The 144,179-nt window shown below is 39.7% G+C and overlaps 3 protein-coding genes across 15 annotated transcripts in view; 2 read left to right on the plus strand and 1 right to left on the minus strand.

Annotated features, from left to right (window-relative positions):
* The first annotated feature begins 14,197 nt into the window (after window positions 1-14,197).
* On the plus strand, window positions 14,198-70,375 carry LOC143026341 (uncharacterized). Of its 8 annotated transcripts, XM_076186605.1 has the most exons (12): window positions 14,198-14,321; window positions 25,220-25,559; window positions 32,415-32,679; window positions 38,941-39,092; window positions 39,444-39,596; window positions 44,230-44,388; window positions 46,213-46,446; window positions 53,866-53,987; window positions 54,785-58,017; window positions 65,547-65,629; window positions 66,619-66,744; window positions 68,122-70,375. In XM_076186605.1, exons 3-12 carry the CDS (start codon window positions 32,415-32,417, stop codon window positions 68,293-68,295), a joined length of 4,701 nt encoding a protein of 1,566 aa, XP_076042720.1. In that variant the 5' UTR covers window positions 14,198-14,321; window positions 25,220-25,559; the 3' UTR covers window positions 68,296-70,375. The 8 variants fall into 8 exon arrangements, with proteins under 8 accessions (XP_076042720.1, XP_076042731.1, XP_076042701.1 ...); XM_076186616.1 differs by lacking the exon at window positions 25,220-25,559 and having other exon boundaries at window positions 14,205-14,321; XM_076186586.1 differs by lacking the exons at window positions 14,198-14,321; window positions 25,220-25,559 and adding an exon at window positions 14,395-14,578.
* Window positions 70,376-121,507: 51,132 nt separating this feature from the next.
* On the plus strand, window positions 121,508-131,112 carry LOC143026405 (translation machinery-associated protein 7-like). The gene is made up of 4 exons (XM_076186723.1): window positions 121,508-121,642; window positions 121,730-121,791; window positions 129,680-129,767; window positions 130,839-131,112. The coding sequence occupies exons 1-4, from the start codon at window positions 121,627-121,629 to the stop codon at window positions 130,871-130,873; spliced, it is 201 nt and encodes a 66-aa protein (XP_076042838.1). The 5' UTR covers window positions 121,508-121,626; the 3' UTR covers window positions 130,874-131,112.
* A 2,117-nt stretch (window positions 131,113-133,229) lies between these two features.
* The window catches only part of LOC143026384 (protein wntless-like), a 29,988-nt gene continuing 19,038 nt past the window's right edge, over window positions 133,230-144,179 (minus strand). For 2 of the 6 annotated variants that reach the window (XM_076186674.1, XM_076186667.1), the window contains exons 11-12: window positions 140,636-140,671; window positions 133,366-137,603 (exon numbers count right to left, since the gene is read on the minus strand). In XM_076186674.1, the coding sequence (XP_076042789.1) occupies window positions 137,497-137,603; window positions 140,636-140,671 (143 nt within the window). In that variant the 3' untranslated portion in view covers window positions 133,366-137,496. Of the gene's footprint in view, window positions 137,604-140,635; window positions 140,672-142,188; window positions 142,256-144,179 lie in introns of all 6 variants that reach the window. The other 4 variants (XM_076186710.1, XM_076186700.1, XM_076186682.1 and 1 more) reach the window with 3 other exon arrangements.

The following is a 144,179-nucleotide window of genomic DNA, read 5'->3' on the forward strand; positions in this document are numbered from 1 at the left end:
CCGAAATACATTAGATATATATTAAAAGGAGGGTCTGATTAAAAAAAAATCGAGCAAATAGTTCTCTGACAATGGGATGTTAAAGGGAAAAATTTGGGGGGGCTTCAGCACCTTCAGATCCCCCCCCCCCTGGATCCGCCAGTGTGCGAGATGTTATACTGCTACATGACAATTTGACTACAGCGTTTGAAAATCGTCTGTTGTTTAACCCTACTCTCTTCAATGATTCCAGCGTTTGGATTTTGTCTATGGGTTGTCATCGTACACTTTGAATTTAATTTCCATCCTATTCCTGTGTTTGAATTTTATGTTTGTCATCCTACACACGATATTTTGATTCTAGGGTTTGATTCATATAAATGAGATGCTAATGCTACTTGACAATTTCACTAGAGCGTTTGAAAATTGTCTGTCATTTTTCTCCTTTTTATTGTTACAGTAGCGTTTAAAATCTGCCTGTAGTTTGTCGTCATACACTTTAGATTTAATTTTCGTCATACTCCAGCATTTGAATTTGATATATCTAGATTCCTACACATGATATTTTGAAATATTCAAGTTGGGGGCCGTGCTGACCCATTGACTCCAGTAGTGGAGTTTTTCTCACTTTCTCCAGTCCTTCAATCCTTCAAGGATTCTACAGACGTTCACATACAGCCTGTCTCTTTGGCATGAGCAAGGCAGACTTATTATCCATACAAAGAATAACCGACAACGTCCTTCCAATCACAACAACTACCCAGCCCTCCTGGTTACTCCCGTCCGTATCTACGTACTATAGCCTCACCACTATGTCGATTAAATAAATATCATCTAATACCACCTGACATTATTTCTTTCCCACTTACTGTATATTTTTGTTCATCGGCGAAGGGGCAGGAGGGTAGACCCAGATTCTCTCTACACAGGTGGCTTCCGCCCTGGCTGTTCAGTAGGTTATGTAGCAGTATCTTTCACAGACACAGAATCTGAATTATCCCCCCACGCCTTCGCTTTAATCGTTACCTCTGAAATTTGCAGTTCTTGCCGCCTTACACCTTATTCATAACCTCCTTTATTCACCTTGGAACTTATTTCTACCTTCGATTACCTCAACCCACTGATCCACGGAATCCGAATTTCTTCTCACTTCAGACCCGTTTTCTTAATCTGTGTGCCATCTCAAATTGGCATTCTCATAAACGAAAATTCCGACGAGGCATCTCGGGATGCAGAACTGATTCCTTCCGATGCTTCCGCCCCACAGACTTGTACTTCTCACTCCAGTCCACATCACAAAACTTGTTGTAAGATTGCTAGGAGGAACAGCCAACGAACGCTTTGAGAGAGCACTAGCGCACTGATCAGATGATTCGCGTCTAGCCAATGGTCCCCTCGTTTTGATGCTCATCTTACTGTATCACACAATTTATTGCCGTGATAAGAACCACCTACTTCCTCAAAGAACGATTTCATTATATTTTATTTCAAGAGACTCTATATCAAGACCTCTGTCTTTTCTCTTCACTTGTCTTTAAGAGATGAGCTTTCTTCCCAAATCATAACCACCTCTTATGAAGCACACCCTACATGATGATCCTACATTCCCTCAGATTAATAGTATCATGTTCACATGTGTACCCACCAACGTTCCTTCTAAGCTGAGCGCATGTGTGCGCGTGCACATTTCTTACATCTAGCGCACATTAAGAAAAAATCTGCGCACACAAGGTTTTCAAATTATATTAATGTCCATTCAATAAAAAAGTTCCACCCAAACATCAACTTATGAATTCTCTAAAAAAATATGGTAACTTGCCAACCGTCAAACCAATAATAACTTCTTTTTTCCCTCTTCTAACTCTAGCGGTTCCAATGCAAACGAAATTACTTTACGGCCGCCATGGGTAAGCACATATTTTTCAGAGAAGGCAAAGTTTGCACACAAGCAAATTTCTGCGCACATTCACATAAAAAAAAATCAGAGGGAACATTGGTACCCACACTACCCTAGTAAGTGACCATGAACCCAAAATGGTCCTCGGTAGGGGCGCGATGTTGTCCTGATGATTAGACACGCTGATGAATTATCGGCAACGAAATAAAATACAATAACCCTGGTCAATGGAATGCTTTGGAAGTCTTCCCGTTTCTTGGACTCTTTCAAAAAGCTTCAAGACCTATCCCATGTACCGGCATTTCACTTTTGAATTTATACTTGTTGTGCCTTGTTTTAGTTATTTCATACTATTCACCTGAAAGAAACCCCTTTCGCAAAACATGAAGAAAATTGAGACGGTAGCTTTACAGAGATGCACAACAAAAGTGTCCTTGGTTTTCTCCTTGTGGGTGTCGAGGTGACAAGAGGAGCAAAACACTGATAAGGTTGCTGATAAAAGATATAAATACTTGTATTCCATGTTACCAAGCTCCTACTATGTGGCTTTTACATGATCAGCAGCTATTGGCAGTGATCATGACAGGTAATTATTTTTCATTATCGAATTTGTGTCACATATTCACTCTCGCATGATCAGTGCCTGCTGACGACAATACTGCAATGGTAGCAGCCGTGACTTCTCATGACGAATCAATATCAGCATTACACGAATAATTAATGTTTGTTAATACTTTTTTTTTATTGACATCTGGTATATTCTATGTACCATCAATATCAACTTCGCGTGATTAGAGCTTGTCTACAAAAATTATGTCAATATTTGTTACTGGCAACTATTACCTCAGTACTGAATAGATATCTCTCATGGGTTTTATCTACAGTAACTATATTCTATCAAAAATGCGTTGATAATCGTCACTTCTTAAACATGATCATCACCTTTGCTCGACTAGGTTAAGATATGAGCCACTGAATGAAGTAATAATGAAATTTTATGTACCGAGAAGAAACGAAAGCAGAGTAAAAATGGAGATGTTTATTCAAATTAACGTTATCAAATACAGTGTTTAAAAAGAAAGATAAAAAGATACATGGGCAAAGCTGTTTTGTGCTGAGGTGGTCGGGAGAACATTATTGTATTATGTAGTGGTGTCCAGGAGGGTGATTGGAAGACCTCTGGACGTGAATGAGCTGGAATGATTGGTGGAACGTTTGATCATATGGTGGAAGGGAGGATGAGATCTGATGTAAGGTGGAGAAATCAGAGAAGAGGAGAGGCAGAGATCTACTAAAAGTGAGTGAGACAAGTGAGCTGGGGGAAGAAGATTTAAACTAAATATATGGGATGCAGTGAAAGAGGGGGAGTGGGAATAGAAGAATAACGGTTGTGTTTCAAGAAGAAAAGTGTGCAAAAATGGTGTGTGGGATAAGGAGAATGAGTGGAAGCAAAAATCAAGGAAGTGAATAATGGAATGAAGAAGCGAGTGCGTGCGGTAGTGCCGGGAAAGAGGCGTGTTTACGAGGAGTGAGAAAAGGAGTAAGCATAATGGGAGGTTCAGAGCAATGAATGTCAATATGGGGGCCATGGGGACCCCCAAGGGAACCATGTCAAGAATTTAGAGTGGGGCCGTGGCTTTCTGTTACAAATTATAGATTTGTATATAATATGAGAAATCTGAATATGAAAAAAACTCCTTCAAGGAGTTGTTGAATGCAGTGGAGGGCAGGGCGGTTTTGATTGTGACGATAGACTGTAGTTGGTCAAAAGAATGACAATGTTATTACAAAAATGACAAAAGGAGATAGAGGTCACAATGAAATAAACTAAATATGTAAAGGCACCTGGGTTGGATGGATGTTATGTGGAATGTCTGACAAAGAATCGAGTAGTGACAATAGGGTTGTGTTCAGGTTATTCAATGTGTTCGTCAGGGAAGGTACTGTGATGTCCCAGCGGATTGTAGTAATGGATGTATAGTCCCATTATACAAGGTGAAGGGAGACCAGTATGAATATAGTATTTTTAGATAGACCAATCTTTTGAGTGTAGTCATTTAGAAGTACTAGTGTGTGGTGGTTGAGAGGATTGGAAAGGGGGACAGAAAGTGGTTTGGGAAGAGTATTATGGGTGCGGAAGATAAAGAGGGTACGTAGATAATTTTGTTGTTGTAAGACAGGTATATGAAAATTATTTAGCAAAATATAAGAATTTGTTGTGCTTGCATGGACTTGAAAAAGGTGTATGATAGAGCACACAGGTCTTATGGAATGTGTTACATATATATGGAATAGAAGTTTGGTGAAGGCTTTCAAAAGAGGGTAAAAATGGAGAGCGCGAAAGACTTGAGGAGACTGTGTGGCTGTGTCAGGGTTGTTCTTTCATGCAGCACAACAACCAATCAATCTCGAGTATTAACTTAGCAGGTTATTTATTTACACATGACTTTTATCTTCTGAATCCGAAATGAGTATCAACAAAGACCCTTTATGTATATATGCATACATGCATGCATGTATTATGTATATATGTGTATATATATATATATATATATATATATATATACTGTATATATATATATATCATTGGTGAGAAATGAAGTAACACATTTGTAAATCACAACTTAGCAGGTTATTTGCACATGGCTTTTATCTTCTCAATCCGAAATGAGTATCAACAAAGACCCTTTATGTATATATGCATACATGCATGCATGTATTATGTATATATGTATAGGTATATATATGTATCACTGGTGAGAAATGTAGTAACACATTTGTAAAGCACAACTAACACCATAGTCGGACGAAAGAAAGAGTTGAGTAAGCGAAACTATATATTTCGATTGCTAACTGCAATCCTCTTCAGTAGTACAAAGTGGAAAGAGGATGCTTTCTTAATAGGAACCTCTTACAAAGGGAAGGGAACTGGGAAAAGAATAAATGTCACTACCCCAACCCTTATGTGACCTGAGGATGACATGAGGTCGGGTCAGGGGGAGGGGGAGGGGGAGGAAACTTGTTAACAAATGTTTGCCCACGATGAATATTTCCAAGGGTCAATGGATCCCAGATATAATATCAGGATTATTTGTCATCTCACAAATTGTTAACAAGTTTCCTCCCCCTCCCCCTGACCTGACTCCATGTCATCCTCAGATCACATAAGGGTTGGAGTAGTGACATTTATTCTTTTTCCAGTTTCCTTCCCTTTGTAAGAGGTTGCTATTTAAGACAGCATCCTCTTTCCACTTTGTACTACTGAAGAGGTTTGCAGTTAGCAATCGAAATGTATAGTTTCGCTTACTCAACTCTCGTCCGGCTGTGGTATTAGTTATGATATATATGTATATGTATATATATATATATATATATATATATATATATATATATATATATAGATATATACATATATATTCCTCCCCTTCTTTTTTTTGCGAACACACACACACATATATATATATATATATATATATATATATATATATATATATGTGTGTGTGTGTGTGTGTGTGTGTGTGTGTGTGTGTGTGTGTGTGTGTGTGTGTGTGTGTGTGTGTGTGTGTGTGTGTGTGTGTTCGCAAAAAAAGAGGAGGGGAGGAAGATATGCATATATATATATATATACATATGTATATACATATATATACATATACATATATACACATATATATATATATATATATATATATATATGTATATATCAAGACTACTATTACACAGGACGTGCGCACCCAGATTCCTGGCTCCGCTAGCGGAGGGCATTGCTTTGTAACCTAACATTTTATATTGGACAAATATATCAAAAATAGAAACCTAACATTGTATATAGGACAAATATATCAACTATTGACTTATTTAATGCAGTATAAGTTAATATAAACTTTTATAGTGAAATAAGAAACTATTTTTAAGGCACTGTTATGCTTTGAAATGCCAATTTTGGCCGGACTTAACATGTATTATTGTATGAGGTTAGTGGACAGTTATTTACATTAATCATTATTTACATTTGAGTTCACTGTCTTGAAAAGGAAGACCAATTTGGCTGCCTTCTCATTACCGAGGCGGTTCCTTAATTTTGTGTGTACAAGTCCATAGGAGGAGAAAACTCTTTCAACTCCTGATGATGAGGCTACTGCAGTTAGGAGTTGACGCACTGATAACAGAATATCACTGTCTAACATGGCTGTATTTGAATCCCACCACTCAATAGCTGTCAGGGTCTTGGTCACAGACTCAGTAAACTTGAACGCCTGGAAAGGAGGTGATTTTGCCTGAAACTTCATAATGACAGGAACAAGTGTTGTATATTTCTCATTGGCATACTCCATAGTAATATTCACCTCTTCTGCACCAAGCATTTTTCCTTGAAGTGCTGGATGAAGCATGTTGGCAAATATGTGAGCTTTGGTGATAAACTGTTCATACCTTTTTTCACCAGTTTTTCAGCTTGTTTATTGTTTGTGAAATGGCCAAGTAATTTCTTCCAAACATCTACCGCTTGAGCAATAGTGCACTTGCCACTCTGTACCTCATCTAGAGCCTTTGCTATTGGCTGCAATCGTTCCAGTAATTCCTCAGCCGAACGTTTTAGGCCTAAATTTGATACTTTGTTTCTTACTTCAGTTTCAATAGCTTCCCTGTTGACTTCACAGATCTTCATTAGAATTGGCCAGTTATTTATATAGGCCTTGAGACAGTCTGACATTGTGTTCCACCTTGTGTCCTGGGGCATGACTAGACACTGTCCACCTTCCTGCCGATACTTTGAAGCAGCATAATGATTATTTCTAAAATATTTAACTACATGGACCACATATTGTTTTACATTATCAATCTCAAGGTCATGAGCCAGTAGATTTAGTAGGTGTGCTGCACATCCGTATGTGAGGTCGGTATGCTCAGGTTCACGCGATTCCTCTAAGACTTTTCTCATCTTGTTGACATTTGCTGCATTGTCTGTCACAACACTTCCAATGTGACAACCAAAATCTTGTTCAGCCTTCTTGATCGAATTTTGTACAAGTTGTAGAATATATTCAGCAGTGTGAGGTTTCCCTGGTGTGTCTATTGTGTCAACTAAATAAATCTGACCAGTGGATGTTGTTAGAGTGGCACATATTGTGGGCTCATTATGGATGTTAGACCACCCATCAATTGAAAGACATACAGTTTCATTATTCAGGTCATCTACACACTTTTTATATTCATTTTCATACACAAGATCCAAGTACTTATCAGCAACATATCTTTTCTGGATGGAGGAATATATCCTGGCCTCAGGTTCTGAACCATCTTGAGAAACTGAGGATGCTGAACAAGACGAAATGGTGAATTTGTAGCAAATATCATTCTTGCAACTTCTTTGTCGAGATTTTCCTTTGGAGAGGCTGAAGTTTTTATGATAAATCTGTCCAGAGATGTTGATGACTTTCTTTTAGATGAAAATGATTTAGCAGAAGTGGCGCCTGTGGAGGAGTCTGATAGTGACCTTGTTAATGGTGGAGTCAGGTTTGCAGATAATTCAAGTGGAGCCGATGATGAAGGGATTGAAGCTGTTGATACAGATCCTGAAATGGAAACAGAAAATTTTAGCATATTGCATAATTTGTAAATGAATTAATACAGTGTAATTTAGGCTACTTTGGGGTACAGTAGTTATTTTTTTATATAATGATCATATTCACACAAGCCACTAAATTATTTGGAAATAATTAACAGGATATGAAATAGGTGGGCTTGGAATTCAGCCCACACAGGATTCAGTCCACTTTTAAATTCACTAAAAATAATGGGTTAGTTAGGTTAGGTTAGGCTAAATCCCTTTGGGCTGAATCCCATGTGGGCTGAATTCCAATAGAACTTATGAAATATATTACACAATGTTGAATGAAATGAATAACAATCATCTAGGCCCAAAAGTTGAGTGTATACTGTATATTATAGTGATATAGTCATTGCCCAAATTTAGAAGTAATGAAGTTGAAGTATCATCTCTTTAGGCCTTCACATTTTTATTGCACATGCTCTCCATTGTTCACCAAATTTATATAGTTGCATATGAAAAGGGAGAAATGCACACAACATAAGTAAAATTATCTACCTGGGTCATCAATTTCTTCTTTTGTATGCTGTGGCTGACCTTGGCATTTATCTCTGTGAGATTTTAATCTTGACACAATGCCCTGTAGTTCCTGGCTGCAGTCTTTGCATTTAGCTCGGTACCCTTTGCCAGAAGTTATTGGTAGTTTTTCAAAATAATTCCAGACAGGATCATTTTTTCTGCCTGAAGGAACCACTCTGCCAGGTCCAGAAGACATCCTTTATGGTTGATTCCAAAGCAGCAACTGACTCAATGAGAAGCTGCTTACCTAGAACAAGTTTCAACAAGAATCTTGTTGAAACTTGTTGTGGGCTGCACAGTGATATATACTACATGTAGGCTTATACCGTTCCTTATATTGTTATGCTAAAAATGTCCTTTAGCAATCAGATCGCATATCAGATAGCAATCCCACAATATTTAAAGTCTATAAAAAAACTATTTAAATCAAATAAATCTGATTTAAATAAAAAAAATTAAAAAGATAAAAAAAAAAAAAAAATCGCCAACCCTGGTGTCCAATAACCTCATACAATAATACCTGTTAATTCCGGCTAAAATTGACATTTCAAAGCATAACAGTGAATTAAAAATAGTTTCTTATTTCACCATAAAAGTTGATATTAACTTATAATGCATTGAATAAGTCAATAGTTGATATATTTGTCCTATATACAATGTTAGGTTTCTAGTTTTGATATATTTGTCCAATATAAAATGTTAGGTTACAAAGAAAGCAATGGCCTCCGCTAGCGGAGCCAGGAATCTGGGTGCGCACGTCCTGTGTAATAGTAGTCCTTGATATACATACATATATATACATATATATATACATATATATACATATACATACATATACATACATATATATGTGTGTGCGTATGTGTGTGTGTTTGTATTTACCTAGTTGTACCTAGTTGTATTTTACGGGAAGGGGAGCTATGCTCGTGGGGTCCCGTCTTCATATCTCATTTTATCTAAACTATTTTTAAATTCATGTATTGTTTTTGCACACACCACTTTCTCATCTAACTTGTTCCAACTGTCTATTACTCTGTGAGGAAAGCTGTTCTTTTTCAAATCTCTTCTATAGCTGTCTTTTTTTATTTTCTTTCCGTGTCCTCTTGTATTTCTGTCATCCCATTTTATCAGATTCTCTCTATCCGTAATTTCTATGCCTTTCATGATTCTGTAAATAGCTATCAAATCTCCTCTCTCTTCTTTGCTCTAGTGTCTGTAGTTTAAGTTTTTGTAGTCTCTCTTCATATGATAGTTTTGAGAGTGTTGGTGCCAGTTTTGTGATTGCTCTTTGTATTCTTTCAAGTTTTTTTATACATTTTTTTTGTACTTGGTGACCATATCGTTGCTGCATATTCTAATCTTGGTCTTATCAGGGTGATTAGGATTTTTCTCACCATTTCTTCATCCAGGTATGTAAATGCCACTTTGATTGTTCTTATTAAATTATAAGTTTCTCCAAAAATCTTGTTTATATGTTTCTCAGGTGACATATTATTCATAACAATGACTCCCAGGTCCTTCTCATTTTCTACTTTTTTTATTCCTTCTTCTCCCAAATTATATGATCCTGTTATTCTGTTTTTGCTTTTTCCAAATTCCATTATACTACACTTTTTTGTATTGAACTCCATCTCCCACTTCCTACTCCATTCTTGTACTTTATTTAGATCCCTCTGTAGTGATTCACAATCTTCTTCAGTTTTCACTCTTTTCAGTAGTTTTGCATCATCTGCAAAGAAGCTCATATAGCTTTCAATTCCTTCATCCATATCATTAATATATATAGCAAACATTATTGGGGCCAGAACTGTTCCCTGCGGGACACCGCTTATTACTTCATTCCATTTTGAGTGCTGATCTCTTATCACTACTCTCATTTTTCTTTCTTGCAAAAAGTCTTCCATCCAATTTAGCAATTTACCTTGTATTCCTCCTTCATATTCTAATTTCTTAAGCAACTTCTTATGTGGTACTTTGTCAAAAGCTTTTTTTAGGTCTAGAAATGCACAATCAGCCCATCCATCTCTTTCTTGTATTATATCTATTAGCCTTGAATAGAAACATATTAAATTGGTGACGCATGACCGTCCTTGTCTGAATCCAAATTGTCTTGGATTTAGTACGTTGTTTTTTTCCAAGTATTTTACCCATCTACTTTTGATAATTCTTTCACAAATTTTTGCTATTGTACTTGTTAGAGAGACTGGTCTATAGTTTGTAGGTTCTTCTTTATTTCCTCCTTTATATATAGGTACTATATTTGCTTTTTTCCAATCTTCTGGAACTTTTCCTTCTTTTAAGGAACTGCTTATTATGCTATGTATTTTGTCTGCCAGTTCATTCCTGCATTCTTTCAGAATCCAGTTTGCTATTTCATCTGGCCCATGCGATTTTCTGACATCAAAATTACCCAAGTGTGTCAATATTTCATTCTTTGTTACTTCTATTTCTTCCATAGGGGGGACTTTTTCTTTCCACTCAATCTCTTCAGGTTGTATATTTTCCCTTGTAAACACTGATTTAAAATGTTTGTTCATAATTTCTGCCATTTCCATTTCCTCAGTGTATTTAACTCCTCCTTGTCTCAATTTCTCCAAGTCTTGTTTGTTTTTCAGTTTATTGTTTACAAATCTGTAGAATAGTTTTGGTTGATCTTTACACTTTTCTATAACATCTTTTTCATATTTTCTTTTTTTCTCTCTGCACTTTTGTACATATTCATTTCTATAACCAGTATATATTTTCCATTTTTCAGGTCTTCTGTCTTTTTTCCATCTGGTCCAGGCTTTGTCTCTTTTGTCTTTTAACTCCCTACAACTTTTGTTGTACCAGCATTTTACATATTCTTTTTCTTGTTTTTGTCTTGGGACATACTTTTCCACTCCTTTTTTGTAAATTTTTGTCAAAATATTCCATTTCTCTTCCACTGATGTTTCTTCTTTGTATATTTCTTCCCAGTTTTCTTGTTGGAAGAATTCTCTTATTTTATCAAAGTTTGTTTTTTCATACATCATTCTTCCTTTTCTATATTGTTCATTTCTTTTCATATATTTTTCTTCATTAAGTTCCAGTTCAATCAATATGTGGTCACTTTTACCTATTGGTGTTTTATATTCAATCTTGTCCACTATTCTAGGTTCAGATGTAATTATTAAGTCTAGCCTCGATGGTTCTTCTTCATTTCTATACCTAGTGTTCTCTTGTATCCATTGTGTCATTGAATGGTCAGTAATCATCTCAAGTAGAGCATTTCCCCATGAGTCATCACCACTCTTTACTGTCATTTCTTCCCAGCAGATTTCTTTGCAATTAAAGTCGCCCATCATAACTATTCTTCCTCCGTCTTCCATTATTTTAGATAATGCTATCTTTGTGTCCTCTAGCATACTTTTATATTCACTCTCCTCCCATGAGGCTGTTTTCGGAGGCACATAATTGATCACAAATTTTCTGCTCTTCTTATCTCTGTCTTCCACTTCTATCATAATCATCTCTACTGTATTCTTTCCATATATGACACCTTTCACGTTTATATCCTTCTTAGTCAGGAACATAACTCCACCCCCTTGCTTTTTCTCTCTGTTTCTAATCCAATAATTGTATGCATCATGTCCTACACTGTTGGGTGGTAGTGGGCCTTTTAATTTTGTTTCTACAATTCCCATTATGTCCGGTTCTTTTTCTTTCAAATAATCATTCAGCTCATTCAATCCTGTTATTAATCCATCTATATTTGTGTAAGACACTCTTAGTTTTCTGCCACTTCCATTGTGTTCTCTGTTTCCCTTATGTTTTTCTTTTGTATGTCGAACTTCCTTAGTTTCATGTTCACTACTCTCCAATAGAATCTCTCTTTCTCTGACTCCGTTCTGTTCTCGTTTTTTGTCTTAGCTTCCAGTCTTTTCTGCTTTTCTTCCTCTCTTTCCTCTTTATTCATTTCTCTTTTTATCCATATCTTTTTGTGTTGTTCACTTGTTGCTAGTTTCCCTGTTTTGGATAAGATATTCTCTGCCGTTGTTTGTGACTTGAATTTAATCTTAATTGGTCTGGTCTTGTCTGTGCTATACTTTCCGAGTCTAAATTTCTCTTCGATTTGTTTCATAATTCCTGGTTCATCTTCCTGAACTGATTCTAGTAATTGGCTTACTTTTTCATTTTCCTCTTTGATTCTTGTGGTTCTATCTGTGTTGTGTTTCTCTTCCATTCCTAATATAATTACACATTTCTTCTTGTCTGCTAAATCCCTTACTATATTCTCCTTTTGTCTCATCACTTTAATAACTGAGTCTTCAGTATGTTCTTTCAATTGCTGTTTGACTATGTCAGTGAATGAAATCTTATTTCCTTCTTGGGTTTGCTTCCAATTTTTACTTTCTTTAGCTATTGTTTCTCTGTTTTCTTTACTATTCTTCTTCAATTCTTCATTCTCCCCCTTTACCTCTCTTAACTGTCTTTTTAGTTCTTCTATTTCATCAGTTAAGTTTTTATTCGCCTTTTCCAGTTCTTCCAATCTTTCAACCCTTTTTAAAATGGTGTTCATATGACCTAACCTACTCTCCAAGTCCTCGATCACCTTATCAACCTTCTTCTCTAGTCTTGTCAGTCGGGGGGGGGTTTGTGTCCCCCCACTCTCTTTAAATCCCTTGAAAATATTCTCATCACTTTCTGCTATATTGCTCCTATCTATACCTCTAATCTTCACATTCCTATTAGACATGTTATCATCCAACTCGTCTTGGGGTCGTTTGTCTACCTTACGGCGGCCCGTCAGGGCCATTTCCTCCACCTCCTCATTACCTTCCATTTCCCCAGCAATCCCTCCCCCTCTCCTCTTTCCTTACTTTCCCACTACCTCACGAGCAATTCCCCCCCCCCCCTGCAAATACAAAAAGGCACTTCTCTTTGCGTTGGTATCCACAATCTGCACTTTTCTTCAGAGCGTTCTTCAAGCCGTCCGTTCGTTGAAAGTGTGTGTGTGTGTGTGTGTGTGTGTGTGTGTGTGTGTGTGTGTGTGTGTGTGTGTGTGTGTGTGTGTGTGTGTGTGTGTGTGTGTGTGTGTGATGTGTGTGTTTGATTCACCGTGGCCTCGGATTACGTGTTGGACTCGTGATTGACATGTATGAGATAAGAGCTCGGAGCTTATATAAGACCCGATCTATGGGTACACACACACATGCCCAACTCCTATGCCCACCAGAGTTGGAGTGCCGGATCACAGTGCAGCGATGCTGTTTTTTGTTTGTTTGTTTGTTTTTTATCCTGGGCGGGGCTCGAACTCGGATCGCTGAAACAGCGGTCGAGAATGGCACCATGTATGTAGTGTATGGATGTACAGTGAAAGACAATTATATTCCCAGGTTTGTCTGAAGATGGATTAAACACAAACGAAACATTATGAGAATCGGCTAGATTCTCATGGCCATTTCTTGTAATGTTTCGCCATGTTTAATCTATCTTCGGACAAACCTTGGAAGATATTTTTGTCTTTCACTAAACATAAAGAATATGTGGGCGAAACAGCGTATTTTTTAATGGAAAAAAATTGAGAAAATGTGAGAACAATAGAGATGGCCATACAATCAAGCAGATGAATCAGGTACTAGATTGCTATATGCATTCGCATACAACTACACGTATCGGCAGGATACATGGTCGCGTTCACGATGTTACGAGTAGTTCTGTTTTTAGTTATTGTTGTTTGCTCTCTCTCCTATTGTTGTCTTTTCTGCGTTAACAAGTGAATGCGGACTTTTAGTTCTTCAATGGAATAGATGAAACTGAACCTATCGCATTAATTATTCTAGCAACTTATTCGCTGAGAAATTCTGGAAGATATTGGTAGAATAGACAGTTTTCTTCTTATATCCGCATTCCATGGAACTACCAATCGCATATGTAGATCAGTATGTGCACATGATATCTGATAATGATGCAATATGTAAACATAATTAGCAAGTAACTGTTATTATAATTTTCCTGATCACTACAGTTTATCACAATCCACTGAGTTTGAAATGCTGTCGTAAACTTCGCACTACGCAGCTCTTGCGATTTTTTAATGTTCGTTTTCGTCTGATAAATCTTCTTTTATGCAATTAGAATTTGATGCGATATCACATACTCACCAATTGTGGTAATTGAACATCTAATGATAATATTTATCATTGTCTTACTTATTTGCTTATTAGATTACAAGTGATGAATTATTTTATCACGTAGTTTAATCAACTTAAGTCGAGAAAGTAATTTTGAACTCGGTGATGGCCCCCTGGGTTAGTTCGTAGAGGATGTAAACAAACGCATGTTCGCATCAGAAACGTAAGATCTAATTGCCAACGTTTGTTCATGTCCATAATTTCAGTGTATTGTCACTGTTGCATGTGGAAATGTGAATGTTGGTGGCACTTGATTTCATGGTGGTTAGATGGCAAGGCGTGCGAGTCACCCTGAAATAAGTCTGTAACGAGTGCGAACTAGTGAATCCGGCCAAGCTTGGGTTGCCAGCAGACATATATACGCCTGCCAGATGGCGAATGCATGAATACTTATGTATACAGGAAAAAGGACAGGAAGGGGTGTGTAAATGTATGATGGGTATATTAATATAATGTATTACAAGTCATGGAATACTTGATTTAGACGAAGTTCTTGGGTCAAAGTCATTCCATTTTAGTTACAAAAGGTTGCTATACTCTTTAGTATTGGAATTTAGTTAGTGTATCACAGTGTTGTTAATTAGAGTTAGTATCATTATTAGTAGAAAAAGTATTATTTAAACTTGTCACCAAAATATGAGGGCAGGAGAGTTGTTCCAGGTAATTCTCTTGACAAAAAAGTTAGATTGAGGCAGACCTCCAAGAAGGGGATAGTTTAAGTTTTCAAGCTACCAGATATAATTAGATTACTATTGTGGTCAAATTTATACTTATAAGATGTTCAAACAAACTACAACAAATTTGACATTGGAATGTTGACTGTTGTTTATAATACTGAACTTCAAAAGTGCATCTAAACAGTACCTGCTAAACCTTTTAAAATACTAGTGGTACCAGTAGAGTAGTAGTTAATGCCAATACAGGTTATTAATTAAAAAAATAAGATAGTTGTGCAGACCTACGTGATATAGCAGTATGAAATAAAAATTAATTTTGTAGATTATAATACATAAACGTAATATGCAATTTTCTTGGTGGGAAAAAAAAAAATCTACAAGCAAGTCTACTAACGAACGAAGCCGCTAGGATACAGTCCAGATGCCATGCTGTCATCTGTCTAGTCCAGTCACTCTGTCAATTAGACAGTGGTTTCACAATGTGGACTGGGTGTTCTCTAACCCCAGTCCACGATAATAAATGCTGTTACAAAGATAATAGGGCTTCCTTGGACTTTATGAGAGAACATGGGGTTCTGCTGTCGTCTGTTAATTGCCCAAGATATAATGACAATCAGGCCGTCAGCATCCGTGGCAAGAATGACAACCCAAATGATCTTTAGAATTTGAGGTACCAAATTACTAAATATAGGTTAGGTTATGTAGGTAGGTTAGATTAGACAAATTTACCATCCTTTCATTTCTTTGACCTCGGCATCTATCAAAACAAACATGGCATATCATTCAACTTCGTTCATTAGTAAATAGGTTTTAGCAAATTTTGTGTTATTGATTTCTGCCAAGAAAATCACATTATGTTGTAATATAATTGATCAAATTTATAATTAATTTTCTATTGCTATGTCGCATAGGTATGGGCAACTAAAATTTACCCAAAAAATTTGGTAAATTTTCAGAAGTGCACACCAATGCAATATGATAATAGAAAATTAAGTAAATTTGTAAAATTATAATACATCAGCATAATATATGTTATTCTTGGCTAAAATCGATAATAGAAACGGTTGCTAAAAGCTATTAACAAACAAACATAGCTGCTATAACTACTTGAGATGCCACATTTGTTTTGGTAGAGGTGGAGGTCAAAGAAATTAAAGTATGCTAAATTTGTATATTCTAACCCAACCTAACCTATGTAACCTAACCTATCTACCTACCCCAACCTACCGGTAACCTAACATAACATAACCAAACCAAACCAAACCTAACCTGCCTACCTAACCTAACCTGCATTTAGCAATGCAGTATCTAATTCTAGAGGTCATCAAGCTGTCATCGTCATCTCCAACCTCATAATTTATCAAAACAAAGATGGTGTTTAAAGGAGTCTACACAACTTCATTTGTTTGTTTATAGCTTTTAGCAAGTTTCTATTATTGATTTCTACCAAGAATAACATATACAGTCAACCCCCCATATTCGGAGGGGATAGGGACCTCAAACCCCTGTGAATATTGAAAAACTGCAGATAGTTGACGCTATCCCCAAAACACCCCAACCCTTCCCAAACATTGTAATATGCTCCCCATATTAATTCAAGAAGTTGTGTTTTGTCATGTTCATACACATACAGTATGAAATAAAGTACTAACACTTTAGCCTTCTTCAAACTCATCTCTTTCTTGGCATGCTTAGGCATGTCTTAGCAACAATAGATGATGCAGGGCACTTAGGCATTACTGATATTAAGGTGCAAAAAGCAAGAATTACTCAGGGTGTAAAGGAAATACGAAAAGAAAAATTGACAAATGATAAAACACGCAAAATTGCGACAAATACACAAATCACCACTCACACATGTGGGACACAAGCATACTTATTGGACCGTGGGAAAGTGGTACATATACTGTACTGTAGTAGAGCGAGTGAGATCTGAACACTGAATGGCTGGAATCGTCCTATCCCAGCCAACCAATGCTTACGTTTTATGACTACATAGGTTTCTGCGAATGTCTGGAAATGGCACAAGTCTTGAATTTTAAGGCCCTCCAAATTTTCCGCAGATAGTTGAAGGCACAGATGACAAACTGCGAATTGACAAGTGTTGACTGTATTACATTGATGTATTACAATTTACAAAATAATTATTTAATTTCTATTACTATATTGCATAGGTGTGCACTCGTAATTTTTTTTTTTTATTTTTTTTTTTAGGACAAAATAAGGGCAGGGGTGTTGTCTTCTCTATAAGATTGTTGTTGCACATTATTTTCCAAGATTGTGAAATCTATTGTCCTGTATTTTTTCATACAGGAGGTTAGAGGTACAAATTCTGTTTGGAGGAAGTACCATTTTATTTTAAGTTCCTGTGCCACCCAAAAATCATAGTGCCACCTACACTGAAATGACAATCATGTTTTATGATGGATTTTGGCAATTTAGCCTTCTTTGATGGCTGAAGAAATTGTCGTATTTGTACAAGTGGTATTACATGTTTCACTTACATTTAAAATGTATGTCTTGTAGGTAGGGGATGGGTCTTTAGGTAAGTTGAGCAGCTTGAACAAGGAAATGATTGTTTTTGTGGTAGTTATAGGTTATTCTTAGGTTTTACAAAATTTGTAAGATGAATTTGGTACATAGCCCATCTGCTTTAGGAGTGTAGTAGTTTTTACAAAACTACACAGTAAAGTAAAAGGGCTTGATGACCAACAGAATTATAAAAATAAATATCAAGGAATAGAAATGAGAATAAGAAATGAAAAGCAGTATAAATGTCACCCAAGATAATTGGAACTAGATCAGGTATATGTTTAGATTAGTGGTCTTGGCTGTGGTCCTGCCAGAAAACCTCCACCCTTACTGTTATTAAACTCAGCTAGATAAACTACCGCCAAATGTTTGAATTACTTTAGTTTGAATCTACAGAGTATTATTGATAATTTGTTATGCTGTTTTTACCATAGTGTGTAGGTGCTAATGGGGGGCTGCTCTCTTTAAATTGTATCCTAGATCATACCCTAAGACACTTGAAGGAAAAATCAGTGAGGGTGAATTAGAAGAAAAAGAAATGAAAGGAACCACAGAGTGGTAATAAAATGGGAATTTGTGAGGTTTTGTTTCACCCATGTGCATAGAAATTTGTATATTCTCTAAATCTATATTATGACAACTCCAACAATTTTCCTTAGTAATGTGTCTTGCAGAAATTAATATTAAGGGATGGTGAAAAAATAATTCCCACAACCTTCCTACTATCCGGTACCAAAGTGCCATTTGTGTTGAGAGCATTACTCACTAGTTTTTCATGAAACACATGTTTTTCTCCTTATTCTAACCTAACCTGCCTAATGTAACCTACCTAACCTACTTAACCTACCTAACCTAACCTAACCTAAAACACCAGCCATGACACCACTTTGGTGGTGGGGAGTGGGAAGGTTGCAGGAATTATGTATTCGCTATCCCATAATATTAATTTGTGGAAAAAACATTACCAAATAAAAGTTGTCAGAGTTGTTGTAGTATAGATGCAAAAAATATATAAATTGCTGTGCGAGCAGGTGAGATGAAATGGCGGGTAGCAGGAAGGTTCCAGGAATTGTTTTTTCACCAATCCGTAATATTAGCTGCAAGAAACGTTACTAAGAAAAGTTGTTGGAGTTTTCTTTATACAGATGCAAAAACTATACAAATTGCCATTTGAGCTGGTGAGACAAAATTTCACAAAGACCATAAAATGTTATTTTCCTTTATTTAAAAAAAATCACCTTTATTCTCTTACTTTTTTTTTTTTTTTTTTTCTAGAGGAAATAGTTTTCAATAGAATTTTTTTGGAAACAATAGTGCTATTTAGTTTTTAGAATTATGAAATTGATATGTCAATAATTAATATCAGTTTAGTCATTATACCAACCCACTTAGATCTTTGAAAGAAATGAAACATGTTGACAGTTATCTCCTATAAGATATGCTCAAGGTTAGGTAAGATAGGGCATTGGTCTTTTTAACCCTACACAGGATGACAAAAATGGTGTGTTCATAGTCATAACATTTTGTTAGTGGATAAAAATTGATACAGTAAATCTCAATATATTGAACTAATTGATTGCCATAGCCAAAAGTATATACTGTGTGTACATATGTATCTAAATTTTTCATAGACCTGCTATCCATACAGAACCTTGCACTGCATTTACTGACCTTGTTTAGTAGGTCTCATTAGGTTCAATGTAGCTGAAATTTGGTGTATAGTGTGGGTTTACTGTAATGCTATTGTTTTTTGCTTGAGATAATTTGTTATTGAAAAAAAATCTTAAATGATAGAGAAATGGGAGCATGATTACCATTCTAAATCCTGTACAGTCATACTTTAACATACATATGGGACAATAGTAAAACAAGAGGACACAAAGAGAAACTGAAAAAAGGTAGTTACAGAAGAAATTTAAAAAGGAACAGCTTCCCACACAGAGTGATAGATACATGGAATAAATTAGACAATGAAACAGTGTGTGCAAACACTATACAAGATTTTTAAGAAAAATTATTTATGCTGAGAGATACAAAGATGGGTCACCACGAGCATAGCTCCCTTCCCGCATAATACAACTAGGTAGGTAAATAGGGGTTAGGTAACATGAAAACCAATGTATGTTGGAAATCCGCATAATTGTGCTACCCACCCTGAGAAACACCTTTAGTCCAGTAGTTCTTAACCTGGGGTACAAGACATGATTGCCAGTGCAATGGTTCTGTGTATTTGCCATGAGAAAGCATAATGTGCATTTATTGTAGTCTACTAATCGACATTTTTAATTTGGAATAACAAATTACCTTTATTCAGTAATGGAATATATCTAATAATTTATCAACTAGGTTTGTATCACTAATCCTTTTAATACGTTTGCATTGTTTTTATATTGGAAGAGGGTATGAGAAAATTTGTTTTAGATAATCAAGGGTTACTGGCCTTGGAAAAGGTTAAGAGCCACTGCTCTAGTCCCGTGTTTCTTTAAGTATATTTAAAGAAAGGCCCAATGTACATGTTTACACTTTATTTAATATTAAAATGCAGAAAGAGCAACAAAAAATTATTAATAACATGTACTGGTACAGTACATTGTACTCTAAAACTGGGTGGCATTTCACCATACTTGCGCCTGCTTCCTACACCTGCCTTCACACTGTCACAATTAAAAACAACTCCCCAAAAAAAAAAAAAGTGTTTTGTGAATAAATGCACACTCTCCACCCATTTCTTGTACACTTGTATTGTACTTTATATTTTAACTTGTCATTACATATAATAAATAGGGGGAGAAAACACAAGTTCTTGGTGAGATTAGCTTGGGAGTGTAGAGTATTGTGTATAGTGTGATAAGCTGCATGTGATTTGATTTTGGTAGCAACATATGGATATTCAACACTGATTCACCATATTCTTGGATCACATATTGGATTTGTGATCAATAGATATTATCTACAACCCCTACTCCTTGCCCACCAGAGTTGGAGTGCTGGCCCCCAGTGCAGTAATGCTGAATTTTTTGGTCCTGGTAGGGACACAAACTCAGGTCACTTAATTAGTGGTCAAGAACATTACCACTGCACTGTCAAGCACTCCCAGTGGTAACCCATGTATGATCAAACCTGTATATGCTTCCTGGCTGTAATCTGGATTTTCAAAGCACTGCATATTAAACTGTATGTTAAGGGACAGCTGTACTTCCTCAAAAGATAGTCTGTATTGCTATTGGACAGTTGCAAAGTTTTTATCATATTTTGTTTTTACTTTTCTCTGACGTGCACATTACAGTGCTCATCGTGGCTTTATGCCGGGTGAACGCCCTGGCATAATGCCGTGACGAAAAACAATGGTCTACCATACAGGAGAGTCTTTTTCCAGTCACACCATTATGCCAGGTACCAGCCATTACCATGACGTCACTGCCTCCCAACAAACACCACATACCACCTCAGTGCCAACGTGGCTACCATGGTGAGAGGAAGTGTTGAATCTTTGTTTTCTCATTTGCCTCATCTATTGTCTGGGTTTCCCATAGTTTCTAGGCACCTTGGTGACTATGGGTAAAAAGAAGTCGTTAACACCTGTAACTATAGCTCAAATCATAGTGCTTCACAAAGCTGGGCTCCAGGCAAGAGAAATAGTGGTGAATGTTGGTGTGAGTGAGCAATCTGTGCGAAACTGGGTGAAGCGTTTCAAGGCAAACGTTTGTGTTGAGTTACCATCTGCTAAACACCTGGCCCCTTGAAGAAGACATCTAAATGTACTTTGTGCTCAAAAAGCAGCTAGAGAGTACACCTACCATAACTGCTAAAGAATTGAAAGTAAAAAAAAATCTGCTTTCTGAGGTGTCCATAAGAACAGTCGAGAGGTGGGTGGCCGAGCTGGGCTACAGTAGCCACTAGCAGGTTAAGAAACCCATCTTTACCAAGTGACAGAAGAAATGAAGGCTGGATTTTGCACTTAAATAGCATAATTGGACTCCTCAACAGTGGTCAGAGGTACTTTGGAGTGTCAAAGCCACTTTCACCGTCACCTGTAACCGTGGTGGACATGTGTACAGGGCCAGAGGTAGCAACCCACTAGATCCGCAGTACACCTGTGGGACCACCAAACGCCCATACTTGCTCATGGTTTGGGGGTGTTTCACTGCTCACAGTGTTGGTGAACTTTACTCCCCAAAAACCAGTATATGAACCAATATAATTATCTGGAAGTGTCATGTGATAATTTACCTGACATGTTTGACAAGTGTGGGGCTACGGTATTTATACAGGATGATGCACTGTGTCACATCACCAGATCTGTAGTTGGGTGGCTTAAGGATTGTGATGGGAGCTTTTTTAATGACTGGCCAGGCAATTCCTCTGACCCAAACCCCATTGAAAACCTGTGGTTAATAGTGAAATGAAGTTTGATGAGCAAGGATATTAGTTCTGTTCCATGGCTCGAGTTTGCTGTACATGAGTCTTGGATTAATATACCTCCCCAGACCCTCAGGAATTTGTGTGAGTCTTTCTAAACAGCTTAGGGATGTGCTGAAGTGTAAGGGAGGCAGTGCCAAGTATTAGAACCTTGGCACATGTGCAAATATATTTTTTTGTGTTTTGGTAAGTGTGTGTGGGGCAGATGGCATAATGCCATGACAAGCACTGTATAATGTAGACTGATCATTATCATTGTTGCTTTTGGGTCTCCTGCAAGAAACACCAGGGGCAATGGATTGATTGATTGATTGATTTACAGTATTTCAGTGGCCATATCAGTTGAAGACCTTTCGGTAATTTTTACTTTCCCATGTGCAAGATATACAACTACCTTATCAATCAATCAACCTGTTCCCCCAGGTCTGTCTTGTAGCATACCCACAACTCCCAGGTAACTGGAACAGCTGTGTGATTGGCCCAGAAGTCACTCAAGGAGGAGATAGTGTGTTGTTGTCTGGATGAGGCCAGAGTGGGGGCATTGTAAGATGTGGTGTTTAGTGCCTTAAGTATGGTAATTGCATCTGGGGCAATTTGCTCCTGTGGGCAATTCCATTCATGTTTGCATTATTTTAAAGATGGATGGTGACTCAAATACATTTTGATCATGTGGTTCTTGTTATAGGAGGGATTTCTCTGTGGGGCTGGTGTTTGGTAGAATAGGGAGTTTGGTGATCAGTCTTGGAGTTCTTGTTGTATGATCTGAGTGTGCATACTTTTGTATGGATGCATTGTGCAGTTATGGTAGTAGGTTGTTGCAGATGCTTGAGTAGAATGCTGCAAGTGTTTATTTTTGTTGCAGTCAGTTGGTTGACCTTGTGTTATGTAATGAGATGTGTGTGGGGCTGAGGGCTCTTGCATAGAACTGAGTGCCTATTATTTTCGTTATGGGAAGATTTTGGTTTTGGTGTGTGGATATCCTGTTGATGTAGTTAGGGTATATTCTGTCATTATTCTTTATGCTTTGTTTTGTGTAATTTGTAGGGAGTTTCCGTTTTTTTTTTTTCTTGGTTATTAAGAACTATGCTGGGAGGCATTGTTAAGTATGGTTCTTATCAATTTAAACACCATATGAGGATGGAGCCTTTATTTGTACGACGTTTCACTTATTACAGCTTTTTCCTACTTGAAAAAGCTGTAATAAGCGAAACGTTGTACAAATAAAGGCTCCGTCCTCATATGGTGTTTAACTTGTCAGTCTTGTCGGCAACTGCCACTTTCATGAAAAATCTTATCAATTTGTCGACTGATTAGTTTCCTTGTTCTGAGCAAATCCTGTTCTTAGTATTTCTTATTGATTTTTACTATTAGGTCTTTGAAGTGTAAGCAGAAGGAGTACCAAGAGTGAAGCCCTGAATTTTAGAGTTCTTGTCCAGTGGGAGGAGTTGGCCATTCAGCTTTATTGTTGGATATTTCCTTGATTCATGGTTGTCTTGAGTGAGCAGTCACTGATAATTTCTGATGAGAGGCCTTCATTCTCATTTGTCTTAGATGGTATTCTAGTTAGTCAAAATATGTCTGGATGTTGGTTCCCTAGTTTAAACTTTGTGTAAGGTAAGTCATTGAAATGTAGAGATAGGGAAGTGTTTCATGAAGAAGTAGGAATAACATGAATCAGTGCACATGATTTTTTTAACATATGATGAGGTGGGTAGCTTTTGTGTAGAGGTCGTCCTTCTGTGATTCAGGATTTTCACTAATCCAACACTCCTCAGGTCCCATAGGTGATGAATTAGTGAGGTTCTTTCTCTTATATGAAATAATGTGTGATTATGATGAATATTCACCCTTTTCATTACTGATTCACACAGAGACCTTGCCCCTAATGATTGCAAACTGTTCAGTGTTTGTCATGTAAACCTGACATAACATCATTAGAGGGATATGCAGTGTAAATTAAACATAACATCTTTTCCAATGTGACAATAGTTTCACTTTTTTTTATGTTTTAAAGAATTATCACATGAACATTGATTAGCAAGAAAAGCAGTTATTCATTATTGAAGTAACTACTGTATGTTACCATGTCTGACGAGTTAAACACCATATGAGGATAGAGCCTTTATTTGTACAATGTTTTGCTTATTACAGCTTTTTGAAAAAGCTGTAATAAGCAAAACGTCGTACAAATAAAGGATCCGTCCTCATATGGTGTTTAACTCGTCAGTCTTGTCGGCAACTGCTACTTTTATGAAAAATGTTACCATGTATGGATTTTGGAAAAAACAGATGGGTGAAACATGAATTTTTATTGTCAGCCTATAATTTTGTTGTCCAACGTTGATATACGAAATCTTTTAAATGACAGGAATAGTGAAAATTGGAATGATGATAAATATTACATTGAGTTTACTGACAGGAAATCCACAGGCCCACAGTAGCTGTCAGTAATTTCTGAGCTTCCCAAATGTGTCTATGAAGAAATGTTGTTGAGTGATAAAAAATGACTGGATAGCCAGGATAAAAGTAATAGCAAGGCCTGTAAAAGAGGTTAAGCTATGTCATTGTCAAAGGGGCTACAGTGAGTCCTCCTTATCCGGTAAATTCACAGTTACAGTATTTGGTAATTATTACCATCAATTCTATATGGTAAGAAATATTCACAGATACTATATCTGCTAGATATTTTGAAGAGGAAAGAGCAGGGAGAAGGTACATCTGCCATATCCTATTATTACATGTTATAATGGGTTCGGTATACGGTAATTTAAAGTTGTGGTAAGGTTTTTGGGAACGCATATGTACCGTATAATGAGGACTTACTGTATTACAAAAGCTTACTTGTTGGTTCTAACTTATATGAATTGCTGGGATCATCAGTTGTATGGCTGTCTGATCATTCCTATTACTACATAGTATACCTGCTAATTTGGAGTAGGTGTTCATATGTTCTATTCTCTCTTTCTCATCTTTGTTTCTTGTGTATTGGGACTTGTATACCCCAAGTGGTGTGGGTCTACTGTACATAGACAACATTTAGAATCACTGGTCAAAAGTCGAAATTGTTGTACCTCACATAAATGGAAAGGAAACTACCTTTCTTGATCCTGGAAATTATGTTCTTTAAGTAGAAGGCAAAACTTCATCTCTGGATGAACTGGCTCTTTGCATGCAGTCCTGAATGCACCAATTTATTGCATGCAGACCATTCGTTAGTGGCTGATGTCAGGACAGATGTATAATTTATATTTTGCACTGTTCCAGTCTTCATTTGCTATGGCCAGTTTCGCTTGAAAAAGCTGAATACAATATGTTTTAATTTATTCACTTATCCAGGCCCAGAGATTTTCTAGATTTCGTAGGTCATTGTTCCTTGCTTCCTTATAGGCAAAGCTGGCTATACACTGACAGTTGTAAACTATATCTTCCACAGAATGTACCTGGGTTGCGTCATCCACTGGATTCAGTAATGTGCCAACGTGTCTCCATTATCTCGTCTAGGACAGTTCCTGCATAAGAAAGATCAATTTTGCAGCAAGCATGCAGAACTGTCCACTGGTTTTCGCTGTAGATTGGGAGAACTAGCATTTGTCCGTCCAAAAGAAAGTCATAGATTTTCTTTACCAGCTTCTTCCTTATCATGCAGTCAGCATAGAACAACCAGGCCATCTACACACTACCATTTGGGGATTTGTTTGTTGCCCAGGAGGATTCAGCTTTGATGTGCCATACATAAAGTAACAGAAGTTTACTGTGTCGTCTGTCATCCCCAGGTAGGACAATGTGCCACATGCTGCTGTGACTGATTACAAAATGTAACTAACACTGAAACAAGTATACCAAATTCTTTAGGATTATAGTATCTGGGGTTGTGGAAGTTTACCATTTGAAACTAGTGTCCAATCCCATCTTCCAATTTATGTTGTGTTTCAGTATAGGTGGCTGTTGCCGGTTACCTAAAGGCTACAGGTCTTCTGCAAGAGAGGTTGATTGATTGATTCCAGTAGAAGCTTATACTATTCTCTTTCTCTGAAATTTCACAAGGGACCAACAATGGTTACAAGCATGTGGTGGTCCCACAAGATGGACATCAGGGAGAATCATCTCCCAGCCTTACATCTTCAGAATTTGTCAACATTTACACCTCCATCTTTGATTGTATTTCTTAACCCTTTTTATATAAGGAGAGCTGACAACCAGCAACTGATCCCCTCCTACTACTATAAGCCAGTGACAAAGTACAGCACTGACAACAGTCCAGCATTTCTTCCCAGAGATCTTTGGGAAGGTCCAAGGACCATTGGCAGCCTCCATAGGGCTACCAGTTTTCAGTTATTGGAATTTATGACGACAGTTATTATTATAATTTTGCCATTATAATGAGTTATTATGATATATCATACTGACAAAAGACTGTTCAGTCCAGAATGCGGTTAGGTGAGAAAATATATGTAAACAAGATTGGGCATAGATGTTTATGCAAGTGAATTTTATCCCAAGGTATAGCTCAGATACATGCTGGCATCAGTCAGTTTTCAATTTTTTTATTTTTTTATTTATCTATTTTTTGTGTAGTTTGTTTTAAGATAACATAAAATGAAGGTATGGCATGAAATAAGTGCTCCCAGGTGAATATCTCTTGCATCCATGACCACTGTCAGCATGAAATCAGGGAGACATATAGGCCTACAGTGAGTTTTCTATGCATATTATGAAAGATATAGGCCATACCCATAATTATTATACATATATATCCCGTCTTACTGGATTTATATACATTGTGAATGTCCCGTAACTAAAGACAATAGTTGATGAGAGAAATATTGTTAAAACCACCAAAGTTTACTCAAATGTGAAAACAATGTGTTGCGGGTTCTCCCCCAGCACTCTGAAGAGTTACAATGTTACTAAAGGGTATAGAGGGGAGCTCTAAGTCAACCCATGACTGCAAAAATACAGGTTTTCCCCACTATATGATTGGGTTACATTCCTAAAAACCAGATCAAATAATGAACGATTGGATGGCAAACTTAAGTTTTAATAGGATTTAATTCAATGGGGAGAATAGCCATGGTCTAGCCAATATTGAGAGATATATAACACTTTTCCATGCCATCCAAAGAGGTAGTGTTATAGACACATTATTTTTTTGTACAGTGGTTTCCCCAGTAGGCCTATGTCCACTGGAAAGAGCAGAAAAAGAGGCTCTGTAGAATGCTACTAGTTACCCTATCCCACACTGCACATACCTTTCATGACTAGTCTTATTAAAATCCTGAGGAAGCCTTCTCCTCGTTTTCAGAAGTGGTAGAGTTTGATGAATCCTGGGTAGCAGAAGTGGATGAAAGAGCGCCAGACGTAGACTGGAGAGGTGGCAGAGGGGAGTCTGGATCAGCTGATGCAGGGCGTCGGGGTTGGGTGGGAGGGAGCAGCAGGTTTAAGGAAGCTGCTGGAAATGGTGGTTTGCCTTTATTTATTTATTTATTTATTTATTTTTTCTTGGCTTCGAATATATCTCTGTAGACGTTGAAGGCTTGCTCCACATTATAGGCAACTGTTCCACTTCGTGCTGGGTTTGGGTCCTTTATTTTTTCGATGATTGCATCTAGGCCAGAGACCTCACGAAGTGTTTTGATGTCTAGGCCTCTGGGGCGCATCATTATCATCATCTTCATCATTGCCATGCAGAGCTCATTCTTGTCCCAACTCCATCAGATCTTCATTGCTGAGTGGCTTATCATGGGACTGTAGCAATTCATTCACATCATCTTCATCCACATCATCTTCATTCACCTCCTTGAAGCCAGCCACATGTGAGAGCCTGACAATGTCCTTATGAATGGGTGCTATGTCACTAAATCCAATGAAGTCATCAGCTGGGTTGACACACTCAGGCCACAGTTTCTTCCAGCAGCCATTCATTGTTTTTTTTTTTTTTTTTTTCGCCTTCTTCCATGCGGATGGGGGGTGAGGTAGTATGTGTGAGCAAATTTTGACGCAGCCCGAAGGGATTTCTCCCCGTCCTCTCATTTTATGCAATGGGGGGACGGAGAGGGGGGGTCGCCGATTTAATGAAGCGGCCTTGCTGTGGATGTGCTGTGTCTTGCGACACTGCTTCTGATCCAGGCAGTGGACAAGGTGCAGGGATGACCCGTCATTCAGGAGGTGCTAAGATAGGAGGGAGGGTGGAGGGGTGTGGAGTGTTTTCAGGGATGGAATGGGTGGGAATGATTTTATGCCTTTTTCTTTTTGGCTACCCCCCTTGTAAGGGGGAAAAAGCCTTGGTATATGTATGTATGTATGTATGTCTTCCATGCTACATTGATATTGTCAATGGCCTTCTTGATATTATAATTGGCCCAGAACTGCTTGACTGTGGGTTTGTCTGGGCTGTCAGTTATGTTAATCAGCTGATTCATTGTGTAGCACTGGTAATACACCTTGAAAGTGGCGTTCACACCATGATCCATGGGCAGGATGAGTGCTCTTGTGTTTTTGGGCAGAAACATCACTTCTATGTTGTTTGCCCAGTCTTCCATGGTTGTTGGGTGGCTTGGGGCATTGTCAACCAGCAGGAGGAAATGGTTGGTAACGTTTTCTTTGGCAGTATAGTTATGCAGTGCAGGAGACAAATAATTTGCAACATAATGTTGGTTCATAGAAGATGTCATCCAGGCCTTCTTGTTGGATCTATAAATCACTGGGAGATATTCTTTCACATAGCCCTTAAGTACCCTTGGGTTTTCACAGTGGACCAGTAAAGGCTTCAGCTTCAGGTCCCCAGTTGCATTACCACCCAGCATCAGGGTTAATCTATCTTTGGATGCTTTAAATCCTGGCATTGTTTTCTCCTCCTTAGCAATAAAGGTTCTGGGTAACATTTTCTTTCAATACAGGCCTATCTTGTCATAGTTTATCTCCTGTTTAGCGCTGTAGCCACACCCTTCACTGTATTTTCAGTGTTGGTGTGAATGCTGCAGCAGCAGGATCATCAGAACTTGCTGCCTCACCAGTCATCTTGACGTTGTGTAGGGCTGCTTGGGCTTAAAATGGTCAAACCAACCCTTACTGGCACTGAAAGTTGATTCATCCTTAACTTCATATCCCTTCTTATGTAGATCAATATAAATCAAGAGGGCTTTCATTGTCATAGTTGCTCCATTTCCTCCATTATTGGTTCCCTCTGCCTCGTCAGCATTATTGCCATTGATGTAGAAGCTGTATCACCAGCTTTATTTACACTGTCTCCGTGTTTGATTATTGTGGAGACAGTTGATTGGGGGCAACTGCATGATTCTGGCAATGGAGTTAGTTCCTTCACCTCCCTCATGGTGCCAAGCAATTTCAAGTTTTTTCTCCGATAAACTCTGCCTCGGTCTTTTGGGCTTTATCTCACCAGTAGTAGTTGTTGCAGGCCACTTAGAAGCTATCACATTATGTTTTACTCTCGTAAAAGCAACAGTGAATGTGAAATAGTAGCACAAAACAAAGACACTGGTACATGGGCGGAAGGAGTAAACACAACTGAATAAAGAACGGGAACAAGTTTTGAAGGGTGGCCAATGGAGCATGGGTGGTGCTGCAATTGTGGTGCATTTGTTTATGATTTGGTGATCGTATAATCTAGTGCCTACATAAAAAAAACAAATGAATGGTATCAACTCAAAAGGATCGTATAAACAAAATATCAGATATCGAACCATCGAATAATGAGGAAAACCAGTATGTAGTGTACAGCAAGACATTTATAAGTCATCAAAATTCTATATAACTGGATTCGCAAAGTCTCCAGCCACTGTGTACAATTGTCATATCCTGTAAGAATGTATGGAAACCACACAGCTCACCCAAGCATGTTTGTTAGGAAGTGGCTGCTATGGCAACTATTGCGGCATTAAATTAATGCCTTTGACACTCAGGCTAGTTGAATGTTGCAGCGTTAAATTAATGACGTTGATACCATACAGGTTAAAACATTGAACTCTATTACATTCAGTTGCCTCAGCTGGAAGCTTATTCCATTCATTGACAGCGCAGTTAGGAAAATTGTTTCTAACTACAAGTCCATATTTCTTGAAAATATTTTTAATTTTTAGGTTATAGTTTCCTTTAAAACTTTAAAAGCTTGAAGAAGGTCTTTCCTCTTCTTTTTATAAGCCTTGTTCTTAGATTAGGTAAGAGTTTTGTGGCTCTTCAATGTACTCTTTCCAATCCATCAATGTCTTGAATGAGATTGGGGACCATACAGAAACAAAATAGTCCAGGTGTGGGTGGAACAGTGATTTATATAATTGGCTGATGATAGCTAACTTCTCATGTCAACTGCATAGATAAACATTTAAGAGTTCTGGATCAGGTGTTGGGAGATCAGTTGTGAAGAGATTGAATAATGCAGGTGAGGTAGTATGTGTGAGCAAAATTTGACGCAGCCCGAAGGGATTTCTCCCCGTCTTCTCCTTTTATACATGGGGGGACAGAGAGAGGGGGGGGTCGCCGATTTAATGAAGCGGCCTTGCTGTGGATGTGCTGTGTCTTGCGACACTGCTTCTGACCCAGGGCAGTGGACAAGGTTCAGGGATGACCCATCATCTGGGAGGTGCTAAGATGAGAGGGAGGGTGGAGGGGTGTGGAGTGTATTCAGGGATGGAATGGGTGGAAATTATTTTATGCCTTTTTGGCTACCTCCCTTGTAAGGGGAAAAAAGCCTTGGTATATGTATGTATGAGAGTATTACTGTGTAGGGAAATCCATTATCCAATATTTTAATCATATGAATTAGATTGTTTTGAGTTTCTTTGCTCTCTGCCAGTTTGTTAGTAATTTCATGTCATTATCATGAATGTCTGTCTTTTTTTTTGTAGCAAGTCCCAAGGAAGAATGTCAGATGCCTCTTTATGGTGCTTTCTGTGAAATTCCTCCAGTTGTGTGATGTTTGTGAAATTGTGGTGGTGAAATGGGCCTACTTGAGTTGATGTTGGTTTGGAGAGGTGGGTGTGTATGTCTTTCAGCAATTAATTTTTCTATCAATTTGGATATGGTGGAGAGTAATGAAATTGGTCTGTGCTGGGTTTTCTGGTGGATCATTCCTTATATGGAGTATTGTAGACACCATCCTTGCTGACCTTCTCATCTTTTTTGTCTGTCACTTCTGTAAATATATATATATATTTATTTATTTTATTATTATTATTATTATTTATTTATTTTTTACAAAAGTGACAGAGAAAAAGGTCGATAAATACAGCAAAGATGGTGTCTACAGGATTCCATATAAGGAATGATCCACCAAAAACCCAGCATCTTATAGACCAATTTCATTACTGTCCACCATATCCAAGCTGATAGAAAAATTAATTGCTAAAAGAAACATACATCCCCTCCTGAAACTAACGTGGATTCAAGTAGAGCCATTTCACCACCACAATTTCACAAACATCACATAATTGCTGGAGGGATTTCACTAAAAACACCACCACAAAGAATCTGACAAAGTTACTAGACACATGCTACCAATAAAAGATCATGGGGAAAGGCATTCATAACAAAAAAATGTATGAAAAATACGGTAGGGGTTACAAGATTGGATAGAGTGAGAAATGAGGAGGAGAGCTGGTAGGAGAAGGAGATGGCCGGTAGGGCTGATGGAAAAGTACTGGGATGGTTTAGACCAGTGTTTCCCAACCTTTTTTTCAGGCAACCCCAATATGATTCTGCAACCCCACTAATCTATTTACCTAGTTGTACCTTATGGGAAAAGGAACCATGCTCATGGTGTCCCATCTTTGTATCTCACAGTGTCTAGAATGCTCTTAAATTTGTGTTTGTGTTAATATATATGACTAGTTGACTGTAAAAAGTAGGGGACAAGTATAATAAATATATGTCCAAGAGGTAATTTAAAGACAAAGTTAACATCATTGAATTGTATTATAGCAATATGAATTTGTCTTGGTGACCCCAGGGTTGGGAAACAGTGGTTTAGACACATGGAAAGAATGAGTGAAGAAAGATTAGTAAAAGAGGTATGGAAGGCAGAGGTGGAGGGAGTGAAATTGAGAGGATGGCTGAGGATGAAATGGATAGATGTGATGAAAAGAGCATTGAGCAAAAGGGGAATGTCTGTTGAGCAGAGATGGGAGAAGGCAGGAGATAGGGGTGAATGGGGAATGGCTGTCTATAGATGATACTGTGATGCAAGGAAGGGAAGGGTTATGTGTGAATGATATAGTGATGCAGTCCAAAGCGATTTCTTCCCATCTTCTGTTTTTCTGCATGAGGGGGTGATTACCGATTAAGTGAAACAGCCTTGTTGTGGATGTGCTGTGTCCTGCTACATTGGTTCTGATTTTTTTTTTAATCCCACATATCTTTTGCCCTCCCTGTCCTCTGTACTTAACAGACATTACTCTTGATCCAGTACAGTGTTTTTGACCCAGTTTTGCTCTATTCTGTTGTCACATTTGACTTGTAGATTTACAGAACATTGTTGTGTAATGTAGCTCTCAAAAACAAGTTTGCCCCCAGTGGTCACTGCTCGTAATTATTTGTGTAGCATTCTGTTCACTCATTGGGAAGTGAAACTTACCTCTAATGTTATTTATTTATTTATTTTTATCTCATCCCCACAGATGTCAGACTCAGAAGATGACTCACCTCTCAAGATTGCTGACAACAGGGAATCTGAAAGGGATGATGAAGAGTTCAACTCTGACAGTGAAGTACTTGCCAGTACCTCCAATGGACAGGCTACCACTAAACCTAGGCTACCGAGAAGCAGTGTAGTATGTGATTCCTCAGATGAGATGTCAGGAGACAGCGATAGCTCAGATGGGGAGGATGATGATGAAGGAGGTGGCCTCAGTGATCATCATGGTAGTTCCTTGTTTCAATCAAGTATGCTCTGGCTTTTTCATAGATGCATGAGATTAATACAGTTTATGTGCAGAATGCACGCTCCTCCTCCTTATGGAAGAACCTTTCTGCATTCTTGGTAATGGTTGGTATTTCCTGTGAAATACAGTAATACAGTGAGTCTTTCTTATAATGTAATTCTTTATCCGGTAAATTTACAGTTACGGTATTTGGTAATTACTACCCTCGATTCTATTTATGGTAAGAAAAATTCACAGATACGGTATCCGCTCGTGTTTTGGAGTTAAATTAGATGTTTTGAAGAGGGAAGAGCATGGAGAAGGTATGTCTGCCATAAGTCAAAACTTGGGTTCAGTATACAGTAATTTCAATTTGCGGTAAGGTTTTCAGGAACGCATATGTACCGTATAATGAGGACTCACTGTATATGAAATGGTCTTTATATACCAAAAAGGCCTTTTCTTCCTTATAAAGGAGATAGCCAACCATGACACACATACATCCCTTGCTCATCCTACACCCATCTAACACCCATTTTTTTTCCCATTTATCTTTTATGAAATGGTATGTTGTTTTTATTATAAATTGTGTATTACAGTTGTGATCTTGTGGTACACTGTATCACCTATATTTACTGAAAACAATGCATACATACATACATACATACATACATATACCAAAGGCTTTTTCCCCCTTACACGGGGGGGATAGCCCACAACAATGCACATACAATTTATGTTTTATGTGATGGTTAACTTCATCCAAGTTTTTTATTGACCTGTGATGATCATGATATCTTGCATGTAGCTAATTGTAGTACACTCACCCCTCAATTTAACAGACCCCATGTAACAGATTTCAGAGGTAATGGACAAAATCCAGTGACTAATAATGAATTCCCAAGTCTCCCCACTATATGATCATGTCATATCAAGAACCTGTCTTAATGATCCTTGGTAAGTCTGATAAGAAATTACAATGAATATGTTGAATTTATTGGACAGATGTTCCATTCTTTTTGTTCATTAAATCGAGGGATACAGTAAGTGTATACAGGGAAAGAGCTCCATTTGTGGGGTTCTGTCTCTTCTCTTACTTTTCAGATTTATGTATTTGTGTGTGTGTGTGTGGTTTCCTTGTCCCTTTTATTTCCAATTAACTGTATTTTTCATTGCCCTTCTTTCTCCTAAGGTTTTCATTAGAAACCATTTCCTTAATTTCTAATCTATCACTTTCCAGTAGTGCCTTCAGTTTTGTGCTTTATTTTTATTTATTTATTTATATATATATATATATATATATTTTTTTTTTCTTTCTTTTTTATCAGCCAATGCCCTTGTACTCTTGATTGTTTTTTCACCCTGTATTTTGAGTTGAACTTAATTTTCATTGGTATTACCCTAACCCCCAAACCATGCCTAGCCTAACTACCTCTGAAATTTCCTCTATACCTGAATTATTAGAAATGGGAGTGAATAAAGGAACATTAAATAGATTAAGGAGGAATGTTATCTACTTTATGAATAACTTTTAATAGATTAAATGGATGAGGAGAGGTGTTCACATGATGAAACAATGAAGGTAAACTGGCTTCAGTTGCTGAGCCGTACTTTGGAGGAACTGTTTCTCATTGTACTGTCTGTGCTGCCCATCTTCAGACCCTGCCAACTTTCCCACTTCCATTTGGAGGTGCAGCCCTAAAGGGGTGTTACTTGGTGATTGAACCAGGTTGAAGATCTCTTTATTAACTTTGTATTTCCTCTACCTTTAACCTCTTCAATGCAAGTCAAATATTCTCATGCAAGGTGCCTGATGTATAATGATTCGATGATGCATCACAATATGTGTGTTAAAAGATATAAAGTTATAGCTTTCTCTTGTTCTCTTTCACACTGAATAAAGATAACCACAGAAAATATGATCAACCCTGTTCACAGAATGTGGGGATCACTCGGCTACAACTACAAAGTAAATATAATTAGGATGTTGATACTGGCATCCTCCTTTACCCACTTGTGCCTCAAGATGCTGATGTTGGCATCCTTGTATGAAAAGGGTTAACCCTTTCAATATGAGTTAAATACTCGTGTGCACATGTTGCTGTTTGATGTACAATGATGCATCACAATACACATGTTATAAAATATAAAGCTACAGCTGTTATACTCATTCTAGTTCATCCAGAAAATCTATAGCCACAGAAAATATGATTAAGCAAGTTCACAGAATATGTGGGTCACTCAGTTACAACTGCAAAATAAATACAATCAGGTTGCCAATACTGACATTGTTGTATATTCACTTGCATCTCAAAACCATGCACATATTTACAAACTGTCCAGCACTGGCAGCACACCAACCTGACTACAACATATCTGGGGTGGAGGAACTGTGACAGGAGCCTGAGAGCATGATTGTTTTCCTCCATAGCTCCATAACCCATTGATTCTAAAGACAAATCAACAATAATAATGCCCTTGTTTAAAGCATATGAAAATTGCCACCAAGTATTTCCACTTGGATCGTAAGAGGCGAGAAGAAAGGGACGGGGAGTGGGACTAGGCATCCTTCTCCTTGTAGCCCCACAGGGGACATTCCTAAATGAAAAAGTAAAGGCATAAGAGGGTCTGGGAGTTTTCCGACCAGCACCCTAAGGTTTGGGTCTTTTAAGGTGTGTGGATGTGGTACAGATGAGAGTAAAAGGGAAGAGATAGGTAGTATGTTTGTGAGAAGAAAGATGGATGTGTTGGCTTTGAGTGAAACTTAAGTTGAAAGGGAAGAGTGAATGTAAGTGTAAGTGTAAGTGGGAGGTTGTCAGGAGTGAAGAGAGGGCGAGGGAGGAAAGGGGTGGCTATTCTAGTAAGTGAAGAGATAGGTAAACGTGTAGTGGAGTGGAAGGAGGTTTCCTCAAGGATAATGTGGATGAAGGTGAAACTGGGAAAGGAGATGTGGGTCTTTGTAAGTGCATATGGGCCTGGCAGTGAGAAGAGTGTAGAAGAAAGGAAGGCCTTTTGGATAGATTTAAATGAGTGCATAGAGGATTTAGGGAGAAATGTCAATGTAATAGTACTGGGAGACCTTAATGCTAGGGTAGGAAATGGTGCAATTAATGGAGTGGTTGGGAAATGTGGAGTTCCAGGAAAGAATTGTAGTGGAGAATTGATGGTGGAAATGTGTCTAGAGAGTTGATGATAGCAAATACAGTGTTTCAGAAGAATTCGAGCATAAGTACACATGGGAGAGGGTGGTGGATGGAAGGGTGGTAGATAGAGCATTGATGGATTATGTAGTGGTAAATAGGATTATGATAGGAAGAGTTAAGGATGTACATGTGCTAAGGGGAGAGGGTGGGGGAATATCAGATCATTTTTTGGTGGAAGGTAAGTTGAGAGTGGAGGATAGATGGAGAAAGAGGAAAGGGACAAAAGGTAGGGAGGTTCTTAGAGTGAACTCTTTAAATGAAAAGTAGAAGAGTACAAGAAGAAGCTGAAGGAGGAGTGGGAGGGAGTGAAGGATAGAGTAGAGCTAAGTGTGGAGGAGGAATGGGGATGGTTCAAGGAGGGAGTTACAAAGTGTGCAAGGATGGTGTGTGGAACAAGAAGGACAGGAGGAAATTGAAGGAAGGGTAGTGAATGGTGGGATGAGGAAACAAAGACGGTTGTAGAAGAGAAGAAGCGAGCTTTCACAGATTGGTTACAAAATAGGACGAGGGAGTCATATGAGAGGTACAAAGAAAAGAAAAGAGAAGTAAAGCAAAAGCTAAAGGAGGCAAAGAGGAGAGCAGATGTGAAGTGGGTAAGAGTATGACAGAAAATTTTGAAAGTAATAAAAAGATGTTTTGGAAAGAAATTAAGAGAGGAAAAGGAGGCGAATCAAGTAGAGAAGAAAAGGTAAAAGGTGCAGATGGAGAGATGATAATGGAAGAGAAGGCAGTAAGGGGAAGATGGGCAGAATATTTTAGGGAGTTGCTAAATGTGAAGGAGGATAAGGAGGGAAAGATAGTTGCAGTGGGAAATGTTAAGAAAATGAGAGTGATGAGTGAGGAAAATGGAGGAGAAATAAGGAAGGAAGTGAAGGCAGTTGTTAAGATGATGAAAGCAGGTAAGGCACCTGGTCTGGATGGATGCCATGCAGAATGTCTAAAAAAAAAGGAGGTACAGTGATGGTGGACTGGTTGGTGAGGTTATTTAATGTTTGCTGGAGAGAGGGTAGAGTGCCGGAGGACTGGAGGAGTGCCTGTATAGTTCCAATTTACAAGGGAAAAGGGGACAAGTGTGAATGTAGTAGTTTCAAAGGGATTAGCTTGTTAAGTGTAGTTGGGAAGGCTTATCGGAGGATCTTGATTGAGAGGATTAGGAGAGGAACAGAGGGAGTAATTGGTGAGGAACAGTGTGGATTTAGGACAGGTAGAGGTTGTGTAGATCAGATCTTTGTGGTAAGACAAATATGTGAGAAAGCTATAGGAAAGGGGAAGGATGTTTTTTGGGCTTTTATGGATCTGGAAAAGGCTTATGATAGGGTAGACAGAAAGGCACTTTGGGAGGTTATGCAGATATATGGGATAGGAGGAAAGCTTCTAGGAGCTGTCAAGAGTTTTTATGAGAGTAGTAGAGCTTGTGTCAGGATTAGAAATGGAGAGAGTGAGTGGTTCGAGGTAAAAGTGGGACTTCGTCAAGGATGTGTTATGTCACCCTGACTGTTCAACCTATACATGGATGGGGTAGTGCGAGAGGTAAATGCAAGGGTAGTGGGTCAGGGATTGGAGATGGTTAAAGAAAATGGAGAAAAGTGGGAGGTGAGCCAGCTGTTGTTTGCAGACGACACTGCGCTTGTGACAGGATCGGAGGAGGAACTGAGGAAGTTGGTGACAGAGTTTGGGAGAGTATGTGATAGAAGAAAGCTAAAGATATATGTGGGTAAAAGTAAGGTGATGAGATGTACAAGGGGTGAAAGTGGCAGTAGACTGGAAGTGAGCATTAAGGGAGAGCAACTGGAGGAAGTGGATAGTTTTAGATACTTGGGTGCAAATGTGGCAGGAAAAGGTGGAGTGAAGGTGGAGGTAGAATGTAGATTGAGAGAAGCGAGTAAATGCCTTGGTGGATTGAAGAGTGTAATGAGGAATAGACATTTGGGAATGGATGCTAAGAGGAGACTGTATGAAGGAGTGATTGTGCCAACAGCACTGTATGGGGCAGAAACATGGAACATAAGAGAGGAAGAGAGAAGAAGTTTGAATGTGTTTGAGATGAGGTGTCTGAGAAGTATGATGGGGGTTACTAGGCTAGAGTGAGAAATGAGGAGGTGAGGAGAAGAACGGGGGTGGAAAGGGAGTTGGAAGATAGGGTTGATGAAAGAATATTAGGATGGTTTGGACACATGGAAAGAATGAGTGAAGAAAGACTAGTAAAAGAGGTATGGAAGGCAGATGTGGAGGGAGTGAACATGATGGGACGTCCTAGGATGAGGTGGATGGATGGGGAGAAGGGGGCTTTGGGGAAGAGGGGAATGTCTGTCGATGAAGGACGGGAGAGGACAGAAGACGGGTGAATGGAGAATGGTTGTATATGGATGATGTTGTGATGCATGAGGTGGAATGGGCGAGGGGAAGGGGGGGAGTTAGTATGTGTGAGCAAAATTTGACGCAGCCCGAAGGGATTTCTCCCCAACTTCTCCTTTTATGCATGGGGGGACGGAGATGGGGGGTCGCCAATTTAATGAAGCGGCCTTGCTGTGGATGTGCTGTGTCTTGCGACACTGCTTCTGACCCAGGGCAGTGGACAAGGTGCAGGGATGACCTGTCATCCAGGAGGTGCTAAGATAAGAGGGAGGGTGGAGGGGTGTGGAGTGTATTCAGGAATGGAATGGGTGGGAATGATTTTATGCCTTTTCCTTTTTGGCTACCTCCCTTGTAAGGGGGAAAAAGCCTTGGTATATGTATGTATGTATATCTGTTTTTTCCTCGTGTGAAATGCTGTCCATCTCTGGTGCACCCATCACATGGAACAAGTTGTCACCGTAGTCTTTACATTTTTCTCCAACTAACTGTGTTGTCCACACACATTTTTTCACTTGTTCAGCATTCTGCTTAGAGCTTGTATGATCTTATCTACCTCATCTACTAACCATTAGCCTTGTTTACACTCTTGCTACCATCGATTCACAGGTTCTGCAAAGATATCTGCACTTATTCTTTCTCATAACATGCCAAGCTACTTCATAACTGTTATTATATTTTCTTCATGGTTGTTAATTGATTTTCATAGGATATGTTTCTCATTACAGAAGGAGAGTCAGATGGGGACTCAGACAGTAGTGAGGGGCCACCTGGAGCAGAGACATGTGCCATATGCTTAGGTCGTATGCGTGGGGAAGTTGGATCACCAGATTCCTGTGAGCATGTCTTTTGCATCGATTGCATCCTAGAATGGGCCAAAGTAAGTCTAGGAATGAAGAAGGAAGAAGTATATGCTCTTGAGTTTTGTATTATAGATGTATAATTTTTAGAACACTGAAGAGAAAAGAACATATTTGTTGTGGAGACCAGGTACCAGTCCCTTGGGGATGGATGTGTGATAGGATGACATGAGGCTTCACATCTCTAGTTGAGTCTTTGACCATGTTAGATTTTAGGGTCTTTCTATTGTCTGTCCATCAATGTCAGTGATTCCACTTGAAGGCCCTCCTTATCAGCTTCCCCCACTTAAGTTAGGGAGATGGTATTAGAGAGATATAATTCATCCAGATTTTGAATATGTTTGAGTCTAATTAGAAATTCCTTTCTGCAGAATAATGCATCATGTCCACAAGACCGGAAGGAGTTCTCTAAAGTATTAGTGAGGTCTGCTCTTCAGGGCCCTGTTGAAAGAGAGGTCCCAATTGACAAGAAAGATGCTTCACCAATTGTAGGGGTCTTTGATGAAAATCCAACATTTTGTGAGGTAAGTGGCTTGAAGACTATTTTGTGTTGAAAAAGTGAGTCAGTTTTTGGTGAGAAGTAGTGAAGAGATGGTTTAAAGAGAAGTATTTTATTCTTATCTACTCTAAATTCTCAGGTGGTTGGATGGGGATGTTGGCTATTCAGTAAACTGTTTTGGCTCTTGGGTCATGCTGTGAAGGTGCTGTGTTTTGCTCCATTGCCTCTTAACAGGGATGAGCCTTATCCAAAAGGAGCTAGGATGGGAGAGACAGCAAATAAGTTTTTGGATGGATGTGGAATTAGTGAAGGATGGGTGTATGTTTTGATTCAGCCACCACCTTTGTAATGGAAGAAAAAAAAAAGCGAGGTTATGAGGGTTTGTTGCAAAGTAGAACTAGGAAAGTATACAAGATGTACAGAAAGAATAGAGAAGCAAAATGCAAGGTGAAGGAGGGAAAAAAAGGAGCAGATGTGAAATGGGGTAGGTGATTAATGGAGAATTTTGAAAAGAACAAGAATAGGTGTGGAACTTTCCATGTCACTAGCTGAAAGTAGTAGCATCTGGGACTGTTTCTGTCATAAAGTGAAAGTAATAGGTGGAGGGGAACAGTCACCATTTGTTAGCTTTCCATGTGTGAAAAGATGTAAGAAATATAGCTGAAGTTGATCTTGGGCTCAGTCCAGAGACTGAGTGTCATCCCCTCAGGGCTGCACCTCCTGATAGAGGTGAGGGGATTGACAGGTTTTGAAAATAGACAGCTTGCTGTCCAACTTGCAGGACCACCACAAGTAGGTACCTGTCATTTGTCTCAGACATAATTGTGTAACTATATATGACAATTAGGTAAAAATAACAATAACAACACACACACACACATGCAGATGATGCAAAAATAGGTGAACTTTAATAACAAGAAGTGTAGCATAATGGAGTTTGGAGTTTGGTAAAAGCAAAAACCAAATTTCAAAAAATTACAAAATTAGTGAAAATGAAATAAAAATAAAAGTGCACTCGGAAAGGGACCTTGGAGTGATAATCAGCAATGACATGACACCGGACAGATATATAAACAAAATAGTAGGTGAAACATACAACCTACTAAGGTCAATGAAAGTGGTATTTGAATACGTGGATGAAGAAATGATAAGAAAAATATTAGTCACATTGATTAGACCAAAACTGGAATATGCAGCAACACTATGGACACCCAGTACTAAAAAGAATATAAGGAAACTAGAGAGAATACATAGAGCAACAACAAAGTTGGCACCAGCTCTTTCCAAATTAACAGACGAACAAAGATTATTGAAACTAGAGCTATCAACACTAGAGCAAAGAAGAGACAGAGGTGATCTACTGACTATATATAAAATCATGAAAGGAATGGAATTCCTTGACAGAAAAGATTTACTAAAAAATGACAATGGAAAAACAAGAGGTCATGAAAAGAAACTCAAAAAGGACAACTATAGAAAAGATAGGAAAAAGAATAGCTTCCCACACAGAGTGCTGGATATATGGAATAACTTAGATGAAAAAACAGTGTGTGCAAATACTATTCACGATTTTAAGAATAAACTTGATATTGAAAGATACAAAGATGGGTCACCACGAGCATAGCTCAGACAAGGAAGATCATGTGCAACAAACTTGATTTGCTTCTACTCAAGATTAATAGACATAATGCAAGAGAGAGATGGGTGGGCAGACTGTGCCTTTCTGGACCTACAAAAGGCATTTGATAAGATACCACATAAAAAACTAATAAAGAAAATTGAGTCAATAGGTGACATCAGAGGAAAATTATTGGTATGGATGAAAGACTTCCTGATTGGGAGGAAAATGAGAGTAGTAATTAGAGATTAATTCTCAAACTGGGAAGAAGTGATAAGTGGTGTCCCGCAGGGAGTATTGGCCCCTATCATGTTTGCCATGTACATTAATGACATGGATAAAGGTGTAGAGTGTTATATGAATTTCTTTGCAGATGATGCAAAGATACTAAAGAAGGTAAAAACATAGGAAGACTGCAACTCATTGCAACAAGATTTGGACAAGATCTGGAATTGGACTCAAAAGTGGGAAGTAAAATTCAATATAAAGAAATTTAGTATAATGGAATTTGGAAAGGGTAAAAACAGAATATCGAAAGATTACAAAATTGGTGAAGAAGAGGTGAAAAGGGTAAACTCTGAGAAAGATCTTGGAGTGATGATTGGCAAGGACATGACACCAGATAAGCATCTTAATAAAATATTCGGGGAAACCTACAATTTATTGAGGTCAATTAAAGTGGCGTTTGCTTATTTGGACGAGGAAATGATAAAAAATTCTAACTCCACTAATAAGACCAAAACTTGAGTACGCAGCAATACTATGGACACCCAGTACCAAAAATAATATAAAAAAATTAGAAAGAATACAAAGAGCAACAACAAAACCAGCACCAACTCTTTCTGAACTGACATATGAGCATAGACTGTCCAAACTAGAATTACCAACTTTGGAACAAAGAAGGGAAAGAGGAGACATACTGACTATCTATAGAATAATGAAAGGAATGGAAGTCTTTGATAAGAATGACTTGTTAATATGGGATAATGGTAAAACAAGAGGACACAAAAAGAAACTAAAAAAGGATAGTTACAGAAAAGATCTGAAAAGGAACAGCTTCCCACACAGAGTGATAGATAGTTGGAACAAATTAGACAACGAAACAGTGTGTGCAAACACTATTCAAGATTTTAAGAAACAAATTGATGCCGAGACATACAAAGACGGGTCACCATGAGCATAGCTCTCTTCCTGTATAATACAACTAGGTGTAATACAACTAGGTAAATACACAAAATTATAAAATTGTGAAGAAGAAGTCAAAAAAGTGAACTCTGAAAGAGACCTTGGAGTAATAATCAGCAAAGGCATGACACTGAACAAACATATCAGTAAAATAGTCAGAGAAACCTTCAACCTATTAAGGTCAATGAAAGTGGCATTTGACTACTTGGATGAGGAAATGATTGAAAAAATATTAGTTACACTAATAAGACCAAAACTGGAGTACGCAGCAACATTATGGACACCCAGTACTAAAAAGAACATAAAGAAATTAGAAATAATACAAAGAGCAACAACAAAGTTGGCACCAGCTCTTTCCAAATTAACATATAAACAGAGATTTTCCAAATTAGAATTACCAACACTGGAGCAGAGAAGAGAAAGAGATCTACTGACTGTCTATAGAATCATGAAAGGAATGGAAATCCTTGATAGGAATGATTTATTAAAATGGGACAATGGGAAAACAAGAGGACACGAAAAGAAACTCAAAAAGGATAACTATAGAAGAGATCTGAAAAAAATAGCTTCCCACACAGAGTGCTGGATACCTGGAATAATTTAGATAAAGCAACAGTGTTTGCAAACACTAGTCAAGATTTTAAGAAAAAACTTGATGCTGAAAGCCACAAAGACAGGTCACCACGAGCATAGCTCCCTTCCCATATAATACAACTAGGTAAATACAAAAAAAATTAAGAAAAAAAATGGAAAACATGGAGGGGTACAAAGTAACCTACTAAACTGGATGGACGTATGGTAGAAAAATGAGAGTAGTGCTCAGAGAAAAGTGTTTAGGTTGGGATGAATTGATTATTGGAGTTCCATGTGGATCATTATTGCCTCCATTAATGTTCGCTGTTAATGTGAATGACATGGATGAATATATTGAATATTACATGAGCTTCTTTGCAGATGATGCTAAATTGTTGAGGAAAGTGAAAACTGAAATGGATTGTGAAACACTACAGAGAGACCGAATCAAGGTTTGGAAATGGAGTCAGAAGTGGAAAGTAGACTTGAACATAAGAAATGTAGCATAATGGATTTTGGAAAAAGTAAAAAAAAAAATATCAGGACAATATACAATTGGAACAAAGGAAGTGAAGAAAGTGGGATCTGAAAAAGACCTGGGAGTAATTATCTCAAATGACTTTTCCCCTGGTAAGCAAATAAACAAAATTGTCGGAGAGTCCTATAACTTGCTAAGATCAATAAAGGTGGCTTTTACCTATTTAGATGAAGAAATGGTTAAAAAATATTAGTCACACTACTAAGGCCTAGACTGGAGTATGCTGTGACACTATGGTATGAAGTACCTAAAATAAAATAAAAAAAAATTGAAAGAATCCAGAGAGCAGCCACGGAAGTGGTCCCAGCACTTGCAAACCTGTCATATGAGGAGAGACTGGATAAATTGAAATTAATGACTTTGGAACAAAGAAAAGAGGTGACCTACTGACCATTTACAGAATCATGAAAGGCATGGAAGTCCTTGATAGAGAGGACTTATTGAATTGGAATAAGAGAAATACAAGGGGACATATTAAGAAACTTGAAAAGGATAGTTATAGAAGAGACATGAAAAAAAAAAAATCCACACAGAGTGGTGGATATCTGGAACAAACTGGATAAAACAATAGTGTGTGCAAAAACTATGCATGAATTTAAGAGCATAATAGACACTGCGAGATACAAAGACTAGACACCACAAGCATAGTTCCCCTTCCCATAAGATACAACTAGGTAAATAAACACACATACATGCACACAAATACAGCATTCAGTTGAATATGTTATTCTTTATCTTTTCAAGGTTTGCAACTGCAGTGACCGGGAAGATCGCATGCTACTATGTGATGGCTGCGACCTGGGCTTCCACCTGGAGTGCCTCACTCCTCCATTGGACTTTGTGCCTATTGAAGAATGGTTTTGCCCTACCTGTGCACTTTCAATTACAGATACAGTAAGAGAGGTATGATAATGTCTTTAATCCTTTAACAGTTGGAGTGTGAGTGCTCAACTAAAAATAACTACTTGATAATAGCCATAATAGATACTGAAGTATGTTACAGCATATTGTTTACTAACAGCACATTGTTCAGTTAAGATATGTAGAACAATTAGGTGGTGGGGTAAAGAAGTTATATAGTCCCACACTCCAATTATTTCTTCCATTTCTTCAAAATAGTGTTTTTGGTAAATCTAGGCTGGGAACTATTATTCAATATATATTACTTGTCTCATCATCTTCATAGTGTTCCATCTGCTTTTCATCTTAGTGATGCCATCTCTGTGTCTCATCACTCCTTGTGCATTTCTTCACCTTACATGTGCTTACATTTACTTTCAGCATTTTCACTTCAAACCCTCCCAATCAGATTAAATGGCCAACTTCTATCACTGAACATACATATATATACTAAAGGCTTTTTTTATTACTTTCATACCACTGAACAAATACCCTAAATTCCTAGACCTCATTTGTGGTATGCATATGTTGGAATAAATTAGTTGAGGCAACAGTGTGTGCAAACACTATTCAAGAATTTAAGAACAAACTTGATGCTGAAAGATACAAAGATTGGTCACCACGAGCATAACTCCCTTCCCGTGTAATACAACTAGGTAAATACATAAAGGACCTGATATAGAAAAGAAAAATACCAAGAACACTTTCAAGTACAAGTTTTAACCAAAAGAAAAATACATTAATGTCAATGTACATACAACTTTTAAGAACCACAGTTATGCCTCCACAGCATGGTTTCCAATAGTCTAGAAAAGAAACAAGCCATCTTACTGACAACACAATATAAACGAACCACTTTAATAGAACATGTACACATGGAAACCAAATTCCTACCCATAGAGCAGTACATGAAAATGATAGGTGTACAGTTATTTATGAGGACTTTAAAAGTATCATACAACTACAGTACTACCTCTCATTAACAGACTAAAAGGGGGGTAACGGTGTCCGTTGATGTGAATAATCCGTTGATTTGGAGTGGTTTTTGGGTGGCATAGTGATTGCACAGCACTAAACAACAGCACCGAAAACACAGCAAAAACACCGCAAACACAGATAATTACATACATACATACATATACCAAGGCTTTTTTCCCCTTACAAGGGAGGTAGCCAAAAAGGGAAAGGCATAAAATCATTTCCACCCATTCCATCCCTGAATACACTCCACACCCCTCCACCCTCCCTCTCATCTGATGATGGGTCATCCCTGGATGATGGGTCATCCCTGCACCTTGTCCACTGCCCTGGGTCAGAAGCAGTTCCGCAACACAGCTAATTAATGGCCGTTAATGACAGGTAGTACTGTATAGTAGTATCATACAACTCATCTTAATCATTTTACCACCTATGCCTCACAACACGTCAATACAAAAACACAAAAATTGCATTACATCATGAAACAAATACTCCAAGACTGCCCCAAACACCACGTTCCACCTAACTCCCCCAGGCATCACTCAACAGTGAAATCCCTCCCACAATAACATAGAACCACTTGGACACAACTTCATCCAGGTCACCATCCAGCTGTAAAGCCATTATCATCACAAAATAGACCTGGCCTCATAAGCAAATTGTCCCAAGTGCAATCACCACACAGAAGACATGAAGCACTTGAAGCACTTCAACCTACCCTGCCTTACTCTAGTTTTACCAAGATAGACTTGTACACCAATCTTGTGGCTGATTCTGGTTACCTTGGAGCATAGGTCTCCTGTAGGAGAAACCTGGTGCAATGGATTAATTGATGTTGGTCACACCTAGGTCTCAGCTGCTCAACCAAGCACTTCACAAGCCACAGAGGGTCCCAGTAGTAGCAGCAGCAGCCAAAGAAGAACATCATCAAGACGTGGTGAGCGTCTCATTCCACGCACTCGTGCCACTGAGAGGATACGGGAACGCATCACACAAACTCGCAAAGTGCAGAGAAGGAAACTGCGGAGGAAAGAGAAAAGGCAACGACAGAGAGCCAAGAAACGGATGAAAAAGAGAATAAAGGTAAGCATAAGCCTCTTCCTTTGTTATTTGGCCCATGTGGAATACTGAATGCCCTAAACTCATTGAGATATGATAGAGTTTATATATACAGTACGTACATATACAGTAGACACAAAAAGTGTTTTAGAAATGGCCAGTCTTCACTGGAGGAAACCTTTATCATTCTGGGCCTCACTTTTGGTACATAACATCAAAGACCCAGTACATAACTTTGGTACAAAACTTTTGGTACCATAACATCAAAGACCCAAGTGTGAAAACAAACAAGAAATTAACCTCTTCACTCCGGGGCACATCGCACGTCTGGCAGCATTAGCTGCCCAACGTGCGATGTTGCGTCATAATAATCGCATTATAAAAAATAAAGTCAGTGCTCAATCGTTCGTTCTCTTTCACCCTGTATTTTGATAACCATAGAAAATTGATGAAGCCAGTTTAGAGAGAATGGAAATTACGTAGGTACGACTACAATAAATATAATCAAGATGGTGACGTCGGCATCATCGAGTACCCACTAGCTCCTCATGCCGCCTACGTAGGCGTCACCGTATGGAAGTGGTTAAACATACTACTGATAACAGTATATGGTCAAGTATTTGGGTTGCACATATAGATAACTAATCAAGCCTTTCAAGAAAGACTACCAAACTCAATATAACAATGACCCCCAGCTATAAGTCACACATAGAAGACTCTCCCACACTAAATAGGAATCACACTAGCATGTCTGCACTGACTGGACACCATCCATCATTAAGACCATACCAACACAGAAGAGGCCTGGATACAGACTCAAACTGCCCCAGATGTTATTACCACACAAAAGACACAGAACACCTTATACTACCATGCCCCTCACTGATAATACACTGACAATAACATATCTTTTCTATTTGATTTGTGGTCCCAACTGGAGGCTGTTGCCAGATTCTTGGAAGCTGCATGTCTTCTGCAAGAGAGACCTGGAGCAATAGATTGGATTGGACTGCAAAAATATACACTAATCACTATAAACCACATATATGAACCATACTTGACTACACCTCCACAGCATGGTTTCCAACAAATAAGAAAACAGACATCTTACAAACAACACAAAATGTACCATTAAGATTAATAACTGGCTGTACTAAGACAACAGAGTTTGGAAAGGTTTGCAAAAGAAGTTGAAGATAAATGTGGGTAAAAGTAAGGTGATAAGACATACAAGAGAAAAATGTGTCAGCAAATTGGAAGTGAGTATCAATGGAGAGAGATCAGAGGAAGTGGATAGCTTTAGAATGTGGTGGGAAAGGGAGGAGTGTAGGTAGAATGTAGATCGAGAGAAGTGAGTAAATGCCTTGGGAGATTGAAAAGTATAATGAGAAATAGACATATGAGAATGGATGCTAAGAGGAGATTGTATGAAGGAGTGATTGTGCTGACAGCACTACAAGACAGAAACGTGGAACATAAGAGAGGAAGAGTTTGAATATGTTTGAGATGAAATGCCAAAGAAGTATGGTAGGGGTTACTAGGTTGAATAGAGTGAGAAACGAGGTGAGGAGGAGAGGGGGGGTGGAAAGGGAGTTGGAAGATAGGGTTGATGAAAGAGTATTGGGATGGTTTGGACACATGGAAAGAATGAGTGAAGAAAGACTAGTAAAAGAGGTGTGGGAGGCAGAGGTAGAAGGAGTGAACATGAGGGGGCAACCCAGGATTAGATGGATGAGGATGGGGTAAAAAGGGCATTGAGAAAGAGTGGAATGTCTGTTAAGGAAGGAAGGGAGAAGACAGAAGGGGTGAGGGGAGAATGGTTGTGTATGGATGATGTTGTGATGCATGGAAGGGAGTGGGTGGGGGATGGTGGGGAGGAAGTATGTTTGAATGATATTTTGACACAGCTTGAAGGAATTTCTCCTCATCTTCTCTATTTCTGCGTGAGGGGATGGGCGTGATCCATGGATGACGCATCGTCCAGCAGGAACCAAGATAAGAGGGAGGGAGGAAGGGAGTGGTAGTGAATGGGAGTGGAGTTTGTGGGGATGAAATGGGTGAGAGTAGAGTTTACGCCTTTGTTTTTTGGCTACCTCCATTGTAAGGGGGAAAGACTGTTGGTATAGGTATGTATGTAGTAAAACAACATAACACTCAGAAATAAAAAAAGCACCACATTAGAATGGGCACACAGTACTCTGTAACAGCTTACAAACCTTCCCACCTCTGGCACCATATCACACAAGCACTGAATGTATAAAAGAACAATCTATCTACATACATATACCAAAGGCTTTTTCCCCCTTACAAAGGAGGTAGCCAACAAGCAAAAGGCATAAAAACCATTCCCACCCATTCCATCCCTAATACATTCCACTCCCCTCCACCCTCTACCCTCCCTCTTATCTTGGCACCTCCTGGATGACGGGTCATCCCTGCATCTTGTCCACTGCCCTGGGTCAGAGGCAGTGTCGCAAGACACAGCACATCCACAGCAAGGCCGCTTCATTAAATTGGCGACCCCCCCCCTCTCCGTCCCCTCTATCTATTTATATATATACATGGGAGGTACCCAAGTCAAAGGGCAAACACCCACTCCCACCCATTACACTCCCATCCATTCCACTCCCATCCACCACCCTTTCTTCCCTCTCATCTTGGGTCCTCATGGATGATGGGTCATCCCTGTATTCCACCCAGTGCTCTGGGTTAGAAGCACTGCAGCAAGATACTGTATATCCATAGCAAGGCCACGTCGCTTAATTGGCGACCTCTGCTCTCCATCCCCTCATGCAGAAAAAGAGAAGACTAGGAGAAAACCTTTGGGCTGTGTCAAAATATTAATATATAACCAATCCTTAACTCCCCATCCCCTCCCTTCCTTGCATGAGAGTATCATATATACACAGCCATTCTCCACTCACCTCTGTCTCCTGCCTTCTCCCTTCCTTGCTCAACAGACATTCCCCTGTTGCTCAATGCCCTTTTCAATGCCCCGTAAAAGAACAATGCTAGAAATGTACTTCTCAAACATCTACAGTAATCTGCCCCAAGCACCACACATCCACACAAAAACACTCAGATAAAAAGTACCCCACAACATACCTTAAAATTACTTAACCAGAGAAACTACTTCCCAAGACAAGTAAGAACCACATTGGCATAATTGTGCTCAGGTCATCATTGTGCATTAAAGCTACTAACACAGAGTTGTCTTGGCAGCATATTTCAATTGCCCCAGATGCAACCACCACAGAAGACCAGGAACACCTTGTTCTACACTGCACCTACTCTCACCCAATTCGGACAACACAATCTCTTATGTGGGTGACTTGTGGGCTGAAGTGGTGACCATGGGGATTAGAGGTCACCTGCAAGAGAAACCTGGGGCAACAGCTTGGTTGAGTAAAGGACTAAATTGATAGCTGTGTCTGGTTTCCTCTGGGCTAAGAGTCTTCTGCAAGAGTGAACCAGGGCAACAGAGAATCAAATCAAAGAAACAACCATCAGTCAAATTGAACAGTAAAGTTCTACCACTGGAGAAAAGCAACACAATCCTAGGCCTTACTTTCGACATGCATATGTCCTTGAGTCCACACATTAAGGATCTGATTGAAATAGAAAATAATAAATAAGTAAATAAATAAACAAATACACAAATACATACATACATATACCAAGGCTTTTTCCCCCTTTCAAGGGAGGTAGCCAAAAAGGGAAAGGCATAAAAACACTCCCACCCATTTCATCCCTAAATACACTCCACACCCCTCCCACCCTCCCTCTCATCTGAGCACCTCCTGGATGACGGGCCATCCCCGCACCTTGCCCACCGCCCTGGGTCAGAAGCAGTGTCGCAAGACACAGCACATCCACAGCAAGGCCGCTTCATTTAATCGGTGACCCCCCCTCTCCGTCCCCCCTTGCATATAAGGAGAGGACGGGGAGAAATCCCTTCGGGCTGCTTCAAAATTTACTCACACATACTACCCCACCCCCCACCCCCCCCGCCCATTCCTCCTCATGCAATCACAACATCATCCATATATAACCATTCTCCACTCACCTCTGTCTTCCGTCCTCTCCCTTCCTTCCTCAACAGACATTCCCCTCTTCCCCAAAGCCCCCTTCACCCCATCCATCCACCTCATCCTAGGACGTCCCCTCATGTTCACTCCCTCCACATCTGCCTTCCATACCTCATTTACTAGTCTTTCTTCACTCATTCTTTCCATGTGTCCAAACCATCCTAATATTCTTTCATCAACCCTATCTCCCAGCTCCTTTTCACCCCTGTTCTCCTCCTCACCTCCTCATTTCTCACTCTATCCAGCCTAGTAACCCCCACCATACTTCTCAGACACCTCATCTCAAACACATTCAAACTCCTTCTCTCTTCTTCTCTTATGTTCCACATTTCTGCCCCATACAGTGCTGTTGGCACAATCACTCCTTCATACAGTCTCCTCTTCGCATCCATTCCTAAATGTCTATTCCTCATTACACTCTTTAATCCACCAAGGCATTTACTCGCTTCTCTCAATCTACATTCTACCTCCACCTTCACTCCACCTTTTCCTGCTACACTTGCACCCAAGTATCTAAAACTATCCACTTCCTCCAGTCGCTTTCCCTTAATGTTCACTTCCAGTCTACTGCCACTTTCACCCCTTGTACATCTCATCACCTTACTTTTACCCACATTTATCTTTAGCTTTCTTCTATCACATACTCTCCCAAACTCTGCCACCAGCTTCCTCAATCCCTCCTCCGACCCTGCCACAAGCGCCACAAGCAGATAAAATATACATACCAAGATCAATAGCAAGCACAGTTTTTGGCTAATAGCAAGAAGCATTAATCACAGTATACAGAGAACTCACAAGAACCACACTCTACTATGCCTCCATAGCATGGTTTCCAACAATCAAGAGAACACAAGTATCCTACAAACAACTCAAAGCATTAAGAATAACTACCAGATGCACTAAAACTATTCCAGCAGAATGTCTATACTCAGAGATTAAAATCATTCCTATAGAACACCATATGATAATGATAGGTACTCAGCCAGATAAATGTGACCAAAAAACAACTCCAGCATTATACTACTCAAAGATTTACAACAACCTATCACCAGTACTAACACATCCATATAAAAACATGTACACACTTAGTTCACAGGAGATGCACTCAAAAACTGACTCCCAAACTCTGTAATCTGATTCCCCACCAGGCATCAGTCTAACTGAGAAATCCCTATCACAGCGTTTCTCAACCTTTTACCCTTATGTAACCTTTAAAATAAATTGCATGTCTCAAGGAATGCCTGTGCAAAAAAAAAAAAATCATATACCATATCTTTCTAATAATAGGTTAGATAGGATGATGTGTATATTACATTATTACAATAACCTTTGCTGAGCGGGTTAGGGCGTCGTTATTTGCGACAAATGTCGAAGGGATGGCGGTTCAAATCCTGCCTCCGGCGAAGTTGAACCAAGGGCATGGTTCATTAAATTCCACGCTACAAAGTCCTCTGTAAGGGCCACTGTCCTAGCCTTCCAATAGGAGGGAGTTTGTGACGTTAAACCATATCATCACAATAACCTTTTGTGGAACCCTGGTTGAGAAACGCTGCCCTAGCATGATAAGCAAGAACCACATTGTCATGACTGCACTGAGGTCATCACCCAGCATTGAAATTACACTAACACAGAATAGGCCTGGCCACAGACTCTTATTGGCCCAGATGCAATCACTGTACAGAAAACACTGAATACCTCATCTCACACTGCCCCAGTCTCACATTATCCAGACAGTAACACAGTATCTCTTCGTGACCAGTGGGTCAATCTAGTGGCCATTGTCAGTTTCCTGGGAGCCATGGGTCTCCTACAGGAGAGAACTGGGACAACAGAATGATTGAGAAAAAGGATTGTGGTACTCCCCAAGGCAGACGTAGCTCCTCTTGGGGATCGGTGCCACCTGCGTAGAGCCGGTGGGCAGGGCTGGTTGCCGCTGTTTGGCCCCCAACTCTTGGGGTTGGGGGGTGGTCCCACAATGTAGACGCTGCGGCTCCAGGACACTTGCTGCAGCCACCACAAACACATCACACCCGCTGCACTACATAGCAGAACACCCACACACACCAAGAAACATTAAAACAACACCCAAAGACCTATATCACACACAGATACTCTCTTCTCTTCCTCCACAACCACCAAATACCAGCCTCTGGAAACATATTCATAATCATATCACTCACCGCTCCATTAACACACTGAAAGACAACACACTGCTGCATGCCAGACCCCCTGATATCCACCCTTCTGAATCCTCTCTCCCATGAAAGGACAGAGTCCACCTGGCCAGACTGCGGTGCGGCCACCACCCAGCATTTCTTAGCTACCAGAAGAGGCTGGATGACCACATTGTGAACAGCTGCCCAGGATGTAACACTTCACCCCATACCATACAACACATAATGGAAGACTGCATTATACACACTCATGCACGCAAACAACACAATATACACTCTATAAAGGATTTGTGGGAAAACCCAGTTTCGGCTGTGGCATTCCTTGGGGAGACAGGACTGCTCGGACAGACAGTCTAGCGAACGACAACAACAACAGAATGATTGATTAATTGATCCCATATTGATGGATATTACTCTGAGGAATAGACATTTGGGAATGGATGCTAAGAGGAGACTGTGTGAAGGAGTGATTGTGCCAACAGCACTGTATGGAGCAGAAACATGGAACAAGAGAGGAAGAGAGAAGGAGTTTGAATGTGTTTGAGATGAGATGTCTGAGAAATATGATGGGGGTTACTAGGCTAGATAGAGTGAGAAATGAGGAGGTGAGGAGGAGAACAGGGGTGGAAAGGGAGTTGGGAGATAGAGTTGATGAAAGAGTATTAGGATGGTTTGGACATATGGAAAGAATGAGTGAAGAAAGACTGGTAAAAGAGGTATGGAAGGCAGATGTGGAAGGAGTGAACACGAGGGGACGTCCTAGGATGGGGGGGGGGGGGGTGAGGTAGTATGTGTGAGCAAAATTTGACGCAGCCCGAAGGGATTTCTCCCTGTCTTCTCCTTTTATGCATGGGGGGACGGAGAGGGGGGTCGCCAATTTAATGAAGCGGCCTTGCTGTGGATGTGCTGTGACTTGCAACACTGCCTCTGACTCAGGGCAGTGGACAAGGTGCAGGGATGACCCGTCATCCAAGAGGTGCTAAGATGGGAGGGAGGGTGGAGGGGAGTGGAGTGTATTTAGGGATGGAATGGGTGGGAATGATTTTATGCCTTTTTCTTTTTGGCTACCTCCCTGGTAAGGGGGAAAGAGCCTTGGTATATGTATGTATGTATGTATGTACTCTCACACAGTCATGTTTTATATTTTTGGTGATTCTTTTGCTAGGCTTTATCTTTTACAGTCTATTTATGAAGATGGTAACATAGATAATATGCGAAAGGACAAGAGAAATGAGGCACAAAGAATAGGAACAGCACTGTCATTGTATGCAGGTGTGGATAGTGACTTCGAACCAGATTATGCGTAAGTTATGCAGTTGTGTTTTTGCTGTGTTGAAAGTTACCTCAAGTTTCACAAAGCATAAAACCTACAGTCTCATTGTGGCTGGCAGTGGTCCTTGAAACCTCTCGCAGATCTCTCAGGGAAGAAATTTTGGACTTGTCCATGTTGTATCATTGTGGAACTGTTTCTATGTCACCAGGTCAAAGTGGTAGGGAGTGGAGAGCAATTGCTGGTTATCAGTTCTCCATGTGTGAAAAAGTGTAAGAAATACATTTGAAGTTGATAAAGAGAGATTTTGGGCACAGGGTGCCAGCCCCTCCTGATGAGGTGATTGGGTTGACAGGTTTTGCAAATGGGTAGCATTGCTGTCCATCTTAATGGACCACCACATTCTTGGTCCCATGAAAAGTTGATGCAGCTCAGGGATGTTCATCTTGTCTTCTTCATAAATTATTTTGATTGAATCAGGGATGGGGGGAACAAACACTCAATGATAAAGTGGTGGAAATGAACCAGCTTTTGCTCTCAGATTCTGCTGTGAAAGAGCTATGATTCACTGCATGGCCTTTTACAAGTAGTGTGACGAGGGACAGGATTGACCCTTCATCCCTGAGTTCTTGAAATGGATGGGTTTTAAAATGAATCATGATTATGTTGGATGTGTTTGTGTGCTTTGACTTGACCACCCACCACAAAGGTCCATAGATATATGAACTATTTTCCTGTAAAATGTTCTCATATTATATTATTGTATAGTAATTTATTGCAACTTTGCTAGTGTATATTAAAAGGTTTTCTTGTACTACTGGTCTTTACAGAGATGACAGTTATGCAGATGGTATTTTGTATGCTTCAAATCCAACTCTTTATAGGCCAGAAGACCGAAAAGCTCACGCAGCGCGTACAATACGAGAGAGTGCCATCACACCCCAGGCAAGTTACCGTGGTCGAAATCCTGCACTAAAACAACTTTTACTGCCCAATGCCGCATCAGAATCTACTGATGTCCTCAGTGGAATTTTAGAAAACCAGTTTGTCCTCCTGTCCAACTCAAAGAATGTGTCACTAACAGATGAACGAAAGCTTGTTAAGCGGCCTGGTATCTCAAGTGATGCATCTAGTGTCTTCCAGGAGGAGAAACTCAGTTTTAAAGAAAAACCTCTTCCTTCCCGTCAGGAAAAGGAAGAACCAAATTGTTCAGGGGGCTCAGGAACCCAGCAGGAAGAACACCAGACTAATTCAAGATCCAGGTCTCCACAGAGGTCATCTCAGTGCTCTCCTCCATCAAGAAGTTATCGGCATCACAGCAGATCTCCAAATCATAGACATCGAAGTGATGAGGAATCTAGTCAATGTAGATCATCAAATAGTGAGTATCGATCTCCACTTGATACTCACCGGTCACCCCTGGACAGTGACCGCAGAGCGGCACACTCCTCATACCAGAGAAGACCTTCATTCTCCCGTAGGGATGGAAGACACTATCGCCGATCACGGTCTCCAGATTGGAGAGGTAGAAAGTATGACCACCACAGGCAGTACAATCATTCCCCATACAGGAATAGGTCACCAAAGAGGAGAAGTAGATCTCCTCATCGTCGGTCCAGGTCTCCCAAAGGCAGTAGCCCGCATTCAAGCAAATCATACCGATCACAAGACAGAAGAATGTGGTCGGGGGATGGCTATGATGACAGAAGTGGGTCAAAGGGCTCGCCGTCTGACAGACATTACAGAAGAGACAGATCACCTGGCAGAAGAGATCGGTACCATCAAGATCGACACTATAGAAGAGATAGGTCTCCGTATAGACATGACCGACATTTTTCAAGGAAGTCTTACAACTACAGAAGATCTCGATCTAGGTCGAGAGAAAGAAGCGGAAAATCTGACAAGTCGTTTTGGCGACGTACAGATTCGTTCCCTGGCAGCAGAAGTACTGGAGAATCGATACCACAGAACGTAGGTTTACATAGCGTGCACACCATGAATACCGCACCACCACCAAAAATCGAAAGTAAAAGTGATCAGCATCTCACAAAAATAGAAACCTCACACAGCAGTGACAAGTCGAGATCTGGTTCTCCAATGTCAATTGATGAGAGTGATGATGAGGATCGAAAATCAGTTGAACAGTTGATTGAAGAAAAGCAAAAGCTAGAGAAACAGTTAGAAAAAGTAGAATTATTTGAACAGAAAAAGAGAGATAGCTCTGTAGAAAAGGGAAAGACATCTCAAAGTACACATGCCATCTCTGATGACTCCTCAGATGACAGTGACTCATCCAGTTCCTCTGATTCTAGAGAAGAGTACTATTCAAAGAGGTCAAGTTATTCCTCAAGTTCAGATGTGAAGGAAAAGAGTAACAAGAGGAGAGAAGGGTCATGTGAACAGCATAAGGACTCAGACAAGGAAAAGGCAAAGATAAAAAAGGCAAAGAAAATTTCATCTCTTTTTGGTGATGATCAGCCAAAATCAGAGTCAGGAGCCAAGAAAGGAAAGCTCAAGGATGAAAAGCAGCACAGAATAGAAAGACGAAAAATTTCCTTGTTTGGTGAGTATGATGATGAAGAGGCAGAGTTAGAAATTGAGAGCTATTCAAATGCCAAGTCAAAGTCTGCAATAGTGGAGGCTGAGCTGAGTGATAGTATGGAGTTACCTGACTCACCCTATCAGCAAACGGATAAATCAAAAAGAAAAGATGATTCAGTCAAATCAAAATCATCCAAATCTAAGGAGAAAAACAAGGATAAGAAGGCTCTTGACTACAGTCCTTTATCTTCGGATTACAGTAGTGATGACAGTATTCCTTCAAGTTCCAGGAAGCTATATGACAGTGACTTTTTGAGTGACTCCAAATCTGACAAAAGCAAGAGTTATAGTAAGAGTAAGGACACCAAAAGCAAGAGTAAATCTAAGAAGTGGAGTGATGTGGACAACCCCCCTGAAGAGTCCGTCAAAACCAAGGCCATATCATATGATAAGCTTTCAAGTGAGGACTCGGACCTTTCGTCTGAGTTTGATAGCAGAGCTACAAAGGAAGGAGATAGACTAATGAAGGGTAATATGACTCCTCCAAACACAGATGGTGGTAGCTCATCAAGATGGGATGAAAAATCAAGACAAAAAGGAAGTGAAATTAAATTGAACGATAAACTTCTTGATATAGATTTTAAGTCAATTTTAAGTGATGTACAAAAATTTAAGAATTCAAAATGTGGCACTGAAAACCAGATTAGTATGGACTTGGAAAAACTTCCATATGAAACTTTTCTAGACATTGAGGAAAAACTTGATTCAAAGCAAAAAGACAAGAAATCTAATGACCCGAAGGAAATCAAAAGCAATGTAGGCGAAAGTCGTGCAACAGAGACAAACAGAAGGAGTAAAACTGAGGGTCTCTATAAACCAGATTCCAAAGTTTCAAAGACTTTTGATGTGAAGGCAAATCGGTTTTATGATATTCCAAGTTTCAAGGACGACAGTTCACCAACCAGGGTTGAAAAGTCCAAGAAAAAATATGATGGAGCCTTAAAACCTAGTACTGATCTCTTTGGTGAGATTATGGCGAATGTTAATAAAAACAAAGACAGAAGTAAACCTAATCCATCTTGCTCTTCAAATGAAAATATGAAGTTCGCTAAATCTCCTGGTGTTGATGCCTTGTTTGGCGACATCAATGATATAAGTGAAGATTCAGCCAGCTTACAGCTTCCTTCCTCTGTTGGCTCACCAGTCAACAATGGGGAACCTGATTTTATGAAGCTGAAGAAAATGAATGAAGAAATGTTTGACTCCATGAACTTTAGTATGTTGGAGGATAGAGTAGATACCCGATGGAAAGAAACTCCAAAAACAAAGAACATTCCTCAGGAAAACAAGAAACAGGATATAACCTATGGAACAGATGAAGAGAAAACTCAGGAGGCTGTGGCAGAAGACAACCTTAGAAAGAAGGAAGAGATGGAGAATGCAGAAGAGATGAAACGCCTTTTAAACAGAGATCATAGAATTTCTGATGGGAGAAGATTGTCTTCAGAATACAGCAGTGATGGTAAGTAATGATTAATATTATGCCCGTACATTTTTAGAATCGGTTAAGATACAAATGAACAGACAGGCAAGTAGTTTTCAAACAAATTACACACACTTTAAAAAAAAGAGAGAGGTGGATTAATTAATGAAGTGGATAGTATGTAATGGTTTTGTGTTCTGTCTATACCAGAGCACCTTAGTAACCGTTCATGGTCATCAGTCTAGCCCATAGATCTTGTAGTAAAGAGACCTGAATTTTTTCATCATTGCTTGTGAACAGGTAGTGGAGGATTACATTCTATTTTTTGTCTGTGATGTGATCACCCAAGGCATGTAGTATCAGTGATGAGTTTGATTTAGTGTTGGTTTGTGGTGGATGGATTGGGAAATGTCTGTCAAGCAGTGAAGGGAAGGGATAGAAGTGATTGGAGTGAAATTGTAATAGTAATAATGATTGTTACCCCAAACATGGGAGAAAAAGGAAAGAGAACATTTTTGGACTGAACTGAGTGAATGCACCATTTCTTAAAAAGAGAGAGTGAGTCATGGTGTACAGTTTGCTAAACTGGGTAGTGAATTAGTTGTAGCCAGTTACAGTGTACACTAAATAGCTCCTACTTGGTAGGTAACCATAGAGAAATCCTTAGATCTGCATATTTTCTTTTCTTCTCCCACATATGCATGACCAATCTTCACCCTAATGATGTAGGATATGTCTAGGGAGATGTATTGAAAGCTATAAGGTAGAGTGTATATGTGGTAAGAACAGCTGACTAAATATTAAGTCATACACCCCAAGACATAAATCTAAAAGAATAAACATTATCACAATACTCATGAATCACCACTCCCTGCAATAGATTGGGTCACCACTGAGCACAGAAACAATACCAACAAAAGATTAATCTGGTTCCATATAATCCAGGGGTAGTATGTGTGAGTAAATTTTGACACAGCCCGAAGGGATTTCTCCCCATCCTCTCCTTATATGCAAAGGGGGACGGAGAGGGGGGGTCGCCGATTAAATGAAGCGGCCTTGCTGTGGATGTACTGTGTCTTGCGACACTGCTTCTGACCCAGGGCGGTGGGCAGGGTGCAGGGATGACCCGTCATCCAGGAGGTGCTCAGATGAGAGGGAGGGTGGGAGGGGTGTGGAGTGTATTTAGGGATGAAATGGGTGGGAGTGTTTTTATGCCTTTCCCTTTTTGGCTACCTCCCTTGAAAGGGGGAAAAAGCCTTGGTATATGTATGTATGTATGTATATAATCCAGAGGCTCACATAACACTGAGGACATGGAATGTATCCTCTACTGACCCACATGTACTGAATACAGACCTCACTAAATTTAAGTTCTAAGAGATAACCCAGAGATTATTGCCAGCTATCTCCAGGTGCAGGGTTCTGCTTAGGGAAATCTGAGAAAACATACATACATACATATACCAAGGCTTTTTCCCCCTTACAAGGGAGGTAGCCAAAAAGGAAAAGGCATAAAATCATTCCCACCCTTTCCCTGAATACACTCCACACCCCTCCACCCTCCCTCTTATCTTAGCACCTCCTGGATGACGGGTCATCCCTGCACCTTGTCCATTGCCCTGGGTCAGAAGCAGTGTCGCCAGACACAGCACATCCACAGCAAGGTCGCTTCATTAAATCGGCGACCCCCCCTCTCCGTCCCCCCAATGCATAAAAGGAGAAGACGGGGAGAAATCCCTTCAGGCTGCGTCAAATTTTGCTCACACATACTACCTCACCGCCCATCCCCCTGCCCATTCCACCTCATGCATCACAACATCATCCATATACAACCATTCTCCATTCACCCCTGTCTTCTGTCCTCTCCTGTCCTTCCTCAACAGATATTCCCCTCTTCCCCAAAGCCCCCTTCACCCCATCCATCCACCTCATCCTAGGACGTCCCCTCATGTTCACTCCCTCCACATCTGCCTTCCATACCTCTTTTACTAATCTTTCTTCACTCATTCTTTCCATGTGTCCAAACCATCCTAATACTCTTTCATCAACCCTATCTCCCAACTCCCTTTCCACCCCCGTTCTTCTCCTCACCTCCTCATTTCTCACTCTATCTAGCCTAGTAACCCCCATCATACTTCTCAGACACCTCATTTCAAACACATTCAAACTCCTCTCTTCCTCTCTTATGTTCCACGTTTCTGCCCCATACAGTGCTGTTGGCACAATCACTCCTTCATACAGTCTCCTCTTAGCATCCATTCCCAAATGTCTATTCCTCATTACACTCTTCAATCCACCAAGGCATTTACTCGCTTCTCTCAATCTACATTCTACCTCCACCTTCACTCCACCTTTTCCTGCCACATTTGCACCCAAGTATCTAAAACTATCCACTTCCTCCAGTCTTTCTCCCTTAATGCTCACTTCCAGTCTACTGCCACTTTCACCCCTTGTACATCTCATCACCTTACTTACCCACATTTATCTTTAGCTTTCTTCTATCACATACTCTCACAAACTCTGTCACCAACTTCCTCAATCCCTCCTCCTATCCTGCCATAAGCGCAGTGTCATCCGCAAACAACAGCTGGCTCACCTCCCACTTTTCTCCATTTTCTTTAACCATCTTCAATCCCTTGCCCACTACCCTTGCATTTACCTCTCACACTACCCCATCCATGTATAAGTTGAACAGCCAGGGCGATATAATGCATCCTTAACGAAGTCCCACCTTTACCTCGAACCACTCACTCTCTCCATTTCTAATTCTGACACAAGCTCTACTACTCTCATAAAAACTCTTGACAGCTCCCAGAAGCTTTCCTCCTATCCCATATATCTGCATAACCTCCCAAAGTGCCTTTCTGTCTACCCTATCGTAAGCCTTTTCCAGATCCATAAAAGCCCAAAAAACATCCTTCCCCTTTCCTATAGCTTTCTCACATATTTGTCTTACCACAAAGATCTGATCTACACAACCTCTACCTGTCCTAAATCCACACTGTTCCTCACCAATTACTCCCTCTGTTCCTCTCCTAATCCTCTCAATCAAGATCCTCCCATAAGCCTTCCCAACTACACTTAACAAGCTAATCCCTCTGAAACTACTACATTCACACTTGTCCCCTTTTCCCTTGTAAAGTGGAACTATACAGGCACTCCTCCAGTCCTCCAGCACTCTACCCTCTCTCCAGCAAACATTAGATAACCTCACCAGCCAGTCCACCATCACTGTACCTCCTTTTTTTAGACATTCTGCATGGCATCCATCCAGACCAGGTGCCTTACCTGCTTTCATCATCTTAACAACTGCCTTCACTTCATCCTTCCTTATTTCTTCTCCATTTTCCTCACTACTCACTCTCATTTTCTCAACATTTCCCACTGCAACTATCTTTCCCTCCCTATCCTCCTTCACATTTAGCAACTCCCTAAAATACTGTGCCCATCTTCCCCTTACTGCCTTCTCTTCCATTATCATCTCTCCATCTGCACCTTTTACCTTTTCTTCTCTACTTGATTCGCCTCCTTTTCCTCTTAATTTCTTTCCAAAACATCTTTTTATCACTTTCAAAATTTTCTGTCATACTCTTACCCCACTTCACATCTGCTCTCCTCTTTGCCTCCTTTACCTTTTGCTTTACTTCTCTTTTCTTTTCTTTGTACCTCTCATATGACTCCCTCGTCCTATTTTGTAACCAATCTGTGAAAGCTCGCTTCTTCTCTTCTACAACCGTTTTTGTTTCCTCATCCCACCATTCACTACCCTTCCTTCAATTTCCTCCTGTCCTTCTTGTTCCACACACCATCCTTGCACACTTTGTGACTCCCTCCTTGAACCATCCCCATTCCTCCTCCACACCTAGCTTTACTCTATCCTTCACTCCCACTCCTCCTTCAGCTTCTTCTTGTACTCCTTCTCCTTTTCCTTTTCATTTAAAGAGTTCACTCTAAGCACCTCCCTACCTTTTGTCCCTTTCCTCTTTCTCCATCTATCCTCCACTCTCAACTTACCTTCCACCAAAAAATGATCTGATATTCCCCCACTCTCTCCCCTTAGCACATGTACATCCTTAACTCTTCCTATCATAGTCCTATTTACCACTACATAATCCATCAATGCTCTATCTACCACCCTTCCCTCCACCACCCTCTCCCATGTGTACTTATGCTTGACTTTCTTCTGAAACACTGTATTTGCTATCATCAACTCTCTTTCTAGACATATTTCCACCATCAACTCTCCACTACGATTCTTTCCTGGAACTCCACATTTCCCAACCACTCCATCAATTGGACCATTTCCTACCCTAGCATTAAGGTCTCCCAGTACTATTACATTGATATTTCTCCCTAAATCCTCTATGCACTCATTTAAATCTATCCAAAAAGCCTCCCTTTCTTCTACACTCTTCTCACTGCCAGGCCCATATGCACTTACAAAGACCCACATCTCCTTTCCCAGTTTCACCTTCATCCACATTATCCTTGAGGAAACCTCCTTCCACTCCACTACACGTTTACCTATCTCCTCACTACTAGAATAGCCACCCCTTTCCTCCCTCGCCCTCTCTTCACTCCTAATAACCTCCCACTTACACTCCCAAACTTACACTCACCCTTCCCTTTCAGCTTAGTTTCACTCAAAGCCAACACATCCATCTTTCTTCTCACAAACATACTACCTATCTCTTCCCTTTTACTCTCATCTGTACCACATCCACGCACATTAAAAGACCCAAACCTTAGGGTGCTGTTTCGAAAACTCCCAGACCCTCTTATGCCTTTACTTTTTCGTTTTGGAATGTCCCCTGTGGGGCTACAAGGAGAAGGATGCCTAGTTCCACTCCCCGTCCCTTTCTTCTTGCCTCTTACGATCCAAGTGGAAATACTTGGTGGCAGTATTCTTTTCCCCCAACACAGGGAATTCCCCCACAGCAGAAAATGAATACTCAGAGAAATGGTACAGGACAGCAGCAAGGGGTTGGGGGACAGCATAACGGAGGGACAGTCGTAGTATAAAAGTGTCATCATTTATCTTAAGAGTTTTCCTCTATCATAGACAAAATGATGTGTGTCTCTGGTCCATAGGGGTGCCCCATACAGACCCTAAAGTATCTACTGCATGCTACTTTGCCACAATAACAAGCAGTCAATACCCCAGACAGAAAACAAGTAAAGGTAAATCAGGGCAATGACCAGTGCAGTATCTTTATAAGACCTGTGAAGATTTAATCATAAATCAGAAAATAGGTAACCCATAAATAATACTATTCCAGCATACCTCTGTACCTTTTGTTTGTATTCTGTTTTGTGGATTTATCCATGGATGAAAACTGAGTTATGTCAGAAATTTCTAAATCTTCTATTTCTCCGGTACATTCTGGCCATTTTGCTTTGTTTTGTTTATATGTTTTTGTGGGCAGTTTTTTATTTTATTTTATTTTTTTCTGTGTGATCTTTATTGGAAATTGGTCATAGGGGAGGTCATAAATGGTTTCTTACACTTGTATTTTGCAGGAAGGGGAGCTATGCTCGTGGTGTCCCGCCTTTGTATCACGCAGTGTCTAGTTTGCTTTTAAACTCATGAATGGTTTTTGCGCATACTATTTCATTATCCAGTTTGTTCCAAGTGTCCAATACTCTATGTGGAAAACTGTTTTTCTTCAGTTCTCTTCTATAGCTATGTTTTTTTATTTTCTTTCCATGTCCTCTTGTGTTTCTCTTGTCCCAGATTAGTAAGTCCTCTCTATCAAGTATCTCTGTGCCTTTCATGATTCTGTAGATGGTCAGGAGGTCACCTCTCTCTCTTCTTTGCTCCAGCATCGGTAACTCCAGTTTAGCCAATCTCTCCTCATATGATAGGTTTGCAAGTGCAGGTGCGATTTTTGTTGCTGCTCTCTGGATTCTTTCTATTTTCTTTATATTCTTTTTGATACTGGGGGACCACAATGTCGCCGCATACTCGTCTAGGTCTTATCAATGTAACCAATATTTTTTTTATCATGTCTTCGTCCAAGTATGCAAATGCCACTTTTATTGATCATAGCAAGTTGTAAGTCTCCCCGATATACAGTGCAGGTGTGTATGTTTAAACGTGTGGTGAAGTTGCTTATTGATTGTATTGGGGAGGTGGATATATTTTTAACGAGTTCACTGGACTTCAGTATTTTTAATTTTAGGAGTTGGTGTAGGACATTTTTTCTTCTTTAGTCTGGTTGTTCCTTGTATGGGAAAATTACATGTGAGTTTGTAAATTGTCAATATATTAATGATACCCCTATGGATGAGAGTAATGCAACATTCTTTTATTAGTGGAGACTAATTTCCACAAAAAAAGAAAGAAATATGCTGATCACTTTTAACTTTACTATTCCTCTTCTCTACTATTAGATCTCTTACCATATCCATAACTCCACCTTTTTGGCATAATATTGTCCCCAAGGATAGACTTGCTGGTTATTGCTTATGAAATACTAATGATCCACTTGTTTGTGCTGCCATATGGGTTGATGTATGATCAGGTCACTGTCAGTATATAATTTTAAGTCATTGGTGAAAGTTGAGGTATATATCCTTGGGGTGTTTATGTAGTGTGTGATAATTTGATACACTGTTGTATGTTTTCCTTATTTGCATCTGAATAGTAATTATTTCTACTGTAGTGTCTTAGTGATGGTTTAGTTTCTTTTGCAAGAGAATAATATCCTGTTGTGTAATGGTGTTATAAGTCCATCTTTATGTTGTGATTTGTCGTCTGATTGTCATGTTTTATGGAGGCTTGCCATGTGGTCTGTAGTAAGAGTTCAGTTTCCTGTGTTATTGTTACATGTAAGAATTGCTGCAGCACTGCATATTTATCATTCTGTTAATGGTTATTTATAATAAGTTTAGGATGTGTTTATTTTGTGTTGGGATGTTTTTGGCTAATGATTAAGGTATGTTTAGGCAGTAGGTCTAGTTTGTTGTGTATTGTTTAGTGCTGATGTGTTGCATTCTAAGTAGACCCATTAACAGCAGTTGTATTGAAGGATGTTTGTGTATTTGTATGGTCTGGGTGTGTGTCAGTATCATCAAAGGGTAGGAGCCAGTGTGCTGCTTCCTTTAACAGATGAAATAAGTTTATAGTCTATGAAACTGAAGTGTGAAAGAATGAGTGAACATTGGGCCTATTCCAGAGCTGTGGTTATGTTGGTATAGCAGCTGTTTATTGGTTACTGCATGACTCTCTTCAGGGGATTTAGTGACACCCTTTGGACCAGAGTCATGCATATTCATTCATAATTGGAGACCATCTTTAATTAAAGAAGACTGGTGAATTTCTTGACTTGTACTATCTCTCCTGTCTACTACCTTCCTTAAAGCTTTCCTTTACTACCTGTATGACTCCACCTCTCTAGTGTGACATTATCCCCAAGTTGAGAAGTACTTATCAGCAACAAAATAAAATGCCTAGAAACCATCAACCACTATGATATTTTATAATGGAAAGGAACTTTATATATCAAGATAACTAACAAATATGTATGTATTTTTAATCTTGTAATACATTTTGTTTTCACATACAGAGAAAAAGGGTACACTTTCCAGCAAGAAGATTGACTATAAAGTACCACATACTAAAGATCCAGAAACTCTAAAGAAGATTAAAGTAAGTACCGTTTTGTACTTGTTATTAGTCCATGTCTTCCATGTTCTTATTCAGTCTTGCCACATTGCCTTCTTCCACTGTAACCTTGCCTGAACAAGGTCTTGGAGTATGATGTTTTTGGTCAAGATATAACATTATAGTAAAATGACTGGATCAAAACATACAGAATTCAGAACATTGGGCAATAGTTGCTATATGACTCCATTGAATTTTGGGGATACTGTAATCAGGTTAAGATCAAGATCAAAATCACTGAGAATGTTAAAAGGTTTTTTGGCTGTAACTTCCAAATAAAATCTTTCCAGCTTAATTCAGACAATGACCAAAGTAACCAAATTTTATTATAATCTATTTCAGCACAGTAATGAAAAATAATTGTCATTGAGAGGTAAAATTCAAGGTCATAGATTTCTTAAGGCCCTTAAATTATAAACGGTTGAGGATAGATTTTCTACTCTTAATTAAGAGCATGTTGGAAGTTCTGTGTAAGATTTTGCTTTGACCTTGAATGTCCTTGAAAGGTCATACTCAAGGTCACATAGTTTTGGAGGGCTATAACATGAAAATGATTGCAGATATATATTTGATACTAACAACATATAGAGATGCATATTTGACCTCTTACATGCTAGAGCTTTTATCTCTTTATATTGTCTCTTTCTCTCTATATATATATGTATATATATATGTATATGTATGTATATCTTTCTTCCTTTCTATCTCTTATTGTATTAACAAAAAATTCCAGGAAAGGAAACGATCTTTGTATAGGGAGTCTGAAAACTAACATAGTACTTTAATGGGTAGTAAGGAATTTATTCATATATATACATATATATATATATATATATATATATATATATATATATGTATATACACACACACACATTTTTGAGGGACAACTGGAGATGTCTTTCAGTACTATGAATCGAGTGCTAACTCAGGTAATTCGTGTATATTAATATATCATTCTTTTGTCACCCATGCAGCAACAAAAGGCAGTACTTGAGGGAAAGGTTGTTGAAGAGGTAAAGAAATGGCTGGACCCCTACTACCGTGACAAAACAATCAACCGTGTTGAATACAAGGAAATTGTTGCCAAGTGTGTTAACAAGGTAAGACCAGATAGTACTGCAATGAGTTGATCAATTTCTTCAGTTGGGATCGATGATGGGTGCCTGTTGGTAGTGTTCCGGCAACATAGATGTTGGAAAGAGTCACCTCCTTGCCACTTGTATTCAAAACCTACCAGTACTTTCATTACCATCATGAGGAGCAGCTATGAAAGGCTGGCATTAGATTTCTGGACCAGGCTTAAGACTTATAGCAACTCTGGACTACTACCACTAATACAGTCTCTCTCTCTTGCTCTCCCTCTCCCTTTCTCTCTCCCCCTTTCTCCCTCTCCTTTTTTCTCTCTCTCTCTCTCTCTCTCTCTCTCTCTCACAATCTCCCTCCCTCTGCCTCTCTCTCTCTCTTTGTGTATATATATATATATATCTTCTTCATCCTCATAGAATTATGTGGTGAAAACAGTCAGGATCTGTCTCCTACAGACACAGTTCGTTGGTCCTGCTCTTACCAGGGACTGTAATTTACTACCCTTTTATATTTTATAGTAATTTTAATGAAGCCTGATACTTAAGTTCATTTATCCTACTTTCTACTACAGTCTGCTCAAAATCAAGGTTCTGTATGTTCTGTATGTGTGCTGATTTAGGGGGTGGGGACCTGATACCTCTCAGACATAGAAGGACTAATGTTGAATGAGAATGACAGTCTACATCTCATCCTTGCCACAATACTGTTTTTTTCTTCTTCTTCTTCTTCTTCTTCTTCTTCTTCTTCTTCTTCTTCTTCTTCTTCTTCTTCTTCTTCTTCTTCTTCTTCTTCTTCTTCTTCTTCTTCTTCTTCTTCTTCTTCTTCTTCTTCTTCTTCTTCTTCTTCTTCTTCTTCTTCTTCTTCTTCTTCTTCTTCTTCTTCTTCTTCTTCTTCTTCTTCTTCTTCTTCTTCTTCTTCTTCTTCTTCTTCTTCTTCTTCTTCTTCTTCTTTTTACTACTTCTACTACTATTACTACTGCTACTGTTATTATTACTACAACTATTGCGATCACTACTATTTTTTTCACATAAGGAGAGCAGACAACCGGTGATTTTTTCAGTAACATAAAGCAGAACCACATTAATACAACATGTTTCCTGGCATACAGATCTATGGGAGGTTTGAGGACATTTTATAGACTACTGTGAGTCAGAGAGTTTCCATTCAGTGAAACTTAGGGCAGTAATAATTATCATGATTATTGCTTTAGTTTGGCAATTTCCTGATATCAAGTTTCAGTATGAATTTTTTTAACGTATCAAATGAAAAAGCAGAACATGCTTCTGTCCAATACTCTGCATAGAATTCATACTAATAAGTTAGAGTCAACATCATCAAAATAACAAGTTAGGAGAATATTCAAGTAATGTTTTGGTTACCCTATTTTACAGGTTGTAAGTGCCGAGTGTGGGGACGTTATTGAACCTATCAAGATGAGAGCGTTGGTTCAGGGATACATTAAAGTGCATCGCTACTACCGCTCCAAGAAGGAAAATAGCATAATAGCAGGAGGCGGATCAGGAGTTTTGAGCAAGCTGGACCAGCAGTTGGATTCAAACTCTTGATAACTACTTAAAGGCACATTTTAATTTGTGTTAGGTTTAACAGAAGCAGTTAAGTTGGAAAAAATGTGTCTAGATATGAGAAAGATTAATTAATTGTTGATTAGAAAGAGTTAGGTATTGACTGTTGGAAGGATTGTATTGTATCATATAACAACAATAGATTTATGTAGGGCTGTTTTTGTTCACTACAGCAAATTTAAGTCAGAATGCCTCAACTGAAAGATGATATTGTTAGTCCAGTACATTGTAGAGCCAATGGACCTTTTCTGTGGTATTTCTTTACAGAAATACTTGCTTCTATGACTGGGCAAGTGTATGATCTTCAGAGTGTGATATGTAGGGTATGCTTACCACATGCCTTTGAACTTATATTTTTCTGTTAAATATGGTTGATTCTTTGCAATCAAAGAAAATGTAAACAAGTGAAGAACTAAGTGCTTGTGGGAATAGCATAACCTAAATGGTAGCATCTTTGAAGGTGGTAAGTTTGGTAATCAGGAGATATGAATGTTGAGTAAAGAATTAACAAAATACAGGAAGTATATCAGAGTTTGTGTAATTTTACTGGATTGGTTGCTCTTCATTTTCCTTTCCCAGATAGAATTACCTTCTGCATTTGCATTATTGTATTTTATTTGTGGGAAGAGACATGTGGCTGTATTTTTCAAGTTCCTCAAAACTAATCCCCCTCCCCATTTTGCCCGAGCTGTGTAGTGGTTTTGTAATAGGGTTTTGCTCAATCCTATAAACTATGTTGATTTTTTTTTCTTTTTCCTTCTTTTTTTTCATGTCAAGTTAATGCACTGTTTTCAAACAAGTTAGGTTGACATGTTTACAAATTGGTTTTGCAGGTTGACTGGAAAAACCTAATAGCAACAGTAAAGGGAGCCTCGTCAATATATTTTATTTCTCTGTTTCTCTCTCTCTCTCTCTCCCTCTCTCTCTCTCTCTCTCTCTCTCTCTCTCTCTCTCTCTCTCTCTCTCTCTCTCTCTCTCTCTCTCTCTCTCTCTCTCTCTCTCTCTCTCTCTCTCTCTCTCTCCTTTTCTCTCCCCTCTCTTTCTCTCTCTCCTTTTCTCTCTTTCTCTTTCTCTCTCTTTCTCTCTCTCTCTTTCTCTCTCTCTCTCTCTCTCTCTTTCTCTCTCTCTCTCTCTCCCTCTCTCTCCCTCCCTCCCTCCCTCTCCCTCCCTCTCCCTCTCCCTCCCTCCATCTCCCTCCTTCCTTCTCTATCTATCTCTCTCTCTCTCTCTCTCTCTCTCTCTTGTTTACTCTTTCTGTTTTTTTCTCTTCCTCTGTGTCTGTCTCCCCATTCTCTTACTCTTTTTTTCTCTCATTCTCTTTCTCTCTCTGATTATAATTAAAGTTATATAGATTGGTTTTTTGTTCCACAGAATCCATTAAACTGATTTGTATGTATTCTTGTAAATAGTCCAAATTTGGTGTAACAAAAGCCATAATGATGGGTTCAATCCTTGAAAATTTTAATCCTGTATTTAGCTGGGTATTGGAGGACAAATAAAGATTAAACTTGAGGATCTCATTTTACACTTGCAATTGTATGTGCAGTATTAGACTTATGCTTTCTAACTCAACAAACCTTTACCTAATTTAGGTATGAAACGTGAATTCTCTCTCACACACAGATATACAGATACACACACACATATACATACATACACAGTTTGCTGGTGTAGTGGTACTATCTTGGACTTCTAACACAACAGTCCAAAAATTTATCCCACGAAGGGTTTGAAAAGCATTACAACAGTGAAAACAGTCTTTCTCTCCCTTGGGCAAATAGTTGTAGTGTGTAAGGTCACAGCATTACCCATAGAATGAGCCATATGAGTTTTGGTGCTCTTATCTGGAAGGGTGTTAGCTGTTGATCACAAGTTCAGCATGTGATCATGATGAAATACACATACACACAAAACTACTAAAGAAAGTAAGTATGGAAAAAGATTCTGAGTCACGACAGAGAGACCTGGACAAGGTTGGAAATGGAGTCAGAAGTGGGAAGTGAACTTCAGCATTAAGAAATGTAGTATAATGGAAATTGGAAAAAGTGAAAAAAAAAGAATATTAGGACAATATAAAATCAGTGCAAAGGAAGTAAATAGAGTTGGTTCCAAAAAGGACCTAGGAGTAATCATCAAAAACGACATGTCCCCAGACAAGCAAATAACTAAAATAGTCAGAGAAACCTACAATTTACTAAGATCAATAAAGGTGGCTTTTAATTACTTGGATGAGGTAATGGTAAAGAAAATACTAGTCACACTGATAAGACCAAGATTGGAGTATGCTGTGACACTGTGGACACCCAGTACAAAAAAAATATATATAAGGAAAATAGAAAGAATCCAAAGACCAACAACAAAGATGGCCCCAACACTTTCAATATTGACAAACTGGAACTACCAACCCTGGAGCAAAGAAGAGAAAGAGGCAATCTATTGGCCATTAATAGAATCATGAAAGACATGGAAGTTCTTGACAGAGAAGACTTACTGAAGTGGGATAGAAGAAAAACAAGGAGACATGGAAAGAAACTCAAAAAGGATAGTTATAGAAGAGATCTGAAAAAAAAAAAAAAATAGTTTTCCACACAGAGTGATGGGTGTCTGGAACAAATTGGATGAAACAATAGTGTCTGCAGACACTATACAAGAATTTAAAAACAAACTAGATGTTGCAAAATACAAAGATGGGTCACCACAAGCATAGCTTTCCTTCCCGTATAATACAACTAGGTAAAAACATTACACACAAACACACACACATATGTACATGAGAAGAGATTCAGCCCTGTATATTATAATTAGATAAACTAGGTAAACACACATACACATACACACATGCACTTACACATGCACATTTCCTACGGGTGGATACCAGAAGACAATAAAATGTGCAAGAAAAACATAATTATAATTTTCCACAAGCAAAGAAAAAAAAATCAAATAGTGATCATTTAACCAGTAGAATTTTAGGCAACCAATTTAAGAGAAGACCTGGGTAGTCAGTGATGCAGAATAAAACTGAGGTGATTTGATTACCTTGCTCTCAAAACTGTTTTCCCACTTATCCTGGAAAGTAAAGCATTCGGATCATATTCAGTCACATTCAAATAGAACCCAACATTGTTCAACTTGAAATAGAAAAAAAAAATACAGAAGCATGAAAGAAATTCTAACAAGTGATTTCATGATTAGCTTATCTTGTTAAAAGCATGAACTGTATAGGACATTTAAATGTGTTGTTATTATTATTATTATTTTTTTTTTTTTCTTTCTCTTAAAGCTTCATTACTCAGTGGTGGTCCCATGAGATGAAACTCAGAAGCGTCTCCCTACCATCCAGCATCACCTGTCAAAACCCTCATTTTTCGTGAGGAGGTGCAGACCTGCAGGACTAATATTTATTCTTTGGAATGGGCCCCAAGATTCCTCGCTATCAATTTTGACTTTCTCTCCTCTACCTTATCACAAGAGACCTGACAACTTGCAAGTGTTCCCTTCCTATAAACCATTGACGTAGAAATAGACCCACACTAATATGTAAATACGTACATACATAAGGGCTTTTTTCCCCCTTATAAGGGTGTGTGGCAATGTCAAAACATGTGTCCACCTCATGCCCACTCCCATACCCAAACACATTCATCCATTCACCCATCTTATCACCTCAGAAATGAAGGGTCATCCCTGTCCCGTACCACATTGCTCAGGTCAAATGAAGTGCAGCAAGATGACCTCCACCCCAGAGAGTAGTTTAATGTTTTCACAAAGATCTATGGGAGGACGTAAGGACCATTGCCACTGCAAGTTTCAAGTTGGTGAAACTCAAGGTAATGATTATTATTGTAAAGATTCACTAATTTTTGTGGCTATGGATCAAGACAGAATATCTTTATAAACAATACTTTTAGTGAAGGTTTATTGTTATTTATTATTATTATTATTAATTATTATGGGATGACCCTTCATCCACAAAGAACTAAGATAAAAAGAACAACAAATGGGTGTTGGATGAGTGAAAGGGCATTTTTAGTGTTATGTATATATTTAGATTATTTTATTGTTATTAATTATTGGGAGTATGTGTGAGAAGTAAATTGACACAGCCCAAAGGGATTTCTCCCTGTCGTCTCCTTTTCTGCATGAGGGGACAGAGAGTGGGGTCGCCAAATTAATGAAGTGGCCTTGCTGTGGATGTGCTGTGTCTTCCAACACTGCTTCTGACCTAGGGCAGTGGGTGAGATGCAGGGATGACCCATCATCCAAGAGGTGCCAAGATAAAAGGGAGGGAAGAGGGTGGATGGGAGTGGAGTTTGTTGGGGATGGAATGGGTAGGAGTAGTTTTTATGCTTTTGTTTTTTAGCTACCTCTCTTGTAAGGGGGAAAAAGCCTTTGGTATATGAATGTATGTATGTAATTATTAGTTTAATTATTAGTCCTTACTCTGGGGGGAGGGGAGGCCTGGCATCTCCTAGTGGGATATTCCTTCACCCTATGACTCCTTGACTTGACTTCTCATAGGAATGTACCCATAGGGTTACAGAGACCCATTTTAGCCGTGGCAGTGTTTTCCCCCTAACACGGGAGAGGCAAAAATGGAAATATATATTCAAAGAAGTGGTACAATACAGTATTAAAACAAGGGTGGGACACCATAATGGAGGGATAGTTACAGTACAATAAAGTGGATTCATTTCTCTATACTTAGAGATTTCTTCTAATATAGACAAAAATTATGTGAGGCTCTGGTTTGTAGGGGTGCCCCATGTAGTCCCTAAGGTATCAATTGCATGCTGCTGCACAATTTATACATATATATACCAAGGGCTTCTTTCCCTTGACAAGGGAGGTAGCCAAAGCCAGAGGTATAAATCCATTCCCATTCACTTCATCCCCATATACTCCACTCCCATTCACCATCCTTCCCTCACTCTTTTCTTGGCTCCTCCTGGATGACAGGTCATCCCTGCATCTTGCCAACTGCCCTGGGTCAGAAGCAATGCAGCAAGACATAGCACATCCATAGCAAGGCTGCTTCATTTAATCAGTGACCTGCACACAATCTATACTGCACAATAACATGCAGCCAATACCCTAGACAGGGCAAAGTAGAATGGATGGGAGTGGGTACATGCCTTTGGTATGGGTACTTCCCTTATAAGGGGGGAAAACTTTTGGTATATAGATAACTCCTGAACTGCATGTCACATAAAAATAGGGAAAGTATTGATAGAAAGTACATATCTTAAGCTAACATTTGATGTGGGCTTTATGCCCTTGGGAGTCTTTGGTGGTGGATTTTAGAAATACTTGTGAAAGAATATTTGTGGTATGCAAATTCAGAGAGTTAATGATAGCTAACATAGTGCTGAGGAAGAAAGTTGTGCATAAGTACACATGGGAGAGGGTGATGTATAGAAGGTTGGTTAACCCCTTCCATACGGTGCCGCACACGTAGGCGTCATGTGGAGCGAGTGTATTTGCGAGGCTGCCATATCGGCGTCTTGATTATATTTATTGTAGTTGCCCCTCCATAAATACATTCTTTCTAATTCTTTTGTAATCGCATTTTCTATGGTTATCAAAATTCACGGGTGAAGAGAGAACGATCGATATAAGCGGTGACTATATTTTATGATGCGAGTATTATTACGACACGTCGTACGGCTGGCATTGGCTGCTGCCACCGAGATCTAAGTCCATGACGCCTACGTGTGCGGCACCGTATGGAAGGGGTTAATGGGACTTTAACCTCTTGAGATGATGTTTATATATGCGTCATAAGGTGCGAGTGGGGTATACAAGAATGGTGACGTCGACTTTCTGATTATATTTATTTTGTAGCTGAGTGACCCCTATTCTGTGAACAGGCTTGATCACATTTTCGGTGATGTTATATTTATTCAGGGTGAAAGAGAGTGAGTATAACAGCAGTAATTTTATATTTTGTAATGCACATATTGTGATGCATCATCGTACATCAGGCAACCTGATGTGTGCAAGAATATTTGACTCATATTGAAGAGGTTGATAGACTATATAGTGGTATCCAGGAGAAGAGTAGGAAGAGTTTTGTATGTACATGTACTTATGGGAGAAAGTGCAGGAATACCAAATAATTTTTTGGTGGAAAGTAAGTTGAGAGTGGAGGATAGATGTAGAAAGAGAAGGAAAAGGAGGAGTACAAGAAGAAGTTGAGAGAGGAATGGGAGGAGGTGAAGGATGGAGTGAAGGAGGAACAGGGTTGTTTCAAGGAGGGTGTAACAAGGTGTGCAAAGATGGTGTGTGGAGCAAGGAGGATGGGAGGGAATAGAAGGAAGGGTAGTGAGTGGTGGGATGATGAAGCAAAGAAAGTTATAGAAGAAATGAGCATTCACGAAATGGTTGCAAAATACGACAAGAAACATGTGAGAGGAACAAAGAAAAAAGAAGAGAAGCAAAATACAAGATAAAGGAGGCAAAAAAGAGAGCAGATGTAAAATGGGAGAGGATTATGACGGAATTTTTTTAAAGTAATATAAAGATGTTTTGGAAGGAAATTAAGAGAAGAGGAGGAGATGAATCAAGTAGAGAACAAAAGGTAAAAGGTGCAGATGGAGAGATGATAACAGAAGAGACAGCTGTAAGAGAAAGATGGGCAGAGTATTTTAGGGAATTGCTACATGTGAAGGAGGGTAGGGAGGGAATGGTTCCAATGAAGAGTGCTAAGAAAATAACAGTGATAGATCAGGAAAATGGAGAAGAAATAATAAAAGATGAGGTGAAAACAGTTATTAAAATGATGAGAGCAGACAAGGTACCAGAGGTAGGTGGATGTTATTTGGAATGTCTGAAAAGGGAAGTACAATGATGGATTGGCTGGTGTGGTTGTTTAATGTTTGTCTAAAAGAAGGTAGAGCACCAGAGGACTGGAGGAGTGCTTGTATAGTTCTGCTTTACAAGGGAAAAAGAGGACATGTGAGTGTAGTAGTTTCAGATTGATCAGTATGTTGAATGTAGTTGGGAAGGCTTATGGGAGGGTTTTGATTGAGAAGATTAGGAGAGGAACAGGGGGAGTAATTAGTGAGGAACAGAGTAGGTTTAGGAAAGGTAGGGGTTGTGTGGATCATATTTTTGTGATGTGTGAAAAAGCTTTAGGAAAGGGCAAGGATGTTTTTTTGGGCCTTTATTGATATGGAAAAGGGCTTATTACAGGGTAGACAGGAAGGCACTGTGGGAGGTTTTGCAGATATATGGGATTGGGGAAAACTGTTAAGGGCAGTCAAGAGTTTTTATGATAGTAGAAGAGCCTGCGTTAGAATTAGAAATAGAGAGAGTGAGTGGTTTGAGGTAAAGGTGGGACTTTGCCATGGATGTGTCATGTTACCATGGCTGTTCAATATGTACATGGATGGGGTAGTGCAGGAGGTAAATGCAAAGGTAATGGGTCAGGAATTGGATATGGTTAAAGAAAATGGAGCAAAGTGGGAGGTAAGCCAGTTGTTGTTTGCTGACAACATTGCACTTCTGGCGGGATCATGGGGATTAAGATAGTGACAGAGTTTGGAAAGGTGTGTATGGGTAAAAGATGATGAGATGTACAAAGGGAGAATATGGCAGCAATTTGGAAATGAGTATTAAAGGAGAAAGCCTGGAGGAAGTGGATAGCTTTAGATACTTGGGGTTGCATGTGGTAGGAAAGGGAAGAGTGGAGGTGGAGGTAGAATGTAGATTGAGAGAAGCAAGTGCCTAGGAGGATTAAAAAGTGTAACGAGAAATAAACAGTTGTGAATGGATGCTAAGAGGAGATTGTATGACATTGTGATTGTGCCAGAGGGTAGAGACATGGAACATAATAGAGGAAGAGTTTAAATGTGTTTGAAATAAAATGTGTAAGAAGTATGGTAGGGGTTACAAGGTTGGATAGAGTAAGAAATGAGGAGGTGAGGAGGAGAATGGGGGTGGAAAAGGAGATGGGAAATAAGGTTGATGAAAGAGTATTGGGATAGTTTGGACACATGGAAAGAATTAGTGAAGAAAGTAAAAGAAGTGTGGAAAGTAGAGGTGGATAGAGTGAACATGAGGGAACAACCAAGAATGAGGTGGATGGATGGGGTGAAAGGGGCATTGAGCAAGTGGGGAGGTCTGTTGAAGAAGGAAGGGAGAAGACAGAAGATAGGGATGAGTGGAGAATGGCTGTGTACGGATGATATTGTGATGCATGAAAGGGAGTGGTTATGTGTAAATGATATTTTGACACAGACTGAAGGGATTTCTCCCCGTCTTCAATATTTCTGCAGAGAGGGGGTTATGCTGATTAAATGAAGCAGCCTTGCTATGGATGTGCTGTCCCTTGCTGGATTGCTTCTGGCCCAGGGCAATGGTTGAGATGCAGGAATGATCTGTCATCCAGTAGGAGCCAAGATGGGAGGGAGTGAGGGGTGGTGAATGGGAGTGAAATGAGAAGGAGTGAAATTATGCCTTTTGACTTTAGCTACCTCCCTTATAAAGGGGAAAATACTCTAGTATATGTATGTAAATTCAGAAATAGCTCAGTTGATAAAAGCATTATCAGATTTGCTATGGATATATGGGATAAATGGCTGTTAAGGGCTGTCAACATGGTTGTTCAGTATATATATATATATATATATATATATATATATATATATATATATATATATATATATATATATATATATATTGCTCAGGTGGTAAGGGAAGGGATTTCAAAGGCTAGGTTAGGGTTTGGAATTAATGAGAGGATGACACTGCACTTGCAGCTGAGTCAGAAGATAGACTGAAGTAGTTAATGGTGGAGTTTGGTATGTAAGAGAAAGAACCGGAAAGTAAATGTGGTCAAAAGTAAGGTGATTAGATGTGCAAGGTGGTGAAAATGGTATTGGGTTGGAGGTGAGGTTTAAGAGCAAGAGGCTGAAGGAAGTGGAGAGCTTAGCTCATAGCAGGCAGTGGAGGAGTTATGGGTGTAGGTGAATTATAGGGTAAGGAAATGAAATGTTATGGGAGATGGCATCTGTATGTGAATGCAAGTTGTTGTTGTACGGCAGAACAATTGTGCCCACAATACTGTATGGAGTACAAACTTGGAGTATGAAGAAGACAGAAAAGAAGAGTATATACATATCTTAGGTGAAATGTTTAAGAGTTATGGTAGGGATAACAAAGGTGGATAGAGTGAGAAATGTAGATGTGAGGTGTAGAGTAAGGGATGGAAAGAACTGGCAGATAGGGTTGGTCAAATATTATTTAGATGGGTTGGTCATAAAGAATGGATGAAAAAAGAAACAAAATATGTGGAAAGCATAAGAGGATGGAAGGAACTTGAGGGTAAAACACCAAAAATCAGGAAGAAAGAAAGAGGGCAAAATATGCATGTGTATATAGAGAGGTGATGAAGTGATGTAGCCCAAAGGAATTTCTTTATGCCTGCCCTGGGAATTTCTCAAGTGAATGATGGTGGTGGTGTAGGTGGGGTTACCATGTAATAAAGTGGTGGTAGTAAAGCAGCTCCTGCTGTGGAGGTGCTGTTGATGCTTTGTCTCAGACCCAAGCACTGTGTCAGGGGACTGGAATGACCCTTCATCCAGGATGAGCTAAGGTGGAAGAGACAATGAAGGGATTTTCGGACAGGTGTAGGATGCCTGTAGGTTGGGTGTATGCTTTGACTCTGCCACACCTGCCCTTATAAGGAGGAAAAAGCTTTTTGGTAGATGTACATATGTCTATGTATTTTTTTTTTTTTTTTCCATTAAGTTTACTTATTTCAGACATTTTTTCATATTCTTTCATTTAAGTGGAAGCTTGTTTGGTTATTAAACCCTTATATATGGTGTTCCATATTATGAAAAATGGCAGAGCTATGTAGTTAATGAGGTGACCTTAACCTCAGTGTGATCTTATCGAGAGTGCTCAAGATGTGGCCCAACTATCAGTTGAACACAATCATCTGATATTACTACAGTAGAATATAAAGAGGACATCACAGTATAGCTTTAGTCAAAACAAAGTTTGCCTTTGTACAGAATAATGATAACCTGGAGGGTGGGAGTAAGGCTGATAAGTTTTAGGTATTGGTTGGATTATCTTTTTTCTAGACCTGTATATTCCGGTCTCTTTATTGTGTTTCTGAACTCTCAATATGTTAATTGTCTTTTGTGCCCTTACAGTATCTGGTCAGGGCCAGAAGTGTTGCATAAACTGCAGGACTTAGACTATTTTGTGAGTTTTAGTCATCCAAAATGTTATCAAATCTCTATTTGTGTTTTGTTCTGCAGTGTGGATGTTTGCCAAGATTTTAGCCTGTATTCAAAGGCTCATACCTTTCTCTTATTCCTAGGTAAGTTCTTCATGCACTGCATTTATATACAAGTGCAGTTGGAAATTCTGATTTAGGGGTGGTTGGGTAACATATTTTTTTACAGAATTTGAGACTTGTAATAACATAGGTTTCAGCCACCCTAGTGGTAGTTTGATCATGATATTGGTGGAATGTTTTTGTATCTACTTTAGTGGACACTCGTACTAAATCCACTCACTATGTCACTATCATAATATGCGACAACCTACATGTAGTAGGTTATATAGTTTTGTTAGCAAAGGTGTTGGTTAACCAGCATGTAATTGAGTTGGGGAGCTAAGATTCATTTAACAATTGCGAGTTGGTTTCAAATAGCATCTTGCAGAAGTTAGTGGGTCAGGTTGTTGTCTGCATTAGTACATATTTTCAGTGCTACCCAAAAACTGCAGTAGCTAGTCATCCCTGTGTCAGTTTTTGACTATGGGTCTACATATATATAGTTAGGGTTTTTCAGATCCTAATTTTAACCATGACTGGCTCATTGTAATATTGTCAGCATAAAGTTTATGATGTATATAGTTCTGGAAATTGGGTGAAGGTTACAATGGCTAAGAAATCTATCATTACCACAGATGTCTTAGAATTTTGAGGTTGCAGAGTAAAATGTATTAATCTCATTAACGAAAGGGATCCATTTTATTCATATAGTTTGGACTGTAAAGCATGCAACCAACCAATGCAGTTGAATGACAGTAGATCTATGGACCAGTTCTACTCTTCTTGTGTAAGAGAACTGAAAATGTTGTCTCGTCTGAGGATTCCCATATTATGTGAAACACTGCTAGGAGTTACTAGGTCTGCCCACAGAGAACACCATCTCAGTGTGAAACCTTGAGTAATAGTTAGAATATCCATATTATCCTTTGAGTTTTACTTATTTTGCTGTGGCTAACATCAGATAATTTTATTCAGGTGAGGGATAGGTTCTGAAGTTAGTGTGTTCAGCTAATGTGGCACTGGTTATCTTTAGTCCTCCCACCCATATGCCAGTAATATTATGGAATAAGGTGTATTATCATGTTGTAAAGTTGAGGCTACTGCAGTGGGAATTTACACTGAAAATAAGTTTATACTATCAGATCTTTGTTTCTACCATTTTAAGATCTTGGTGTGGAATTCTGCACAGACCATTGAAACAAATCTATAGAATTGTGATTAATCCCTTCATTACTTAAATATATGTATATACATATACTAAAAGGTCCTTACCGCCTATCAAGAGTGCTGATTAAGTTAATGCAACACTCGCCTTACATCCATCCCACACCCATCCAAACGGGGGGAGGGGTTTATATATATATATATATGTATATATATATATGTATATATATATATATATATGTATATATATATATGTATATATATATATATATATATATATATATATATGTATATATATATATATATATATATACATACACATACACATACATATATCTTTACCCCTCCCATCTTAGCTCCACATAAGTGAAAGGTTCTCCTTGTCCCTTGCAACAATTTTTCAGGTCTGAGGCAATACAGTAAGAGAGCACCTCCACAACAGAACCTAATAACCCAAAGTGCTTACTGAAATGCATTGTATATATAGTAGAACCTCAGTTTTCAAACATCTCACAAGTAGAACAAATCTGTTATCGACCAAAAAATTAGAGGATTTTTGTACCAGTAACCAAAATATTTCTCAACCAACCCAAACATAGAAAAGTGAAATATGGGTTGAATTTAAAAGTTTTGTGGGAAAATATCACCCTGAAACGGCTGTATCCAGCAGATCAGTAAACATGTTTAATTTCTCTAACAAACTGGTTCTGGAACAGTTTTCTAGAATGGATTGTGGTCAAGAACTGAAGTTCTGTATTTTGTTTGAGTACTGTCAAATAATTTTATTCATCTGAGAGGTGACCTTCATTCTAAACAAGGTTTCATTTGATCAAGATCATGGTTAGGCAAGAAAGTAATGTTCTAGTCTGTTCAGTGAAATTTTTGGAATGGATGAATTGCCAGACTTACTAATTAGAATTCTTTCCTGGAAAATATAGATACACCACTACAGGTAAATATAATGCTGAAAAACAAAACAGAAAAGAAAATTGGTACAGTGCTTAGTTTAAATCTGGTGTGCAACTACTCATACTGTATAGCACCAACAGGGTAGTACACTACCTTTACCATTCATTGTCATCACATCAACATGGTTTCCTATCATAATCATTGCCACTATTGCTATACATGTACAATAAACATTGTTCGTGTCAATAAGTCATTTTATAGTTTTAAATGTTTTAATTAGTAATGTACTACAATATTAATGGTTCACAGGATTTGCAGTTAACGGTAAATGTTGTTTTCAAGAGAGTTTAGATAATTAGCAAATTTCAGGAATTAGCAAGGAAGTAGGAACTTAGCCCTCAGCAATTTGGAGTGTTCACTGTAAAAATGTGGGGGTAAATTAGCTTCAGTTATTGCGACCTGCTGTGGGAGTGCTATGTCTCACTGCATTGTTTTTGACCCCAAGCAGTGGCCAGAGGACAGGGATGAACCTTCATCCATGAGATGCTAAGAGGCTGTGGGTCTTTTGCAAGAGACTTGGGGCAACAGATTAAGATGCTAGGACTGGAGGGGTGATGATTAGGTTTGGGTGGGTACTTGACTTGGCCATCCCTATATATATATATATATATATATATATATATACATATATACCAATGGCTTTTTCCCTCTTACAAGAGAGGTAGCCAAAATCAGAGGTATAAATCCATTCCCCCCATTTCATCCCCACATATTCCACTTCCATTCCTCTCCCTTCCCTCTCTTATCTTGGCTCCTCCTGAATGATGGGTCATCTCTGCACCTCGCCCACTGCCCTGGGTCAGAAGCAGTGCAGTAAGACACAGCATATCCAGAGCAAGGAGGCTTCATTTAATCAGCAATTCCCCCTCTCTGTCCCCTCATGTAGAAAAAGAGAAGACAGGGTGAAATCCCTTTGGACTGCATCAAAATATAATTCACACATACCTTCACACCCCACCATCCCCCATTCATCTCTTTCCATACATCACAGCATCATCCATACACAACCATTCTCCACTCACCCCTATCATCTGTCTTCTCCCTTCTTTCTTCAACAGACATTCCCCTTTTTCCCAATGCCTCTTATACCCCATCCATGGTCTCCCGCTCATATTCACTTCTTCCAACTCTGCCTTCCACACCTCTTTTACTAATCTTTCTTCACTCATTTTTTTTCATGTGTCCAAACCATCCCAGTACTCTTTCATCCACCCTATATCCCAACTCCCTTTTCACCCCCACTCCCCTTTATAAGGAAGAAAAAGTCCTTTGCTATGTATGTCTAGACACTGGTCATTTCAAAATCTGCAGAGTGCAGTATGCTTTTAAAGGAGTAAGTTCTTTGAGTATATATATCTATTTTTGCCTCTGTCCCCTGTGGTAGGGGGGAAGAAAGAATACTCCCACAGAATCTTTCCACTTGGGTTGTAAAGGCTAAAGGGAGAAGGATGCCTTGTCCTATCCCCATCCCATTTTTGTCATCTTATATGACTCATGTGGAAATACTTGGTGACATTATTCTTTTCCCCCACCATAGGGTTCAGCAAAATGAGAAAATTAATATTCAGAGAATTGGTACAGTACAGTAACAAGAGTGGCGGGACAGTCACAGTATAATGAAGCATCATCATTTCTCTATGAATAGAGATTCCCTCTACCACAGAAAAATGATGTGTGGCTCTGGTCCATAGGGGCACCCCATATAGACCCTAAAGTATCAGCTGCATACTACTTAGCAGCTTTTAAACCCACAATAACATGCAGCCAATACCCCAGACAGCAGTTGTAGAAGAGAAGCGAGCATTCAAAGATTGGTTACAAAATAGAATGAGATAATCATATGAGATGTACAAAGAGAAGTAAAGCATAAGATAAAGGAGGCAAAGAGGAGAGATGTGAAATGGGGTAAGAGTATGACAGAAAATTTTGAAAGTAATAAAAAGATGTTTTGGAAAGAAATTAAGAGAGGAAAAGGAGATGAATCAAGTAGAGAAGAAAAGGTAAAGGATGCAGATGGAGAGATGATAATGGAAGAGACGGCAATAAAAGGGAGATGGGCTGAATATTTTAGGGAGTTGCTAAATGTGAAGGATGATAGGGAAGGAAAGGTAGTTGCAGTGGGAATCACTAAGAAAATGAGAGTGATGAATGAGGAAAATTGAGGAGAAGTAAGGAAAGATGAAGTGAAGGCAGTTGTTAAGAAGATGAGAGCAGGTAAGGCACATGGGTTGGATGGATGTAATGCAGAATGTCTAAAAAAAGGGTACAGTGATGGTGGACTGGCTGGTGAAGCTATTTAGTATTTGTTTAAGAGAGGGTAGAGTGCCAGAGGACTGGAGGAGTGCCTGTATAGTTCTGCTTTGCAAAGGAAAAGGGGACAAGTGTGAGTGTAGTAGTTTCAGAGGGATCAGCTTGTAAGTGTAGTTGGGAAGGCTTATGGGGGGGTGTTGATTGAGAGAATTAGAAGAGGAACAGAGGGAGTAATTGGTGAGGAACAGTATGGATTTAGGACAGGTAGGGGTTGCGTGGATCAGATTTTTGTGGTAAAGACAGATATGTGAGAAAGCTCTAGGAAAAGGTAAGGAATGTTTTTGGGCCTTTATGGATCTGGAAAAGGCTTATGACAGGGTAGACTGGGAGGTATTGCAGATGTATGGGATAGGAGGAAAGCTTTTAAGAGCAGTCGAGTTTTTACAAGAGTAGTAGATCTAGTGTTAGGTATTAATGGACTACTATGTAGTGGTATCCAAGAAAAGAGTAGGAAGGGTTGTGGATGTCCATGTTCTCAGGGGTGAGAGTGGGGAATATCAAATAATTTTTTGGTGGAAGGTAAGTTGAGAATGGAGGATAGTTGGAGAAAAAGGAAAAGGGCAGAAGGTAGAGATGTGCTTAGAGTAAATTGTTTAAATTAGAAGGAAAAGAAGCAGGAGTATAAAGAGAAATGAAGGAGGTGGTTAAGGATAAAGTAGAAATAGGAGTGGAGGAGGAATTGGGGTGTTTCAAGGAGGGAGTCACAAGAATGTGCAAAGATGGTATGTGGAACAAGGAGGATGGGAGGGAATAGAAGGAAGGGTAGTGAGTGGTGGGATGATGAAGTGAAGGTAGTAGAAGAGAAGCAAGCATTCTGGGACTGGTTGTAAAGTAGGATGAGAGAAACATGGGAGGTACAAAGAAAAAAAGAGAGCAGATATAAAATGGGTGAGGATTATGACAGAAAATATTGAAAGTAATAAAAAGATGTTATGGAAGGAAGTTAAGAGAGAAAGAGGAGGCAAGTCAAGTAGGAAAGGAAAAGTAAAAGGTCCAGATGGACAAGTGTTAACAGAAGAGGAAGCAGTAAGGGGAACGTGGGCAGAGTATTATAGAAAGCTGTTGAATGTGGCAGAGAATAGGGAGGATTTGGTGGTAGCAGTTGGAGGCATTAAGAAAATGACAGTGATGGGAGAGGAAAATGGAGGAGAAATAAGAAAAGATGAGGTGCAAGTAGTTTTGAAAATTATGAGAGCTGGTAAGGTACCTGGGTTAGATGGGTGTCATGCAGTGTCTGAAGAAGGGAGGTACAGTAATACTGGACTGGCTAGTGAGGTTTAATGTGTATTTAAGGGAGGGTAGAGTGCTGAAGGTGTGCCTGTATAGTTCTGCTTTACAAAGGAAAAGAGGACAAATGTAAGTATAGTAGTTTCAGAGGGATCAGTTTGTTGAGTGTAGTTGGGAAGGCATAAGGGAGGGTTTTAATTGAGAGGATTAGAAGAGGAGCAGAGGGAGTAATTGGTGAGGAACAGTGTGGGTTTAAGAAAGATAGGGATTGCATGGATCAGATTTTTGTGGTAAGACAGACACATAAGAAAACTTAAGCAAAAAGTAAAGGTGTTTTGTGGGGGGCCTTAATGGATTTGGAAAAGGCTTATGACAGGGTAGACATGAAGGCACTATGGGAGGTTTTGCAGATATGTGGGATTAGGGAAAGCTGTTAAGAGCAATCATGAGTTTTTATGACAGTGGTAAAGCCAGTGTTAGATTTGGAAATGGAGAGAGGGATAGATGGGACAGGGATGTGTCGTATCACCATGGCTGTTTAATGCGTACATGGATGGGGTGGTGTGGGAGGTAAATGATAGGACTGGAAATTGTTAAAGAAACTATAGAAAAGTGGGAGTTGAGCCAGTTGTTGTTTGCTGACGACACTGCGCTTGTGGCAGGGTAAGAGGAAGGATTAAAGGAGTTAGTAATGGAGTTTGGGAGGGTATGCAATAGGAGAATGTTGAAGGGTAAAGGTAAATGCAGGTAAATGGTGATTAGATGTACAAGGAGAGAGGATGGTAGCGAGTTGAAAGTTACAGGAGAGAGGCTGGAGGAAGTGGTTAAGTTTAGGTATTTGGAGTGGCATGTGGCAGGAAAGGGAGGAGTGGCAGTGAAGGACTGTAGAATGAGAGAACCAAGTAAATGCCAAGGGGAGTTAAAAAGTGTCATAAGAAATAGGTGTTTGGGAATGGATGTATAGAGAAGACTATATGAAGGGGTGATTGTTCTGACAGCACTGTATAGGGTAGATAGGAAAAATTTAAATGTATTTGAGATGAAATGTCTGAGAAGTATGGTAGGGGTTACAAGGTTGGATAGAGTGAGAAATGAGGTGAGGAGGAGAGCTGGGGTGGAAAAGGAGATGCCAGATAGGGTTGATGAAATAGTATTGGGATTGTTTGAACAAATGGATAGAATGACAGAAGAAAGATTAGTAAAAGAGGTGTGGAAGGCAGAGGTGGAAGGAATGAACTTGAGGGGATGACTGAGGATGAGAGGGAAGGGATATTAAGCAAGAGGGGAAGGGATGTTGAGCAAAGAAGGAAGAGGGCAGAAGATAGGGATGAATGGTGAATGGCTGTGTATAGATGATACTATGATACAAGAAAGGGAGAGGTTAGGTGGGTTAAGGAGTGGTTATGTATTAATGATATTTTGACACAGCCTAAAGGGATTTCTCCCCGTCTTCTCTTTTTCTGCATGAGGTGATGGAGGAGGGGGTTGTTGTGGATGTGCTGTGTCTTGCTGCATTGCTTCTGATCCAGAGCAGTAGGTGAGATGCAGGGATGACCCATCATCCATGAGGAGCTGAGAGGGAGGAAGGTGTGGTGGGTGGGAGTGCTTGCCTTTTGACTTGGCTACCTCCTTTGTATGGGGGAAAAAAGAAAAGCCCTTTGTATATGTATATATAGTAACTAGGAACACATAAGTGATAAAAGATACAAGATTGCCGTGCTGGTACCTGAAATGGTGAAATATTTACCAACTAATATGGACAGTGACACTCCTGTGCCTTGTAACTGCATAGGCCCAGATTTGATCCCTGGTGATTGCCAGTAATTATCACTTACCCCAGCAGTCCATTAGTGGAACAGTGGTGAAGGGTTGTGCCCATATAGCTAGTTTTTACCATGTTCTGTTGGCAACATTACTTTACAATACTCTAACTCACCATTCCACTCCCACAAAGTGGGAAGTGAGAAACCCGTGGTATGGCAAAGCCCTGTAAGTTGAGATTTTTTTTTTTTTTTTTTTTTTTGGGGGGGGGGGGCAGTATTGGGTTGCCCCTCTGCCTGGCCAGGGTTGTCAGGCTGTATTTACTTAATTTTTTTCTCCTAATTTTAACATACAGGAAAGGAGCAATGCTCTTGGGGTCCTGCCTCCTATTTTCTAATTTTCTAACATACGTAGACTCAGATTCATGAATGGTTCCAACTTAATCTATATCTTTGATTTCCAATTATCATATTTGAATTTGAACTCGTGTATTGTTTGAGCTAGGGCTATATCACCATCTTAAGTTATTCTACATATTTATACATCTGTATGGAAAATGCATTTCATCACATCCTTTTGACATGTGGTCTTTCTTAATTTACTTACATGACCTGTTAAAGCCCTCCCATCTTTAATCAAGAGATATATTCTGTCAATGCAATCTATCCCCTTTAGTGACCTGAACACTGTAATCATTTGACCTCTTTCTCTTCAATCTTTCAAAGTTAGTAGACCTAGTACTTTTAGTCTTTCCTCATATGATTTATCTGCCAGGCTGGGGACCAGTTTGGTTGCTGCCCTTTGTATTCTCTCAATCTTGCTTATATCCTTCACTCTGTGGGGACCATACCACTGACGCATATTCCAGTCTTGGACGTATCAGGGTTTTGATGAGTTTTTTCATCATCTCTTCATCCATATAATGGAATGCCACTTTAATCATCTGTAGTAGTCCATATGTTTCTCCAACAATCCTACTGATATGTCTGTCAGATGACAGGTTGTCTTTTATCAACACTCCTAAGTCTTTTTCCTCTTTTGCTTTTGTAACGAGTTAACTTCCAAGAATAGTTTAAGGATGGCCTTTTGCCTCTATAGCCCATTTCCAGTACTTTGCATTTTTTGTATTGAACTTAATTTCCTATTATTGGCTCCATGCAAAAATAATATCTAGATTTTTTTTGTAATAATCTATGGTCCTCATTTTTTTACTCTTCTCATGATTTTTGTATCATCTGCAGACATGTTGGTATAGCTTGTTGTTCCTTCCATGATGTCATTAACATAGACAAGAAATATTATTGGTGCAAACACTGAACCTTATGGATCTCAGCTTGTTGCTGCTCTCCAGCTCGACATCTTGTCCTTTACTACTGTCCTCATGTATCTTTCCTTCAAAAAGTTTTTAATCCATTCTAGTAGTTTGTCTCTCAATCCTACAACATGCTCCAATTTCCACACAAGTCAACTGTGAGGTACTTTATCAAATGCCCTCTCTAGGTCCAGGTACACATAGTCCACCCACCCATCTCTTTTTTACACCACATCTATCACTCGTGAGTAAAAATTTAAAAAGTTCAACACACATAACCTTCCAGATCTGAAGCCAAACCAATTGTCAGAATGTTCATCTTCTCAAGATATTTGGTCCTTCAATCTTTCACAATCCTCTCACATAGTTTCACTAATGTGCTGGTTAGTGATAGGGGCCTATGATTTAGTAATGTTTCCTTGTTTCCACCTTTGTGAATTGGGACCATGTTTGCCCTTTTCCAATCAAGTGGCACAATGCCTTCTTTCAATGAGCATGTAATAAGACTGTGGATCTTGTCTGCTAGTTGTTCCCTACATTCTTTAAGTATCCAGTTTGAGATCCCATCAGGTCCTGAAGTTTTTGTCACATCCAATGATCCCAGGAGATTGAGCACTTCCCTCACTTCTACATTTATATATGCTAAACCTGGTTTTTTGCTCCCCTCACTTTTCTCCAAAAAGCATGTTTATAACACTGTTCATATATACATACATACATATACCAAGGCTTTTTCCCCCTTCCAAGGGAGGTAGCCAAAAAGGGAAAGGCATAAAAACACTCCCACCCATTTCATCCCTAAATACACTCCACACCCCTCCCACCCTCCCTCTCATCTGAGCACCTTCTGGATGACGGGTCATCCCTGCACCCTGCCCACCGCCCTGGGTCAGAAGCAGTGTCGCAAGACACAGCACATCCACAGCAAGGCCGCTTCATTTAATCGGCGACCCCCCCTCTCCGTCCCCCCTTGCATATAAGGAGAGGACGGGGAGAAATCCCTTCGGGCTGCGTCAAAATTTACTCACGCATACTACTCCACCCCCCACCCACCCCGCCCATTCCTCCTCATGCAATCACAACATCATCCATATATAACCATTCTCCACTCACCTCTGTCTTCCGTCCTCTCCCTTCCTTCCTCAACAGACATTCCCCTCTTCCCCAAAGCCCCCTTCACCCCATCCATCCACCTCATCCTAGGACGTCCCCTCATGTTCACTCCCTCCACATCTGCCTTCAATACCTCTTTTACTAGTCTTTCTTCACTCATTCTTTCCATGTGTCCAAACCATCCTAATATTCTTTCATCAACCCTATCTCCCAAATCCTTTTTCACCCCTGATCTCCTCCTCACCTCCTCATTTCTCACTCTATCCAGCCTAGTAACCCCCACCATACTTCTCAGACACCTCATCTCAAACACATTCAAACTCCTTCTCTCTTCTTCTCTTATGTTCCACGTTTCTGCCCCATACAGTGCTGTTGGCACAATCACTCCTTCATACAGTCTCCTCTTCGCATCCATTCCCAAATGTCTATTCCTCATTACACTCTTTAATCCACCAAGGCATTTACTCGCTTCTCTCAATCTACATTCTACCTCCACCTTCACTCCACCTTTTCCTGCTACACTTGCACCCAAGTATCTAAAACTATCCACTTCCTCCAGTCGCTCTCCCTTAATGTTCACTTCCAGTCTACTGCCATTTTCACCCCTTGTACATCTCATCACCTTACTTTTACCCACATTTATCTTTAGCTTTCTTCTATCACATACTCTCCCAAACTCTGCCACCAGCTTCCTCAATCCCTCCTCTGACCCTGCCACAAGCGCAGTGTCGTCCGCAAACAACAGCTTGCTCACCTCCCACTTTTCTCCATTTTCTTTAACCATCTCCAATCCCTGACCCACTACCCTAGCATTCACCTCTCGCACCACCCCATCCATGTATAAGTTGAACAGCCAGGGTGACATAACGCATCCTTGACGAAGTCCCACCTTTACTTCAAACCACTCACTCTCTCCATTTCTAATCCTGACACAAGCTCTACTACTCTCATAAAAACTCTTGACAGCTCCCAAAAGTTTTCCTCCTATCCCATAAATCTGCATAACCTCCCACAGTGCCTTTCTGTCTACCCTATCATAAGCCTTTTCCAGATCCATAAAAGCCCAAAAAACATCCTTCCCCTTTCCTATAGCTTTCTCACATATCTGTCTTACCACAAAGATCTGATCTACACAACCTCTACCTGTCCTAAAACCACTGTTCATATATAATTTAAGGTTATACAAGTTGAGAATCTTTTATCTGATAACTTCTAGAGAAGTGCCACAAATGAGAACTAAAGAGTTTCACAATTTGAATGCAGTCTGTGCTACTGTTTATGGCCAAGAACAAACTGTTTAAATCTTATGAAGTAATAAACAAAACAATCCTAAGTACTGAAAATAAAGTAATGAAATAAAAACTGATCTAAGTCCTCACAAAAAAGTAATATGATAAAATGTGATAGTACAATTGGAGAAATCAATCTGCATACTAGTAATTCATCTATTTACCATCAAAGTACCCCATAATATTTTCACCCTCCTTAAGTCATCATGTATCTGGTTATGAATGGAACATTTTCATAACTTGTATAAAAAAAATGTTGAGGTAACACTGTAATAATGCTGACAAAGGAAACATACACATGAGTGAAACTAAAGTTGCTATTTGTACAATACTGTTATGTTTGTTATATTTATATATATATATATAGATATATAGATTTATTTAACTCAGTCTTTAAAAATGAAAATAATATAAACAAGAACTGAGTAATTCATAAAATGTTTAAAAGAATTACTGTGGATTTGTATGTATATATATTGTGAAATTATGAAACATTTTATGTTCACTAAGCAGCATTAACAGTATTGTTTCATATGTTTTTCACCATTGCAAACAGAAAAAAAAAAAAATTGTATTGAAAAGTTAAAGACACTGATCACATGTTAATGGTATGAATTCATCAGTGTCAGTGAACATAGGCTATGCAATGGTCATATTCCCAAGCTGTCTCCCATTTGATAGATGAAAATTAAGTCATTCAAAAACCTGAAAAAATATATATACATTAAAGCCATAATTATTCTGATTTCAAGTATTTTGGATAAAGGATTCTTAACTTGTACCAGGAGAGGAGCAATGGGTATTTACTAATGGTGGCTGTGTGGGATGTGTTGGAGATTATCATCTCACAGCTCAAACAAAGCTCGTGGGAGTGATACTTCACTCCCAAATTAAAAAATAATAAATAAAAAAATAAATAATTCCCCCCCCTCCCCACTTGTCTTCAGATCCCATCAACATTCTTAACTTAGTCTAGAGGTGCATAGAGGCTGGCACTTAATCTCAGAACTGGGCTCAATATCAATTAACTTTGACTATCTTTTCTCAATTTTTGTCTCAAGGAAAACTGACAACCAGCAATTGCTACCCTCCTCATCTTACCAGAGAATGATATAGAAACAGTTCCACACTAATGCAACACAGATACCAGTCCAATGTTTCTTCCCAGAGATATGGGAGGACCTGAGGATCATTGCTTACTGCTTAAGGTAAAGGTTATTACAGTATTGTTATAACAGAATATCAATGCCATGCATTTGAAAAAATAAATTATGAATGAATAAGTACAATGTACTTTTGAAGTCATACACATCTAGAATTATTGCTTATTCTGTATTTCATGAGATTTACAATTATTTATCTATGCTATATATATATATATATATATATATATATATGTATGGTTTATGAGTTATATAGGAAATGGTTCTGCTGGTAACTGTATCCGTAAACATACAGAGTTTAGATGTTAGCCATATTGTTACATAAAGAGTGTCATCAGAGGGGCAGTGATACCTATTTTTTCAGGTCTTATGCAACTTAATATAGTTTTGAAACTTGTTTGCCACTCGGTCTTGGGTACTGTAATCAAGAATGGATATGATGCTTTCATATTCTGTATGACAGTGGCATCTTTGTAAAGTTGTAGCATCAAAGGTAAGATATATATATATATATATATATGTATATATATATATAGATTTGCAAGTGTTAATGTGATTTTGAAGGATACATAATTCTTCAGTAGAATAGTTCAGTGTTTTCCAAATCATACATATTGTAGGTATGCAGTACATATACAGACATCAGTGACTCCCATCAACTATACACTGGGGCAAATATTACATCTAGCTCAATTTCAAAATAATTTAACAAAAGACTTATAATGTATGTCCACATATATGTCTGGCATAGTCAAAGCTTGTACTTAACTTGATCATAATTGTCTTCCTTCATACATTTTGTTCCAACTAAGGACAGGACTTTTATGCAGTTTAAGGGGTGGACCCAGAGCTAAAGGGAATCTCAATCACAACCCTTTTGGTCTTGTGTCAGTCCCCACAACTTTATGAATTTCTTTCCTTTGTCAAAACAAAGTATGTGAAGTAAGTCAGTTATGGTCCTAAGATGATTAGATTTTTTTTCTGTATCCTGTTGATCCTTTGTCACATGATCATGTTTGAGCTAATGCCTGACAGTTGTAATCATTTGATGGGCAGCCCTTGGACTGAAAGAGATCAATTCTATATGAAGCAAGGAAAAAAAGAAATAGTCACATGAGTAACATCCAAAAGATGTAATTTTTATATTAATAGATGTGAGTCTGCTATTGATGCAAATCCCATATATATAGTAATGTCTTGAAGTCCAGGGCACACTGTGTAGGTTTTGGTAGGACAGATGGTAGAGGTTTTTCAGCTGAGGGGCTGAGTCCACCCAGAACAGGTTCTCACTTGACCTTGATCAAGCTGTGTTTCCACTCTTTAGTTGAATAAAATCATCAAATGTTTGTCATAACAAAAGCCCTTGGATGGGACTTTTTATGCATGCATTACAATTGGGAAGGAGAGCATGGGCAGATTGATTGTGTAGTGAGTTTGAAAGAAGGAACTTGTTTTGGAAGTGGTATATATAATCAAGAAAAAAACAGAAATCTATGAAAATGGGGGGATTGTATTTCATTGCTAGTAATTGGTGTTTTCTTCCTTGGGACAATATCATGCCAAAGAGATAGAGAGACTTACAGAGAAGAGGGATAGAACCTAAGTGATTAGCTTTCTTCTTTGAGTGGAGATTAGTGTTCATTCATAAAAGAATGCTGTGTAACTCTGGTCCATAGGGGCACCACTAGCTCTCCTAGTGTATTGACTGCATTATATGCAGTCAGTGCATCACAAGGGATGAAAACGAGAGAATAACCCACATATCCTCGCCTTTGCTTAAGTTCATTCCTTATATGTACTTAAGGACTGCTGTTACTTAGTATTTGTAATTCATAGGTTTTGTTTAAGATTTTGCAAAGTGTTGTTGGGAAATCAGTTGTAACCATACAAATTAGATTAATACTCGGATTTACAGCCTGAATATGGTTATAAGTTGTGATGACATGGTCACAGCATATTGATATGGGTTATAGTTGTTCAATTTATACACCATAGACCCACCTTCCTGACTATCTGCCCTACCTTCTCAGCCTTTCACTGGCTCTCTTTCCTAGTCATCTTTTAATGTACTTCCCACATTTAACTCTCTGAGAGCCGTAGGTCTCCTGCAAAAGAGACTGAAGGCAACAGACTGACTGATTGACTATTTCCAAGCTATTTGGGAGTCTAGGATTTCCGTCAGACATTTCTTCTTTGAGGAAGACCTGCAGCCTCTCCACCACCTTTTGGTGACCCCTGGGATCAAGTCCCACAAGGGAGTCTGTGTTAAATGTGAGTTAGTGACTGAGACTGACAGTATATTCAGTCACTGTTTAAACTTTCTTCCATCTATGTCTTCAATCTTCCCATTGATATCCAGTCCTCTGGTGATGGTGGATGACAGTGGGGATAGATGTTGTCACCTCAGAAGCACCCTGCATGACTGAGTGATATTCTTAAGACTCCTCTCTGCTCACCCCACATGGGAGGAGGTTTGAAATGATGCTTGAAAAATAGGCCTCTTCACCCTCACCTGGCTGGAGAACCACTCCCAATAAATTGACCCTCTCTGTGACAAGAACCACCATAAAGAAGACAGCACAAGGAAGTAGGAGCAGCCCTTCCAAATCTAAAGCCCCTCTGCTGTATACCCATCCCACTCCATGTAATGGTGACATATGTTATTCCTTATGTGTTGCACATACATATTTGCAATATTGTTTATTTATTATTATATATTTGATATATTATTGTGAGAACCAAGTGTTCAATTGCCGTGTATGTTTTTCCTGCCAAGTCTGAGCTTGTTAGCGTGGCTTGGTGTCAGAGTCAGTCTTGGTTCTGCTTACAAAGCAACCACACACTTGTTTTTGTAATGCTTTATCACATTGTGATTAATACAGTATTTTGCATTGTTGATTTGGCTTCATTGGCCACCCCTGGTTCTCACAATAATATATTAAATATATAATAATAAATAAACATATTGCAAATATGTATGTACAACACACAAGGAATATTCTTTGTCGCCATTACATCCATGACACCAGCCAATGAATGGAGCAATGAGGACTCCTGTCAGGAGAAATTAATTATCATTGCTGATCAAGCAGAATGACAGAGCCAGAGCAATTGATCACCACTAATTCCAGCTAACAAAATTGCTTTCCTGGACTCTTCATTCTTTACCAGATCACATTTTGATTAATATTGAGACAAAGTAGACTCTTGATTTTGTTTGCCCAAGATTTCTGGTCTTAAGTAATACCCAAGGATCATCTCTTGCAGTAAAGTGCCCCTTTGAATTTAACAGACTTTATTATTATATGCAGACCCCCCCCCCCATCAAATATGGCCCCAGGGAAATGGATACGGTGGAATTGGAATAAAGAATATAAGAAAGAATCCTGCCCATTTTGACTTGCTGGTGACTCCAAACAAAAACTCATACAACATTCAACAAGAGCATGGAAGTAGTCATTATTCCATGACTGCAAGTATATTCAGACAAAACTTTGAAAAAAATCTCAAATCAAAGAATGTTTGTATACCAAACTAAGCAACAATAAATGATGTAAAGATCCCAGCCCTATTATTGATAGACTTTTGACTGGCTCCAATGTTCAGGTCACCAACACATAGGATACCTAAAATATAAAGTAAGAAGATACTACCCACACCCTTGCTGTTGTTTGAACTTCCAGTGCTTTGGACACACCAAACATTGATATTGCCATCCAGCAAACATTATGTACACTGTTCAGCCCCCACACACAGTACCCTTTGCCTGAACTTAGTTAAATGCACAATATATTGCTATAAACAAGAAATCCTCTGCCTTCAAGACTTGGAGATATATCAACTTTCAAGAAGTCTAGACCCAAGTAAGATTTATAATGGCCAAACTTAGAACTGCATATTCAGAAGCACTGCAGTCTGCCATCCTGACAAGACCTCCCTCCCAACATTCCCACCCCATCAGTCTCACTAAAAGAAACAATAAATATAACACAGGAACTCCACATGACCTTCCACTCCCTCCTGCCCATCATGCACTCTCCCTCATTGGAGAGATGAAAGAATAGCCCCTACCCCCATCAGCTTCAGCCTCTCTCTTATTATCCCAAGAAAAAGCCCAACTCCTCTGCGGAGGCTAGAACAAGTGGTTAAGTTTGTGAAAAACATCACACAAGCATCTTCCCCACTTCAAAAATTACACCAAAGCAACCTATTTTCAAACACCTGAAATACATTACTCACAACCTTCCTGCCCATCCCAGTACCAACCCCATGCCCCAATCCATCATTGCATTGTCATAGGTCTCTCTTGTAGGAGACCCACACACCAGATCATCTGAAGCTCATTTCAGTCTCTAGATCCATCTGGGTTCAATGCCTACTAATCAAATTCAAATTCATCTTCGAATCTAAATACTCCTTTCACTTTCCAAACCATAACTTATCAAAAATACTGCTCCCATCATGCATAGACCTATCCCCCTGCCTCAATGTATACCTCAAACCCCACTTAAAAAGAACATCCACCCACCCTTATCAAAAATGCCTTTTCCTGAAACATGACCTAACAGTGCCCATACATACTGAAGGACTTCTTTCAACAGCAACTCACCCCTCCTCCATTAACCAAATTTTACATCTTACTCCTTCCAAGATTATAATTGATTGTGTACAAAAGTACAATACTACACTTCCTTTACCAACTGCAAAGTAACAACCCCAGGATCAGACAACAAATACTTTAACATGATACAACACCTACATTCAATTGCAACATTATTTAAACTGTGTTCAAATTCTTCAACCCAATATGGGTGGAAGGTACCTTACCAGCCATGTGGAAAGAAGCTATTGTTTATCCTGCCCTCAAATGAGGGAAAGCCAGAACTTCCCCTAAACATGTACTGTCCAGTTGCCCACATAAATTGCCTCTGCAAATTCTTAAACAAATTATCTCATTCTGACACTTCTGGCAACTGAAATGTTGTTCCCACATATCATCCCTCCAAACATGCTTCCAAGAATGTTGCAACACCACACACATCTTTGTGCAAAAAAAAGAGACAAAAATTTATACTATATTTGCTAATAAGCAACATGTCAGTGCTGTATTTTTTTACTTTGGGAAAATGCATATGATACAGCCAGGAAATGGTGAATATAACATAGACTTTTCCTACTAGGCCTCTGTGGATCTTTGCCCATCTTCTAACACATTCCTATCTCACTAAACCTGTCAATTATACATGGAAACATCCCTCTTTTCTCCACATATCCAACAAGGAGTCCCCCAGGAACCAACCTCGGCATCCTTCTCTTCACCATAGCAATCAGTGATATAACCAAATTTTCCCTACAGCAGAACCTACCTTGCCCACATTAATTACTCTCTCTAAAGGGATATATCCTGTTTAAGCCAATAGGCCAAAGACTATGGATTTTGTTTTTCTGCCTGAAAGTCAGTCACCATGTATTTCTGTAGATGATGCTGGTGCCAGGACACTCCATCAATATAACAAGGTGACACACTCCTCCCAGCTGTCAAATAGCCTCAATTTCTGGGTATTGTCCTTAATTGTCACCTTGCTTGGATGCTCCCATCTTAGATATCAAAAAGACTCCTGCCTCCAGACTTACAGTTTAAAATTATTATCCCATGCGAGTTAGGGAGTCAACAGGTGATCTCTTCGGAATGTCTACCAAACCATCATACAAAGCAAAATTGATTATGAATGCCAAGCCTGCTCCTCTGCCTCACCCACTGCCCTCCAAATATTGACCCCATTTGCTCTTTTGGCCTATGCATTAGTACAGATACCTTCCACAATACCCCAGCAGAAAACTTATTTGCAGAAAGTAGATACCCCCCTAGACATCTCTTGTTTTTCAACACCACTTAGATATCTGATGTATTTAGGGTTTCCCCACTACCCCAGTTTTTCACACTCATCTACTCTTCAATCCATCATGGGCTCTACAGATGTGCTCATCCACATGACATGAGATTGGCAAGTTTTGCTATCCACACTAGAAATAACTGACAGTGTCTCTCCAATCACAACACCAACCCAGGCCCTGTGACTACTCTCTCCAATACACCCCAGTTTTGTTTTAGCCACACTATAAAAAAAATTTGACAAGAATCTCTCTCCTTGCTATCTTCCCTTTTGTCTGCCATCAACAATACACAGATGGCTTTTGCTCTGACCATGGAGAGGGTTGTGCCATAGTATTTCCCAGACACAGAATCTATACCTCTTCCCTTGCCTTAGTCTTTACCACCAAAGATCTTGCAAGTCTCACCATCTCACACCCTAATCACATCTCATCCCCATCACCCTACACAGTATGATTATCACTGAACTCTCAAAGTGCCCAGGAAGCACTCTTCACCTTCCACTACTACAAAATCCAGTTGTTTTAAATCTGTATCTGTTTTGTTGGATGCTATCTCAGGTATTGGGATCCCCAGCAACAAATGGGCCAGCAATGCAGCCCAAAATGTGGCATCAGTCCCCTTTGATGTCTCCACCCCCACTACCTGCAACAGACTACTATCAAGCCCTCCTGTCCTTATTACAAAACATGTGGCAGAAACATTAGGAGGACACCAGACAAACCACTTGAAGACAATCAAACCTCTTATGCATCAATGCCCTTTTCCCCACCAATGTAGCCAATGATCTAACACCCTAGATTAGGGCATTCTCATCTCACCCATGGCCATCTCATGACTAGAGATGACCCTCCCACCTGCCCATGTGACACTCTTCTTACTACACCACACATTGTACTAGAATGCCCTACCAGCCCTTGGGATAACCTCCCACTTTCCCATCTTCCCCCTCAAAAAATCATACTGCATCAGGTGTTAATTGACACAACACCAACAACTTTGTCATCTCAACACTATTGTAGAGACAGGAATCCTTTCCAAATTATAATAATTCTACAGCATGTAAATCATCTCATGTGACGTATCAGCATTTCCATAGCTTAAGAATACTATTTTCCCATATATTGTATACCCACTTCCTTCAAACTAAACCAAGATCATGGACTTTTAGGCAATAGTGCAATATTGTCAATAAGGATAGAAGTACTGATTAACTGTCATGGATAATATCTAATTACCAGCCTACATACCTCACCAATTTCTGATCCACTGTCCCAACCTTACACCAACACCCTGTCCCTCTTCATTACAAGCCTATCATCATCCACCACTTCATTTGATGTATACAATTAACTTTCCAGTAATTCATCATCCCAAATGTTCATATTAACCCTGTCAATACTGTAGTGGACTCATATATATTATTGTAAATGCTGAATGATATTACTCAGTCTAAGAGTGAACTTGAGCTTGTAAGGTGACACTCAGTCAAACCTTCCCCACCTACCAGCTAAATAAGATAACCTTTAATTGATCATAACATATTTTCTGTAGTCTGTCATATTAATTCAACAGTCCTCTCTCCCATCTCAATTTTCCTAGCCTCCTTCCTTCACTTGTTCATATTTCTTTCTACTCCATTGTCCATTGTTACATTCATATATGCTCCATTCTTAAGCCTGTCATTTCTCTTCTTCCCTTAGCTTGTGCTTGCATCTTGCACTTTTTTCCCCTCTTTCCAGATTCTAACATTTCTTTTCTCCTTACCCTAATCCTCATGTCTTACTCAGTGAGTGAATATAGAAATACTTTTCAGTACAGTGTATGTATGTATGTATGTATATATGTATATATATACTGTATATATATATATATATATATATATAATTTTTTTTTTTTTTTTTTTTTTTTTTTTTTTTTTTTTTTTTTTTTTTTTTTTTTTTTTTTTTTTTTTTTTTTTTTTTTTTTTTCCTTTTCAATTTATTGCAAGTAGCAATAGGGGTCACCATTTGTTGTGCTTTTGGCTTTATTTCATTTTTGTCAACTTTATTTTATGAATTGTTAGACCTCAAACCAGTTTGCCACAGCAGCACCTGGTAGATGGTTGTCCATTTTCACAACCTAGTGCCTCCTTGCATAAGCTGTAGCCAAACTTGGACTCAATTTTCAGAAAATATGTTTGTGCCTGAATTTGTAAGTGAATGTTTGGGCATGATTTTAGTAGGAGGTTTAGTCAAGTAAGAGCATAGAAGAAAGTGAGGGTACATGTGTATATGAATGAACAAATTGTGATAGGTCTTCAGCAGCTTGAGGAGCTTGTGTACAAATGTTGAAAATATTGTTTTGACACCATTGGGGTTCTTTAGTGCTTGAAGCTTCTCCAGAGGTTGTATAAGATGTATTTTATTATATAGATATTGTATGAAAGCTGTATGTTGTTTAGGAATCTGATCCTTATGTTGTCATGTGGAATAAAGAATTTACCAACTTTCTTTACCTTTTTTCTGTGATACCTGGTCCTTGTAGTGAGGAGTATGCAATATGTTTAGCCATCAGTACTTTCATACAGTAATGTAGAATGAATAAACTACACAATGAAGATGTAATCCATACTTGCCTTTCCCTTGGTAGTCCATAGGTTTTTCCTTTCTGCTTAACAACTGTCAACCATGCTTTGTAACTTTGATACATCAATATTAGTCCAGATCTACCAGACACAGAGTTCAACCTTTGAGAAGGAGGAAGTGTTAAGATCTTCAGGATCTGTTTAAAGAGAAGCCACAAGTTCTCTATGCAGTTAACATTCCAAGTGTTATCAGGCCAATCTTCAATGAAGTTTACACAATCTTTTATCAATTTGAAAAGGGGCACTATAATGTATAAGAAAGAAAATTAGGTTTTCCTCCATCCATAGAGATGGAGCTAATGACTGCATTATCACCTCCTCATGATGTACTTCTACTTCTCTCCAAGAATAAACTCTCAGCAAGGAAATCAATGCTAAGATTGAGGTAACCAAGTCATTCATCTCTATCTACATCTACCTTCAAATTTTCCTTCACTAACCCTTGCACTCCCTCTCATCTTTACTTTCTGTCCTTTGGTGAGGGCTACTGATGACAGGGACATGGGGACAGTAACTCCTGGAAGGTTTTAGTCACAAACCACACTGTTAAAGTGGAATAGAAGGCTGCTCTGTGCTGGGATTGAAGTATTATTATCTGTATGACAGCAGCTCTACTTTTTGGAATTGCTCTGTTTACCCCACATTGAAAAAAAGGCTAGAAAAGGTACCTTAGGTATGCCCCGCCTCATAACTCTCAAACTAGGCCATTGCCCCAGTGAGGTCAATCTTTGTTGCAGTCAAAATGACTCACCAAACTGGTGAAAGGGTAAGCAGCATCCCTCCCAGAACTATGAAATTTACCCTACCACCATTTTGCAACATCCCCCACTTTCCACTTTTAATCTATTTGATCCACTGATGCATCAGTGGCTGCCTTCCCCTCCTAACTGATAGAATAATCATCCCTGCAGTAGAATGCCCACTGAGAGCTATTGACTGCTTCACCAATATCTTTGAAAAATGCTGTTGTTTTCACAAACTTAAGAGAATTAGGGTCTCCTGTTTCCTGGGAGGGGAACCCAACTGCTCACCTAAGGGGTGAGGCCTTTGCCCAGACTTTTCTCCTAGAAAGAAAACTGCTACCTCTTTGTAGTACCCCCTGGAGTCAACTTACCAGGAAATCAAAGCCAAGTGTAAAGTAAGGACTCCAACTAACAGCATGTTAAGTCACTCAAAACTTTCATGGAACAGTAACTTCATTCTTCCTACTAACAACCAAAAGTCCTTTTGTCAATGGTGCATGATGATGAGGGCAGATGGTGATCTCTGGAAGCCCCTAATCACAATCCATGCAGCAGATAGTGCAGGTTTAGTGGTCATCCTGCACTGGGACCAGAGGGGTAGTACAGCTCAACAGTAGCTTGTATGACTGAGCAAGCCTGTTCAGGATCCACTATCATCAGCTTGCACAGAGGGGGAGGCTAGAGAGAGTGCCTTAAATATAGTTTCCTTTGTCTTAATGTAGCTAGGGAGACACCCCAGCAAGGTCAACCTGAGGTAAGAATAAAAATGAAGAGGACAAAGGGGGAATAAAATCCCCTATCCTGAACACACATGCACATAGGATAAAGATCAAGCTGGAGCTGCACATGAATTTGAGTCTAGGGATGTTAGATAATTAGAGAATAGGAGACGGGACCCAATGAGTGTTGCACCTTCCATATATCCCACAATTAGGTAGATACACACACACACACAAAAAAGGAAATGTAATAGAAAAGGAGAAAGGAAAAAAAATAAAAATAACATATACCAACATAGATTGCATGATTTCAGGACTAAATTAATTAAATGACTATCTGGTATTAGAAAAACCAGATGTAATGGGAATTGTGGAGATGAAATTAAAAAGTCCTCTACCACCAAACACTGTAGGACAAGGTCTATACAACCATTGAATGAAAAATAGAAAGGAAAAACAGGGTGGAGGAGTCATGTTTTTGACTAAGAAAACTAATAGAAGCAGAAAATAGATAATAGAAGCAGAAAATAATGTGGAATTGATTATGATAAAAGTTGAAAACAGTGACATGAAAAGTAGAAAATTTGTAGTAATGTATGTACCCCCTAAAACACAGTCTTGGACAGAGTGATTATTCCAAAATGTTGGAAGACACAAAGAATGCATTAACTGATTTACTGAAAGAAGGAGGAAATATAGTAATTATGGGTGACTTTAACTCAAAAGAAATATGTTGGGAAGAAATGACAGTGAAAGGTGGAGAAGACCTTTGGGGAAATATACTACTGGATATGACCATTGAATACACAATGACTCAGTGGGTAAAAGAAAATGCCAGATATAGACACAATGAGGAACTGTCAAGACTAGATTTAATACACCAAAGCCTGAAATTGTGGACAGAATAGAATACAAAACACCAATTGGGAAGAGTGACTGCTTACTAATAGATTTCAAACTAAAAGAACAAATTGATTTGAGAAGAAATGAGAAACAGAAAAGGTAGACTAATGTACAACAAAACAGATTTCGAGAAACTCAGAATTTTTTTTCAAAATGCAAATTGGGAAAACTTCTTAAATGAAGAAACATAGAAGAGAAATGGAACATATTAAAAGAAATTTACAATGAGGGAATAAACAAATATATACCAAAACAGAAGCAAGAAAGGGTTACATTATGTGCTGGTACAACAACAAAAAGTAGTGAGGCTAAAGATAGAAGAGACAAAGCTTGGAAAAAATGAAAAAAATGAGTAAGTGGCAAACATATTAAAACCTAAGGAATGAATATGTAAAAATATGCAGGAATGAAAAGATAAGCTGAAAAGGACAATCAAAAATGCAAGAACCGACCTAAACTATTTTACAGGTATGTGAATGGTAAACTAAAAGACAAACAAGAAAAGTAAAACTGTGCCAAGGGAATAATGGATATACAGAAGATGTAGAAATGGCTGAAATTATGAACAAAAATTTTAAATATGTATTCACAATTGAAAGCTCACAAAATTGGGAGGAAATACGGAGAGAAAGATACCCCCAATGAAAGACATAACTGTGACATAGAAGGAAATTAGAGACCAAATAAAAAAACCTTGATGTCAGAAAATCACATGGTCCGGATGGAATTGCAAACTGGATATTAAAAGAATGCATAGATGAGCTGACGGACAAAATATACAAGATAATTGATTACTCAAAGAAGGAAAGGTACCACAGGATTGTAAAAATGCAAATATTGTACTAATATATAAAGGAGGGGACAAGGAAAACCCAACTATCTCCCTTACAAGCACATTAGCAAAAATATGTGAAAAAGTTATCAAAAGTAGATGGGTTAGATATCTGGAAGAAAAAATTCAATGAATCCAACACAATTTGCATTTAGACAAGGAAGATCATGTGCCACCAACTTGATTTGCTTCTACTTGAGACTAATAGAAATAATACAAGAAAGGGATGGATGGGCGGATTGTGCTTTTCCACATACATATACTAAAGGCTTTTTCCCCCTTACATGGGAAGTAGCCAAAAAACAAAGGCATAGAAACCACTCCCACCCATTCCATCCCCTACATACTCCACTCCCCTCTACCCTCCCTCTTATCTTGACACCACCTGGATGACGGGTCATCCCTGTATCTTGTCCACTGCCCTGAGTCAGAAGCAGTGTCGCAAGACTCAGCACATCCACATCAAGGCCGCTTCATTAAATCTGCGACCCCCGCTCTCCGTCCCCTCATGCAGAAAAGGAGAAGACGGGGCGAAATCCCTTTGGGCTGCGTCAATTCATTTCTCACACATACTCCCTCACCCTCCATCCCCAACCCATTCCACCTCATGCAACACAGCATCATCCAGACACAATTATTCTCCATTCACCCCTATCTTCTGTCCCCTTTGGTCCTTCCTCAACAGACATTCCTCTCTTTCCCACTGCCCCTTTTACCCCCATCCATCTAGGTCGCCCCCTCATGTTCACTCCTTCCACCTCTGCCTTCCACACCTCTCTTACTAGTCTTTCTTCACTCATTCTTTCCATGTGTCCAAACCATCCCAATACTCTTTCATCAACCCTATCTCTCAACTCCCTTTCCACCCCTGTTCTCCTCCTCACCTCATTTCTTACTTTAGCCTAGTCACCCCTATCATACTTCTCAGACATTTCACCTCAAACACATTCAAATTCCTCTCTTCCTCTCTTATGTTCCACATTTCTGCCCTATACAGTGCTGTTGTCGCAATCACTCCTTCATACAATCTCATCATAGCATCCATTCCCAAATGTCTATTTCTCATTACACTTTTTAATACACCAAGGCAGTTACTTGTTTCTCTCAATCTACATCCTACCTCCACCCCCACTCCTCCCTTTCCTGCCACATTCGCACACAAGTATCTAAAACTATCCACTTCCTCCAGTCTCTCTCCCTTAATACTCACTTCCAGTCTGCTGTCACTTTCTCCCCTTCTACATCTCATCACCATTTACCCACATTTATCTTCAACTTCCATCTTTCACACACCTTCCAAAACTCTGTCACTAACTTCCTCAATCCCTCCTCTGATCCTGCTGCAAGCGCAATGTCGTCAGCAAACAACAACTGGCTTATCTCCCACTTTTCTCCATTTTCTTTAACCATCTTGTATTCACCGCTCGCACCACCCCATCCATGTATAAATTGAACAGCTAGGGCGACATAACACATCCCTGACGAAGTCCCACTTTTGCCGCAAACCACTCACTCTCTCCATTTCTAATCTTAACACAAGCTCTACTACTCTCGTAAAAACTCTTGACAGCTAGAAGCTTTCCTCCTATCCCATATATCTGCAATACCTCCCACAGTGCCTTCCTGTTTACCCTATCATAAGCCTTTTCCAGATCTATAAAAGCCCAAGATACAGTACATCCTTACCTTTTCCTATAGCTTTCTCACATATCTGTCTTATCACAAAAATCTGATCAATGCAACCTTTACCTGCCCTAAACCCACACTGTTCCTCACCAATTACTCCCTCTGTTCCTCTCCTAATCCTCTCAATCAACACCCTCCCATAAGCCTTCCCAACTACACTTAACAAGCTGATCCCTCTGAAACTACTACACTCACACTTGTCCTCCAGTCCTCCGGCACTCTACTCTCTCTTAAACAAACATTAAATAACCTGACCAGCCAGTCCACCATCACTGTACCTTTTTTTTTTTTTCAGACATTCTGCATGACATCCATCCAACCCAGGTGCCTTATGTGCTCTCATCATCTTAACAGCTGCCTTCACTTCATCTGTCCTTATTTCTCCTCCATTTTCCTCATCACGGTCATTTTCTTAGCGCTTCCCACTGCAACTACCTTTCCCTCCCTATCCTCCTTCACATTTAGCAACTCCCTTTAATAATCTGCCCATCTTCCCCTCACTGCCTTCTCTTCCATTATCATCTCTCCATCTGCACCTTTTACCTCTTCTTCTCTACTTGATTGCCTCCTCTTCCTCTCTTACTTTCTTTCCAAAACATTTTTTTTTTCAAAATTTTCTGTCATACTCTTACCCCATTTCACATCTCTCCTCTTTGCTTCCTTTATATTATGCTTTACTTCTCTTTTCTTTGTACCTCTCGTATGATTCCCTCGTCCTAATTTGTAACCAATCTATGAAAACCTGCTTCTCTTCTACATCCTTCTTAGCTTCCTCCTCCCATCACTCACTTCCCTTCTATTTCCTCCCACCCTCCTTGTCCAACACACCATCTTTGCACACCTTATGACTCCCTCCTTGAACCATCCCCACTCCTCCTTCACTTCTAGTTCTACTCTATCGTTCACTCCCTCCCACTCTTCTCTCAGCTTCTTATACTCCTCCTTTTCTTTCTCATCTAAGCTCTTCACTCTATGTACCTCACTACCTTCTGTCCTTTTCCTCTTTCTCCACCTATTCTCCACTCTCAACTTACCTTCCACCAAATTTGATATTCCCCCACTCTCTCCCCTTAGAACATGTACATCCTCGACTCTTCCTACTATACTCCTGGTTACCACTATATAGTCTATTAACGCTCTATCTACCACCCTTCCATCCACCACCCTTTCCCATGTGTACTTATGTTTGACTTTCTTCCTTAACACTGTATTTGCTATCATCAACTCTCGAGACACATCACCATCAACTCTCCACTACGATTTTTTCCTGGAACTCCGTACTTCCCAGTCACTCCGTTTATTGGTTCATTTCCTACCCTAACATTCAGGTCTCCCAATACATCTACATTGAAATTTTTCCCTAATCCCTCCATACACTCATTTAAATCCATCCGTTGATAAAGAAACTTGGCATAATGGGAAGTGTGGAGACAAAATTAAAAGGTCCACTACCATCAAATACTGTGGCACAAGGTCTATACGGGTGCACGACTTTTCGTCGCCGGACATTTCGTCGCCGCGACTTTTCGTCGCCGGACGTTTCGTCGCCGCGACATTTCGTCCCCGCGACTTTTCGTCGCCGGTCTTTTCGTCGCCCCAAGCATAAATTGTATGCAAAGATTGACAATTGGAAATATATGATTTAGTGTCATACTTGTACTTATATTCCTACTCCCAATGCAATAATATGAGTGTGGCAAATAGCTATACATCTCAGTGCCGTATAAACCATTCACTCTTGCCTTAACCAGTCCGACTTGCAAATACCTGAGCCCTAACTTACGTAGATGAAATTCAATTTTATTTAAATTACAATAAATAATTTAATACATCATTATCTAAATATATATTTGACACGTCAGTATATATGATAATTTATTATTGGCATATCATACAGTAATAATTTGACACGAAATCATAATTATGAAGCTATTCATTAAAGTGTAAGGGTAAAATAATTTATTATAAACTAGTAAGTTATTAGTAAATAGTTCATATGTATTGAAATGTAAAGTTCTTTAGTAAGGCACGATGTTGTGTGAGATACCTCTCAGATAATCCAGTATGTCACGGTTTTCATAGTCCTCTACAATGTTCATAATCCTCTCGTCCAGCCGCTCGTAGATTGGACGGCGGCCTCGGGCGGCGTTGCCCGCTACGAGTTGCTCGATCTCAACATCCTTAGTTTTCTGAATTCGTCGTATTCCTTTAATAAACTTCCAGATGGTCGGATGGGTTGCACCGAGGAATGTTGGAAGTCCACGATGCCATGCCTCGACAGCGTTAGTAGTTCTGTCTTCCTCATCTAGCACACGCTGATGCATATTCCAGAGTTGAATGGGAAACAGTGGAGTGCGCCAATAATCACATCAAGATCAATCAGAAGTATATTGAATTTGGCATTAAATCATATATTTCCAATTTTATATTTCAATCATTTTATATTTCAAATATTGTCAATCTTTGCATACAATTTATTCTTGGGGCGACGAAAAGTCCGGCGACGAAAAGACCGGCGACGAAAAGTCGCGGGGACGAAATGTCGCGGCGACGAAACGTCCGGCGACGAAAAGTCGCGGCGACGAAATGTCCGGCGACGAAAAGTCCGGCGACGAAAAGACGGCGACGAAGAGTCATGGACCCGGTCTATACAACCATTGGGCGAAAAATAAAACTGAAAAACAGGGTGGAGGAGTCATGTTTTTGACTAAGGCTTAAATGTGACAAAGATAACAGAAGAAAAAAATAATGTGGAATTGATTATGATTAAAGTTGAAGACAGAAATATGAAAAGTAGAACATTTATAGTAGTATATGAGCCCCCCAAAACACAGGCTTGGACTGATAGTGATCATTCCAAAATACTGGAAGACACAAAGAATGCATCGAGTTATTGAAAAAAGGAGGAAACAGAGTAATTATGAGTGACTTTAATTCAAAGGAAATATGTTGGGGAGAAATTACAGTAAAAGGTAAAGAGGAACTTTGGGGAAATATTCTACTGGATATGATCATTGAATACACATTGACTCAATGGGTGAAGGAAAATACCACATAGAAACATCAGAGCCTGAAATCGTGGACAAAATGGAATACAAGACACCAATTGGGAAGAGTGATCACATACTAATAGAGTTCGAAATAAAAGAACAAAATGATCTGAGAAGAAATTGAAAAAAAAAAAATAGAAAAGGAAGACAAATGTACAACAAAACGGACTTTGAAAAAATTAGAAAAATATTTAAAAATGCAAACTGGGAAAAAAAATAAACGAAGAAACAAAGATGAAAGGGAATTGGAACATGTTAAAAAAAATACAAGGAGGGAACAGATAAATACGGAAAAAAGAAGAAAAAAAATGTGTATACATACAGTGTTGGTATAACAAAAAGTGTAGTGAAGCTAAAGATAGAAGAGACAAAGCCTGGAAAAGATGGAAAAAATACAAAAAACGACCAAATGACAAATATACATCAAACTAAGAAACGAATATGTAAAAATACGCAGGGAAGAAAAAAGAAACTATGAAAAAGACATAATCGAAAAATGCAAGGACCAATCTAAACTATTCTACAGATATATATATGACAAACTAAAAGACAAACACGAAATAGTGAAACTGCGCGAAGGAAATAAAGAATTTAGATGATGTAGAAATGGCTGAAATTATGATCAAACATTTTCAATCTTATATTTCAATAAGGGAACAAACAAAATAATTTGACGTCAGAAAGTCACACGGGCCGGATGGAATTGCAAATTGGATATTGAAAGAATGTATAGATGAACTAACTGACAAAATCCACAAGATAACTGATTTCTTATTCAAAGAAGGAAAAGCACCACAAGATTGGACAATGCAAATATTGTACTAATATAAAAAGGAGGGAACAAAGAAAATCCAACCAACTATAGACCGGTCTCCCTTACAAGTGCAATAGCAAAAAAGTTATCAAAAAGTAAATGGATTAAACACTTGGAGGAGAACAAAATACTAAATCCAAAACAATTTGGATTTAGACTTGGAAGATCATGTGCCACAAACTTAATATGTTTTTACTCGAGGCCAATAGAAATAATTCAAGAAAGGCACTTGACAAAGTACCACACAAAAAGCTACTAAGAAAAATTTAAACAATATGGGGAATACAAGGAAAGTTATTGTAATGGATGAAAGGTTTCTTGAACGAGAGAAAAATGAAGGTGGTAATCAGAGACAGGAACTCAAATTGGGAAGAAATGATAAGTGAAGTCCCACAGGGCTCCGATAATGTTGCCATGTATATAAATGACATGGATGAAGGTATGGAATATTATATGAATTTCCAGATGATGCGAAACTACTAAAGAAAGTAAGTACAGAGGAAGATTGCAAATCATTACAAGAAGACCTGGGGAAAATGTGGAAATGGAGTTAGAAGTGTGAGGTGAATTTCAACATCAAGAAATGTAGTATAATGGAATTTGGAAAAATCAAAAATAGAATATCGGGACAATATAAAATTGGTACAAAGGAAGTTGAAAAGTCAACTCGGAAAAGGACCTAGGAATAGCTATCACTAATGACATGGCACCAGACAAACATATCAACAAATTAGTTGGAGAAACTTCCAATTTATTAAGATCAATGAAAGTGGACTTTGAGCCTTTGACTACATGGATAAAGAAATGGTAAAGAAAATATTAGTTACATTGATAAGACCAAAATTGGACCTAGTACTAAAAAGAACATAAAGAAATTAGAAAGAATTCAAAGAGCAACGACAAAGATGGCACCAACACTTTCCAACGACATACGAACAAAGATTGTCCATCTTGGAACTATCAACCCTGGAACAAAGAAGAGAAAGAAGAGATCTACTGACTATTTACAGAATTATGAAAGGGATGGAAGTCCTAGATAGAGATGATTTATTAAAGTGGGATAAGAGAAAACCAAGAAGACATGAAAAGATACTCAAAAAGGATAGTTGCATAAGATATCTGAAAAAGAATAGCTTCCCACACAGAGTGGTGAATATCTGGAATAAATTGGACCTGGCAACAGTGTGTGCAAATATTATTCAGGAAATTAAGAACAAACTTGATGCTGAAAGATACAAAGACGGGTACGAGCATTGCTCCTTTCCCGTATAATACAACTAGGTAAATACACACACAAAAAAGGCCCTTTGCTGCACTCCCGTTTTGCAACACCAAACGAAGAGGTTTCCACCTAAACCCAGGAACAGCTTACAGTGACACCACAGTGGCAATTGCCTACTCCCCTCACAAACTATAACACTTGCCACCATTGACAAAACTGAAAGGCACCAGAACCAGAGCAATTGACCACCATTTCAATCTCATTAAACAAAATTGCATTCCCAGGTTTGCCCCACCCTACCAGCTACAAACTCAACCCATATCAAGACGAAGTGGACCCTGACTTGGACTAACCCAAGATGCTTGCTCCTAAATACCACCTGCGAACCATCACTCTCAGCAAAATGTCCCTATCAAAGTAAACAGGGACTTCATCAGTAAATGTGGACACCCCCCCCCCCAATGCGGCCCGAAGAAATAGGATCAACAGTTGAACTGGTATCGGTAACCCAATATGATAGAGTCCTATCCTTATCAACACAAAGAGACAGCTATTGGGAGATGAACAGAGGGAGTACTTAGTGAGGAACAGTGTTGGTTTAGGAAAGGTAGGGGTTGCATGGATCACATTTCCGTGGTGAGGCAGATATGTGAGAAACCTTTAGTATTTTTTTTTTTTGGGGGGGGAGGGGCGCTTTATGGATTTGGTAAAGGCTTATGACGTGGTAGACAAAAAGACACTGTGGGAGGTTTCGCAGATATATGAGATTGGGGGAAAGATGATAAGGGCAGTCAAGAGTTTTTACGACAGTAGTAGAGCCTGTGTTAGAATTAGAAATAGAGAGAGCGAGTGGTTTAAGGTAAAGGTGGGACTGCGTCAAGGATGTGTCATGTCGCCATGCTCATTCAATGTGTAGGCTATATAGATGGGATGATGCGGAAGGTAAATGCAAAGGTAATGGGCCGGGGATTAGAGATAGTTTAAAAAAAAATGAAGAAAAGTGAGAAGTGAGCCAGTTGCTGTTTGCTGACGACACTTCGCTTGTAGTAGGATCAGAGGGGGATGAAGAGTATTGGTGACTGAGTTTGGGAAGGTGTGCGAGAGGGGAAAGTTGAAGATAAACATGGGTAAAAGTAAGGTGATGAGATATACAAAGGGAGAAGAGGCAACAAGTTGGACGTAAGTCTTAAAGGAGAGAGGGTGGAGGAAGTGGATAACTTTGGGTATTTGGGGTCGCATTATGGTAATATGGTCGAGCGGTTGTATAGGCTGACTAAAACTCCGTTGGAATTGTTGGCTCTCCTTTTATTATGTGCTACTATTTGTTTCGGAGTTTGACTACGGGAGGCACTGAAATGTGGCAAGATAGGGCAAGCTGTACTCACACTGCGTAGTGACCTTACTCTTGGTGATGCTTATGTCGTGACTGTCTTCGTCGGCTCCTAGACCTGGAATGCCCTCCCGCTTGAGCGGGGTCGCGTCGGGTCCTACTCGGCTTCCTTGCTATGCGCTGACCAATCACACCTTAGGCCTATAGCACGTGACCTAGTATGGGGCGGAGTTAACCCGGGACAAAGGGTGCGTCTATGGGAAGCGTGGTGGCTGGGCATGGCCAAGCCACTCTAGGGCTTTGTTTACGATACGCGCTAAAACCCAACTTGCCACATCCCTCCCCCTGCCAACAAAAGTCAGTGACTACCGAAAACACAACACTTCAGCGTGAGGGAAAAACCGATGTGTACGACGTCAAGAGGTAGCCCACGATGGGCCCCCTAGTGACGTCAATCACTACGATGAAAAAACCCTCCGCGGCAAAACACCAACGAAACAAAAAAATGGGAAAGAAAGAGACAAGGGCTCATGCCCCTCTGCAGGCGATGGTGTTGTCATGAGAAGGGGCTGGTGTCTTGTCATCGGAGAGGTGTTCTACGGCCCTCGTCTGGCAGAAACGGGAAATCTGTAAAAGGCAACAACAGCAGAATCTTGTCCCAGAGGGGGAGGGGGTTGCTGTCATGCAACCGAGGCAGGTTGCGAAGGAATTATATTGATATTGTCACAAATGGGGAAATATGAGAACTGAAAAGGGAAAGAAAGAAAAAAAATATGGACATGACAAGTTCCAACTTACGTGTATGTCGTACACGGAGAGATCATATGGCTGTGTCTAATCCATGGTCGTCCCGTCAACCTGGTGCGTGTGCGTGCAAGAGCTGGTTCACCCTGTCGACGCAACGCACTTGTATGTTGTACACGGAGAGATCACATGGCTGTGTCTAATCCATTGTCTTTCCATCAACCTGGTTGCGTGCAAGTGCTGGTTCACCCTGTCGACGGGCTGCGGAGCTCCAACTGCTCCATGCCACAAGGCATTTAGCTGCCTGCTACAGTCTTATGCTTTCCAGAGCTGTAAAAATTAGCAGCGGCAGAAACTTTGCACAGAAGAGGGGGGATGGGTTACGAGTGGATCACACCCCTAAGGAATATGTATATACCACAAACATTATTATCATGAAATATTTCAGACACTAGGGGAAATCATGCCATGCAAGAAAACTAATATGTACCTGATCGCTGCCAAATGACGGCAGGTGCGAAGAGAAAGTCTCTACTCTGATGGTAGGTTTGAAATCCTTCTCACGAGTGTTGTCACTCTGAGGGGTCAGACTCGCTACTCAGGGTTAGTGCAACCATCAACATCCTGTAGTAGGTCTGTAACCTCTTGAAATCCTTCTCACGAGTGTTGTCATTCGGAGGGGTCAGACTCGCTACTCAGGTCTCACGAGTGTTGTCACTCGGAGGGGTCAGACTCGCTACTCAGGGTTAGTACAACCATCAACATCCTGTAGTAGGTCTGTAACCTCTTGAAATCCTTCTCACGAGTGTTGTCATTCGGAGGGGTCAGACTCGCTACTCAGGTCTCACGAGTGTTGTCACTCGGAGGGGTCAGACTCGCTACTCAGGGTTAGTACAACCATCAACATCCTGTAGTAGGTCTGTAACCTCTTGAAATCCTTCTCACGAGTGTTGTCATTCGGAGGGGTCAGACTCGCTACTCAGGTCTCACGAGTGTTGTCACTCGGAGGGATCAGACTCGCTACTCAGGTCTCACGAGTGTTGTCACTCTGAGGGGTCAGACTCGCTACTCAGGGTTAGTACAACCATCAACATCCTGTAGTAGGTCTGTAACCTCTTGAAATCCTTCTCACGAGTGTTGTCACTCGGAGGGGTCAGACTCGCTACTCAGGGTTAGTGCAACCATCAACATCCTGTAGTAGGTCTGTAACCTCTTGCTCATGTGTGGGGAATGCGCGTCGTACGTTCTTAGTCTCACACACACAGAGATTGAATCACACTCACAATGAATATATACAGAACACAATAGTTCCTAAAAAGAATTCCAACATTAGGAGAATAATGCTATGAACAGCATAAGAAAGAAAATGTTACCTGGTCGCTACCAATGAAGGTAGGTTCGGGAGAAAAAGTCTCTACCACAGATGTTACTTGGTCGCTACCAATGAAGGTAGGTTCGGGAGAAAAGGTCTCTACCGTTTACGTTACTTAGTCGCTACCAATGAAGGTAGGTTCGGGAGAAAAGGTCTCTACCGTTTACGTTACTTAGTCGCTACCAATGAAGGTAGGTTCGGGAGAAAAGGTCTCTACCGTTTACGTTACTTAGTCGCTACCAATGAAGGTAGGTTCGGGAGAAAAGGTCTCTACCGTTTACGTTTGATACAATAGATTACATCACTCACCTTTTTTATGACCTTATAGGGGCCTTTGCACAATGGAACCGCGAAGTGCGAGGTGAGGAAAAGTCAGGGACTCTGAGCAGCTATCGCGGCATCACCGGCAGTTTTACTGCGTAGTAACTGCAATTTTGTGACATGTTGTAAAATGGAGCAGTCCTAGCTCTATCTAGCACTCCTGTGTGTTCACTGAGTAGTCCTAGCAGTGTGAAGCGTTATTTGGAAATATGTTCACTGAGTTAAGGAATGGGTGCGTGTAACAGAGCGTCAACTCATCCACCGCTTGCCACCACTATGGTAATATGGTCGAGCGGTTGTATAGGCTGACTAAAACTCCGTTGGAATTGTTGGCTCCCCTTTTATTATGTGCTACTATTTGTTTCGGAGTTTGACTACGGGAGGCACTGAAATGTGGCAAGATAGGGCAAGCTGTACTCACACTGCGTAGTGACCTTACTCTTGGTGATGCTTATGTCGTGACTGTCTTCGTCGGCTCCTAGACCTGGAATGCCCTCCCGCTTGAGTGGCGTCGTGTCGGGTCCTACTCGGCTTCCTTGCTATGCGCTGACCAATCACACCTTAGGCCTATAGCACGTGACCTAGTATGGGGCGGAGTTAACCCGGGACAAAGGGTGCGTCTATGGGAAGCGTGGTGGCTGGGCATGGCCAAGCCACTCTAGGGCTTTGTTTACGATACGCGCTAAAACCCAACTTGCCACAGCATGTGGCAGGAAAGAGGATAGAAGTGGAGGTAGATTGTAGATTGGGAGAAGCAAGTAAATGCCTCGGGGAGGGAGGTTAAACAATGTTATGAGAAACAGGCATCTGGGAATGGATGCAAAGAGGAGGTTATATTAAGGGGTGATTGTACCGACGGCACTATGGAGCAGAGACATGGGATTTAAGAGAGGAAGAAAGGAAAATTGAAATGTGTTTGAGATTAAATGTCTGAGAAGTATGATAGGGGTTACAAGATTGGATAGAGTGAGAAACGATGAGGTGAGGAGGAGAGATGGGGTGGAAAAGGAGATGGCAGATAGGGTTGATAAAAGACTGTTGTGATGGTTTGGACACATGGAAAGAATTAGTAGTGAAAGTCTAGTAAAAGAGGTGTGGAAGGCAGAGGTGGGGTGAGTGAACTTGAGGGGACGACCGAGGTTGAGATGGATGGATGGGGTGAAGGGGGCATTGAGCAATGAAGGGAGAAGGCAGGAGATAGGGATGAGTGGAGAAGGGCTGTGTATAGATGATACTGTGATCCAAGGGGGGGGGGTTAGGGAGTGGTTATGTGTGAATGATATTTTGATGCAGCCCGAAGGGATTTCTCTCTTTCTCTTTTTCTGTATGAGGGAACGGAGTGGAGAGAATCGCCGATTGAGTGGAGCAGCCTTGCTGTGGATGTGCTGTGCCTTGCTGCATTGCTCCTGACCCAGGGCAGTGGGTGGGATACAAGGATGGCCCATCATCCACGAGGAGCTAAGATAAGAGTGGTGGATGGGAGTGGAATGGGTGGGAGTGGGATTGTGCCTTTTGACTTTGGCTACCTCCCTGGTAAGGTGGTAAATGCCTTTGGTATATAGATAGATAGATATCTGGGTACTGCGCATTTCTGGACTGAGGTTCCACCGCAGACGCAGGTGGCGCGCGGAAGAACAGAGTCTCACTTCAGTGTTCACATTTGAGACTGGCTCAGTAGTTTGCAGTGCGGATGAGGTCTTCCTAATTCTCTTTGTGCCCCTAGTGTAAGGAAAACTGCAATTTTCTTTCAGACATTCGTGGTGTCTAACAGAATAACGGTACAGAATGCGGTGAAACCAGGTACACTTTTTGACGAAGCATTAGTCCATGGGCCAGGAGGGTCCACCGTGCACCCCCCCCCCCCCATAACAGTATAGGACCATTTGTTTTTAGTCCCTGGGACCTTATGGAACAACAATATATGATGCCCACAGCAATATTTTGGGATCAACTACCCATTAGTGGCCATTTTCAAAATAGCCGCCGGCGTAACTCAAAAAAATCACGTTTTCGCTTATAACTTTCCTTCTATGACAGATAGAGACACGGTTTTGGTGTCTTTACCTATGTTTTCAAGTACCAGCAATCCAATAATGCATCTTAGAACACTCTAATACGCTTACCTTATTGTTAAATTTAAAAAAAAAAATCGATTTTGGGCCTAATCGAGCCACATTTTAGTGATCCTGTAGTACAATAGGCAAAGTGCAAGATTTTATTCAGCATAGTTATTGTTTAGAAATTACAATTTATCTTCTTATTGTTTTACAGTAAACTGTCTATCCTGAACGAACATGGCATCCAAGAAGCGCAAGAAGGGTGAGAGTGTGGCAGGTGCTTCTTACAAAACTGAACATTGCATTATACATTACAGAGACAGTTCATCAGGACCATTGACAACACTGACAGAAGAGAGACTATCAAAGCTGAAGGAAATCCAAAAGCGGAGACTTTCTGAGCCAGTAGATTCTCCTCATCGGATGTCGTATGTCTTTTTACAAATTCCAGATACAGTCGAGGAAAACCATGGATATCATCGACAATGTTACAAACGGTTCACATCTAATCTAGAAAGACTTTCATCCTCATCGACCTCATCATCATTAACAGAAACTGATGTTTGTCGTCCATGTCCACCAAGATGCCCTTCTGATGGAAGTGAGAAATTAATTTTTAACCCAGACTGCATTTTCTGCCACAAGACCGGCAAAAAAAAGGTTAAACATGGAGGCAGCTGGACAATTGAACCAACATCACGATTTGAATATGATGGAGGTGCAACCGTTCTCAAAGTTGCAGAGGAACGAAAAGATTTTGAGATGCTGCGAAGGATCAAGGGTTATGACCTTTATGCCTGTGAGGCTCAATACCACAGGAGTTGCAGAGCTAAGTACACAAGAGACCTGTCGTCGTGGCGCAGCAGTGACCCTGAAGCTCTGTCTCAGCAGGCCATGATGGAGGAAGCACACCGCAATGCATTTGCCAGTACTTGTGCCTTTGTTGAAGAAAATGTTATCCACAATAACACTGTTGTCAAGCTAGATTTCTTGAAGGACATTTATGTCCAAGAATTAGCTCAAACCCAGTTTGGAAACACTCAGTACAGATCTGAGAAACTAAAAGCAAAACTTGTTGTGCATTATGGGGACAAACTACCATTTGAGCCAATCCAATCCCAATCTGGCCGGTTTGGTTCTTACCTTGTTTTCAACACTGACATTAAAGTATGAGAGGCTGTGAAGCAGGCGTATATCCTTGGTACATCTGACAAAACAAAAGATGTGGCCTTGAATTTGAGGTATGATATTCAAAAAGCCTTTCAATGTGCCGAACCGCTGAAATGGCCACCAACAGCTCGATATCTGGAGGGAGTAAATCCTAACTTCCCTGAGGAATTAATGAAGTTCCTGTACTTCCTCATAGCTGGCAAACAAACGCAGGAAGATGGCACCAAAGCCAATCGACTGACACAATCGATTGGACAAGACCTTTGTCGTGCAGCCTTGGTACAGCTGACGGATACCTGGCAAAGACTGACAAGTCCAAGGGATTTCAGTTCCTAGTGAAAGATATCGATGACATAGCACTTCCAACAGGGGGCAGAACACTGTTCATACAAGATGGTAATGCACTGTTTCACACTCTGCATGACATTCCTGCGAACTTCCAACAGATAGCTCACCTCATCTTTGATAGGATCCCTAAGCAATCAGATTTCATCTTTAGTACAGACATGTATAAAGTTGGATCTATCAAGGAAATGGAACGTAAACAGCATGGGTCAAGTGAGAAGCTGATCATTAAAGGGCCAATGACCAAAAAACCACAAAACTGGAAAACATTCCTGATGAATGATGACAACAAGTCACAACTGGCTGATATTATCCATCATGTATGGAGTTCAGATGTTTCTGCACCAAAACTCGTAAACAGAAAAGTGATGACAGTAGCTCAGGGTCACTGCTTCCTGTTGGAGACTGAAGACGGTCAAGCCGTGTGTCAGGGGGGTACAAATAAATGGTTTGTATACTCGGTATTATTGAGAATTTGGTCGTGAGAGAAAAGAAACACCAAGGTAACACTAACACGTGTTTTTATTGGATATAATACAGAGCACTATCCTATCTACTTCTCAAACACATATATAAATAAATATCACCAGCGTGATGTCTACAAGACTACAAGACTACAAGTCTACAGATATACTACACCACTCCTCGCACTGCGGGCGCGAGGATCTCCTCGAGCGTAGTCTCCTTCTTCCGGACGGGGCGCACGTCTCCTCCTTGTGTCCTGGTGCGACGAGTCCCCTTGTTGTCCTGGAGGACGGGCGCACGTCTCCTTGTGTCCTGGTGCTGCGACGAGTCCCCTTATTGTCCTGGTGGACGGGCGCACGTCTCCTCCTTGTGTCCTGGTGCTGCGACGAGTCCCCTTATTGTCCTGGTGGACGAGCGCACGTCTCCTCCTTGTGTCCTGGTGCCCTCCCTCCGTGGAACTGGGAGGGGAGGGGGGGGTCCGCCCTCAACGGCAGACGGCCGTAAGGTGTGTGTCCTCCTTCTGTCCTTCCCTCTTATACATCCGGGAGGGTGAGGGAGAGTGGGTGGTGGCGATCTGCGCATGCGCGTAACGACGGTAGTGACCCCGTAGTGACCAGTTGGCAGGCCTGAAAGCCAAGCATGACCTCACGCCACCTTCCTCGGCAGGTCAGGTGCACTGGCTCACCACCACCAAGCTTCGTCTCGGCCAAATCACGTGGTCAGCGGGGGATGAGACGTCCGCGCCGACAGCCCTCCAAGTCTCGTCACGTGACCCACGTGACACCGTGAAGGAAACAGAAATTCTGGACTTGTTCTCTGATCAAGAAGAAACTGACACAAGAATAGTCCTGTACTGTGCCTATGCCCAGGAGCATGGTTATGATAACATTCGGGTACGAAGTCCCGACAGTGATGTCTTTTTCGTGCTACTTCATCATGTTGAAAAGTTTGACGTCAACATCTTGTTTGACACAGGCACTGGGAATAAAAAGAGACTTGTAAACATAACCCAGATGGATAAGGTCAACAGTTTTGCACTGCACTGTTGGGTCTCCATGCATTCATCCATTGTGACACAACAAGTGCATTCATGGGAATTGGAAAAGTGCGACCAATCAAACTTCTCTTGAAGTCACCTCGATTCGTTGATGCACTTTCTCAGTTAGGAGACATGTGGGATCCTCCTGAGAGTTTGGTGGATGACTTGGAGGAATTTACCTGTGCCATGTATGGCAGAACCCACCACAAGAGTGTTGATGCACTCCGATATGCTGTTCTGAGTGAGAAGTGTGGAGGACCAGATGGCACTGTCAATATCGATAGAAATATTGATCTCGGCCAGTTCCCACCATGTAGGAAGTCTCTGTATCAGCATATACAACGCGTGAACTACCAGACTGGCATCTGGAAGTGTGCTGATGTTGCCCTGCCTGTAATACCTGAACCCACAGGACATGGATGGAAATCATCCGATGGCAAAATGACACCACTATGGTTTGATGGACCAGTTGTGACAGAAGATGTTGCTTCTGAAGATGATGCCATTGCTAATGACGAAGAAATGACTTCTGATGATGAGATGGAACTAAGTGACATAGATGGATATGTCATGTCAAGTGACAGTGATGATGACAGTTATTAAAGTTTGTTGGATTGTCCAGGCTTCAAGAGAATTATGTTTCGTGCACTGTAATTTTTATGATGCTGCCAATGCTTTATAAATGTTCTAATTGTCTCAACTTAAATGAGAATGTACTGGTTTCTAGCTGTTTGAAAATTATTGGAAAAATGATAATGTTTTCTCTTGTCTTTTTGTATGTGATTTCCATATGATTCTGTAAGGTTAGAAAGAAATCCAAATTTGTACTTGAAATGAATTATTTTCAAAATTTGGGAATAAGGTAAACGTGATAGAGTGTTTTAAGATGCATTATTGGATTGCTGGTACTCGAAAACATAGGTAAAGACACCGAAACCATGTCTCTATCTGTCATAGAAGGAAAGTTATAAGCGAAAACGTGATTTTTTGAGTTACGCCGGCGGCCATTTTGAAAATACTTACTTCCAGTTGATGTTCTGGAAGAGGCTGTTAAGCCTGTACATCCAGCTCGGAATGATTAACTAGATTTGTGATTACACTGGTGGTGGTGGTGGCTATATTATAAATAATTTTACTATAATCTATTTTAGCTCTATAATTATAAAATAAATCTTGATCCCTCCATGCCTTATCTATATTGTTTTCAAATTTCCAAATAGACTGTGAGTCAACAACAAATTGTGGCAGCATGTTCCAATTGTTAACCACTCTATTACAAAATGAATTCTTTCTTTTTTCCAGTCTCGTTCTTTTCTTATAAATCCTCTTGGAGTGACCTCTTGTTCTATCGCTATCTCTTAACATGAACAGTCCTTGACATACTTCCGTATCATACCCGCCGGACAGGATTTTGAACGTTTCCAACATGTCTCCCCTCGCCCGTCTGTAAGCCAGTGTGGGTATCTTCAATTTCCTGAGGCGCTCTTCATAACTTAGATTCTTCAGTGTTGGAACTAATTTGGTGGCTCTCCTCTGTACATTTTCTATAGCCTCTATGTCCTTCACCAGGTATGGGGCCCATGCTTAATTTGCATACTCTAGGTGTGGTCTGACCAGTGCCACATATAATTGCTTGAATATCACCTCATCCAAAGATACAAATGTTCTCCTGATAAGTCCTGTTATCTTGTTAGCCATATTTATTTTCATATTTATGTACTCAGAAAAGTTTAACCTATTATCAATTATGACTCCAAGATCTTTTTCATGTCCAACTTCTAATAACTGTTCTTTCATATAGTAATTTCCATGGGGCACTTCAGATATGCCAATTCTCATAGATTTACATTTCTTTGGATGAAAACTCAATAACCACTGGTCAGACCACTGCCTCATACAGATGATGTCCTCTTGCAAAAACTTAGTATCATCGTTTTTCTTGATTTGTCTATACATCTTTGTGTCATCGGCATACAAATACAATTGACTATCATTTTTTATTATGTCCGGTAGATCGTTTATATATAAGACAAATAGCAATGGTCCCAATACTGACCCTTGGGGGACTCCACTCATTACGTTGTGCCACTCTGACTTTTGTCCGTTAACTACCACACACTGCTTTCTAGAGCTCAGGAAGGCCTCAATCCAATCTGAAAATACTGTGCCTATATTATAGCTTTTCACTTTCTCAATAAGTCTTCTGTGAGGTACTTTGTCAAAAGCTTTCATGAAATCGCAATATATAATATCTACTGCATCTCCCTCGTCCAGAGCTTGGGTCCACTCATCTAATACTTTAATCAGTTGAAGAACTGTAGAGCGTCCAGAGAGGAATCCGAATTGTTTGTTACTAAAATAAGAATTTTGTTTCATGTGACAAATAATTTCTTCTCTAATTATTGACTCCATAAGTTTACAAATAATACTGGTTAGGCTAACAGGCCTGTAATTTCCCGGATCACTTCGTTTACCACTCTTAAAAATAGCTGTTATACATGCTAACCTCCAATCAGTAGGTAACTGTCCACTCTCAAAAGAACATTCAAACAATATCTTCAGTGGTTCTACAAGCACATCTCCCGCCTCCTTATAATCCTTGAATGTATCTCATCAGGTCCAGCTGATTTGTTTTTCTTCAGTTTCTTAATGGCCACTAATGGGTAGTTGATCCCAAAATATTGCTGTGGGCATCATATATCGTTGTTTCATAAGGTCCCAGGGACTAAAAAAAAATGGTCCTATACTGTTATGGGGGGGGGGGGGTGCACGGTGGACCCTCCTGGCCCATGGACTACATCCTTTTGCTCCCCTTGGCCCGTGAGCTAGGAGTTTTTGACATGGTTTAAGATGTTTGAACCTATATACAGCCCTTACCAGTGGTCCCAACCCGGAAGCTCCCCTTCTTGTTTTTTATTTAGAACAAAATGCGTAAAAATGTTAAATATTAGTGACAAAATATCGTTAATGATCCCATTGTCACAGAATTGTTGCACGTATTGCGCTAAATGCGCCAACAGGGGTATTAGGTGAATGAATGAATATATACATTTTCAACAGAAAATTAGAAGTTGAAGGGAAGTTGTACACATACTGTATTCCATTTTTTCTTTTCAACGTCTGTATTAAGTCCACATTGTTCGTTTTCGTGGAACCAAGAATTCGTCTACATAATATTAATATATTTAATTACTTGTAAACCTGCATGTATATAATTGCTCATAGACATAGAATAATTTTTTATATATGAACGACTAGCTAAAATATACAACAACAATAGTAAATATAAAATCAGTCTTTCAAATTGAATATCATTCTTCCAGATTCACACCGCCATCGAAGCTGACGCCTGGCATAGGAGGGGAGAAAAATAGCAAAATATGACTGGCAGGGAAGGTAAATATGTGTTTGAATGTATACAGATTATGAGTAGAATATATGAACTACAATTTGAATATACATTATTGTACTTCATTTTTGCAGGTGGCAAGAAAAAGCCTTTGAAGGCACCAAAGAAAAAGAATGCGAATGCGGATGTGGATGAGGTATGTATATAACTTATTCGTGTATTTATGAGGCTCAGGTTCACAATATATGATAGTAACATTACACTCATAACCGGTTGTTTTTATGTATTTTCACATGAACGTGTGTTAGCAAAAAAATATTTAGTGGCTTTGTGGTGATGATGCAATTTTAATCGTTAAGGATTAGTCAATATTTTGGTTCGGTAGTTCAATTTTAGTTGATGAGAATCTCTTTACTTAGGTCGCTGATAAGCTTTGCCCAGTATGTTGGTTACAACCTAGATGACATCCATTAAAATTCTTCAAACAATTAGTTGTAGATAGTGTGATTGGCCATCCAATGTTTTTAAATTTGTTATATTTTTCGAGTTGTAAGACCTGCCAGCAGACCTTTCGTTCCGTAATTAGGTCAGATTGAGATTGTAATTTTAATAATAGATAAATACGAATTTGTTTCTCGAAATTGATTTTAAAATTGTGTTTTGTTACATTTAGTTGTCATGGCTGGAAGTTTGTTCATTGATGATTTGACAGTTTTAGTTATGGTTTTATTTTTGTAGTATACAATCATTTTGCAAACAAATTATGATAATCATATTAATGCAAATGAAGTCAACAAATGTGTAGAATATAAACAGTCACATGTAAAAAATATCTTGATATACTCAGGATAACAAAAAAAAAAAAAACTGGTTTATTTCTATTGAGGTCCCTCAAGATTCTAGATAACAGCACAAAAATGCTTATAAGAAATAGTACTGTAATACATGTAGCAGTTTGACTCAAGTATTGACTAAATTTAAAAAAAAAAAAAAATTGACTAGACAATAATATTAAGTATAGGTATAATTGCTATGATGACCAGACAAATACATAAAAAAAAAAATTTTCTTTATAGAAGTGCACACCTATGCGATGCAGCATTAGAAGATATTAATTTTCTAAATTGTAATTTATCGTTATACATGTTTTTCTTGGCAAAAATCAATAACAGAACTGTCAAAATCTATACACGAATGAACAGTCATGTCGACCCCTATAGACCCCATTTTTGTTTTGATAAATTTGGAGGTTGTAGACGACAACCCTGGTCCAGATGACCTCTAGAATTACATGTACTACATATCTGAATGCAGGTTAGGTTAGGCTAAAGTAAAGGAATTTATCATTCTTTAACTTCTTCGACCTCTGCATCTACCAAAACAAAGATGGCATCTTAAGCAGTCGAAATGGATACCTTTATGTATCGCTTTTAGCAACTTTTTCTGTTATTGATATCTGGCAAGAAAAACATTGTAGATGTATTATAATTTACAATTTTTTTTTTTTTTTTTTTTTTTTTGTTTTTTTTTTTTTTTTAGGTGCTAAGATAAGAGGGAGGGTGGAAGGGTGTGGAGTGTATTTAGGGATGGAATGGGTGGGAATGATTTTATGCCTTTTCCTTTTTGGCGACCTCCCTTGTAAGGGGGAAAAAGCCTTGGTATATGTATTTATGTTTAAATTTGTATGGTTTGAATTGAAACATTTAGGTTGTACCGTAAAAGTGAGGCTGTGCGAGTGAAAGTTGAAGGGTACTAGATTGGTTCAGGTATTTCGGTGCCTGACCATGTACAATTTTGTGCATATGACAAGTAGTTAAAAAAATTCACTGTTCCGCTATAAACCAGTTAAGATTACTAACATGGGATTCTGTGGTTTAACTTGAGTACTATCCTGATAAGTTTTTGACTTACTTGTAGTTTTATTTTAAGAGTTTAGATAGACTTTGGTACCATGAACAAGTGTAATGAAAGAGACACAGTGGTAGGTCAGATTCCAGGGTTTTGGTGGTTTTAATGTCTAGAAAACTAAATTCTGTACAGCAGCCTTACTCTAGCATAAATTTTTGTGATTACTTTATTTGGCATTGTTGCATAACACATATTTTGGTCAAATTCCATTCCTAGATATTTAAGACTGGATTAACATTGATTCTATTATAAATAATATTCAAAGTTGAGCTCTGTTTTAACTTGTTTACACCAAATAAAATACTGTTTTACCCAAGTGCAAAAATATATTTAACATGCCACAGACCAGCAGATTGAAGTTCTGAACTCCGTATGTTTTCGATGATGTTGACATTAGTGCGTGAATACAGCAATGTTGAATCATCTGCTTACAATAATGGTCTGCAATTGACCACAGACATGTCATTCACATGTATGAGAACTAGCAGTGGACCCAAAATGGAATCTTGAGGTAAACAATTTGTTACATTCATTAAGTATGACAGAGTAGACATCAACAACCTGTTTTATAAAACTACCAGTATGAGGAAAACCATTTAATGTTTTGTCTAGGCCTATGACCTCAAGTTTACCCAAAAGGCTACGAAGCCCTCTGTGAGGGGCACCGTCCAAGCCGCCCGATAGGGGGGAGTGTGAGACGTTAAACCATATCATCATCAATATTACTGTTTACACTATGAAATGCATACCACTTTAGTTGCCTCTATCCAGTTCCGGTAGAATATAATCTGACAAATGAATAATATGTGTCTCTGTTGAATATTATTTTCAAAAGCTGGACTGAAACTTGTAGAGTAGGTTATTTTGCTGTAGATACTTGTACAATTGATCACCAAGGATAGACACTGGCTCTTGCTTGCTTGCCTCTTTTTTTAAGAGAGAGAAATATCCTGTACTTGTTTAAAAGCATCAGGCACCGCTTCTTGATCAAGTGAGACATTTACAATGTGGGTGATAACATGCACTATAGCATTAGTACCATCCGTTATACATATTGCTGGCATTAAGCTTAAACCAGTTTCTACTAGTTGATAATGTTTAGAATATTTACAGATTTGATTAACACTGACATTTTTTAGCTTGCACGAGTCTTGGGTGACTCCTTTAGATCTATGGCATTCCAGGAGGGAAATAGCTGTTGATCATGAGTCCAACACATGATCCAAAGACCATGTTGAATCACACACACTCACTCCTACAGCAGGGTATATTGTGTTGACACAGGCTCTAGGAGAGGCTGTTATAGAGGGAGTGTAGGTTCTGCTTGTACATACATATACCAAGGCTTTTTCCCCCTTCCAAGGGAGGTAGCCAAAAAGGGAAAGGCATAAAACACTCCCACCCATTTCATCCCTAAATACACTCCACACCCCTCCCACCCTTCCTCTCATCTGAGCACCTCCTGGATGACGGGTCATCCCTGCACCCTGCCCACCGCCCTGGGTCAGAAACAGTGTCGCAAGACACAGTACATCCACAGCAAGGCCGCTTCATTTAATCGGCGACCCCCCCTCTCCGTCCCCCTTTGCATATAAGGAGAGGACGGGGAGAAATCCCTTCGGGCTGCGTCAAAATTTACTCGCACATACTACCCCACCCCCCCGCCCATTCCTCCTCATGCAGTCACAACATCATCCATATACAACCATTCTCCACTCACCTCTGTCTTCCGTCCTCTCCCTTCCTTCCTCAACAGACATTCCCCTCTTCCCCAAAACCCCCTTCACCCCATCCATCCACCTCATCCTAGGACGTCCCCTCATGTTCACTCCCTCCACATCTGCCTTCCATACCTCTTTTACTAGTCTTTCTTCACTCATTCTTTCCATGTGTCCAAACCATCCTAATATTCTTTCATCAACCCTATCTCCCAAATCCTTTTTCACCCCTGTTCTCCTCCTCACCTCCTCATTTCTCACTCTATCTAGCCTAGTAACCCCCACCATACTTCTCAGACACCTCATCTCAAACACATTCAAACTCCTTCTCTCTTCTTCTCTTATGTTCCACGTTTCTGCCCCATACAGTGCTGTTGGCACAATCACTCCTTCATACAGTCTCCTCTTCGCATCCATTCCCAAATGTCTATTTCTCATTACACTCTTTAAACCACCAAGGCATTTACTCGCTTCTCTCAATCTACATTCTACCTCCACCTTCACTCCACCTTTTCCTGCTACACTTGCACCCAAGTATCTAAAACTATCCACTTCCTCCAGTCGCTCTCCCTTAATGTTCACTTCCAGTCTACTGCCACTTTCACCCCTTGTACATCTCATCACCTTACTTTTACCCACATTTATCTTTAGTTTTCTTCTATCACATACTCTCCCAAACTCTGCCACCAGCTTCCTCAATCCCTCCTCTGACCCTGCCACAAGCGCAGTGTCGTCCGCAAACAACAGCTGGCTCACCTCCCACTTTTCTCCATTTTCTTTAACCATCTCCAATCCCTGACTCACTACCCTAGCATTCACCTCTCGCACCACCCCATCCATGTATAAGTTGAACAGCCAGGGCGACATAACGCATCCTTGACGAAGTCCCACCTTTACTTCAAACCACTCACTCTCTCCATTTCCAATCCTAACACATGCTCTACTACTCACATAAAAACTCTTGACAGCTCCCAAAAGCTTTCCTCCTATCCCATAAATCTGCATAACCTCCCACAGTGCCTTTCTGTCTACCCTATCATAAGCCTTTTCCAGATCCATAAAAGCCCAAAAAACATCCTTCCCCTTTCCTATAGCTTTCTCACATATCTGTCTTACCACAAAGATCTGATCTACACAACCTCTACCCGTCCTAAATCCACACTGTTCCTCACCAATTACTCCTTCTGTTCCTCTCCTAATCCTCTCAATTAAGATTCTCCCATAAGCCTTCCCTACTACACTCAACAGGCTAATCCCTCTGAAATTACTACATTCACACTTGTCCCCTTTTCCCTTGTAAAGAGGAACTATACAGGCACTACTCCAGTCCTCCGGTACTCTACCCTCTCTCCAGCAAACATTAAATAATCTCACCAACCAGTCCACCATCACTGAACCTCCCTTTTTCAGACATTCTGCATGACATCCATCCAGACCAGGTGCCTTACCTGCTTTCATCATCTTTACAACTGCCTTCACCTCATCCTTCCTTATTTCTCCTCCATTCTCCTCACTCATCACTCTCATTTTCTTCGTATTTCCCACTGCAGTATCTTTCCCTCCCTATCCTCCTTCACATTCAGCAACTCCCTAAAATATTCTGCCCATCTTCCCCTCACTGCCATCTCTTCCATTATCAACTCTCCATCTGTACCTTTTACCTTTTCTTCCCTACTTGATTCGCCTCCTCTTCCTCTCTTAATTTCTTTCCAAAACATCTTTTTATTACTTTCAAAATTTTCTGTCATACTCCTACCCCATTTCACATCTGCTCTCCTCTTTGCCTCCTTTACCTTTTGCTTTACTTCTCTTTTCTTTGTACGTCTCGTATGACTCCCCTGTCCTCTTTTGTAACCAATCTGTGAATGCTCGCTTCTTCTCTTCTACAACCTTCTTTGTTTCCTCATCCCACCATTCACTACCCTTTCTTCTATTTCCCCCTGTCCTTCTTGTTCCACACACCATCCTTGCACACTTTAAGACTCCCTCCTTGAACCATCCCCATTCCTCCTCCACACCCATCTCTGCTCTATCCTTTACTCCCTCCCACTCCTCCTTCAGCTTCTTTTCGTACTCCTTCTCCTTTTCCTTTTCATTCAAGGAGTTCACTCTAAGAACCTCCCTACCTTTTGTCCCTTTCCTCCTTCTCCATCTATCCTCCACTCTCAACTTACCTTCCACCAAAAAATGATCTGATATTCCCCCACCCTCTCCCTTTAGCACATGTACATCCTTAACTCTTCCTATCATAATCCTATTTACCACTACATAATCCATTAGCGCTCTATCTACCACCCTTCCCTCCACCACCCTCTCCCATGTGTACTTATGCTTGACTTTCTTCCGAAACACTGTATTTGCTATCATCAACTCTCTTTCTAGACACATTTCCACCATCAACTCTCCACTACGATTCTTTCCTGGAACTCCACAATTCCCAACCACTCCATCGATTGGACCATTTCCCACTCTAGCATTAAGGTCTCCCAGTACTATTACATTGACATTTCTTCCTAAACCCTCTATGCACTCATTTAAATCTATCCAAAAGGCCTCCCTTTCTTCCATGCTCTTCTCACTGCCCGGCCCATATGCACTTACAAAGACCCACATCTCCTTTCCCAGTTTCACCTTCATCCACATTATCCTTGAGGAAACCTCCTTCCACTCCACTACCCCTTTACCTATCTCCTCACTTACTAGAATAGCCACCCCTTCCCTCCCTCGCCCTCTCTTCACTCCTGATAACCTCCCACTTACACTCCCAAACATACACTCACCCTTCCCTTTCAACTTAGTTTCACTCAAAGCCAACACATCCAACTTTCTTCTCACAAACATACTACCTATCTCTTCCCTTTTACTCTCATCTGTACCACATCCACGCACATTAAAAGACCCAAACCTTAGGGTGCTGGCCCGAGGCCCGCCAGCACCCCTTATGCCTTTTCTTTTCATTTTAGGAAATTGTCCCTTGGGGCTACAGGGAGAAGGATGCCTAGTCCCTCTCCCCGTCCCTTTCTTCTCGCCTCTTACGATCCAAGTGGGAAAACTTGGTGGCAGTATTCTTTTCCCCCACCACAGGGAATTCCCCCAATCAGGACAGCAACAAGGGGTTGGGGGACAGCATAACAGAGGGACAGTCGTAGTATAAAAGTGTCATCATTTCTCTATGAACAGAATTTCTTCTATCATAGACAAAATGATGTGTGTCTCTGGTCCATAGGGGCGCCCCATATAGACCCTAAAGTATCGACTGCATGCTACTTTGCCACAATAACAAGCAGCCAATACCCCAAGGGTACGGTAGTTTTGAGGATTCTTAGTGTCCCAAAACACATTTTCATTGATTTGTGGCTTTGTAGTAATGTCCGTTGTGTGTGAAAATTCTAAGAAAAAAAAAATCCATATACCAAAGGTTTCTTCCCCCTCACTAGGCCTGCACCCTTCCATCTATTTCCCAATTGATCCTTTCACTTTTTAGCTGTGTTATCCTTAGCTCTGTGGTTATCCTTGTCTTCCACCCATTACTCAGGTCTCAAACAATGTAGCAAGAGACAGCACATGCACAGCAGATCACCACCACTTCATTTACACTGTGACCCTCCCTCCTTGTCCCCTTGTGTGAAAATAACTGCTGAAGTGTTTGTGTATGCAAACCATTTGATGATGTAAAAGATTTGACTGAGAGCCCAAAGTGGATTGAATAGAGGATGAGTAAGTCAGCCAGTTAGTTGATCCATTGTCCCTTGTGTCGCTTGCAGAAGAGCCACAGCCTTCAGGTAACTGACAGTGGACTCTGTCTGGGTCCACAATTTACTCGAGGAGGTATCTAATCTAGGGATTAGATGTGCAGCATTGTAGTACAAGTTGTTCTGCGTCATCTGTTTGGTGGTTGATTCTGGGACAGTTTGTATCTATGGCCAGACCTCTTGTGTGTCATTACTGTTTCAATGGTGTCCTGAATGCAAGTGTGGTTCTAATCAGGCAGGGAATGGTTTAAGTATGGCTTATGAGTTGGGGGGGGGGGAGTATTGATTTTGCTAGTCTGTCTTGAAGGTCTTCTTTATTGATCTGAGTGGGTCTGTTTTTGAGTGGATGTTATGTATGGTACAAGTGGTAGGTTATGTTTGAGTAGTATGTTGCTGGTGTTAATTTTTGTTGCATTTCACTGCAGGTACTTGAGATGTAGTTTGATGGTGTGTAGTGCTAAGGGTCCTGGGATGAAATTGTGTTTTTCATTTGAATATCTTGGACTATTTCTGTTGTCCAATGTATGTCATACTTGCCAAGAGTAGAGTGGCCTTGTAGTAATACTGTAGTTACATGCAATTTACTGTATAAACACCCTATATCTTGCTTTGAAGTGTTATCGAGAATTATCCTGGGCTGACAGTTAAGGAGATATTAAGCAAGTGCAATTATTATTTCCATTTATTTACTTGTGTGTTTTTACAGGATGACAAGGCATTTCAGCAGAAGCAGAAGGAGGAACAGAGGAAGCTGAAAGAATTAAAGGACAAAGCTGCAAAAGGTGGACCTTTAGGTAGGATTTGCAAAACTTCTTGTTCTGTTTCTTTGGCACAAGTTGACTGGTAAAAAAAATCATGGTAGAGGAAAGAAATGAGGATGTGGCCTCAGTGCACTATCTGTTTGGTTAACTTGACTGTGTTAGTATGTTTTATATAAAACTATATTGGGGCCAGATATAATAGATGCTTTTACTATCTGTTGCTTATAGTTGATTTTGGTGATGAAACAAATTGACTCTAGATGTAATAAGATGTAAGGCTGTTAGTGACAGTTTGAGAAGTTATGTGATAGTAAATTGAAGGTAGATGTGGGTAAAAGTAAGGTGATGATATGTACAAGGGCAGAGAGTTGATGAGGAGTCTTTAAAGGAGAGAGGCTAGAGGAAGTGGATAGTTTCAAGTATTTAGGAAAGTGGAAGAGTGGGAATGGAGGTAAATTGCAGAATGAGGAAAGCAAGTAAATATTTCTGGGGAGTGAAATTTGAGTAACAAGTATCTGGGGATTGATGCAAAGACTTTATGAAGGGGATGATTGTGTTCAGACACTGTATGGGACAGACTTGGAATTTGAGGGAGGCAGAAAGAAGAAATTTAAAAATTGAGAAGTATGGTGGGGGTTGCAAGGGTGGATAGAGTGAGGAATGAGGATAATTATGGTGGAAAGGGAGCTGGAAGATGGGATCTGATGAAAGAATGCTGGGATAGTTTGAACATGTGGAAAGGATGAGTAAGGAAAGACTACCAAAAAGGAAGACAGAAGTGGATGTGTTGAAGAAATACATCAGTACCACATCAAGCAAGGTGATGAGATGTAAAAGGATAGATGATGGCAGTGAGTTGGAAGTTAGTTTAAAAGGAGATGGGCTGGAGGAAGTGGATAGCTTTATGTATTTGGGGTCGCATTTGGCAGGAAAGGAGTGGAGGTAAATTGTAGATTGAGAGAAGTAAATGCCTCGGGGTATTAAAAAGTGTCATGAGAAATAGGTATACGGCTGAGACTTGGAATCTGAGGAAAAGTTTAAATGTGTTTGAAATTAAATGTTTTCATCTGTGGTATCTAATGCATGTGTGTGTTTACTTTGCAGTAAGCGGCGGTATTAAAAAGAGTGGCAAGAAGTAATGGCAGAGGAAAGGCAGTAAGTAGTTAATGCTGAGGTCTTTGTCGATATGTGGCCATTCAGGACTCGCTTATCGTAATCATTCCTGCATTTCTACTATATTGGCTACTGTAATGCAGCACTGCTCACCCACTGGAATACTTCACACTTCTAATGACAACAGTGGCCTCTGAACACTTCATGACTCCCCTGGATCATTTCCCCATTATCATTTATTTTATACAATAAATTTTGAACCGTTTCTTGACTGTATTTGTGACCCCCGAATTACACAAGGTTCCTCTTGAGGAAGAGAGACAAACTGCTGCCCCAGGACCTACTTGTACCAAAGAGTTGTCAGAAGTAAGGCACCGACATAATGAGAGCTTGTTCAAATAACATGAAACGTCCTTCCCATTACCTAACAATAACAAACAACCTGCCACCCACTGGTCCACAAAATCTATTTGTGGATTATCCAGATCTTGAGTTTCAAATCCGTAACCTACAGCAGGGTGATATATCATGCAGGCATCCTTGGTAATGAATGAACTGACAGCTCAAAAGGTGTTCTACATACTTTCCAATGCTTTCGTTCCTTTACCAATAACGCTATCACCCAGCCCAACAATTGGCAATGCTAAATATGTGGCAAAGACAGTGTGAACAATGCCCAAAAAACCACAGGCAAGCCCCACATACATCAATGGTTGTCCTTGCATCAACATGACCAATGTTTTGAAATGCCACTAATATGCCTATGAATGTGACACTCCTGCTTCACATACCTACCAATGCAAAGCTCCCTTTTACAATAGCACACACACTACTAGAATGTCTGATTTGCACATAGAGCAACAACTACTTACTATCATCTATCACCTTAAACAACAATGACTACACCATGTAATGGAAGTAATAAGTCAAAATGCACTTGCCCACTCCCCTTTCTTCCCTCCTGTCTTAGCTCCTCATGGATGATTGTTCATCCCTGTATCCTGCCCACGATAGGGTCAGATGTGACATAGCTTCATTTTCTCTTTTTCTGTTGGAGAAGTGGGGCCACAGATTACAAGAAGCAGTCTTGCTACATTGCAACATAACTATAACACCTTTAATTAACTAGACCTGGGGGCCATGGCCTGCTGATACAAATTAGACTTGCTATACCAAGGACTTTTTCCTCCTTACAAGGGAGGTAGCCAAAGTCAAATGCATAAATCCACTCCCACCCATTTCAGCCCCACATACTCCACTCTCATTTACCACCCCTTCCTTCCTCTTTTCTTGGCTCCTGGATGACAGGTCATCCCTAGATCTTGCCCACTGCCCTGGGACAGAAGCAATGCAAAATATACATTTATATATGTGAGGAACCTGAATGCAAGTTTATCATGAAAATCTATCATATATGATAATTATGATTGTCAACTTTAATAAAGCAAAGGGTTTCTCTTCAACATTATATATATATATATATTTTTTTTTCTTTATGGCAGATATGGGAACCATATGAATGATAATTCATGAATGGGGAAATGAAGTGAAAAAGATCAAGAACCACCAAACTAGACCAATGCATAAGATGATGTATAGCAGAAATGTGAGATTTTCCATAGTGATGGTAGAACTGGTAAAACTATATATCAAGGGCTGTTTCCCTTCACAAGGGAGTTAGCCAAGTCAAAGGCACATCCCACTCCCATCCACCACTCTTAGTTCTTCATATGGATAACAGGTTGTCCTGTCCTGTTCTTCATATGGATAACAGGTTATCCTGCCCAGGGTCAGAAGCAAGACAGCACATTTAACAGCAAGGCTGCAAACAACACAACATACACTATAAAGGATTTGTGGGAAAACCCAGTTTCGGCTGTGGCATTCCTTGGGGAGATGGGACAGACAGTCCAGGGAACGACAACAACAGCAAGGCTGCTTCACTTAATTGGTGACTCCTGTCTCCTCGTTCAGAAAAAAAAGAGTAGGGGAACTCCCTTCAGGCTCTGTCATAATATATATAATCACTCCCTACCCTCCTGTCCTTCCATCACAGCATCATCTATACACAGGCAGTCTCCACTCCTCCCTTCCTTGCTCAGCAAACATTCCCCTCATGTTCAACGGCCCTTTCACCCCATCCACCCATCTCATCCTCTGTCCTTCCCTCAAGTTCACTCCATCCACCTCTGGTTTCCACACCTTTTTTTTACTAATCTTTTCTTACTAATCGCATTCTTTCCATCTGTCCAAACCATCCTAATACTCTCATCAGCTTTATCTGCCATATTTTCCATTCCTGCTCTCCCCTTCATTTCTCACTGAAGTCAAGGTTGGAAAGGGTGAGAAACGAGGAGAATAGGGGTGGAAAAGATGGAACTGGTAAAACAGTTCACGAAAAGAACTGGGACACAATGGTCCCAGGGCTAGCATCAGGCCTGAACAAGTATGAGGGGAATATCATAGGTAAGATACCTGTGTGTCTATTTCTGGTGTGCTTTTTCATTTACATGTATTATGACCCAGCAAAAGCAAACAAGTAAGTTTTTTTTTGTCAGTTTATTGCTCTTACATTTAATCTACTTTGTATTCAAATATTTTGTGTGTACTTTGATTGTAACCATCACAATCTGAGCCTCCAAAAGGCTACATCTGACATGATATTCTCATGTTCCTTGAATTCTTTCATCATTCCCTACAATCACTACTGGAATTCTACAAACATGTTTTTCACAATTTAACCCCTCTACCATGGTGACATACTTTATAGATTCTGGTTAGGGCCAAGAACACATGACTTTATTCAGTTCAAGGTTGAACTCTGGTAAAAAAAAAAATTAGAAAATATGAGGGAGAGTAAAAAATTATCTGCACTTTCACCATATCTTTATTATTGCCACTCTGCGCATGCATGCTTATAGTTGGTACTGTTGTGGTCATGTGATTGAAGTTTGAGCCTGCTCACACTATTTTACTTTCTGTCTTTACAGTCTAAACATGGCAGCTACACTTGCAGTATGCACCAAGGAAGAACAAAGAGCAGTGACCTGATTTCTCTGGTCAGAAGGTGAGTCAGAGGCTGAAATTAATTGGAGACTTTTAGGAAAATATTGGGACAGTGCACTACCATGTGTGTGTATGATTGGATTGAGGAGTTTAAAAGTGGTAGGACAAATGTGACGCACAAAGAGGGAGCAGGACGTCCATCAACCTCCACCTCGCTTGTCTGGCCACTTTTAAACTTCTCGATCCACTTTTATTCACTTCTATGCAGTAGTGCATAGTCCCCATATTGTGCTATAAAGCCTCTGATGAATTTCAGCCCCTGACACACCTTTTGACCAGAGAAATCAGGTCACTACTTTTTGTTTTTCCTTGGTGCACACTGCTAGTGGAGCAACCATGTTTTGACTGTGAAGACAGAAAGCAAAACAGTGTGATCAGACTCACTTTTCGATAGAGTGACCACAACAGTACCAAATATAAGTACACATACACAGAATGCAGTGTGACAATAACAATGATATGTTATGGCAAAAGTGCAGATAATTTTTTGACTTCCTAATATATCACCATATTAGAACATAAGCTGTAAATTGTGCTTCTTGTAGGAAAACTACCAGGTATTATACTGGCAGTCTACAGACATTACAATATTTAAAAAATTAAAAACTATGGTGTACATATTTTGGCTTGGACAATCTAAACATACAAGTGAGATTTCTCTAGACTTTAAGAGAATGAGATTCTTTTAAGTATGACTGATCTTGTAGTCTTCTTGCTCAAAAACACTACCCAGTACCAAAAATAAATAACCTGCAACTGCAAGGAATGGCTTTTAGGCGAGGATTTCTGAACTGTAATACATACTGTTTATTGTGCTTTTGCTTTTGTCACAAGCATGTGACAATTACATTATCTTTTGTTATATCAAATTACAAACACCACTTCATGCGATCTGTAACTCTTCTATCTATCACTACTGCAGGGATTAATGATGGGTACCTGCTAATGGCGATCCTATAAAATAGTTTGGAGAGAGAATCATCTTCCTGCTGCCCATTTTCAAAACCTGCTGGTCCCCTCACCTCATCTGGTAGTGCAGCCCAAAGGGACTGACATTTGATCTCCAGGCCAAGCCCAAGACATCTCTATCAATTTCAACTGTATTTTATCCACCTTTTTACATACAGAGAACTGACAACCAGCAAGTGCCCCCTCCTCTTACTACTCTCATCTGATGAAATAGAAGCAATCTCACAAATAAAATACAGACAACGGTACAGTTTCTTCCTCATGAAATCTGAGAGGGCCCAAGGACTGTTTCCAGCCACTGTAGAGTTGCGGGTTTCCAGTTAGTCAAACAAAAAGCAACAATGCTTATAATTATCACTTTTGCAAGAAGCATTTTGCTCCCTACTTTACATCACAACCATTGCCTGAAATAACCCGATAGTTTGAATGGCCTTTCAAAAGGGTACCACTCAGTCTACCAGCCAAAACAAAGCTTTGCTCTTAACTCCCTAACCTTTGCCTTGCCTTCAGTCAAGGATACTTCAGTCTATGTTTCTTCCACTAGCAGCCACTACTCATTTAAGAGATGTGTAACTATAAGATGTTAGCAGAATGAGGTACAAGGAAGGTGATGCTGGACTAGGCACAAGTCATCAGGGAGAAACAGAACCCATCACTTACATTTAGTCTACTTAAATGTAAACTACTATATCCACATACATTTTGTTCCCTCTCTCTTTGTGCAACCTCTCTTTCCTATGACCATCACAATATCCTACTGTGCTTGTTTCTCTCTGTGCCCCAAGTACCATACTTGTACCAAAATCAAAGCAACAAGGAGCTAAGACAAAGCAAATTGATACATGGATCAACCAACACCTCAAGTCTTTTATTTAGGTACATGAACCTAAAGGTTATGACTGGGCTTAGCACATTAAATACAGAGAAGACAAAGTTTTAATTTAAATATTATTATACACATTGGGACTCGTGGAAGTCGAGGCTAAAAAGTGCTAGTCCACAACAAGGACAAGAATAGACAAGAAATTCCTATGTTAAAGCATACGGCTTCATTCACTCAGACTTCTTTTTTTCATACATACACTGACATAATAAGAAGGAACTATTCTCTCACATTTTTGTGACCCTAAGAGGTAAGACATACACTATGCAACATTATACAGCTAAATATCTTAATTTAATCCACTCATCTATAGGAACAGTTTGACCTACTACTGTCATGCCCTTTTTGTACAAAAAAATTGCCCTTTTCAGTTCAAATCTAAATATAGCACATTACTGAAATTCATGGACTATAATGTGCAAATTCAATTTCTTCTTAAAAAATTGCTAATATAAATAAATTACAAAGCTTATTCAATAAATATGTAAGTGTTGGCACAAATCATGAAGGCTGTCTGGCCTAAACAAATAAAATCACATAAAAAGTAGTCCTTGATTACTAATACACAAACACTGCAACAATTTTTTGCAGCTAAAACCTATCCATGCTAAATTTTACCATGATTTTCACCACTCATTATCAGCATAAAAAATTCCTTTGGCTGTCTTGATATTCACTTAAAACAGTATGAGTACCTATGTAGTAAAATACTAAAACTCCAAAGACTTCAACAAACTAGAGCTGGTAACATATCAATACTGGAAATACAATTCTGTAAGATCTTGCTCAAATAATGCAAGTAACTGGGCTATGTACTGCCTGTAACAATACATCATATACCAAGGGGTTTCCCCTTACATGGGAGGTAGCCAAAGTCAAAAGGCATAATTCCACTCCCACCCATTTCATCCCCACCCACTCCACCCCCATCAACAATGTCACACAAACTTAAAATAGCAAACATGTTCCTCCAGTATTACAGATTTTCTGTCAAATGTGTTGGCAATCTGAGGATAAAATACATGAAAGCAGCTCTTCATTACACAAATTACAGTTGGTACTTCAAGTACCCCATTACCAACAAAAGTGGAATCCAGTAACAAAACTGTAAACCATAAGCAAATCTATGAAGCATTGCAACTTCATCATTAACGAGGAAAAATACTGAAAGTAAAAATGGGCCTTAAAATTAGTCATGATTTGTCTAAATTCAACTGATAATGTATAAAATTCTATATCTGAAATATAAGGGTACCATCAGTATACTTTAACAATTATATATTCATATTTAAATTATCACTGAAGACACATCCCCACTGGAATATATTTCTTCATATGAATTGTGCACAGTGTACTTGAAACTACATATATATAAAAAAGGCCCTTTCCCTCTTACAATGAGGAAAAAAATCTGCTTTGATGAAGAACCTTATTCGGAACAAATGTTCAACCTTTTGAATATGAACTATTATTTCTACATCACAAAAGTGAATTTTTCATTTATATTTTCTATTGCAATGAGATTTTGTTTATGTTTGTGTGTTTCTAACCATCTGTCCAGGAAAATAACCATCAACATTTGACAAAGAATATCTCTGACTGTTATACTAGAACTTTAGAAACACACACTAAGTGTTAATCAAGGACTACCTACATGTGTTCTAGTCCCAATGATAAATATAAAAATAAATGTGGCAGAGTCTGTGAAATAAAAAAAAAATGGCCAAGTATTCAGTCTGTTGTTGCTTTCTTGACAAATGCTGTGAGGGATGTCATCTCTCCAGGTTCACCAACCAGTCGGTTGAATTCTATCTCTTCCCCTGTGCTGCTTTGGTTGTCTGAAATATAAACAAAACCTCAGAACCAGTGACATTCATCAGAACCTTTCCTCAAAGCTACTTGGGTCATTTTTACATTACTCAAATTATTCTGCTGAAAAATTTTGTCTGGTGTAAAGGGGTAAATTTATTTCACTTTGACAATATTAAGTCTAGTAACATAACAGTTAGTAGCATTCATACATACATATACCAATGGCTTTCTCCCACTTACAAGGGAGGTAGCCAAAGTCAAAGGCATAAATCCTCTCCCACTCATTTCATCCCCACATACTCCACTCCCATTTACCACACCTCCCTCCTTCTTTTCTTGGCTCCTCCTGGATGATGGGTCAAGCCTGCGTCTTGCCCACTGCCCTGGGTCAGAAGCAATGCAGCAGGACACAGCAAAGCCACTTCATTTAAACAGCAACCCCTCCTCTCTGTCCCCTCATGCAGAAAAAGAGAAGATGGGGAGAAATTCCTTCGGGCTGCATCAAAATATTCACACACACTCCCTTCTATGCATCACAGCATCATCCATATATATTCTCCACTCACCCCTATCTTCTGTCTTCTCCCTTCCTTCCTCAACAGACATTCCCCTCTTTTCCCAATGCCCCTTTTACCCCATCCATCTCATCCTTGGTTGCCCCTTCCTGTTCACTCCCTCCACCTGTTTTCCACACTTCTTTCACTAATCTTCCTTCACTCATTCTTTCCATGTGTCCAAACCATCCCAATACTCTTTCATCAACCCTATATCCCAGCTCCCTTTCCACTCACACTCTCCTTATCCAGCCTACTAACCCCTACCTTACTTCTCAGGCATTTCATCTCAAACACATTTAAACTCTTCCTCTCTTATGTTCCATGTTTCTGCACCATACAATGGTGTCAGCACAATCACCCCTTCATACAATCTCCTCTTAGCATCCATTCCCAAATGTCTATTTCTCATTACACTTTTTAATCCACCAAGGCATTTACTTGCTTCTCTCAATCTACATTCTGCCTCCACCTCCACTCCTCCCTTTCCCACCACATTCACCCCCAAGTATCTAAGGCTATCCACTTCCTGCAGTCTTTCTCCCTTAATATTCAGTTCCAATTTGCTGCCATCCTCTTCCCTTGTAATCTCATCACCTTACTTTTACCCACATTTATCTTAAACTTCCTTCTTTTGCACACTTTCCCAAACTCCATTACTAACTTCCTTAATCTCTCCTCTAATACTGCTACAAGTGCAGTGTCATCAACAAACAACAACTGACTTTTCTCCATTTTCTTTATCCATCTCCAATCCCTGACCCATTACCCTTGCATTTACCTCTTGCACCACCCCATCCATGTATAAATTGAACAGCCATAGTGAAGTCCCACCTCTATCTTAAACCACTCACTCTCTCCATTTCTAATTCTGACACAGGCTCTACTACGCTTGTAAAAACTCTTGACTAGTCTTAACAGATTTCTTCCTATCCCATATTTCTGCAACAACTCCCATAGTGCCTTCCTGTCTACCCTCTCATAAGCTTTTCCAAATCCATAAAGGCCCAAAAAAGACATCCTTACCTTTTCCTAAAGCTTTCTCACATATCTGCCTTACCACAAAAATCTGATCCACACAACCCCTACCTGTCCTAAACCCACACTGTTCCTCACCAATTACTCCTGTTCCACTCCTAATACTCTCAATCAAAACCTCCCAAAAACCTCACCAACTACACTCAACAAACTGATCCCTCTGAAACTACTACACTCACACTTGTCCCCTTTTAACTTGTAAAATGGAACTATACAGGCATTCCTCCAGTCCTCTGGCACTCTACCTTCTTTTTTAGACAAACATTAAACAACCTAACCAGCCAGTCCACTATCACTCTACCTCCCTTTTTTAGACACTCCACATGACACCCATCTAACACAGGTGTCTTACCTGATCTCATCATTTTAATGACTGCTTTCACCTCATCTTTTCTTATTTCTCCTCCATTTTCCTCATTCATCACTATAATTTTCTTGGTTTCCCTCTGCAACTACCTTTACCTCCATTAAAGCCCTTCTACCACCCTCTCCCATGTGTACTTATGCTTAACTTTCTCTTTCTTCCTAAACACTGTGTTTGCTATCATCAACTATCTAGACACATCTCCACCATCAACTCTCCACTACAAATTTTTCCTGGAACTCCACACTTCCCAACCACTCAGTCTATTGCTTCATCACCTACCCTAGCATTGAGATCTCCCAATACCACTACACTGACATTTCTCCCTAAACTCTCTATGCACTCATTTAAATCTATCCAAAAAGCCTCCCTTTCCTCTACACTCTTCTCACTACCAGGCTCATATGCACTTGTAGACCCACATCTCCCTTCCCAGTTTCACCTTCATCCACGTTAACCTTGAAGAAACCTTCTTCTACTCAATAGTCAGCTGTCAGCTTAAGTGAAAAATCTGAGGTAAGATAATCAAAGCTGATACAGATCTTGGACCTAGTCCAGAAAAAGGTGAGGACATTAGTGATATAATGAAGACAAGCAAAGAGGAGACCATTCTTTCCAATGTCATCTTTCACGGGACCATGTAGCAAGCTCTCACAGTTGGTCTCAAAACAAATGAAACAGTTCTACAATAGTTTTGCTGCCAACAAAATAACTTGTATCAATATATTCTAAAAAGTGCTTGAACAAGTTTGAGTTAATTCAGCACAATTTGTCTGGGGAGCAGGGATGTATATCTTGTCCCAAGTATTGTGGAAATAAAAATATAGTGCTTGGGGTTACCAACAGAAACAGTTCAACATTACTACTTGGACCACTTAACATACAAGTTACAACGATGCTTTTACAAAAAAATAAATAAATGAATAAATAAATAAATAAATAATTAAAATTGGCAAATGGATCTGGATAATGGGGCATTTCAATTGTAAGTCCAAAAATTAAAATAGTTATGATCCTCTACATATAATTCTAATTCAATCAGTCTGACATTTGCCCTATCTTTTTCCACTTCCATTTGCCTCAAGGCTGCTGTGGTTCTTACCTCGTGCCAAAAGTGCTCCGTGTATGGAAGCAAGACCTGGTGTGGCAAAGGTGGGGACAACTACTTTACTCTCATGACAAAATGGATGTGCATTTGCTTTACTTGTGTCTGACCCTTCAGGCACAGTTCTCCAACAAGATACCAAACCTATACACCTAGACGTAAGGGAGCTTTGGCCTGTATTCACCATGGGAGCATTAATAATGCATTCAATCAACAATCTACTCTTCCCATTACACTTTCTACAAGATGTGCATTTCTATAAGGGTAGAATCACTGTGACTGATGTAGTGCTAAGTAGGGAAAGCTGCTGTACTGGAGAACTGTACCACAAGGTACAAGAGTGCCTGCAAGCAAACTACTATTGTCCAGTGAGTGAACTGAGCAACTGCTGGTGCAAATAGTAAAATGACCACAAAGAATGTCTCAACAAAACTTTCAACAGCTAATGTTACACAAGTTATGCATCTTCAAATTGCCACAAGTTTCCAAAATAGGTATCAATTCACACCAGCATCAATGTCACATGTACTGTACATCATCATTACTGATCAGAATTACCTGTTTTGAAACTGCTGTGTGAATTCTATGACACATATCATGTGAAACAGTTTGTACTGTAGTTTTGTGTTAGACAGCCTTCACTGTTGACTAGGCAGTCTACAAATGATGCACCACACCATTCACTCTGGCTTGCATTCATGCCTTCTGTACTAAGGGATATTAATATCATACATTACCACTCAATATTATCACTTAATTCAATAATTATTTACATTTGTTGCATAAAATACTGTAGCTTTGTGCCCTCTGTGAACTTTTCTACAAAACTGTCTGGCAGATGTCATTGTACTAAAGTAAGTTTCCATTAAGGTTAAAGGATGTTGTGTGTGGGGGCATACACAAATCAAATAAACAATACACTTGGTTTTAACACTATGTACAAATACACACAAAAATAAACTATGTATATACAAACAGTGCGGAAAACTTGTACAGGGGTATGACAAACAGTGATGCTCACATTTCACCTATCAACAATTACAGATTGTATTACCGATTTCTGGCTAGCACCAACATGGCTGGCAAACTCCTTCATAAAATGTTAACCTATTTGATAAAAATTGACCCTTTAATAACAGAATAGTTACTTGTTTAATCACAGCCTATTCTATGACCCATTCCATTATACTTCTGCCTCAAACAAATGGTGTTCTTCAAGTCCATGTAAAATGTTCTTCTTTATATACATGGTCATTTCCTGGTGATGAAACTCCAAAGACAAACAGGTTCCTCAGCAGCATTGTTCCAAATGACCAATCCTTGAAAAAAGTGTGAATCATACCAGGCTGCAAGAAGGGAAAGCTGGCAAACTGTAGTTTTCTCCCAAGCTGACCAAGCCAAAGATTCAAAAGCACCAGCCAACAGCTGCCTCAGGAAAATGAAGGTATCACCATAAGACAGTGCATCATGCAAAAGGCAGCAGTGGTTAGGAGTTGGTTGGAATGGGAGTATCCTGCTTAATGCTGTGCTGCTGCTTATGCTGTACTTACTTGGCCTTGATCATTTCTGCTTGATCAGAGTCCCACCCAATGATGTCCAAGTGGCCTGCTGTAAAATCTGTGGGAGGACCAATCACAGGGTAAGACTGGCTGTGACTACACACAACAGAGGCTGCAGGATGTGGTGGGAAGCTTCTGATTTCTTTCCAAGTGATTAAGACACATGGTTAATAATGAGTTGTCTAACACTTTCAGGAGTTGTATTTACCTAATGGTATTTACATCATTGTAGTACACATGAAAGAAGTTATGCTCATGGGTGATGTCTCATGCTCTCCATTTATCACACACTAGTTTTAAGTTTGTTTATGGTTCCGACTTGGGCTATATCATCTTCCTGGCTATTTCAGTTCATGCACCTATAGAGGAAACTACATTTCTTAACATCCTTCCGATCTGTGGTCTTTTTCAACATGTTCCCATGACCTCATTAGCTCTATTGTCCCAAACCTAAAGTCTCTGTAAAATTTGTCCAACTCCTTCACTGACCTAAACACCTTTAATGATGTCATGTTTAGTGCTTCTAATCTCTCCTTGCATGGCTGATCTGTAACACTGGAAATCAATTTGGTCACTCTTCCTTGATTTTTTCCCTTATACCTTTCACTTGCTTTAAATTGAGAAAGCAATACGTCATGAAAAAAAGGAAAAGACCACAGGGCTCAAGGATATCAACAAAGTTTTCTGTACATATGCATCACCTTCTGGAATAGCTTAAAAGAGGAAACAGTCCAATAAAAACCAACAATAAAACTAAGGCCAAGTTTAAACATGGGAAACAAAAAAAAAGACAAAAATCTGGGAGCATAGCTCTTTCTCCATCAATTACAATGAAGTAAATACCACTAGAGGAACTAGACAACCATTCAGATCTGGCTATCCCCCATGTAAGGGGGAAAAAGCCTTTGGTATATGTATGTATACCAACTTCCTGAAAGCATTTACATGTTACCCTTGATCAAATCATTTTCAACTGTGTAGCCGCACACAAGGGCAGAAGCTTGAGGCACAATCTTCCTGAAAATATTTTAGCAGGTGTCAAAGAAGTCCTGCTCAACTTTCCCTTGAATTCTAAATGATGACCTGCAGAAATACCTTTACAGCCTTCACATATGACTGACTGGACCAAATTCATGATGCATAGGTGAACAGAAACACAAAGTCGTGTTTCAGGAATTTTCTAAATCTTCCAAGCAAATCTTCATGATTTTCCTGTCAAGTTTCAAGATGTTTGGCATTAAGAAAGGTAAGTTCAGATCCTTGTCTGGTGCCAATAAAACCACAAATCAAGAATATACTGATCTATATCAGTTAACATGTGGATGAGGGGAGGGGAAGGGGAGGGTCTTCATATATTGAAGTGGCAGACGTAAACTGGCACTAGTTGTAAGGCCCTGATGTGAAAGCACTGTCTTGCTACACTGCCTTTAACCAAAACAGTGTGGTAGAGCACAGGGGAGACCTTTTTCAACAATGAGGGCTAAGATAGGAGAAGTGATGATCGGGTTTTGGATGGGTGTGGGATGGGTGTACGCTTTGACTTGCCTGTCCCCTTATAAGAGGATGATGATGATATGGTTTAACGTCACAAACTCCCCTCTATTGGAAGGCTAGGACGGTGCCCCTCAAAGAGGGCTTTGTAACATGGAATTTAATAAACCATGCCCTTGGTTCAACTTCGCTGGTGGCAGGGTTCGAACTGTCATCCCCTACACCTTCACTGCAAGTAATGATGCCCTAACATGCTCAGCCAGCAAGCTTCCTTAAAACCTTTTGGTATGAATTGTACTGTATATGTGAACCCCGTTATCCTTGAGGGTCTGCTCTGTCCCCTGTATGCAGTTATCATAATTTCACACAAAATGGTCCACTGCACTCACTTTCACACATAAAATTTTTATTCACTCAGAGATTATACATCTCAAAGAAGTTTCTTGAATCAGGTCACAAGTATTGGTGAATAGGGGCAGTGAGAACACCCA

Source organism: Oratosquilla oratoria, chromosome 1 (genome assembly GCF_046742065.1).
Source record: "Oratosquilla oratoria isolate Oo_2021 chromosome 1, ASM4674206v1, whole genome shotgun sequence".
In the NCBI taxonomy this organism is placed as follows: domain Eukaryota; kingdom Metazoa; phylum Arthropoda; class Malacostraca; order Stomatopoda; family Squillidae; genus Oratosquilla; species Oratosquilla oratoria.

Excerpts from the sequence above, each read along its gene's own strand:
- LOC143026341 (XM_076186561.1), top strand. The coding sequence starts at position 25,706 with ATGTTGTGTTTCAGTATAGGTGGCTGTTGCCGGTTACCTAAAGGCTAC. Across the intron at positions 32,680-38,940 it reads TAGTTCCTTGTTTCAATCAA|AAGGAGAGTCAGATGGGGAC; the intron begins GTATGCTCTGGC and ends TTCTCATTACAG. Across the intron at positions 65,630-66,618 it reads AAACTCTAAAGAAGATTAAA|CAACAAAAGGCAGTACTTGA; the intron begins GTAAGTACCGTT and ends TCACCCATGCAG.
- LOC143026405 (XM_076186723.1), top strand. Across the intron at positions 121,792-129,679 it reads CGAATGCGGATGTGGATGAG|GATGACAAGGCATTTCAGCA; the intron begins GTATGTATATAA and ends GTGTTTTTACAG. Across the intron at positions 129,768-130,838 it reads TGCAAAAGGTGGACCTTTAG|TAAGCGGCGGTATTAAAAAG; the intron begins GTAGGATTTGCA and ends TTTACTTTGCAG.